This window comes from Nyctibius grandis, chromosome 21 (genome assembly GCF_013368605.1).
Source record: "Nyctibius grandis isolate bNycGra1 chromosome 21, bNycGra1.pri, whole genome shotgun sequence".
NCBI classification, from domain to species: Eukaryota; Metazoa; Chordata; class Aves; order Nyctibiiformes; family Nyctibiidae; genus Nyctibius; species Nyctibius grandis.
Genome location: NC_090678.1, coordinates 6,597,587 through 6,738,604, shown reverse-complemented (window position 1 = coordinate 6,738,604; position 141,018 = coordinate 6,597,587). Strand labels below are relative to the sequence as shown.

The 141,018-nt window shown below is 49.0% G+C and overlaps 6 protein-coding genes across 6 annotated transcripts; 3 read left to right on the top strand and 3 right to left on the bottom strand.

Annotated features, from left to right (window-relative positions):
* Positions 1-45,027: 45,027 nt before the first annotated feature.
* On the bottom strand, positions 45,028-60,828 carry NUF2 (NUF2 component of NDC80 kinetochore complex). The gene is made up of 13 exons (XM_068417008.1): positions 60,706-60,828; positions 59,035-59,109; positions 57,507-57,583; positions 56,766-56,827; positions 55,738-55,835; positions 55,072-55,145; positions 53,128-53,224; positions 51,627-51,689; positions 50,714-50,851; positions 49,616-49,756; positions 48,637-48,812; positions 46,658-46,793; positions 45,028-45,177 (listed from the first exon to the last, which is right to left on the bottom strand). Exons 1-13 carry the CDS (start codon positions 60,826-60,828, stop codon positions 45,028-45,030), a joined length of 1,410 nt encoding a protein of 469 aa, XP_068273109.1.
* A 1,042-nt stretch (positions 60,829-61,870) lies between these two features.
* On the top strand, positions 61,871-66,087 carry LRRC52 (leucine rich repeat containing 52). Its single transcript, XM_068417083.1, has 2 exons — positions 61,871-62,495; positions 65,819-66,087. The coding sequence occupies exons 1-2, from the start codon at positions 61,871-61,873 to the stop codon at positions 66,085-66,087; spliced, it is 894 nt and encodes a 297-aa protein (XP_068273184.1).
* Positions 66,088-67,256: 1,169 nt separating this feature from the next.
* MGST3 (microsomal glutathione S-transferase 3) lies at positions 67,257-73,938 on the top strand. Its single transcript, XM_068416994.1, has 6 exons — positions 67,257-67,473; positions 69,991-70,114; positions 71,309-71,382; positions 72,056-72,113; positions 73,271-73,343; positions 73,699-73,938. The coding sequence occupies exons 2-6, from the start codon at positions 69,998-70,000 to the stop codon at positions 73,806-73,808; spliced, it is 432 nt and encodes a 143-aa protein (XP_068273095.1). The 5' UTR covers positions 67,257-67,473; positions 69,991-69,997; the 3' UTR covers positions 73,809-73,938.
* Positions 73,939-74,144: 206 nt separating this feature from the next.
* On the bottom strand, positions 74,145-82,862 carry ALDH9A1 (aldehyde dehydrogenase 9 family member A1). The gene is made up of 11 exons (XM_068416881.1): positions 82,557-82,862; positions 81,669-81,814; positions 80,431-80,560; positions 79,971-80,105; positions 79,285-79,481; positions 78,312-78,452; positions 77,381-77,569; positions 76,357-76,444; positions 75,838-75,979; positions 75,174-75,286; positions 74,145-75,063 (listed from the first exon to the last, which is right to left on the bottom strand). The coding sequence occupies exons 1-11, from the start codon at positions 82,735-82,737 to the stop codon at positions 74,969-74,971; spliced, it is 1,557 nt and encodes a 518-aa protein (XP_068272982.1). The 5' UTR covers positions 82,738-82,862; the 3' UTR covers positions 74,145-74,968.
* Positions 82,863-84,203: 1,341 nt separating this feature from the next.
* On the bottom strand, positions 84,204-105,144 carry TMCO1 (transmembrane and coiled-coil domains 1). The gene is made up of 7 exons (XM_068416969.1): positions 105,058-105,144; positions 103,693-103,770; positions 100,157-100,216; positions 96,526-96,572; positions 95,859-95,926; positions 92,104-92,248; positions 84,204-84,557 (listed from the first exon to the last, which is right to left on the bottom strand). Exons 1-7 carry the CDS (start codon positions 105,125-105,127, stop codon positions 84,459-84,461), a joined length of 567 nt encoding a protein of 188 aa, XP_068273070.1. The 5' UTR covers positions 105,128-105,144; the 3' UTR covers positions 84,204-84,458.
* A 5,410-nt stretch (positions 105,145-110,554) lies between these two features.
* UCK2 (uridine-cytidine kinase 2) lies at positions 110,555-130,174 on the top strand. The gene is made up of 7 exons (XM_068416971.1): positions 110,555-110,653; positions 120,952-121,111; positions 122,051-122,147; positions 122,974-123,116; positions 127,044-127,141; positions 129,179-129,227; positions 129,790-130,174. Exons 1-7 carry the CDS (start codon positions 110,555-110,557, stop codon positions 129,927-129,929), a joined length of 786 nt encoding a protein of 261 aa, XP_068273072.1. The 3' UTR covers positions 129,930-130,174.
* The last annotated feature ends 10,844 nt before the right edge of the window (positions 130,175-141,018 follow it).

Below are 141,018 nucleotides of genomic sequence, written 5' to 3'. Positions count from 1 at the left end.
GTGGCTGTTGCCCTAAGGACAGATGCTGGATCATCTCGCACTACCAAGCCCTGCGGCGCTGGCCTCAGCATCCAGCCAGCCCTCCGGTTTGTGTCCTGTGCACAGTACACATCAAAAAAAGCCTATTGCACCTCTTTCCTTCCCACCACCATGCCCACAGCCCAGCCTTGCTCTTTCCTGGTTTTGCACTGAGTGCCTTCAACACGTTTCCAGTGATGATCCTTAGCACCTCGGGCCTCCAGTTTTAGCACGGGGAGCACAAGCGCACAGCAGCACCCTGTGTGCCTGCAGCCAAAGCACTTGCAGCATCAGTGATTTTGCTCTGTCTCTATCCACCCATCAGCCGCGGCTGGGGTCTCCTCCACATGCTTCTCTAACAGCCTCTCCTGGCAGCGACCTTTGCTGACCTGACGATCCCAGGGGACAGGAAGGTAATTCCAGCTCCACTCTCCCACGCTGCTGCTGCCCATCTCCCCGGCCGTTCCCACACAGGGAGGCTGTGAAACCCCCGTGACGGATGGCTGTCCAAGGGGGGCTGAGCCCCTGAGCCTGTCTGACAGAGATCTTGCCAGCTGGACATGAACTACAGACCCAGAGAGCAAGAGGTGATCTGTTCCAGCCACCTCAGCCCCTTCCCAGCAAGGGCCTGGCCCAGGGAAATAAACATCCTGAATAGCAAAGGAGCAGGGAGAGACACACAAACAGCCAAGTCCTGCACGGGTGTCAGGAAAGCCCTGCGCCCATTTACTCCATGGGAAGAGACATGAAGCACGTGAAGCCACCTGAATACCAAAACAGAGGTGAAACGGTGATGGAGAACTTTCAATACACCATTTCCCTCAGTGCTACCTGCCTTCTGGCTGGTGGCCCAGGCTGAGCCACAGCGGAGTGACCAGCCAGGGGACGCAGCACACCTCTCTCTGTGACATGATGCTGCAGGGCTGCAGCAAGTCTAGCTGCGCCCACAAAGCCAGGAATGAGTGTCTTTGGTCCAAAAGGTCCACTGTTAACTAGCAGCTTCCTTTGGGAAATTACAGACCTCATAAAAACAAAGCCTGTGGCATCGGTTGTTGCCTCCCTAGCACAGCCAGCAAACCTTGGCTCGCAGCGCTGGCACTGCCTGCCCTCGGACCCAGGGAGCACAGGGGAAAGGCTGTTCAGCTCCCCGCTCCCCAGGAAGAGGACAGGAGGGGAACATGTACACACTAAAAGGGTAATGTTGGCCTATTATAGGCAAGTTCAATGACACCTAATCATAATGCTACAGAATTTTGGAAGAGACAAACCCTTGGGTTTCAAATGACCTTTGAAGAAGAATGGGAATAAGTCACACCCGCAGACACCTGCTCTACAATTTCCTCCATCTTCCACTAAAACACCCAGTGCTGGAGACATCATGAACACCACACTGAGTCAAATGGATCTTGGTGCGACTCCTGCCATCCCTTCATGCCTAAATAATTAACATGGCAAATCATTGGCAAATCATTTCCTTTCCAACAGGCCTTTTTTCAGTTGAGAGCCATCTCCTGCCTCCTCCTCTCCTCTTCCCAATTCTTTATCTCAGCCATTTTTTTCAATACAAGCCAAAGTACTCTGGCAGTTTGGGGTCCAAGCACCAAGACCCAGGTACATGCGCCAAGCCGCACAGTCCTCCCTGCACCCTCCAGCTCCCATCACACTCAAGCCCATGCTATGCACACTAACAGATTTCCCACCGAGCTCAAGGGAGCGAGATCAGACTTCAAATGCCTCCAAGAAAGCCTCCTGTTTCTCTCCACTGCATGTCCCACGAGGATCTGTTAACACAGGCAGCTTCTGCTGCCATCCTGGTCGGGGCTGTGCTTAAGGAGTCTTAAAATGGAGCATAAACTCCTGCCTCCTCCTCTGGAAGTACACGTCCTCCGAGAGGGGTCGGTGGGAAATTTCACACAGGGTTAGTTTTAATGCTTTGAATATTCTGTGAGGTTTGTGTTCAATTTCTCATCATAAAGTTTTAATGGTAACTCTTTGAAATTGCCAGCTTTTCTGATACACCTTCAGAGAGAAACTGTCTGTCTGTGCAAAGCGTGGTGAGGTGCATCCTGATTCTATCTGGGGCACTGTCTACAGTTTTTAGTTTAAAAAAAGAAAGCACATCAGATATGCAAGTTTTAGCAACATTTTTAACCACGATGTGTCAACATTTGTCCCACACTTGCAAACCTGATAGCCTAAATCCTTGGTTATGGGATTATACGTATGCGATAGAGGTGATTTTATAGCTGTCTCCTGCAATGGGAGGCAGGGAGCTGAGGACAGAGGGCTCAGCTCAGAGCTGTCACAGGCTAAAGCCCACTTCCCCACTGATCACTCGGCCCCCTCCCTCTGCCATAAACATCACTGCAAAACTCTTGGTAACACCAAGGAATAAAAATAGTTGTTGAATAAGCTCACTGCTGTGCTACCTAACAAGCTCCCAAAAGTAAATCCGTGTCCTCTCCCTAGAGACCTACGCATTGCCAGCACGAGCAGAGCCGCGGACGGAGGATTACAAAGAGGCAGTGGGTGGCTTTTCTTAACATATCATTACTTTTCAGGACTGGATCTGCACACAAAATCTAGTCCTAAACAGTCAGGGTCTTTAGATAAAAGTGGAGGTGAGGAAGGGAATTTTAAAAAGACAAAAAAAAAGAAGGAAGTGGAAAACAGAGAAAGGGGGGAAAAAGAACAAGAAACTTAATTTGGTGAGGGAGGAAAAAGTAACCTTGGTTTTCCAATGCACCAGCTCACCACAAACACCAAATGTGGTGAACATAAGTTATAAGACAGGAGGAATTTTGTAAAATAGAAACAAAAGTGATGATTCCTGCTCTGAGATGGGGTTTCTCACCCTTTGCACCGTCCTTCCTGGATTTGACCTTCCTCTTGCATACTAAAGGACAGCACATCTGCTCTGCCCATTTGCCCTGCCCAGGACACCCTTTCCACCAGCCCGTGCCCACAGGTAACAGCCGTGACACTCAGCAGATTGACCTGCAGAGATGTGCCACAACAGGTCTGCACTGCCCATCCTTGGGCAGCAGTGACACAAGGGCACAGCTGGACCACAGCCTGGTTCCTACACCTCACCCCCTCTGGTACAGCACCACCCTAAGCTAGGGAGGGGGATTTTCTAGTCTCTACCTATCCACTGACCCTGCTCAGCACTGATCCCCCCAGAATTAACCAGCCATCAGCTGCCTGGGCAGCAGATCAGGGTGCATTTCACTGCGCATCCCTGGACCACCCCCGATGCAGGCAGGGGGGGATGCCTGCCCAGAGCAGCGCTGCATCCCAAGAGAAGCTGGGTTTCTCTCCGCTTCTTACCTCTCTTTACCAGACACACTTTATGCAAATCAAATCTCTCTTTCACTGGCTCCTGCTGTGCTGCAGAGGCTTGGTGGAGGGGAGGAGAGGGGAAGGGGTGGGAAGGAGCGGGGGAAGAGGATGGAGCCTTGTTCGCTATCAGCTGCTCAGAAGAGCAGAGCAGAGACAAGATTGATGATGCTCTCTGGATATAAGATCTCCTCCTTGTGAAAGGCTGCTTATGAGGCCTGATAGACTTGTCATCTCTTAATAAACATCGCTGATATGTCGGTGAGGAGAAAGCGGGAGCGAGGGGAGGACACACAGAAAGGCGGCTGACAATTTACTTGGAATGACGCTCTTCTCTTGCCTTGGCCCTCACATACAATTCAGGTGGCCTCTTCCCAGGGAGGAACATCCCCAGCCTAGCCTCACCAGTACATCCCATCTCAGCAGAGCCCAGCGGCAGGCTGAACCCAGCATCTGGGCATTTCCAGTGAAACAACCCCTTCTCCTATGGGCCTGGGGCCACCAGCCCTTTGCATATACCCAGTCCTGAGACTCGACAATGCCCGTAGGGTTTTCAAACAACTTACACAGTAGCTATGGGAGCACATTCCAGCAGGAACAGAGTGCAAGAGAAGCATTTCATCAGCACCTTGCAGAGTCCAAAGCTGTTTCACTGCCATTGTGCTCCTTCTATAAATTGCTCTCCTAATGTAAGTGGCTCTGCTCTTGCCCACATGGCTGTAAATCAGAGGGACTGGCCTGTGATGAGGAAACGCATCCCTTGCTTTTGTTTAATCTCTGTAGAGCAGCAAGGAAATTTTTAATGCCTGGAGGGAGCATTTGCCCTACCCAGTTTCAACAATGACAATCCCAGGTAGCAAATGTGACGTTTATCACCAGGAGCTTGCTTGGATACAAAACACCCACTTATAGTCACCCACATGTAGCTACATGCATGCAGATTTGCTGTGACCACAGCCACGTTTTCCTTGCATATCTGGCTCAGTTTGTATTTAATCAAGCTACACATGGTTAAAAATCCTCCAGAGCATTAGCAGGTGCTTAGCGGTGCTGTGTAAGTGCAGAGCTAAGGAATAACGTGCTGTAAGCACAGCTAACGTAAGTGTTCATAGCTCCCCAAGGGGCTAAGAATGACTGCAAACCAGCTTCTCCACCCCAGGCTTACATATGCAAAGAGAAGTTTGAGGCTGCAGAGACCACATAGGAAGCTATGTGGTCTGCTATGACATGCAGGTCCTCTGCATGTCATAGCTGCTCCCTTGTGAGGCTCAGACACGGCTATGGGGACACTTCCCCAGCAGTGCAGGAGGACATCAGGCTCCCCTGCACATTAGAACCAGCCCAGCGCACAAGGACGATCAGGCAGCTCCACTCCTGCGGGCAACACAGCCGGGCAGGCTCCTTCTGCTCACGCTTTTGGCACCCTCCAAGGTTTCTTCCCCCGCCTACTCCCCTCACTCACTGTATTCCTCAAAACCTGCCCCAGGACACCAATGCTTTACTATACACTTCATCCTAAACTGTTATCTGTAAAATAACACCATGCAGTGATCTTCCCTGTCTTACACCAATTCCATCGACACTTTATTCTAATACAGCTATCAATAAGTCCTAAGACAAACTCAATGAGTTACGAGGACTCGTTACATCCCCAGCACCAATACTTAGACCCTTAGCAAATTAAGTCCTTTCAGGGCTTGGAGTAATATTTTTGAGGACTCACCATATTTTCACCACGGCTTCTATGTTTGCAGGAACGCAAAGCCATACACAACACTTTCCAAAAAGTTAATACAGAAACAGACTTCCAAGGGTTAGATTAACTGTCAATAAACACCCGTGCCAAATGAGACCAGTAGTGCTTACATCCCAGATGACCACCTGGCAGAAGAAACAAATACATTTCTGTTTTATGCGTGATCTTTCCACCATATCTCCCAGGAGAGAGATGTTAGGCCTCCTTCCTCCCCATAATTAGGTGACCCACAAGGAATAAGTATCTCAAGGCTGGAGCCCACAGGTCGGAGCAGACCTGGATGGCCTCAATTTGATCAGAAAGGAAAACCACCTCTGCTCAACTCCAAAAGGTGGAAGCGCAGCCCCAGCATTTCCCACCCTCAGCAGTCTATAACGAACCAGAGTCCCCAGCGTCACCTTCTCAATCAAACAGGCACTTCAACACTTGAAACTCTCTTCCTGTGCCCAGAGGAAATCAGAGGGATTTTTGGCAACCTCCAGTCACAAGGTTGGCGTTCAGGCATTAAACTGGGATTGTGCTCACTAACTGGCATGTCCGTGCCTGCCTTCAGTTCCCCTTCTCTGTAGGAACATCAGATCATGTTCAGCTCATCTGACTGCAGGTTCCACTGCTTACAAGATCTTTCTTAGACAACCAACACACCATATCCCCCATCTAAGTATACAGTGTGACTCTGTAGTTCATATTTTAGCATGAAACAGCTTGCTTTGCAGTTACTCCATTTATACAAACATCTTGGCCTTCATACCCACCTGGCACCCCAGGACAAATCCACAAAACAGCAGTTCCCCAGCACTTCCAAAGAGATAAAAGTTCAGCTGTCTAACACAATATTCCCAAATCCTCACGATTTCCCTGTCTTAGAATATTTTAGGAGCTTCATCCAAGTTTCAGCTGCTGGTGGCAAGTGATCACATGAGAATCATAATAATTGTGCTAAAGGATAATTATAAGTTTAACCTCTGTGGCTGTGAAGTCCTTGAAACCAGCAGGCAAACAAATGGGAAGTCTCAAATGGATTTTTCCTTAAATTTCCCTCCACCACATAACCCCCAATGGCCCCTGCCCTCACCTTAGGACTTAGAGTCATGACTCAGAGCTCAGCTAGAGTTCCAGATTCATTTACACATGCTTGCTTCGGTGGGATTTTTCATTGCCCTGGAAAAATGATTTTTACACCAAAATCCACGCAAAGAAAGTCATGCATTTTGTAGACTTTTTTTGCATTTTCTCTACAAAAAAAGATAACATCAAAAGTAGAGGATAAGAGGTTTTCAAAAACTAAAAAAAGCACTTTGCTGAAGCTATAGACAATAAAGAAACAATTAACTACCTCATCCAAGAAACTGAATTGCTTGTAATTAAAAAAAAAAAAAAGAAGATAGTACTGGATCTAAACTCTGCCATTGTGATCGGAAACTTAAGGTACAGTATATACATTTTGCTCTCAGCACTTAACCTAACAGTTATAATGAGGATTTCTAAGTGGCTGAGGACATTATTTGGTCAGAGGGTCACCAGGGCGAAAGACGTATAGCATAACTAGAAACTACGAGGGTGTTTTCACATCACATTTTACAAGTTGTCTTCCAATACAAATAGAGGCACATAAGAAAGAAAAGACCTTGCTACACCACTTACAAATTCTTCACGTTAATAGAAATTAAAATAGACAACAGAAACACAAGGAGAAAAAGAAAGAGGATTCATGAATGATGAAGAGATCAAGTGGGAATATAAAACCCAGTATTTTGGGAGTTGGCTTTTTTTTATTAAGTAATCTGAATGTAATCAAGCTAGAAAAAGAAACCACAAAGGGGAGGAGGAACTATTCACACTCAGGAACTGTTTGCAATCTTCCACTGCTTAATGCCCTTCCAGTGCCATCCCATCTATGTGTCCCCACAGTTTTGTGTATGGAGCAACCGCAGACATTTCCTTCCAGGAGCACTACTGCGGTTTCCAGCAGGCTGTTTTGGGGAAAGAGTACAACTGGAGGATCACGGGGCATGAGAGAGAGAAAGAAGAAAAAAAAAGAATATTTGAAGAGAGAGAGAGACATAGAGGCCTAGGGACAGCTGGGGGGTGTATTTCTGCAGCACAACCCTACATGAACAGCAAAACTCTCATCAGAAATACAGGATCAGAGCCCTTTGAAAACTCTGCCTACAGCATGCAGCAAAGATTAAAACCCCAACAGCTCCCATCTATAACTCACCCCCGTTTGGCAGGGAGCATCACACACCGAAAACGTAGAGACAAACGGAAGGTGTCAAGTTAGTAATTTCCCAGCTCTACAGCGAGCAGCGTGGAAAATACGTGAACCTGTATTTCATCCTCCAAATCATATTAATACTCAGATCTCAAGCAAGTGATAATACAAGGGTAACTAAAGCTGTCTTAGCCAATATTTTGAAACACAGGGATAGAAATATAATGCAAGTAGTGGTTTAGAATATATATTAAAATACCAAGTGGAAGGTGGAACAAAGCTAATGAACTTAAAAGATGACACTGAACAAGTAGTCCATTACTCAGATTTCAGCATCCTCAAAAATCGTATATCATTTGCTTTTACATAAGTGTCCATTATCTGCTGGATTTTTTTTTTTTGTGTAGCAAGATATTATCCCTCCTAAGATCCCCTGACAAAGATTTAATGCTGCCATTTTGTATCCACATCTCCTTCATCTTCTTACCAAAAATCTCTCCCCCCTCCCCTGCTGACACAGTGTAATTCTCCAAATTGGCAGTTTTAACAGAAAGCGAATCTGATTTTGACTCAGACTCCAGATGGGCATAGCTGTAAAGATATTGTCATGTGAAAGATTAGGCGCTAACTTAGACAAAGAACTGTTATCTGCAAGCTTAATAGCCTCCGAAACAGCAACTGCCACGAAAGAGTTACCAGGTACCGATATTGCTATCCATAATAACAACGGTATTGCAACAGGAGATGGAAGTGCTGGAAGCTCCCAGTGGTATTCAATGCTCTGCACAAAGAGCTGGTAACCCCTGCATGCAGCTCAGGACTCTTGCAGGTTGTCCTTGTCCACACATAGTCGTGACAGTCAGTGTGGAGTTTCCCATGGGGTGTTGGGGGGTGAGATGTGGTGGTGGAATCATATATGGAGGTGATCTGCCAGCCCTTCAGGGCTGGGGAACCTGTTGCACAATTACCTGCCGTGCTTTCACCTGGCAAACACAATGCACAGAAGCCACAGGAGTAGGGTTAATCCCACCTGTCAACCCACTGACCACTCACAACTCACTCAGTGCTCTCCTCACAACTCTCTCACCCTTGCACAAGGCTTGGCACCTAGAGTCTGTATAGCCCAAGCAAAATTAGGTGGTATAAATGAAGGAGAGATGGGAAAATCAGCAGTTACAGCACCAGGCTTGGAATTAAATTGCCACCTCCTGCCCCAGATATCCCAGAACAGGTCCCTGCTTAGGGTCTGGGAAGAAACACATCCCATCCTAGATCCACTGCTATGTGCACACTGAATTGACCTCTTGGCCTCTGCAGCTCTGAGTAATCACACAGGACATTCTTCCATGTACCACTCCACCTCCTCAGACGTTACCTCACCACCCAAGTTAGTGAAGGCCAGTTACATCCAAGCCCACTGCCCTGAGAACCTAACTCCGCATCCACGTCAGCCAGCGGGAGTTTCATCATCATCTTCAATAAAAGCAGAGATTACTGTCACTCTGAGAAGACTCGGCGTCAGTGCCACGCAGTACAGACCTAGGCCAACATGGCAGACCATGCTATCAACACAAACACAATTGGGATCTACTTACTTCCATCTGAGGTTCTCCATACTCAGATGCTGCTGCTCCTTAGATGAAGTCGTAGCCTCCAAGAGGCAGCAGGAAAGTGTCTCAACAGGGCATATGGATAGACTTGCAGACCAGCCAACTGTGCCATGCCCTGCAGCACACAGCAGATCAGCAGCAGGCACAAGCTATTTCCAACTGTGGGAAGGGAACAGAACAAGACAGCTTTGTTAGGTGGTGCAATAAAGAAGCCACAATGCCCATCTGCCCTGGACAGAACGACCACAGGCACACAGATAAGTAGCCACCAGACCAGACACTGGAAACATAAGAGCATCATGCTAACGATATGAAGTCTGAAAGCGAGTCCTTCCTTCCACCTAGTAGAGACACAAACCTAAATCCTTGAAAGCAACGGTGGATTGACTCAGTAGGTGCACCTGAACAGATTCTGCTGGAGAAGAGAAGAGAAATACCAGGGAAAGTCAAAATGCTGCCCTGATCACCCCCAAAAAGCTGGAGCCCATCAGTGCAGCTGCATATCTGCATGGCAGGAAGGCAGCTGGCTCTCCTGTGCAGAGCTTGCTGGCTATCCCTGCTGCTGCCACCCAGGCAGACACTGTCACTAGATGGCTTGGGACCTCTAAATCATCTTGGACTACATTTGTGGAAAATAACAACCCATGGGGCTCTATATGCCAAAGGATATATGCTGGAATGGATAAGCAGAAGTAGCCAGAATGCTGCACGAGGCATGAGGTTTGTCAGATAGGTGCCAGAAGTGCCTAACGAAGCTTGTCAGGGCCGTCCTGTATCCATAAACTCAGCAGTCTAGGCACAAAGGCATGCCAAGCCCCACCTTCAGAAATCCCAACCTCTCACCCTCACACTAATAATTCTGTGCTAAAAAAAATGCCTCCTGTTGAAGAGATAATGCAAAGGGAGAAACTCTGCTCTTTGCCATGGCTCCTCCAAGGAGGACATGCATCCTCAGAGATGAAATATGGCCTTTGCATGACAAGCAAAACACAGCAAAACTATGTTCATCTGCAAGACATAAGGAAGCTGCTGTAACCACCTCGCACAGGTAAGCTGTGCCTACAGATGGAACGAGGTCAAACTGGGAGATGCCTTAATATCCCCTTCCACTCGGCGTAGAAAATCCTGTTGTCTGGTGCTCCTCCTGCTTCCCTTGCTCAAACAAGGCCACACTGGGAGCTAAGAGATAGGTTTTCAGGGCACACGAGGCATGACATCCGTCACTAGAAAAACACATTCCTTAGGTTCACAGTAGAGACAAAGATGTGACCCGTGATCCCCACGTCCCTATACTTCACCCAGCCTTAACAACATCCCCTTACCCGGCGTGCTGCCCCCTTTGTTTCACATGAAGTGTCACTGCCCTGCCCCACAGAACACAGATGTTTAGAGGGAGTGGGACATTATGGAACCTCCTGTCTTCATCTCAGCTTAATGAATCCATTCTGCTTGTTCTGACGAAGGAGCTGCTTTGCTGAGCTGTGAAGAGCAAGTCATACCCTGCACATGGCATGCTGGAGTTCAGCTATATCCCCTGGCACAGTCATGCCCTAGGTAAGGCTGGAGACCCACTAAATTAACACCAGCAACCATTTGCACTATGCAAACACTGTGACCCTGGGAAACAGGACAGCAACGTTTTTAGGAAATGCTAGAGTAGGGCCAAAACATGCAGAGCTGGCATCAGTCTTGCAACAAAGACCATTTTCCCTGTTATCCATCTTACCTTGTGTCCAAGAACACAGAAAGGATCAGGCAAGATGTACACTTCTTTTTTCTGATGGATCATGCAAATAGAGCATTACTATTGACTTAAACAACGCCAACACGTACACAAGTGGAGCTGAGTGATTTTTTTTTATCTAGACACCAGGAGGAAAGTTTAGCTTCCCTAAGTTAACTCTAGGAAACCAGACCATAGATCTGATTTGTGTGCGCCAGGCTCCTACCTGATGAAATGCAGGATAAACTTTGTGCGATGAGGAAGAGTTATAATAGATGATGAATAGATAATGGGGTGTAAGGGCTCTGAAGAGGTCACCTGCACCGCCTCCTTGCCCTAAAACAGGAGCCATAAACCATCTCCACGCTTCCCCATGCGTACACTTTTATATTGGTAGAGCACTGAGCACAAAGAGCCCCGTGCTGAGGGACACTTCGATGATTTAAGTGTTAAATAACAGATAGGTGCTATTTATGTGGAAATTATTCCTGTTGGGACAGAGACACAAAAGCAACACTTTCGGCTGTGCCTCTGCCTGCCTCACCTGCACTCTCGCTGCTCATCCATCTCCCGGGATTGCCTGGCACATAGCACATGTAGGAGCATTTTCAAACAGCTCACATTTTCTTTAAAAAGTCAACCTGTTCAGTAATGGCTCATCCTGCTCCTCCCACCCCCTGCTTCGTGCTCCCTTGGGGCCGAGAGGGGAGAAGATTCAGCCTGCACTGGAAAACAGCTTTATGTACATTAAAATATCATCACTTGTGAGTCTGATGCCATTGCAAGCCAGAAATAGCAGCTTTGTCCCAGTGGAATAGAAAAGGACAAATTTCCAACCTCCCAGAAGGGCTCAAGGTATGCAGGTGCACTTAGTCCTGCAGTAACAGAATCTGTAACAGCAAAAATATTGCAGGGAGGATGGAACAACACTGTTCCAGGTCATTATATTTTATTTAATGTCCTTGTACACCTGTACAATGAACCTCCAGCTCAAAGATTAAAATAAAAGCATTTTACAGAGAGGAAAGTAATAATCCTACATCTATCATTTTCCAAAACACCAAAACAACTTTATGAAGCTTTTGGTGATTTCAAGGACCTCTACAGTGTACACAGGTAGGAAACAAAGGAATACTTCACTGCAACCAGCCATCACATCAAAATGACAAACACATACTCAAAAATTTTTCTTTATACATAATCTTCTTTCCCACGTTAAGCAAAATAAATATTTCCATTTTCAAACAAAAACATTCTTCTATCCATCAAGCTGCAGGATTCCTGGCTCTGCCACAGCCATCCCCTGCAACTCAGCCAGACTGTTCCAGCCCAGATGTGCAGAGGCTTAGACATTTCCAAAGGTAGGCAAAGAACAGGGGGAACCAGGCAATTACATGTCTTTAAAAACACTTTGGTGCCTTGTAGCATTAGAAGACAACGAAGACAGGAGTGCAAGCCATCCCTCCCGCAGCTGTGGTTAGAGAGGACAGCGAGTTACCACAGAGAGCAGACTATCCATAGGGCTGTTGGCAGTGGGAACAGGGACAAGAAATACAAGGACAAGGCTTGCACCAACCTTTCCTCCCCTCACCAAAGGTATTGTGTGCCAATAGAGGCTACGTACGGTGCTGGGTGTAGAGTCCTCCTGCATTTACAGGATCCCAGCCCAAAAAGCTGGCGTGCAGGAAAGGGAGGGAGCAGAGCTACGTAAGGCAGCAAGGTGAGCCACAGCATCCCAGACACAAGCAGCAGGTCACACTCTTCCCTCAGGGGCCATGATGGGGTAAAAGCCCGCAAAATTATTGCCTGTTCCCAATGAGGAGGGATGCTTCAGAAGGTCACTGGTCATCTCCAGCAGCCCTGAGACACAAATGTTTTGGAGGGTAAATCAAAGCAAGTCCTCAGTTTACCTCCTTCACTGATGCTTTTCAGTCTATAGGGTCCCCCATGAAAGCACTTGCAGACCAGCAGCTGTCTCCAGCCCTGTGACAGGAGACAGGTCAGGACTGTCAAGGACTGTCACCCATCACAGTTCTTCACACACCAAGCTTTTGAGATTTTTGAGACCTACACGGCTGTAGGAGCACCAGCCAGCCCCACAGAGGGATGTGTCGTGTTGTGACTGTATCACCTTGTAGGAAGCCTTTACTGTAATTTGTCCCAGGAAACCTGTAGGGAACAGGGCTCCTTCAACACCACAGCAACCGAGTTAAAGCAAAGAGCCAGATTTTAGGCAGAAAGGAGCCAAAAGAGCCCCAAGGATTTAAAACCAAGAGTCACTAACTCCAATCTGCCTCTTGGTGCCATTACAGCATCAAATGATTTTGCATTTTGCTGGCAAGATGAGAGCCTCAGAGAAGCCAAGCAGCAAGAAAAGTATTTCACCAAGTAGAAACCACTCTTGGATGGCTTTCAGTGACCTTCCCAGCCCTCCCAGAGACACACAGGTGTGTACACACAGATGCACACAGCATCACACCGCCACAGCTGGGGCTGCTCTTTTGGCAGCCCCTGCATTCGAGCTGATCGAAATGGCACTGGATGCAAGGAGACCGTGCACAGTGGCACTCCTGCAAAACACGAGCTCAGTGCAGCGGCGGCGGCAGCAAGAGCCGAATTCCCATTTAAATAAAATGCCAAAAGGCAGTCAGCGAAAGTGACATTTATGGTGTTACTACAAATGCATTCAGTGGGAAGCTGAGTAGCAGAAGCAGGTTGGGGGGAAAAAAAACAAGCTGTAGTGAAAACTGCCATCTGTATATTGTGCCCCATTTTTAATATTCTGTATTCTCATAAAAAGTGTTGTTTCTGTCACTATTCAATCTCCCAAACTCACATGGAACACTGTTAAAAGTCAGCAGTGTGTGAAATGGTATTTTAAAATAAATGAAACCCGCTCGCAAAGCTGCGGAGGAATATTGCAATGCCAGGGTGCTGACAGACAGGCATTGAAAAGTAACAACCGTTATCATCTTAAAGCAAAGCGGATTAAATAAAAACCCACAGCTAGTGGTGCATTACCAAGTCTGATATTGACACAGCTGCCGTGGTGGTTATTTTTCATTGTCTCATCAAGACAAAGCATCATGGGATATCAATCTTCCCTCTGTCAGGCCATGCCTGGTGTAAAGTTTTTCGTTTACATTTTCATTATATCCCTTTTATCTCAGCTGCCAGCAAAAATATATATATGTGTATTTTATATATACACACACACATATATACATTTGTATATGTATATCTATAGGTATGCACACATGTATACTCTTATGGGAATGCTCAGACTGGTTGACCTTCGGTGCATTGCCAAGCCACAGCCTCTGGCCACGAGGATCCCCGTTCTCCCAGGACAAAGCCAACCCCTACTTGCCCACATTAGAAACGGCAGGTCGGTGGGCTGCCAGGACTGGTTTAGGTCCCCTCCAACTGGAGATGGACTTAGTGGTGAGCTAGGAAGGTATGATTTCCCCCCCACCCCCAACCCCGAGAGCTTTATAGCCCAGAAATCCAATGAACTCAGCTGCCGATGGTTTCTAAACAGGCCCCTTCCTTCACCAGATTTCACTGGACAGACCAGCCAAGTCTGTTCTGCTCTCTAGCTCGGTTTGGTGCCCAGAGAGGAAGAAAACAAAGCAGAAATCACAATTCTCCAAGGAGGGCACTGGCTGTCTCATCAATACTGGTAGCTGTTACATTTCTTCCTTCGTAGCCCTGCAGATTGATCTCTGCAGTTGATCATTCTGCACATTTCTGTTCTTGATACGCCTTTAACTTTTCCAGCCTTGCAGTATGAGCAAAGCACTGCTCCTGTTTTTAAGGGGCTCACAGGCAAGTATTGCTAGGGCAGAAACCTCTTCCCAAGTATGCCAAGAGCCTCGCAGCGCTCACTTACAAACACAGCCCCAGTAACTCAGTCTGTGCTTCCACTCCCCTTAACAACTCTTCTGTTTCAAGGCATGAGGCAGAACCAGCTGTTTGCAGCTGGCTGCAGCATCCCCCAAAGCAACAAGGACTACAGCAGAAAGGGTTCCTCCCTTTAGTCCTAAGAGCCTCATCTTCCAAACCTGCTGCAAATGTCTGCTCTTCTGTGCTTATTATTGAATTAAGTGCAGCCTCACTGCCAGCATTTCTTGTTATGTCTCAGAGGCAGCTCAGCACTGCCTGTGACAGTGCCTCAGTCCTTTAAGAGTAGGAACTCTGGGAAACGTAGTTCCCAGTGGAGAAGCAGAGCTAAAGCAGCCACAGAGGGCGGGTGGTGCTCTGAGAGAGCTGCAAAAGGGGCAGTAAATATAGTAAAGCGAGACCCCTTGGGAAGGGGCCACAAAGGAGCAAGTATCTAAGCAATCAGACACCAAAATTCACTGCCAGCAGCCCCTCTGATGAGCTGTCTGTAGGGTGACAGTGCAAAATCAGTACCTCCCCTCCTTTCCTCAACTCCCAAGCCAGGTAATTGCCCACATCCTGTGCAACAGTGGACACAGCTTTACACCAGTCCATGTATGCTCTGTTTATAGCCCAGTCCATGCTGGGTAGCAGGATTAAAACATTGATTACACCTTTCCTAAGCCAGGGAAGGGCTCTCTGCAATGCCCCAGAGTGTTTTCCCCGTCCAAGTGGATATTATCTCCAGGATGCCCATCAGCTTTGCTGGCACTTACCTTGAGGTCAAGCCTTTGCTGCTGCTCTGCTGCCCAGCTGCCCCAGGAGCAGGGCTGACAGGTTCCACACACAGCATTTCAGATTCTCCATCATCTCCCTGTGCTCCACTCAGACCCTGGGGATCTTCACATAGATGGGAGGGCAAACGTTCCCTATGGCAGAGCAGGTGCCCCCTAAACACAAGAAATCTCTGCATGAAAAACACAACACAATATAAAGCAACTCATCCTCCCACCTGCTCTTCCCTGCCTCAGTTTCACCAGCACTGGAGGCAGTGTCCTTGGGCACTCCACAGTCCCTCTCCTGCTGCATCTCCCAGGCTGTCTACACCATTCTCCCCATTCCTCCCCTGTAAATCATAATCCCCCTGCCAGAAACATCCATCCCACTGAGGGATCTCTACAACCCTGGGATGCGTGTCCTTTATCCTGCTGCTAGGGACATTCCCTCACCAGCCCCCAAAGTGCTCCCTTCCTCCAAACAACAGCCCATCTTCCCAAGTGTCTCCATTTAAAGAGAGGATCGTTAGCCCCTGCAAAAGGCCAACTTCTGGGAAGCCGTGGCAGTTCAGTGAGGCTCCAGCCCTCACTCCATTCCTCCAGGGTCAGCGATGCTCACGCTCGCTGAATTTGACCTGTAGGTCCTGCCCTACCAGTCTGCAGCCCTGAGCAACAGCAGTTACACCTTCTCCGCAGCGCTCGGCATAGCAAAGGGTTACAGGAGCTCTTCCAGCAGCCTTCCCTCTCTCTCTGCAAGCAGCAGCAATTGCCATTCTGCATCCTTAATAGCAGCGTAATCAAAAGTTATGATGCATTTTTCAGTAATCACAAGAAATGATCCCCACTTAGCATTAAGTAAAGCAAATTTGCCACTGGAAGGATAAAAAAAAAAAAAGAGGAAAAAGAAGAAGTCAAAAGCATTTCAATTTTCATTTGAAACGAATGAGTCAGAGTCAATTTGGTAAAGCAGTTAACAGCAGCTGTGCTCCCCTTCCCAGCCCCTTAACAGGTACAATTTGCTTTTAACAAACAACCTCACAGAGGTCTCTGGCACTGTGTTAACATAGTGGCATTCAACCCCTCTTGCTATTGTGTATTTAAATTGGGTAATAGAGTCAGGCTGAGGAGATCCACCATGAATCTTAAGAAGTGCAATTTGACAGCATCTTTAAAAAAAAAAAGGGGGGGCAGCCTTTATAAAAATAATAAATGAGTTTGAGAGCAGGTTTTGTTGGGTTATTTCAAAGCAGCATATTAAAAACAACAAAAGTCCTAGAAAGCCCCAGCATGGTGGCAAGACCCCAGCAAGCTTGGAGCCATGAGCAAGCAGGGCCCTGCGCAAAGAGCTCTGCAAAACAAGCCAAGACATTTGACAGCCAAAGCACCCTCAGCCTGAGCACACTCTGCCCCACACCAAGAGTGATAGTGGAAGGCTGTATGTCAGGGTGTGTGGGGGGGGAAATCAAACCAAAAAAAAACCCAACAGCCCTGCACACTCACACTACGGTTGCCCCAACCCCTGAGGGCATCCCACACTATCCCATAGTCTCAGCAGTTGCTTAGAGAAAGGGCTAATCCTGGGCTGGGATGAGAAGCCAAGATGTGTGATGAGCCTCCAGCCACCCCTTCTTACCCCCTCCTGACCCCAGAGCATCTCTGTCCTTCCCTAACCCCAAAGACAGGCCCTTGATGATGCCCTCATCTCACCAGGCTTTGGGTTGAGGCAGTCATCTTTTCTCATTCATTTGTTCTTTGAAGAAATCTCATTTTATTACCTTCCAGGCTCCTCAGCTTTGTGGGGAATTACAGGAGGTCAATGAAAAATTCATGTTCTCAGTCAGTAATTGGCATTTTTGTTTCTTTTTTTTTTTTGAGGAAGGAAAGCAAAGAAAAGGATGTGAACGGGGCAGACAGCAGGGTGAGTGGGTATCTTCTGCCGGTCATTAAGATAAAGTCTCTCGTATTGCTCCTATACAGTGTACTCTGGTGCCTGCCCCAAGCAAGCCCTGTAATCCTGCGTATTGAAATCTGAAAGCATTCCTGGTACTTTCATTAAAGGGACAAGTAATGAAAGCAGACTGGACATACGCAATTATTACAGCGTAATCCGCTGGAAATGAAGTCAATCCAATCACCCGGCCTTCTGCTTTCTTCTCATTTTTTAGACTTCAAGTAAGTGCTTCCCAAATTCCAGCTGAAGTTCCTGTTACAATCAATAGCACAAGGGCTCTCAGCATAAGACTCAATTAATATGATGTTAGCAAGTGCTCCCCTATTGATCTCAGGCTAGTCTGGAACACCAGAGCACCAACTACGAGCAACAGCAAAGAAGACAAATGCAAAATAAGGGGCTGCCAGCAAGCTAAAAAGGAGAAGCAGATCTCATTTTCAAGGATACCCAAGAAAAACAGAAACCCCTGTCCTAAAAGCATGGGAAGTTCTCCAAAAAAAAAAAAATCAGTCTGCCTGGCCATGATCTGCTCCTGTCAGCAGATTTGCCATCAAAGAGCTTGAGACCAGGATTTCACCTGCCCAACAAGTGAAAAGAAACTCGGTTCAGCCACCTCCAAGGTCCTGCCCCGCGGAGCTGCGGACGGGCGATGTTTCTTCCCCCGTCTCTCCCTCCTGCTAGCAGTGAGCACGCTGTCAGCAAGGAAACAGATTGCTACACCCAGCGCGACCAAGGCTTGCGATGATTAGATCTATTAATACAGTGCATCTGATTCACCTCCAAGGCCCCGACGCTCAGTGACAAATAGGGACGGGCTTCCCCGCTTTGCTGAGCGGGGCCCGGCGATAACGACCTCCTTGCCAGTGGCTGCTTGGAGCCTGGACAGGCAGGACCAGCAGAGACCAGTGAGACCAGCATCTCCTATGTGCTGGTGGGTGCCCTGGGAAGAGCCCCAGCAAGGACAGAAGATTGACCGTGCAGGGAGCTGTCAATCACAGGTGGTGGTCCCAGAGCTCATGTCCTAGTAGGTCCTTCTCACTTTGAGGATGCAAAGGGGTCCTCATTTCCTGCCCTTCCTACATTCTCCTTAAGCCAGGGCTGGTCCCAGACCCACTGGAGACATCGCTCTGGTGGCCCAGTCCCTGCTGCTTGATGCCATGAAAGGCCGGTGGGGGTCCATGCATCCCCATCAACTGCCACTTAGGACCTGGTTTCCCCTGAAGTTAGAGGGCCTGTTCCTCTGGACTTGTCACCTCCTCCATGGTCGCTTCTCCCCACCCCTATCCCCCAGCAACAACAGCCACCCACTGAGACACAGCAAGGGAGGTGGGATGGGCAGTTTCCCATGACACAGACTCTTCCCTTGAGCTTCTCTGACCCTACACAGGCCCAGGCCCTCCTGGTACCACAGCATGCCCCACAGCTCTCTTCTTGGAGTGGGGGAGCATCACCCTATGCTTCTCTACTCAACATCTTGTACTTCCTAAGCATCCCCCTCTAGTTGTCCTTTGTCACGCACCTAAAACAAAACTGGAAGATCACAATTTTAGTGCCTCGCCAAAGATACGAAGTTTCTTGAGACAGGGTGAAATCCTACTTATTCCCTATCACAACCTGCCACATAGAAACCAGATGGCCCCGCTGCCTGGAGGGCTGATTTACACAGGATGAGGCTTCCGTGCCCTAACCTGCTTCCCCCACCCCACACCTTGCCCTCCTCTCACTCTGCAGAGCCTGTGCCCTCCCCTGCCATGCCCGTGGCCAGGAGAGAAAAGCCAGACAGCTATCGCTCCACCCAGCCTGACGTCTGCTCATCAGGCAGGGTGATGTCTCCTCGTCAGCAGCTGCAGCCCAGGGTCTGCCTCTGCGGGGAGGCACGCAAGCAAGTTAAAGGTGGGCACTTAGTGCATTTATTACCTGCTTATTAGATACCAGGCTCCCATCATGATGAATTGGCTGGGTGATGGCTCCCACCAGCTCCCAATGTTCAGCAAGGCTTTCTAATTCCCTTTTGCAAAGGCTGGGCCAAGGCAAAATCATTTCTGCAAGGAAGGAAGGAGCAGTTGTTTCTCCTCTGCCTCCAAAAGAATCCGACCCTTTGCCGAGTCTCAGCAGGACCTTCCCTCAATGCGCTCTGCCTTTCCTCCTGAGCGTGGGAACACAGAGGATAGCCAGGAACCAGCAGCTCCAGTGGCTCCAGTCTTCCGTGGCTGCACAGGGTGGGCATCTCTGGTGCTCCCACAAAGGCCCTGCGGAGGGAAGCACTGCATTAGAGGACCAAACCACTTGTTACACTCCCTGCACACACCATCATTACTGTACCACCACGGTGACAGGGCTCCTTGCCAGCCCTCGCTCAGCACCAAGAGCAAACAGCCACTTGATCTCCAGACAGAGAACACCCCAGCATAGGACAGGTTTTGAGGCAAAACTGTGCCATCTCCTGAAGGTTTCACAGAGCCCACACAGCAGCTTTCCCCTGTACAAAAGGACTCGTGCCAACCTCTGCAGTACACCACCATATCCACGAGCCTCCCAGCAGAAAAACAGCAGATGGAGACAGGTATCATGAGGTTAAAGAGTCAGTAGATGGTGCAAAGACTTTTCTAGGAATGAAAACAGGCTTGAAGGACATTTCAGAAAACTGGAACCCACAAAGGAGATGTTTTTGCAAGGCGAAATGAACAGGAGGTAAGGAAATTCAGCATTGCTTCACACAATCACTGCTCAGTGCTTCTGAAGGCAGGACAGAAAACCACAGCCAAGACACCGATGGCTTTGGGTGCCTTTCCCAAAGGCATGAAGCGCTGTTATTCTTTTTGTGATGGTTTCTTCCCTATTCCTCAGTTCTGTAGAAACCTGTTCTGTTATCCTTTATCCCTCCCACAGGCCAGATTCAAAACTGCACGAAGGGGCAGAGTTCAAAGGATGGTGAAGATGCATTCTCACCGAGTCACTCCCAGAGTTCGGTGATTTTCACATTCTTGGGCTTTTTTTTTTTTTTGCACTCAGTGAAAGCAACCCTTGGAGCCTGAGCCCAGGAGAAATGACCATGCTTTGCTAACTAGAGGTGCTTCATCATCCATTCACCTCTGCTGAAAGGAAAGGCATTCCCATGCTGTCTTTTCACAAGCAGCACCAGCTAAGGGCAGGCAGCAATGCTACACTGCAATTGCTCTGAACAATACAGAGCAACTCCTTGGTTGAGAGAGACAGGTTGTGAAGGTAGTTGGGGGGCCTTTGAGGTGGGCAAGTGTCAGTTCTTGGTGGCCAAGCTGTCTGCAAACCAAGCACTCAGCTCCTCAGTAGAGAGAGATGAATGGTCCTGCAATGCCAGAGAGAACAGCTCATGGGCTTTCATCTCCCTCCATGTTTACCTGCCAAGGTCCTGCTGACTCCTTTCTGTCTGCTCCCCACCGCAACCTCGTAAAGGAATAGCCACCCATAGAGACAGATGGGATGAGGAACCTCATCCACACAGAGCTGAGCAGCAGAGGGGCTTGCTAAGGAGTTAGCTCACTCTGGATGCTGATTTCTCAGCCTGGCAGGAGGTGAACACCTGCCCCCCTTAGGGATGGTCTCAGTGCTCAAAGTTTCCCTCCTCTTCCATTGCTGGAGGGCCCTCGGCCCCAGCCTGGGGGAGGGCTGCACGTTAGACATATCCCCGCTGAATTCTTACACGTTTCTGCTGTGTTCCTTAGACAGAGGACTTTGCTACCAGTGAGCAGGAGAGAAACTGCCATCTGGGACCGCATGTGCTTTCCAGACAGATGGCTGACTATTCTAGTCGTGTTTTATTTCTAGCAATGGTTCATACAGCAACAGCGCTAGTGTGAAAATGGGATGTGACAAGATGTGTATTGCTTACACCTTCTGTAAAGTTCAGATAAAACCAAGATGTACAGAATGTAAAAATCAATATAATTAGGTAATTAAGAGAAGTGAAAATCCCTGATTTAATGCTGCATTGTGTTCATGTATATTACAGATTGTGTATATATATGTGATATGGAGTATACATATGTATGTTTCCACATTTATGCATGTACACAATGCAAAACAAATGAAAAATAATGAATGTACATATTTATGCATTAAAATAAACAGAGTTACCTGTTCCATTATGTGCTTCAGACAGAATTTCTGACAACCACCCACTGTTTCACCCTTCAGACCAAAGCTCTGCAGGGCAGGAAATTCCCTCTGTTGTGCTCAAGCGGGACATAGCGCCAGGTCCTGGTTCTGCCCACATTCCTTGGGCATTATATCCTGCATTCTGTAATGCTGAACAACTACACCTAGAAAGGGTAGTGGTAAGAGCAGCAGCATATCACACACACAGGCTCTTACTTTATAAGCACTGGTTAAGTTAGGATCATTACACTGCTCTCTGCTTAGCCAAGAGTTCAGCCCTGTTGCTCTGAGCAGCATAGGGAAGGACATCGACAGAGAGCTTGACACATGCCAGTGCAGATACAAGTGGTGAAATATGGCTATAAAACCCATTTACAAGTTCTTCTGCAGTTCAGGTTGGAATGAAGGCCTGAACTGAAGGTGTTTCAGGCCACTGGTCACACATTCGGAGCTGGCTAGAAGCAGGCTTCCCTTGCAAATGGAAGCACTCTGCAGCTCAGCTCAAGAACTTGCCATCTCCCACACACATTTCTTCATACAGACTCAAAAAGAAGGAAAAAGATTGCAAGAAAAGTATTCAAGACAAAAGTACCTGTCCTCTTGCTGCCCAAAGAGACCGTGCAGATGTAACAAGCTTCTAGAAGAGGCTGCTGCTGGACTCAGGCATGTCTGAGGCTGCTCCTTCCATCGTGTCCTGCTTCTTCAGTCTAAAGAGCAGCAAGGGTCCATCTCATTTTGCACCATGGGAGACAACATGGGACTAGAGGAGCAAATGGAAGAAAGGCATTACTTGATCCACGCACCTCAGCACACAGATCCCACCCAAAGTCCTGTGCTCATGGGCTCACAACCCATCTCCTAAGGGGCTCAAGATAAGCAGAGATGTCTTCTGAAATAGCAATGAGGATTTTGTACCCTGATAACCCCAGCGTGCTACACTGCATTTGGGTCTCTTACCACTACTGCCCTGCACTAGCCTGTTATGACAAACGTTTGATTATAGGAACCAGATCTCATCAGGCAGGTAGAGACAAAACATGCAACTGTCCTAACGTTAAACGGCAGCACCCTGGCTCAGGAAGCGTGGGGTGGCAGCTAACACAGGACACTCGGGCACACAAGGCCCAGGATCCTATGCAGGGACAAAAAACCATACTTGTAGATAAGATTGGGGGTGCAGAATAGGGAAAATTCATCCAAAACAAGAGACAAGCCCTGTGGTCAAACCATTGGCTTCAGGCAGGGATCCAAGCCTGCTCAGACAGACAGGTGAGAAACTGCCACCTCTAGACTCCCGGTGACTCTGACTCAGCAAATGATTTTTTGCACTTTCAGGCCCCAAAGTAGAGCGCAAAGGATGTGACACAGAAACCAGAGCACATTTGGGGAGCTTTGGTGATGGCTAACTCTGTCATTTTGTCACTTTGCAGCTCCCCATGTGTCACTCAAACTGGAAATCTTCCATCCAGTTCCCATTAGGTGTAGATGTGTTTTCACACTTCTGCCTAGCCAGGTACTTTCTGTACTGCTGACAGTTAATTACTTGACAATGAATCACACTGCTCAGGAGGGAGGTGGGGCAAACAGCGGTATCTGAGCAAGTCATGGGGTAGGGTGGCAGGGAAGAAAACACCTCTGCATCGGGCGGGTGGGCACACACATATAGGATTTGCGAGGAATAAATTCAGAGAGGAATATCAATAAATCTCCCAGCCTGGCCACTGGAGTGGGAGTTGCTTTTCCCCCTCCCTGCAACAGGGAAATTCTGCTCTTTCCATGGGGGGTGGGAAGTGGCGCAGGGCTGCATTGAAATGTAAATTCACTCAAATTATTAAGCACAAGAGAGCAGCTCCTGCCAGCCCTTTGTTCCGCAGTCAGAATGTGTAATCTAGAAGAATAAATATAGTCAGATATCAGCTAAACAAAGAGACCCGGGGCCATGCATATTCAGCGACCCTCTCCCCCAGGACGTCCCTGCCCCTTTTATCAGGGAGGCTCTTTCTGCAGTCAACAATTGTAGATCAAAATGCCCCCATTAACCAGGGCTGAGATGAAAACCTCTCCCTGTTTCATACTGAGGGTGGGGTCCTGTATTTCTCTCCAGCAGCAGGGACCTCCCTACACCCCGGTTTTCTCCTCTGCCCCTTTTCCAGCCTGGGAAGCCAGGGCAGGGCTGCCTCTGAAGCCCACCGGTGCTACACTCCCATCAGACAAGTGGGGTAGCTACAGGACAAAGTCCCAGGGTCTGACAACTAGTGTGGCTCCAGGAACTGCCCTACACTTTGCTGTCATGTCCACCTCTGTTCTAGCAAGGGGAATGGCCCCAGGAGAGGGCAGGCAGACTGCAGGTCTAGGTAAGCTGCCCTAAAGAGGGCAGAAGCCACCAAATACAACTGCCTGGACTGAGCCTGACAATCAGTGGAAACTCCCAGACATGCTTAGATGAAAAGACCACCCAGAGCAACCGTTTCATATGTTTCCTCCCACAAGCTACACGTCTCCCACAGCAAGGGGAGCTGAGGCCACTCTAGGGGCTCCTGGTCCAGCAGCCTTTGCAGAGCTGCAAGTTCACGCCCCATGCTGCGATGGCTGAGGAGGTCTGCTACCTCCAGTCCCCAGTCACACAAGAGCAGGGGATCACACTGACATGAAGCCATGCTGGTAACTGGATGGAAAAGTCAGGTGCAGTTTCTCAAAGCCATTCCAGCAGCAGTGGAGACCAGAATATCAAGCAGGCAGACAAGGATTGCATCTGCCCCAAGCCACAAGGCGAGGTGGTTGGAGGTGAAGCGAGCATCAGGCAAGGAGGAGAGGGTGCTCTTCCCACCCACGGTTGGGGTCATTACCTAAACACAGTTTCTCCATCTCCAGTGCCATCAGTCTCACACCTGTCACTACCACTGAACCCGCTGCAAGATTTAAAGATGAGTTGGAGAAGGAGGGAAGGAAAAAAAAAAATCAATTTGGCTGGTTTTGAGTTATATGAATATAATAAACCCTGAGTGTCCTGCTTTTGGATGCAGTTTGCGCTTCCAATAACTCAGCAACATATTCATTAAACAAAGAGAGGTAAAAGCAGCAAGCCATTAAAAATAAAGCACCGGGAGAGGGAAGGCCATGCAGGCTGTAAATATCTTTGACTCTTTTTCAACCTCCATTTTCTTATCCCTGCTCATTCACTAATTGACCTCTGGATCCTGCTTCTCAGAACAGTTTCCATCACTGCACTTTGTCCTTCAACCACAGCTTGTAACAAAGGATCTCAGGCACTCTCTAATGTAGAATAAACTCATATTGTAGACCTCCCAAAGCAGGAGAAAGTGTCCATCTCACCATTACCCTAGTGCTGTGATGCAATACCCCCTGCACGGGGCTACAAAAACCACAGGATCAAAGATCAGGTGTTCCAGGTGAAAAAAAAAAAAAATACTTCCTGTTTTAATCTGTTCATGCATTGTGCACAGACCTTCTACGCAGATGTAAGAAATGCCCACCTTCTGGTATTTCAGCTTCATTGCATGAAGCCTACCCATAGCTACAGAGACAGACTCTTCTTTCTCACCCAGATGGAGGCATTCTGGCCCCAGGGCATTGCTCCCTATCCTGACCCAGCCAGGACTTATCTCCAGGTGGCAGGCACCAGAGCCTCAGAGCTGATCCAGACTGAGGACCAGCACACCTTAGCACTGAGTCATCTGGAAAGGAGGGTGCCCTGCTCCACAACAGCCCATGGATTTCAGCACTACTCTACAAATCCTGAAAAGGTTGAGCCTATCACCTGCAGACCAGGCCTAACTTCAGGATCACCAGCTTCCCAGTGTGGCTGCCAGGAGGTTGTATCTGACCCTGAATCTGAAATCTGTCTTACCTTGTACAGTCTGAAGGGCCATCCCTAGTACCAGGTGTTTTGACACCCAAATTAAATGTTACCTCCCATCACATGCGACAACAGAGATCCAGAAGACAGCACCTGGCTGGCTCAGCACCCTGCAAAAGTCTCCCTAAGAGCTGGGATAGATCTCATGCTGATATGGAGGGAAGTGTTTATTCAGCAGGAGGCTCAACTCCATCTCTGCAGCATCTGGTTCTACTTTGGAGTTCATCATCCTCTGCGTAGTCTCGTTTCTTCACAAGTTTTAGAAGCATCTCGGAGCATCACCCAATATGACAACAAAACAGCAAGTGAGACTTGCCTCACATTTCCTCTGATTAGGAAAAATGCTTGCTGAAGGAGGCAGCCTTAAGTTTGGTAAGGGCATAAGTTTTTTTCCTGTCCCAAAACAGAATTGATGAGATTCCTCTATTCCTTGCCTGCAGGCACTCGAAATGCCACGTTTCCTCCTTTCCATGGGATTTAAAAGAGCAGCCTTCTCATGTTCTTAATCCTTCCCAAAGCTCACAGCATATGGCAGTTTTGAAGGAAATTGGGTTAAGACCATAAAGGCTATTAGAGGAGTTTTGCTAAGTACTGGCTCTGCAAGAGAGAAGCTACAGGAAAGGGACAGCCTAGGGATGTTACAGACCTTACTGGGCCTTGGAGAGCAGAAAGCAGGGCCAGGAGCTCCATGTCATATGCCCCTTTGACAAGTCATCTCCCCCCAGTCCCTGCTAATGCTGAGCAGCAGAATAGACGTCAGACAAGCTCATGTCCCTGTTTTCTCTGAGAAAGAGACATGTTCGGGCGAGGAGGGAGGAAGGATAGTACATCCCTGAAGGTCCTCATCTCCACATGGCCCAGGGTTGATGGGGAACTGTTCATGCAACCTCTTGCCTCAGGCACAGGACATTAGTCAGTTCAGCTCAGCCCAGCCTGAGGAAGGAGAAAAACCTTAAAGGCAGAGATGTCCAAAGCCATTCTTGCAGGTGTCAAGGAACTGCTCTCAGCCAGCCAACACCCATCCGTGTAGGCAGGTGATTGACACTACAGTTCTTTGGGTTAAACACAGGGTTTAAGCAGCCACTTCTGTCTACCCATATGCAAGACAGAAGTCCTCTCCATACAGCCTTCTGCTGCAGGGAGGGCACTTGCCACAGCCAGCACCTTTCACTCAGCAAGCCTGTTTTTAACTACAAATCAGTTAAAGAAAACTGCCCCTCCTTCCCCTAATAACCACTGTTTTTCTCACTGTGATTTACAATGGTACAGCTCAACTGGTTATAAATCAGAAAAGGAGAGCAGAATCTGGCCTCAGCCACTTACATTTTCCCCCCTAAACAAAGCCACATTTGATCAGGAATCTCCTTTTCCTTCTACTCATTCACTGGTACCAGAGATATTTTTAGAACAGCACAGTACTTAGGCAGTTTCACACAAGATTTCTTGCATTGGATTTTCCAGGATAGCCCAAAGGTTAATCAAATGTCACTTATCCCCTGATACCTCTGATCCATACACAGGTATATGAACTCGCCCACAGATTTGACACAAAACCATTAGAGAAAAAAAAAAAAAAAAAATCAAGGCCTCTCAGTTTGGCTCATCAGTGAATATTAATTGTCCTGCAGTTGACTTGTAAATCAACTGGATCATTAACTCAGACCTTTTGTGCAGTAACATTACAGGATATTGCGAGTTTAGACACCGCAGTGTTTCCTACACTCCCACTGCTTTGAATGCAAGGGAAGAGGGGCACAACTCGAGTCCACCCAAACACAGGTAATGCTCAGTGTGACAGCTGTGCTGCCGTGACCGGAGTGGCTAGCTGCATGGCATTTGCCAAAATAACCACACCGTGCTAATTTTTCTAGCCAAATAGTGCCTTCTGCTACATAGCTTATTCCCCACATGTACTGGAAGAGCAGGACTAATGTGAGACCTGATTCTTCCAAGATAAAGGTACCCACAATAAGTTTACAGGTCTAGGCAAGAGACTGAAGTTTTAACTAAGGATTTGTGGCTCTGTCGAGACTAGACTGCAGCTTTGGGGAGTGAGCAGATCTGTATTGATTTACAACATCAAAAGGCTCAGATCTTGTCTGTTTCATATCTATTAATAATAAGTATTGACTATAATAAACCAATTGAGAACATACCGCTGAATCTCAGTCTGCTGTGAATACCGAATTAGTGGAGTGATGTGAAGCACAGTTTGGTCGCTTCCCAGGCTGTTGCTGCCATGGATGTCCCATCTTGTCAAGCCCAGGTACTCCTGACCATTCTCCTGAAGAAAGGCACAAGCATTCATCGTCTCTGCTGGAAGCTCTCATTCAATTTTTCTCTAGAGAGACGCAATGAAATTAAAAGCCGAGGTGTTTTCAAGCTGCAAGGAATGCTGACTTAAGATGCTAATTCACCTGTGCAACTTGCAGCAAATTGTGACTTATGGGATTTTATGGCAATTCATAAAAGGAGCTGAGCATTTTCAGCCAGCTCTCCTTGCCTGGGAGCAGACCTGGTGCAGACATGCTCACAGTCAGGTCAGGATCAGCTGGGCTCAGTGGTTCAGCCTTGGTGCTGCAGTGGTGCAGCTCTATGCCTCCTGCCAGGGGCCTGCCCAGGAGAGGATGGCACCCCTCTGCAGGAGGACACTTGTGTGTAGCAGCAGTAGTTTAACCTACAGTACAGCCAAAAGGGGCTCAGTGAGCTTCAAAATGGGTTTCCTTGCATCGCTGCTACTCAGACCAAGTTTTAACCAGGACTCACACAACTGCTGCTTGTCCACATAACAAGGCATGCCCGACACAGCCGCTCCAGCAGAGCGTGACCGAGATGGACTCACCTGCAGAGCCCACATGCAAGGAGCTTTGAGCCGCACCAAGTCTCGTGCTCACAATCAGTTCAGTTGAACTGTGTGATGACATGCCATGGCATACAGCCTCCCATGCCCCACCGTTAGAAAATACTGTACAGTCCACCTAAACATGAACATCGAGCATTGCTCCTATATGTGCTCCCTTCCTACAGCATCTCACTTTCAGGATGGCCACGTTACCCAAAGGCATGTCTGGTTCTGCCCCATCTCATTCCTCCAGACTTGCAGGCAGAAGGGAGATCCCATCACCTACAGGTCCATGCCCCTCTCAGCCTTACACCATCACTATCACGCTGCCCTGGCTGCTACTCTACTGCTCAACAGTATGTACGTTTCTCCTTTCATAGGCAGCCCCCAGGGCTAAAAGAAGAGATGTCTGGGGACAAGGAATAAATGAATTGGAGGAGCTGCAGATTAAGACTGAGGGGTATTTGCAAGACATGTTGGTAGGTGCACAGGGCAAGAGTTAACTGCAGGGAAACAGAGCTCAACCACACTGTCCTGCATTCTCCTCTTACTGCATCATTCAGTGCCTCCTTTGCAGAGCCCCAGTGTTGTGCTTTTGGGAGAACAGTCTTTTTGTAAGGGAAAAGCAGCCCGAGGTATTGCAGAGCAGGTTAAGAGCTGGACACAACAGGGCGAAGGTGGCTCCAGAGAAGCAAGGGGGTCTCCATTCCCGGTTCAAAAGCGACCTCTCGTCTCAGCAGCCTGAAACGCACACGTCTGTTCCCATCAGCTCAGTGTAGGGACACCTTCAGATACATCATTCTGGTCTGTTTTATCTATGGGGAATAAGGAGACATCTTTCACACGTGGGCAACCACCGTGACCTTCAAATCCCATCAGACTGGGCCGAGGGCTTCACAGCCCCAGCAGTTGTTAAAGCATCCTAGGATTTACTTTCTCCTACTTGGCTGATATTTAACCAGATGCCAAGAGACACAAGGACACCTGGTTTCTAAATGGATTGTTTTCAGCATACCCCAAGAGGGAATATAGATATATGTGCACTCTCACACACGAGACTTGCATGGAAAACTCTTAAACAGAGCTATATAACTAAGACAAACAAAAAGCAGGGTGCAGCTATCAAACACACCAACTGGCCCCCAAAGACTGGGGGAATTAGCAAGCACAGGAGGAGAGCTGCAACACTGTGATCCAGCACTCAGATACCACACCCAGCAGGTCAGGCTGAACTGTCCAGCCTGCAGAACCATTCCCACGATACCAAGGCCAAAAGATCCATCTCAGCTCCTCAATACGGTACATCATTGGTCCTCTCTGCACCGCTGGTCTCAACTCACATTTTCACAAGTTATGGGGTGTCTAAGACTCTTCTGATAACCCACAAAACATGAGGCCAGACCACAACTCTCAGCTATTAGAGTTCCCCACTCTCACAGCAGCTAAGAGGGGAGAATCCCATAGGAAATCTCACCTGCGCCATGCCAGGGGTCCAGCACCAAGGTGCCCCCTTGGGCTGCAGAAACTAGTGACATAGTTCTCTCTAGCAACTCACTTAAAGACACGTGGTCCTTAGGAACCTGGCATGCTGTGTGTCCTGCATGGGAATGATCCACAGGAAACTCTGATTCAGGCATAGTGGGGTTTCTTGCCTCAGCCATGAGGATCAGCAGGCTAAGGGGTTTTCCCTTGCTGGGAACTGAGGGATGTGCCCATAGTAGCATTTCCCTGGTGCCAGCTGTGCCTCTCTACCCCAGCACACCATGCACTCCCACAGCAGTAAATCCACTCCAGCCACTCCTACCACTGAAACACTACAGTGCCCATGAGGAAAAAGGACTGCTTCAAAAAGCCCCAAGCATTTGAAGATCTGTTTTGGGTTAAACTGAGACAGCAAAGTGAGAAGCTCACACCTCGCAAGCTCCAGAGATGTTTTAAAGCTCCCCAAAATATTAATAATAAGCTAAATATCCTAACACTATTAGACCAAAAGGCTTTTAGAACTGCACGTGACCTCTGCATGGGAAGGCACCACTCTGCTCCTTTCTCCATGGACACTCACACAAGCTGTACTGTTAAGTCATTGTCACAATTCTTAGAAAAAGCAGCAAGGAAATGAAAGTCAGTTTAAAAATACCCTTCTCAAGTATAGATAAAAATCAAGTCAAAATTAACCATTTTGAGTAAGACAGAAGATCTATTAAGCAACTTTAAAATTGCCACAGCCAAGAGTGTCCGAAGCTCAGACAGAAGTTGGCAGAAAACAGAGACCAGGTCTCTGCAGCTCCTGAGGATTGTGTGTGCTCTCCCCAAGTGTAATTCAAAAAAAAAAGGGAATTGACAAACATTGCCTTGCCTACACAAAACACAAGGTTATACAGTGTTTCTTGGAAGTACTCATATCAACTTTAACAACTACATTCAGGAAAGTTTGTCTCATACTTTTGCAACTTCCTATGGCTTAATTACTGCTCTGTTTATATTCACAATATTATTTCAGCTGTGTTCACAGGACTAGACCTGAACCAACATTCAGAGCTCCAGACAAACACACGGTCCAGAGACCAAACAAGGGCACAGCTCTGCAACAGATGAAGTTGCAGTTCAGCCAAAAATATTGATGCACAGACTTCCACAAGCATTTATATATGTTACTATCTCAAGATCTTACATAAACCAAGTCCTTACAGGTGGATACATCAGTAAAAATGAGGATATTAACCCTTCTTTCCTGGTTTGTCCAAGAGATGGCTTATCAGGTTTGCCACTGTATTCCTAGATAAAACATTCCCAACAGCAGACTGCACAAACAACATGCAGCATCGCCAAGTACCTCCGTGCTCTGCAAAAACATCTCAACTGTAGTCTCTGCAACTGCTTCTTGGGTAAAACCTGTGCATCATCATCCCATCATTCCTTCTGCTTGCCTCTGTCCCCAAACACCGGTGACGTGACCCTGTTGGGTACCTGCCCTCTAAGGCGATGGACAGCTTCCAGGAGGTAACAGCCCAGACTCCAGCCAAGGGCTGGAAGCAAAAGGCTCCACATCCCTTTAGTCTCTCAGAGCTCCACAGCCAAGGCCACGTGTTCTGCTCCACTAAAACCAAGAGCTTCCTGCTGTAGTTGTGCCCTTGTCTCAACAGCCCTCACAATCTCTAATGGGAACAAGTTTAGGTGCATTAGCATCCATTCAATTTTCAGCACTTAGACTTCATAACTCTTTCCATTTTATCACTCTTAATATTTATAAGACATCTAGCAAATGATTGATTTTCCTTCGGACCCCTCGTCATTCACATTTGCTTATCTCCTGCATGTAGGGGGCAATCAACAGATTTATAGCAGCCCATAAAAGTTGGTACCAAAAGTACAGTTTCTTTTTGTGTGTGATAATTTCTAATAACTCTTATGCATGATAGCAATTACTGACAAAAGTCAGCCTCTGTTAATAGAGTTTATCTCAGTTCATCATATATCCTTTGTCAGTGGAAGCATTTTGACAAGCCTGGGGTTAATTAAAACCAAGAAGACAATAAAATACACCTAATCAAACATTACAGGTACAGAAATCAATTAGCAGATTTATGGCACTTTGGAGCCCTCTATAACATGCAAAATTCAAAGAAACTGTCAGTTCCATCCCCCCAAGACAGTGTAATTGAATTTCTAATTGAAACTATTTTTCAATAGGTAACAATCCACTAAGTTTGATTTGCATTAAAGTGGCATCTGCACAGGACAGAGAAATCTAAAAAAAATAATAAAGAAATCCCTTGCTGCTCCCATTATTACCATCAATAATTATTTGCATATTTAAAATTTTTGCAAAAGCCCTTTAGAATCAATGAAGTGGCCAATTCTTTGCCAAGACAGCTCTAGACACTAAGATTCCTGTAGAAAGAGTTCATTTGGATCAAAAAGGTGAAAAAAAAAAAACACAAGAAGAAAATTCATAGTGGGCAGAAATAAGGTGGGCAGAAAACTGGCTGGGCCTGGAATTCAGCAGAACAAAGTCCAACTGATGGTCCATTGCTGGTGGCATCCCTAAGGGATGGATGCTGGGACCAATACTGGTGGCATCCCTAAGGGATGGATGCTGGGACCAATACTGTTTAACGGCCTTATTAACAACCCGTATGATGGGACAGAGCAGTCTCAGCAGGCAGGCAGACAACACCAAAACAGCGGGGGCAAGTCCGTATGCTGGAGGACAGGGTTGCTTTTCAGGGAGAGTCCAGCTGGGTGAGAGGAACCTCACAACATTCAGAGGGAAAATACCTTCACTGAGCTGTTTTGGGTTTGTCCTTCAGCACAAAGCTTCAGACAAGCCACGCAGCTATTGCCAGTTTGGACACAACAGCCATACAGATCTTCATAGCAGCACAGAGTAGTTCAGGTTGGAGGGGACCTTAAGGAGACCACCCAGCTCCAAACTAGGTCTTGTTTCAAGAAGAGCAAAATAGATTTTAAAAGGCCACAGTATAACCTGAGCCTGTTGTTGCACAGTGTTTATATCTGAAATGCAATGAGACAGAGCACATACACACACAAATATAGTCTAATTACGTACAGTACTGTTCAATATATATTACCTATATTTTACGTTGCTTCATTTCTTCTGCTGCCTATAAGATACAGCTAGGAGCTATCTCTCAGTAATTTACTGGGAGATGGGAAAAGACTAGGAATGAAAAGTCAGAAGAAATGAAGATACAAAGCCAACAAAGGTTTCCAGTACTTGCATCTCTTTCTGTGCAGTGAGTCAGATTATTTTAACTTCCAACTTTATCAGATTCTAGATATCTGAGTGCTATAAACAAAAGTATCTTTGTTACTTAAAATGAAATATTCACTATTAATTTAATATTTAGTAAAATAATCATTAAAATTTTAATGTTATACAATGAAACAAAAAAAAAAAAGAAAATTATTCAAATACCACTCCGATGCTAGCAAGTCCAAACTCCATCCATCGGGGTCCTGCTTCACAAGAACCAGGAAGAGAACCTGAGCAGAAATAAAAGTAGAAGATACTAGACTTTTGAAAAAATTCTAGGCAAAATATAACAGCAAAGAGTAAAGAATGAAGCAAGAGCAAAATAGGGCTTTCCAGTGATTTTCCTCCCGTTTTAATGAAACTGTGGACAAATGGACAAGGTCCTCAAATTCCACCCAGTTTTCCAGAGAGGACATAGTCCTGACTGCACACCTCCCTGGTCCATGCACCTTTCTTACATCAGGTTAATCCCTTGTTTGTTTTATTATCTCAGCAGCATCACATCTGGAAGAAAAGTACATGCAGAGAGCACATCTACAGTAGCTTCACAAAGCACTAAACCTTATCCACGAGAGAGGAAAGGCATTCCCAGGCAGCCGTCTCTGTAAGATCAATCAACAAGTGAGGCACAAGGGCAGGGATCTGCTCACAGGGAGAACAGCCACCTGTAACAGAGATCTTCTTTACAGGAGAAATTCCCTGTATTGCCCAAGACAGCTTTTCATCTGGATGCCACTCGGTGTGAAATTAAATCCTGGCGCATTTGGGAAGTGGTCCATGGAGAGGTGATTAATTCTGTTAGAGAATCTGGAGGGAACTCACTCTTATTTCCTGTGTTAAGGAACAGCAGAGGAGTCCAGAATTCAGATTGTTGCAGAGTTTCTTCTGGAGCTGATCCTTGAAACTGTCACTTTCATTGACACCGTTACTATTACATGGCTGTGTGTGTAAGGACTGGGCTTTAAACTCTGCATTTCCCAACATTTTGGAAGTTTGAGGGCTTTGCTCTGGCTCTCCCTCCCCTCCCATCATGGCTCCATGGAGATGGACCTGCGACTGGACATTTCCCAGTACCACAGCATTCACCTGCCTTGTTTTAATAGGATAAAACAAAGGACTGTCCCGTTTTTGCACCTTACGCTGCCCCCTCATTAAAAACTTTCTAGTGGTCCCAGTATGCCCTTCATAGCCAGTGAAGCATCACCTTGCCATCCACTGTAGGAGAGGAGCTGATTTCTGTTTTGGTTGGGTTTTTTTGTTTGTGGTTGTTTGCTTTGTTTTTGGTTTGGTGGTTTGTTTTTTTTTTTTTTTCCATTTCCCTTCCACTATAGCATAGACTATTTCAGTTGGAAGGGACCTATAATGATCATTTAGTCCAACTGCCTGACCAATTGAGGGCTGACCAAAAGTTAAAGCATATTAAGGGCACTGTCCAAATGCCTCTCAAACGCTGACAGGCTTGGGGCATCGACCACCTCTCTAGGAAGCCTGTTCCAGTGTTTGACCACCCTCTCAGTAAAGAAGTGCTTCCTAATGTGCAGTCTAAACTTCCCCTGGCACAGCTTTGAACCATTCCCACAAGTCCTACCACTATGAGCACATCTTTTTGCTTACTCTGTTCCTTGCATGTTTACACGCACTGCTTGTTCCAGAAAGAATGGAGGATTTCTGGCACTGAGAAGTGAAATCTTTCCCTCAGCCATCACTAGAAGCAGCTTTCAGCACCAGCCCCCAATGGAATTTGCTGGCAAAGTAGAATGAAACAGGTAGCAGGGAACAGGAGCTAAGTGAAGAAGAGGTATGGAACCATCTACCCACACAGGCTGTAGGAACACAGGGTAGGAGAAAGCTCAGTTTTGCTGAGTCAAGAATAGAAGCAGGTGGAGCTGGGGGACCAAAGGACACATCCAGTGGGTCCAAGGTTTTCTTCTGGCAGGCTGATACATGAGCGTTGAGCATTGTAGCTTACGGTTAAGGTTTTCCTGGTATCAGCTTAATTCTCCCTTGCTGTTAATGAAGTTTGTTCTTCTCCCTCTGCAAGACCTGTCACTACTTACCCCACAGGTCATGATTTCCAAGTTCTTTCCCATTTTTGGCTTTTGAAATGCAGCATGGAAAGCTGGATACATTCTGCCAGCCTAGACTTCACCAAGTGACACAGTAGTCGTGTCTCCCTGACCCCACACCTTGCACATGACACTCCTATTAATACTTCCAGGAACAAAATTTCTTTTTAAAGGAGCACCACTCTGACTCATTTATCTGTGATTCACTATGAACCCAAATCCTTTCCCACAGTACTGCTTGCTTAGGCAGTTGTTCATTTTTTTAATCAGATGTTTCCTCCCTAAAGGTAATGTTTGTCATGAATTTCATCTTACCGATTTCTAACCATTCCTTCAATTTGTCTAGATAATTTTGAACTCAAAGTCCACTCTATAGACTGCTTGTAAACTCACCCCAAATGGCATCCTCAGGCATTGTAAGATATCCTTTCCTGTACCAGCCAAGTTATGCATGGAGAGCTGTACCAGCCAGCGCAGAGAGCCTGCAGGACTAGACAAAACAAAACAAAAAAAAGGACAAAAGAAAAACCACCCTTTGACAGCAAGCCAAGGGCAACTGTTCTTTGAGAAAGCTTCTTCCAGTCAGTGTGATCTAAGCAAATTCAGTCTGTGCTGCTTTTACAGTGGTGTCCTTAAGGATAACACCAACAACTGCAGTCAACAGGCATTGCTCCAACCACCCCATCACTCACCCACCCAGCTGCTATCCAGCCAGGAAGGAAGATTCCCCTTGGATGACCCACACTCAAAGGAAACAGGCTCAGAGTGCTTTCTTGTCCCATCCAAATCACCATAGCTTGATCCTTCCTATCCGGCCGTTCTAAAGCCTTCAGAAGCCACTCTGAATCCCCATGGCACAGACCTTTCCACACCCAAAGCACCGCATACCAACCCAGACCAAACTCTTGTTTGTTTTTTTTTTTTTTAATTTCAAAACCATCTGATAGCAGCACGAGAGTGCCAACACAGCAAATGCTGACCAGCTGACACATCTCTGCTGATACAGGCCAGGACAGCTCAGACAGAGCTAACACGTGCGCTGCAATATGTTCACTGCTGTTTTAAAACAGGAGATTACACCAATGCCCCATTCAGAGGATGTCAGACTGTGTTGGCACATGGTCACAATGTGTTGTTACATGGTAATTTCCCCCTCAGCCCAAATATCACTCGCTAACATTCTGGCCAGCCACTGCAAGGTAATCCCAGGCAGAAAGAAAATCCCAAATTCTTTCTCCATTAAGTCTGTGTACAACATAAGACAGATATTTCTTTTTCCCTTGCATTTCAGCTTTTTGCCTGGCTGCAAGGAGACAGGGGTTTAAGAGGCATACATTGAAAATGGTTTCTTTACACTAGCTGCAAATTCACTTGTCTCCTCAATGCTGATACATTTTCCTTCAAAAGTTTGCTTCCTTTGACATCTTTGCAGTCCCTCCATGTTCCTGCTGCTGTTTCTCAGGAATAGATAAGAAAACTTCAAAACCTTGCTCTGCACTGGCAATAATGAGATTCAAAAGAAAAGATTTCTTTTCCAATCTTTCTACATAAAAAGCCTGAATCAGAGCCCAGCAGTGCACAAATATTACTCATGTCATTGACACTAAGAAAAGGGGAGCTGTGAATAAAAAATGTTAAAATGAACACAAGGAGCATTGTTTGCATATCAGAAAAATTAATCTACATAGAGAAGTGTAAGAGCCTGCAATTCAGAAAGCAAAGAATTAGGACAGCCCAGCTGAGAATAATTTTCTAGCCAGTTAATTTAATTGCATAAATCATTCCTTTGTTAGCAATAAAGAGATATAATTAAAATGAGATTGCTTCTCATTTCTATTCTCTGGAAACTAAAGGAATTGATTTTGGGGAAAGCATTCTTCCAAATACCAGATCGGCAAATTACATTTACCTTTTTAGAAAGGCTAAATTATTTTGCACTAATATCATGGAGGGTTTAATTAATTATAGATCTGCCATATGATCTTAAAGAAATAATTTACTTAATGCCCACAGAAGTTTGTAAGTGCACGTATCCCTCTGATAGATGGTGTGCAGATTTTTACAAACAGGTCAGAAGCTGAACAGGTGGCTGTCAGGAGAAATATGAGGAAGCATAATAAATGTTTAAAGATTGGGGAGGGTTTGTTAAGGGATATTAAAGTATTGCTTCGTATTTATTGACACATACCCAGATTACTGTTCTTTGAACCCCTCTGAACTGGTTTTCCTCTAATATTGTAATGATGGTTGTTTGCAATCCATGAATCTTCAGGACTCAATAAGCATTAAAAGGTTAATAACATAACAGTCAGAGAAAAAAAAAAACATTAAATCCCACCTATTAAAACAGAGTATGGCTTTTGCTGAATATTGCAGGGCTTGGCCACAGTCAGGCCCTTAACAAGGCTGTAACACAACACATCTAAATACAGACGGCCTATGTCGTACTGTACATCATACTCTGTAGGCTCTGCTCTCCTCTCAAACCAAAGAATCAAACCAGGGAGATCACGCAGGCTATTGAACTCCCTCTGCTGCACTTCTGGCCATAGCCTATGCTACACGCATCCCACACGCCACAGCACTTCACCTGGAGTCCTAAGTCTTAAGACCTGCAGTAAAAACAAAGGCCGCAACACATGGCAAAGCATCACCAGCACTCCAGCTTTCACCAGCAGAAACACAGAAGAGAGAAGTGGTCCTACAAATAGGTAAAAGCCTCCCCAAAGCTTCATGTGCCCTCAGCTTGTACACCATGCTAGAAAGGGGTAAAACAGCAGCTTGCAAGCTAGTTTCCAAATTTCACTCCTTTGAAGAGTAAGAGCTCTTCCACCCCAAATGCAGTTATAAAGGTGTATATATAATATACACAGCATCACTTGGGAGACCTGCCTTCTCTTACCATCCTCTCCTTGTAACTAGTCACCACGCAGGAGGCCTCAGATACAATGGTGTGACAGTGGGAAGGGAAAATAAGGGTTTTTTTCATCTTCCACAACCACCACCACCCTGTCTCCCGCTGCAGGCAGCTCCCCCTCCAACAGCAGCCTCTGTTGCAAAGCCTGCGCTGCCCTGCCTGCCAGGGGCTACAGCAGAGGTGAGAAGGGGGATGGAGCAAAGGTTATTGCTGCTACGGGCAGAAGGCAGGGCACAGAATCTTTGTCCCCTGTTGTACAAGGATGGGGCCTTTCACATCCACTCAGGGCTCCTCTCCACAAGAGAGGAGGAACAGAGACCCCTTTCACATTTCTGAAACCTCTAGTAATTTCACCGACTTTTATCATGCTGCCCACTCTCTCAGTTGTCCTTTTTATCAGGTAAAACCTGACATCCTTTCACCTCCCTCCACAAGAAACTTCCCCTGCCATCAAGGATTCCCAAATCTGAGGCTCTTCAGACAAAGGACAGGCTGCTGGGTACAAAATTTAAGTCAGGCTGCTCTGATGAACTCTCCAAACATCCACAGAAAGTTTTCCACAGATCTCGGGCACTAAGCCGTGTCATTTCCAAGGAGGTCACATCCTGATGCACTAAATTCTGCAGGCTATGGAACATCTCAGCAGCGTGCCTGCCTGGCAGCTCTGCTCTCAGTACCAGCTTAGCCCATCCTCTCTGGGACCTGCAGGAAACAGAAGCTTCTCAAGGTCAGCGCAGCCAATAAGTCTCTCCTACACACAGCCCCTCGCACACACGCTGCCTCTGCTCCATTAGCTTTTCCTTTTCTCTGTGCTTTGGAAAAGGGGGAACAGAACAGGAACAGCCTCGTCCCAGGAATATCACTCTCCATGCAGACCACCGTTGTGTACTGACAGTTCACCCCTCACCAGAGAGGATGCTGTGAAGGATGGTGGGTAAGCTGAGAAAGGAGAGGGCTTTGCATGCAAGAGTTAAATAGCAGATAGATTAGATCTCATCATTTGAGACTTCCAGGAAAACTATTGTGTTGCTATGGAAACCTCAACAGAACCCGGGTTTTCCCTCCTTTGTTTGTTCATTTTCTATGAACGCTGGCCTCTCCCAGTCCGCTCCGGTGGGGCTTGCAGCTCACAAAAACAATCCTTTTTCTAACGTCCACTTCTCTTTGCGAGTATATTTTTCAGTCCACAGCCTTCCACAACATCACTGCCACCGCCTCCAAACTCTTCTTTGGCAATAAGTACTGTATAATTTGCTGCCCATTAGGAAACTCAGCTCCTAGGCAAGCTGCTCTCTTTCTGCTTGGGGAAAAAGGGAGAAAAGCCTTGTGGTAATAAAACTGAGCCTTCTTGGGCTTCATTCAGGGAGAAACTACATCTACAATCTCCCTGCTCCCAGAGTCAGCAACATGCACCTCTAGTGATTGTGTTTTAGTACTTGTAAGGATCTGTCTGACTCCTGCCATTGCAGGTGTTTACTCCCAAATCGCAATAGCTCTGCCCATGAGCTTTCCACATAGGAAGTGAGACCAAACCCAAAAAGCAACATAAAACCTCCAGAAATGGACTTTGTATTTGCAGTAGGGTCAGCCAGCCACATCAAAGCAAGGAACGTAGTGAGGAACAAAGCCAGGTCCTGTGGATCCTTCTGCGTTAGATAGCCCAGGCCTCAGCAGTAACTAATGTACAATTTGAGGATGCCAGAATGAGAAACTAGCAGTGCTACTACAGCCTGGCAAAGAATCATGGGCAGAGGGTGGCAGTGGTGACACTGTGAAAGGGTCACTTCAATTTACCTGTCACACTGTCTTTTAGATTGTCAGCACTGTAGGGCGAAGACCATCAGGGACAGTTACATAACAGAGAGCACAGCAAGAGCCAAACCTGATTCTGGCCTGTTAGCACTACAGAAACAGAAATGACACAAGGTGATACAGAATGAGAGGAACAAACCCAATCCAATCCCCATCAAATCATGCATGCACACAAAATAAAAGCTTGGTCTCCACCTTGGAATACACCAGTGCAATTTTTAGGAACTGTTACTGGGTTCTGCCACTCTGGGTCACCCTGCTGTTATGCAGTAGTGTACTGCAGAACAGCAGGAGAGCACCCAAACCTTTTTGGGTTAAAGAAACAGAAGTGTATTGCAGCAGCGCTGATATCTACCTACCATTTATTTTCTTGCATCCACTGGCATAAAGAAAATCCAGCATGATCAATATTCTGCAATCATTTTCATAGAAACATTAGCACTAAAAATTCTACAAATTAATAGGGTCCCTTGAATGCCACAGAAGAGAGGTCAACTAAGTGTAAAATGCTTCATCATGTCACATATAGTTGTCCCCATTTAGAAGGTCTCAAGAAACACAGTATTCCCTTTTTAGCTTTGGAAAACAGGGCATTTTCCAGGCAAAGACAATTTGGATATTCAGCTCAAAGTTTTCCCTGGTTTTATTCCCAGATATCTCTAGACATTTATTTTACTCTATTATAATAAGTCTGATGGAAACATCAGGAGAATCTTTCCAAAAGGAAAATGTCCCTCCAGGTACAAGACTTCAGTGCACAGGCACAGCAACATTTATCTGCCAGATGCCATTTGTTTGTTCTCCACCTCACCACCTCATAATTTACACACACACACTTCACCTCAACATCAAAACACAAATCCATGTATATGAGCCTTTCACACTTACTCCTAATCACTGCACAAGCTACAGGGAAGCTACTACCAAGTGCAAGCTCTGGAGACAGCACCAGCTAAAGGTGGCTTCAGTGCCTGGGCAAACTTTACTGAAGGTAAAAGGGCACTTCAAAACTGAGTCCCACTACTGTATAACACATGATTTCACAGGTACTGGCAACCTCAAAACACTCTTCATATCCTCCAGTCAGCAGACACGACAAAGTACACAGTGGCTTTTTGCAGTTGTTTGGATGGTCTTCACACAAAGCTGACCATCCGTTGGCCAAAATCTTTATATACAAAAAGCTTTAACTTTTAGTTTACCTGTTCCTGGCTAGTCCTAAAATATATGAATGTCAAGCTGCAAAGCTGTTATTCTGGGGCTGACGATTGAGCAAGTTTCCTTTGGCTTCTTCAGCAAAGCTGTGGCAGAAACAAAATGTGAATTCAGCAGCACTCTCTGTGCCCACAGCCCCACCACGTGGGCAAGCACACCTACAGCTCCTCTTCCAGCCCACCCTCCAAAGCAGAACACTCACAAAGCACTGCTGAAAAATACCAAGCTTGCTCACCCAACCTAGCCCATTTTGCCAAAACAGAGAAAGGGCTTCTGAGACAAAGTTCTTAAGATCTTCCCAGCAAGACTTTTGAGTAAAGGCAAAACAGGGGAGTGAAAAAAAGAGGCTTCCTTCCTTCACAAGGAAAGCAGCAGCAAGACATACAAGCAGAAGAGGCATCACACAGCCTCTTAAAGTTTTGTTCATGTTCAGACTGTGCCAAGCCATAATCCAAGTTGCCCACCCACTTCTCATCTTACCCATTAGTAGTTTTTCTACTTGCAAAGATACCAAAGTTGGTTGAAATTCTTAAAAAAAATATGGAACAAAGCCCTGTTCTCCCTCTGATACAACATATCCTTGTGGGCAGGAGACACTTACCTTTCTTTTTAATAGTTTATGGCATGGAGTCTGTGCAAAGGAAGGATACTCACAAATAACAGGCAGTGCAAGCTGTGCTGTCCATACATATGTTCTGGATGTTCGCATGTCTGAGCTTGTAAGAGGAGGTATTTTCATCGTGGTATTCATGTACAGCACTCTCCCAGCTGCATACAACTCTGCTGATAAGCTCCATGCCTTCTCCTCTACTCCACCCATTTCCCCCCATACACACTTTTGTTTTAAAAATTCTAAGCTAAAACTGTTCAGTTCTAAGGAAGGAGGTTTGAGGACAGGCTATGGACAAGCTGACAGACAATCCATCTTAAACTTCCTGCTCCTGGAAAGTGACCTTCTGAGTGGTAATGTATATTCGCATGGACCTTCTGTGTGACCTAACCTCCTGCCTGATCTATGCAGGCTCACTAAAGAAAAGCTCCAGTAAGACCCAGACCATGCTAAATCAGAGCACAAAGCAAGTGCCTGGACTCTGCTCTATATTAATCCGAATTGGCAAAGTTACCTGGTTACTCAAGCATATAAGCAGAGGTGTAGAGTCAAGTTTGCAGTATATTTATAAAAAAATGGAGCAGATGTTAAATCTCCCACATAGGTTAGCATGCTCAGATCAGGGCTACATCCTGCCCTGGTTTCCCAAAGATCACCAAACTTAACTGCAGCCCAAGCAGTACAATGCAAATTTGCTAAAAATAAAAATCAAACACATTTAAACAGTGTTATGCCAAGCTGTATAGCAGCTACCGACATTCAATTACTCTCACAGGTAGACCACAGGGAAGGTTGTGAAGGTCTTGTTCCACTAAGCCTAGTCTGGCTATTCTCTTCTATCAGCTTCATGATAGATGTCTATCTATAATTCACTTATTTCACACCAGTGTCTCAAAATAGAGGAGCTCTGCAGTTTTCTTTGATTTAGGCCTTAGCAGAGGGCTCTAGGCATTTAGACTGATGTACTAAAAAAAAACTAAACAAGAAAGTTTTGAATAACACTGCCCTCTTGAGGGAAATTGAGCTGTATCACCTTAGCAAAGCCATCCTGCCTTCACTGCTGTTCAGGTCACACTAAAACTCCCCCCACTGCCTTGCCATATGGTTCAAGATCAGCAGAAGTTCTTTAAAAGCAGCAGTAGAATCACACCTAGGAATCAATTATCTCTAGATAAAATATAGTTGTGGTTACGTTTTATTTATAGGTATTTTAGGTATGAACAAATAGGCCACTCTGAAGGCACAAGAGCCTACTGGAAATACAGAAGCCTGTCCCTGGAAATGAGAAGTGTTGTTTCTCCATGAATTGTGGCCTTTTATTTTACCCAACAGCTGGTGTTGCAAATCCCAAGAGCAGAAACCAGAATCTAGCATTTTCTTTGTCCTGTAAAATCCTAATCACTGGACCATACAAGCATGATTTCTCTAGCCTAAGAATCTTGATCTTTATACTCATTTTCCTGAAGGACAGTAAACTTACCCCATCAAAATCATCTGCTGGCTGGAGTAATCCCTTGCAGTATCTATTTGAAGCTTTCAGGAATCTCTTTCCCAAGAGCTGCTGTAACATCCAGGCTGTGAAGCACAACCCTCCAACCAGTCTTTATGAGACAATAGATACTACTGTTATATTTATAGAATAACAAGTCACGTAAGTTTACTTTTAATATCTAGAGCATCACCAAAAAAAAAGATAAGCCACACCCTAAAATTCTCAAGAGGTTAAAAGAAGGAACACTTGGCTTCCCATATCTCGACAAGATGGGATACAGGCTAGACTGACACAAGAAGCAGGGATAGCAGAAATAACAGAAAGCTCAGGGAAAACTCTACACAAGCCTTGACATCTCTGTTCAAGAATTTCATAGTATTCTAAGTATGGAAAGACCTAAAACTTATCACACAGTTTTGTACAGGCATCAAGTTCATTAGCAAGTACTGCCAATGAGAAGCAACATCTTCCCATAGATAGTATCTGTGTCACACTAGAATCCATGCTACAGTAAAGGGAGAGGAGCCCACCTGCATGTGAAGAACACAATGCTTTAACACACAGCACAAAAGGAGAGATTCATTTAAAAACTCACTTCCAAAGCACAATATCCAAAACATCACTAATTATTCCATGTGTGGCCTGGTGTACAAAATCCATAAAGAATTTTTCTGTGCCTTGCACATCCTTAACATCTTTAGCTCTTATAAAAAAAATCAGCTGCCTTAACAGTTAGACCTTCACCAGTCTCTAGACCTGATGCTGCTGCACAATGTTGCAGGACTGTCGGTATGAAGAGTACGCTCACTTAAAAACACCAAGTCGTGTTACACACACACACACACCCCCCCCCCCATATCACACAGACTATATTTGGTGGAAATGGTAAAACTGTATGAGAAGCTTTGCCCTAGGTTAAGATTCGCAGATTAACACAGAATTTCACTGAAATGTCTCACACGCTACAATGTAAAAAAACCATCAAAGCAAAACATCAGAAGGGTCTGATGCCTCAGTGAGAGCTTTAGAAGCAGTGATCACCTGCTGTTCCTGACTTGCTAGCACCTCTAGCTAATAAGAGAAGTTTGAAGAATTAAACAAAACCAGAAATATATTATCTATACAGGCTTGAATCCGCCTCCCTTCATTATATATAAAAAAAAATTAGTAGTACAAATTCCTACAAGTGTACAAACCAAAATTTTTAAATTGGGATGTTAAGCCAAGGCAGTTGGGAGAGTGGGGAGGGAAAAGACATAAGAGAAATAGGGTTAAATATTCTTATATCAACTACCTTAAAAATTAACATTTTATTTCTGGAAATAATTAAAAACACTGCAGCAAACTGAGTGCCATCACAAGCTCAGATACAAAATACTCCTCTCTGCAATTTTTTTGTAGGTCTAAGCACCCAAACACAGACTAATAAACACAGATGAGGGTTCAATACCCCACAGAGCAGAAACAATGAAATCAAGCATCTAGAGGTACTGTACCTGGTAACTAAAATGATACTCTTGAGTGTTTACAGTCACCAGTATTCGTGATGAGAGTAAGTTGGCATTGACATGGATGCTACAGCTCCATCAGGATTTAATCTTAATTGAACAATGGTCGTGGAACATCAACTATTACTGACTTATCTTGAACAGTGTGTCCATTCAGGCCAGACCAAAGTGCCAGGTCTTCCCAGATCAAAGTCTGCAGAACAGTTCTACAAAAAGCAGAATTCTGTCTAAATGTCAAGCAATTTGGTGTTAGCAGGACTTGCATTATTACCACTAAAATCAGACACTGACTGAAACAATACAAACAGGCTAAACAGAGGGTTTTCTTATCCACATTAGCAAGCTTATGACATTGGGATCTGTCTAGAAAGCTAAACGTGTTCTGACACGGTTTTTGAGAAAGCTGACTTTTGCCTGGAATAATTATCCATCCCATACAAAGCACAAGCTCTTAAGTTGAGCTATGAGGATAAGCATAATGAAAGCAGAATACAAGTGAAGACAGGTCTAAGAACTACTTCCAGGAGTCTGAACTCTAAGCAGTCCCTTCTTCAGTTCAGCAATTTTATCTTCTCTTGAGGCTGCATAACTCTTTGCTGTCTTAATGAGAGAGTCATGACGCTTCTCCAACCCAGCCTTCAGACTTAGGTATATTTCCTAGAAAGAGATAAAAGGGAAAAAAGAAAAATCCATCAGCAAAGTTAACATGCTGTGTAAGGATTTCAGTGAGAGTGGTCTGGTGGTCTCAAGTGTTTTCAAAGGTACCTTGTCCCAGGCTTAAGCAGCAGCATTCACAGAACACAGGAAAGTTACAAAACCTCAGAAGAGCAGCCACAAGCAAAATCCCAATATTATAATTCGGTTGTAACTCTAGTGGTCACAATACTGAGATGGTCAAACACCAGCACTAGCCCAGTATTCACACTATTACTGTCCCATTCTGTGTTAACCTGTATCACCAAGGTCCCTGCCACTGTGACTATTACCACTGTCCTCCCAGCATGGACAGTACTTCAGTGATGAACAGACAGAATGAGATGCTACAGGCAGACGGGGATCCCCTACTCCCAGCCCATCAGGATTTCTGCCTCTTTCCAAAGCAGAGTGTCTCCATTTGGCCCGCACCCAGGGCTAAACAATAAGCAGTTGTTCTATCACCCAGCATCCCTTCCCTGACCAAGAAAGGGAATTAGGAAAAGGAGGGAGGCACGTGGGTTAAAGTTTAAACAGATTCAATAAAATAAGAAAACGAATATTAATGCTAATACAAAGCACACAAAATTATACTTAGCCCACAGAGTGGTGGCAAGTCGCTCCAGGGATAGCAATCATTAAGAGGAGAAGAAGAAAGAGGGAGGGAAGAGGAGAGCAGAGCAAAGAGCTCCACCCAATCCCTCCCCACCCAGCTTTCCCATTTATAGTGACCCTGACATTAATGTTACAGAATACACCTGTGGGCCAGCTGCCCTGGCTTTCACTGCTGATGGCCTTGATCACCATCCCACAGCCGGCCACAAACAAACAAAACGCAACAGAAAATTGATTCTATAAATTTTATCCCTGCTACACCAGGACACTGCACTGGACAGTCATCTTCTTGAAACCCTAAGAAGAAAGGGTTTGTGACATGGCTGGAGTTCCTGTATTTGAGGGAGATTGTTGAGAGATTACAGTGCTGCCCACCACTACAACACAAATGTAGCCTCACACAGGTCAGGTCCCAGGGGCCAAACAAAAAATGAAAAAAAAAAAATTGACTGCTTAGAGCTGGAAGTACCATGATACAAAAATGGACATCATGGAACTAGCATAGTATCTGCTACAGACACAGGTGTGAAGACAAGTTTTTCACCTCTCAAAATACTGGGCAATCACACCATTCCAGAGTCTTTTCTCTCAGGTCTGTAAAGCCCACTTCTCCAGTGGGCCATCTACAGCCTGCAGGGATGAGGACAAACCCTAGCAACCCAGAGGAACCACAAGTAGGAAGTGCTCTCCCTCCCACTATCCACCCAGACCACCATCTGCACAGCCTTCTCATTTTTACGGCCACTAAGTGTTCCTTTATCGACACAGTCCAAGTTAAAAATCAGCTTTCAGAATACCAAACAGGATTCCTTTAGGAAAAAAACCTCACCTTGGCTTTCATTTCTTCTTTTTCAGCATTCTCATTCAGCTGCTGAATTTTGAACCTTGTCTGTTGGATTTCCTTGTGAATGGCCGTCACTTTATCATACACAGCACCCCTCTTCTCCTGAACTCTGTTACAATATCTAAAGGTGGGAGAAAAAAGAAAATTAGTACTAAGCCATTTGACTAATTCCAGCTTAAACTTAACGCCACCCCAAACAAAGCTTGCATTTCATAAGCAAGAAGCTAACAGCTTCTAGAAGCAACAGTGTATAGAATTTACTTACTTGGAAATTTGTACAACTCAAACTAGAACAACTTAGGTACAAGAAGTGAAATTCAAAGTGGAGTTTAGAGGAATACACTGAAGATCCTCAGTTGCTGCCAATTAAGGCAACTCAAGTGACTCCAGTGGAAACAACCCAACAGACAGCTGGGCACTGCATCTTCCTGCCTTTCAGTAATACAATACAGGTGTCAGTGGAGAGCCCTGCCTAAAGGTCAGCCACTGGACCAGATTAAAAGCAATATAGTTCCACCTGATGTTTCATCATAACTGAAAGTCACACATTTTCCTTAGCCTCAGATCCCCTCCCACCAAGCTAGAGCTCTAATACCATACATCTACATATGTTATCTGCAACTTCCATGTCATAATTTCACTGCATCCCAAACAAAGACCAAATAGTATTTCCCCAGCTTGCAGGTAAATTCAGATAGCTCCAGCAGTGAGCTGCCATGTAATCAGCAAAGAGTTAGCAAGGGAACAGGAGATCTACTCTGACTTCAAGTGCAAAAAACACCTACCAGTTTATACTAAGCATTTGTACAATAATTACAGTTGGAACTGTAGCAGCTGCTTTCTCTAAGGCATGGCTGAAATCACTCATACTTAGCAAGAGCCTGCTTACACCTTCCTACCTCAAGGGAACAGTCAGGATACATTCTCATTCATCAGCAAAAACTTGTTTTCAAACCAAGGTTACCTCCTTTCCCCTCTTGCTTATCAAAGCATCTAATCTTATCACTCAAGGGAAATACCTAACACATTAAAACCAGAAAAATCGGCAGGCGCAACTTTTAACATAAAGGAGCATTAGATTATATAATTTTCATTCCTTACTTGGAAGGAAAAGCAGCTTTTAATCTCCTTTAGCTGGTACAATACACTAAATGAGGAGCAAAGGAAGCCTGGGAACCTTGCTGCCATCCTACACACCACACAAGCCTTATCAGTGTGACTAAATCTTAGGTGACTCTCTCAGCTATGAGGAAAAAGCTCTCTTCAATCATAGTTAATCTACCCAGCCAAATTTACATATTCCCTTTCCTATCCACGTACAAAAAAGTGTTATGTAACAAGCTTTCTCTATAAGAGTTCAGCACTTCTAATCTCACAGTGAAGCCATGACCTTACAACGCTGCAGTTTGCTGCTGCAGAAGTGACTGCTGTGCTGAAAACACTGCCTTGCAACTTGCCTTTAGCATGTGGCAGGAAGGAAGATGGGCTAAGAGGCTTTGATCAAATGACACTTTTCCTTTTGTTTTAGAAGCATCATGTCAGGATAATACTCCTCTGAGATACGAGCCCCATTTCCCCATGGGTCTTGAACATCTTTGATAATGAGCAAAAGTGGCAAGGGAAATTATGAAAAATTCATGAAAGGCAAATGGGGCTTTGTTGAAGTCTGATAAGTTGGAAAATTATCCCAATGTGACATTCTCTTTAAGAAGATAAAAGAATCAAGAATAAGCATTATAAATTAAATTAGTGCTCCAATAAAAGAATTGCTGTCAAGTCACATTGCAATTATTGATTTGAGACCCCAAGTCCCTGCCTGCAGCATTACCAGTCTTCATACAAAGCTATCCCACATCACTCGTTTTCTTCTTACTGCTAAGCTACATGTTTGTACCAGACAGACTTTGGTAGCACATAACAAAGACATAAAGTAGCATCAGGCAGAAATGTCAACTCATCCATACTCAAATACAGTGTGCTTATATTGCTCAACATCTTCACGCTTCTTTTTTATCCTTATTTCAGCTGTAGACAGCTTCTCATGTTTTGCAGTGACCAGTCTCTTTAAGGACATTTCATCTGTCTTCCCCTTTTTCAGCTCTATCTGAGCACTCTCGAGTTGGTCTTCCAGATTTCTGACCTAGAGCACGTAAGAAGTATTGAAATAAGTTAAATTTGGGGAAAAATAATTGAAACAACATACTCTGTCAGTTTATTATTAGAATTAGCTTCCCGCTTTTTGAAGATCTGATTGCTAACTAATTCTCCCAGTTAAATCCCAGCTTCCTAGTCTTTATCTGATTTTAAATAGATGCAAATGGGACAAGATCCCATCACTTCCCGAAAAATCATTCTATGACTTCTGCTATAGCTCTTAGGCAAGGGTAATCTGAACATACGCTATACAAATACCCCAAAAGACTGCACAGCATTTTTCAAGCACTCCTAACAATTGCATTCTCCCAAAACTGAGTAGCAAATAGCAAGGTACTGTATTGTGACAAACATTTAATCAGGGAAAGGTTGGCTGAGTAATATTAATAGAGTTAAAGGCACTGAAGACATGACTCTTCTTGAAGTAGTAATTTTTTTCTCTTAGTTTCTGCTCTCTAGGCAGAGGAAACTGGATCTCACTTTTCTTCTTCCATTGTTTCCTACCAACAACCCCAAGACAGTTCAAACTATTTTAGGTCAGGTTTCTATGGGAACAAAGGCTTTGGCTATTAAACGTGGTCAATAGTACATTAGCTAGTGGCACACAGCAAAGCAGCAGCTGTATTTTACATATGTTTTTAAGAATGAGATTTTAAAGTTATCCAAATTCTTCCTTTTTGGGACAGAGGAGAGGCGGGAACTTTCAAAACACAGACATTTACTGACGACCACCTATCTTGCTTAGACATTACGTCCTCCCTAACCAGATATAATTTGGATTATACAAACCTCTGATAATGCACTGGCCAGTCTCTCCACATTTGCTCCCTGTCTTTCCATCTTCTTTTGATACAACTGCACCTCCAGTTGGCACGATGGCAGAACCTCAACTAGGTCTCTGTAAGCTTCATATTTCTCAACAATTTCTTGCTTTAAAAAGAAAAGACTATTAATAAAACAGCTTTTGAGTTCAGCAGTTTTGTGTAGTATTAGTGCACATTGACTTTTGTACCCATTCCTTGTTTAACATACACTGGAATTAATATTTAGTAGTTACTGAAATGATATCTTCAGTTTGTAAAGAATAAGGCATTTCTTTGGGAAGCATGGGAAAAGTGACAGGCAAGTGTTTTACACTGAACTAACTAGCTCATTAAAAGAGCTTTCAGGACAGTAAAAAAGCTGTACAGTGAAGAAATTCTATACTGGTAAAATGGAAGTTACATAAAGCATCATAAAACCAGATGTCTGGAATTACAGCAATAAAATTTTCACCTTTGGAACAAAAATACCTAAGGAGACAAAGTTACACAGGCTTCTCTGATATATGAGCAATCATGAACTACAAACATTTAAAGACTGGACATTAAAAAAAGAAAAGCTAGGAAGGGTTCAGCATACCAGTGCAGACAGCCATCAATTCCAGAAACAGTGAATGTTAATACAGACACTATGAAGCATGTGTTCTAAATCCAAGGACATTTGTGAGCTGCCAAAATATTGTTATATCTTGAGAGCAAACAGCCAGACAGGTATAGTATAGATTCAAGAGTTCTACACCCAGTTTCACAAATAAACAGTTACTCATCAAGGACAAAGCAGCAGTGACTGCAATCCTGCTTTTCAAAAAGACACAAGCAAAAAGCAAAAACAAACAAATGAAACTCACACCACAAAAAAAGCCACCAACACAAAATTAAATAACCACCCCAACAACCACCTTCAGTTTTCTCTGAAGTTATGATTTCATTTCAGACTAACTACTGTTCTGTTGATTTTTGACTAGAAGGGTAAGTCGTTCAAGCAGCAGTTCTAGATGATGATAGTTCAGTAAAACGTGCTTTTTCTAGTGCAATACCTCCTTGTGTGGACAGAGGAAAACCTCACCTTGGATTTCTTAAGTTTCTTAACAGTCTCTTTCATCAGTTCTTTGTAATTTTTCAGTTCCTCTGGACTCTCCACAATTTTTGATTTCAGCTGTTCTTGTTCTTCTTTCAAAGTAGCCATTGTGACTTTAAGCTCGTTCTAGTTAACAAGACAAACACACTTTCAATAATAGCAATTAGGTGAACAAAGAAGAATTGTGAGGCATGGTTTGCCAGGATCTTATGACTAGACAAGTTCTTTTCTCTGTTGTAAGTCATTCCTCATTAAGAAGTTTGTTTTAAAAATAAATTCCTCTGAACAGCATTAACATTCCTCATCAAAGCAGTTAACCATCCATTTTGCTCCCTGAACATGCATACCAGGGTGCAATATTAAGTCACAAAAACAGCATTTAACTAGAACTCCACAAAAAGCCTGCCAGCTAATACATATTACTAGCAGCTCTCACCTTCAGAACCCCTCACCTGGGGCAGCCTAGGCAGTCACTGCAGGGTTTCAGAGCCAGCTGTATCAGCCTGATAGAAGAGCAACAAGTTCCCTGTGCAACCTCCCAAAAACCTCCTGTTTTGTCCCCACCAGGTCAGTGGCTGCCTCATTAACCGTTCTACACACCTAAAGCAAGTCCAGAGCTTCTCAGAAGTACAGACATCTTGCCCTTTAACAGGTCAGCTTCCTGAACACAGCCAGAGCTTTACATTGCAGAGATATGTATCTAAAGTTAACAACAAAACAAGCTACTGCAGTAAAACTTCCATGGGGGAGAAAAATGAAGCCAAATCAGTTTTTTTAAAAAATATTCACCACCTGAATATTATCTAGCTCCAAGAATAATTTGATCCTAGAGAGAGATGATCTATTAGCTGATTGGAGATGCAAGCTAAGCCTACACCTACCTACACAGAGGTGAACTTACCAGTTTGCGGGTACTTTCTGCAATATCTGACTTCTTCTGTGAAATCACTTCTTGAAAAGCTGTCTAAAAAAAAAGTAAAAAACTTTAAATAAGCACCTCTACAACCACTGCCTCCTTTACACTTCTATCATAGATCTGTCTACAACGGAAGCCCCATTTATGGTTTCTTTGAAGGGCCATAACTAGCAGACAAAATTGCAGTCTGTAAGATTTAAAAGACAGGGAAGGAGCACACTGTCACAAAAGCCAGTGGGAGCACTAGGGAGCGCCAGCCAGCAATAGGCAACTAGGAACAGGGATAAGAGACTGTCTTCGTTTAGCCCACACCCAGGGCTAAACAATAAGCAGTTGTTCTATTACCCAGTGTCCCTTCCCTGACCAAGAAAGGGAATTAGGAAAAGGAGGGAGGTGCGTGGGTTAAAATTTAAACAGATTTAATAAAATAAGGAAACCAATATCAATGCTAATACAAAACACACAAAATTATACTTGGCCCACAGAGTGGTGGCAAGTCACTCCAGGGGTAGCAATCGTTGAGAGAAGGAGAAAGAGGGAGGGGAGGGAAGAGGAGAGCAGAGCAAAGAGCCCCACCCCATCCAGCTTTCCCATTTATAGTGAACCTGCCATTAATGTTATAGAATACAGCTGTGGGCCAGCCTGGGGCAGCTGCCCTGGATTTAACTGCTAATGGCCCTGATCACCATCCCACAGCTGGCCACAAACCGAAACAAAATGTAACAGAAAAGTGATTCTATAAATTTTATCCCCACAAAACCAGGCGATGGCCCTGGCAGCATTATACACATAACTACCTTCTTTGCCAGAGGCACTGCTCTTGAGAAAAAACTAAGTTAATACAAGGTCCCAAATAATATAGAAGTCATGCACATGCTTAATAATATTAATGGTAGAGACATGACTTAAATTCTGCAGGGTTTTTGTTTTTTGGGTTTTTGGGGGGTTTTTTTGGGTTTTTTTTTCAAAATAGCTGAAACAGTTACCCATGAGACCTTAGAGGCAATCTGCCATCACTGGAAAGTTACCCCTGCAATCAGCCCTACTCTTTTTGCCAGGCATTCCCTTGGGTGACCCTTCTTAGGCTTCATTTCCTGCCACAGCTCACCTCCAGTTCCAGTTCTTTAAATTCAGGTGGAAAAAAAAAGCAAAAAATTCAACAGGGAAACATACACATCACACTTCTGTAGGGTAACACAGGTGTCTCCTAAGTCATTGCAGTAATGCATTTCAAAAAGAGCCAAATACTCTTTTGTATTCCCTAAGTTTGATTTCAAGTATGTTTCACATTCCTTACATTGAAATGGAGAGTTGATGCTAGGGGTTAGACAAGACATTGTGTTGCAATGACCTTCGTTTTAAATCAGAAAAGCCTCCTTTATCCATTGCAGAAGTATGGGGAGGGGAACAAAATTAACAGAAATAAGGAACACCCCCTATCAGAAGCCATAGCAGCATTTCAGAGAAATATATAACAAGATCATACTTGTTTTCGACGATAGTCTTGCCTTAGTAGTTGCTCCAGTTCTCGAATGTTATCTGTCAGTTGCTTGACCTCTGCTTGATGTTCAACTGGAACGGTGCTAAGCAAAAAATAAAGATATTGAACAGTTTCAGCACCATTACAGTCAGGTCAGAGTACAATAGATAAAACAATCACTCTCTCCAAAGAGTTTACAACCAGTGACTTTAGTAATCAGGGCAAGACAGTCTAAAATTAATGTATCTTATTTTCCTTTGCTTTTAAGATTTTGTAGTTGAATCATAATCTAAAGAGCTATTTTGGCAAGAAGTGGTACAAGCATAACAGAGGACTAAGTTTAAAGATCATGTTAAACAAAGCGCAAAACAACAACACTTCTACCAATTTTTGTGGTAATTTTCATTTATGAAATTTGCACAATATTACCTTCCATTGAAACAGCTTGTATTAGGGTAGACCTATAGCTAGCCAGAGAACCTACTCTCCAGCACATACTAAGAGCAGCTATCAGAGAAAAAACTCTTTGTTTTGAAAGCTGTCTTGGAAACCAGCCATCTCTTCATCCTATCATCCACAAGCAAAAACAAAACTTAATGGTGCAAAGACACAGGCAGTAGAACTAAGTGGCCTGAAACAGAAAACAGGGCAAACATGTCAAATAACTAAGGAAGACAAATTTACCCATTTATTAAGTTAAAGATGGGCTTCCTACAGCTATTGAAGCGATAAAGACATATCACTAAAAACTAACTGTAACAGCAAACAGTTTCATCACAGACCCCAACACACAAAATACAGTATCTTCTCAAAGCAGAAGTCACATCTTTTTTTCTGCCAGCAACTCTTCTAGCCTAACGCCAGTAAAGCTACTTCTCTAACTCTGAGCACAACCCAACAGCAACATCACTATATTTTCTGGCGTATTTCCCAGGGAGGCTAACAAACAAAGTCAGACAAGGGCCAAAGGAGAAGTCAAGTCAGCTCAAATGAAAAGTTCCTACAGTAGTTATCAAACAATTCTGTCCAATCACACAGCTCAACTACTCAGTTCCTGTTTAAGCACCCCATACAGAACTATAGAATGATTTAGGTTGCAAAAGACTCTTAAGATCAAGTTCAATCATTAACCTAAAACTGCCAAGTCCACCACTAAACCATGTCCCTCAGCACCACTTCTACACCTCTTTTAAATCCCTCCAGGGATGGTGACTCCACCACTTCCCTGGACAGCCTGTTCCAACGCTTGACAACCCTTTCAGTGAAGAAATTTTTCCTGATATCCAATCTAAACCTCCCCTGGTGCAACTTGAGGCAGTTTTCCTCTCATCCTATCACTTGTGACATGGGAGAAGAAACTAACACCCACCCCGCTACACCCTCCTCTCAGGTAGTTGTAGAGAGCAATAAGGTCTCTCCTCAGCCTCCTTTTCTCCAGGCTAAACATCCCCAGTTCCCTCAGCCACTCTTCATCACACTTGTGCTCTAGACCCTTCACCAGCTTTGTTGCCCTTCCTTGGACTCGCTCCAGCACCTCAGTGTCTTTCTTGTAGTGAGGGGCCCAAAACCAAACACAGTATTCAAGGTGCAGCCTCACCAGTGCCAAGTACAGGGGGACCATCACTGCCCTAGTCCTGCTGGCCACACTAGTGCTGATACAAGCCAGGATGATGGTGGCCTTCTTGGCCACCTGGGCACACTGCTTGCTCATATTAATCGGCCATCGATCAACACCCCCAGGTCCTTTTCCGCCAAGCAGCTTTCCAGCCACTCTTCCCCAAGCCTGTAGCATTGCATGGGGTTGTTGTGACCCAAGTGCAGGACCCGGCATTGAGCCTTGTTGAACCTCATGCAGTTGGCCTCGGCCCATCGATCCAGCCTGTCCAGATCATGTGCACTAAACAGAAGAGTCAAGTAGTGCATCTCACAGTGCTTACTCCTCATACTCACTTCAGTTTCTCCAGCTTCAGTGCTGCCTCCTGATTTGCTGTCTCCAGTTGTTGGTGTTTCTCCATAGCTGATTTCTGCAAATTAAATATTCAAAGATATTTTTTATTTTAGAGGAATACGGTTTCTCTCTGGGCTTCTATTAGAGCCCTGCTCATTATTATTCCACATGAAATGCACCATCTCTGAACTACTGAGATATCCAGAAGGAAAGCCACCTGCAATTCTAGCTTCAGCCCACTGACTGTTACATCCATCTTTTCTCAAAACAATGTGAGGTGTCAAACCTTTGCTTACCAGGCTAAACTATCAAATAGGTTACTGGAAAAAAACCCTTATATAATAGCCTAAGTAATAACTTGGTCATGGTTATACAGAAACCTTTACGATATTGACAAGCTCATCCACTCTTCTAAATTGTGATGTTTCCTTAAGGGCTTTGCAAAGGTTTTTCTTAAACCATTTATAGTAGCTGTGTGTGCTTATAACATGTAACATAGTTGTACAAGTTTTACATAATATTAACTTGTACCTTCCTGTATTACTTGGCTACATTTAAGATTCCACTGTGTTGTTTAAACATGCAGTTAAAACCCCACAACCTTTATGCTCCCAGTTCTAGGTTAACATGAATTATACTTAAGTAGGTAACATGGCACCCAATCTTACGTAGTTCAGCTGTAACTCCAAGTAGACTTCCCGTCGGAGTTCTCTGAAGTTTACAAAGTTGAGAATGCCACTCAAGAAGCGAGCTGTCCTCTTTGTCTCTGAAATAGGAATTGCAAGCCATCACTATTCTGGTTTCCACATGCATTGCCATTGCTTAGAGAAAGGTGGGCAAACCATAATTCAGAGAAGAGACAGAAATTACAAAACAACAGCATCTAAATTTGTTCTTCCCCTGCTCCCCTTGCAAAGATTTCACAGACTACACAAAAACTAGCACCAAGCTATGAATTTACAATGTCTTAGCACTTCTATGCAATTTAACAAATGAAAACAGCACCTAGGAGAAAGACAATTAACGTACAGCCTCCCAATAAAACAGAAGTCAGGGAGAAAGAGCGTCAATCTTCAACTACAACTCTGAAGACGGAACCTCACAGTATCTGTTAGGCTAACTGAATACAGCAGTTTGAACTGCAGGGACTATTTGGCTCTATTCCAAGCAAACTTTGTGAAAGATGTTTACAAAGGCCTATGTCTTAGACAAGACAGAGCCAGAAGTGAAGGAGCTCTTCAGAACAGCCTTTTCTCAGTTATTTGCGTGGTACCAGAATCACCACAGCTGGGTATTGAAAAGTGTGAGGCAAAAATTTAATTGCTTCCTCCATAGGTATCAGCATAAGAAATCCTATAGCATTGCAGAGTGGCCAGGATAATTTTCATTACCATCTTTCCTCACACTATCTCAAGTATGTCACAGTCCACCCTCCAGACCAGCAGTTCAAGACTTGTAGCATTCAAAACTCTCCTCAGTTATTTAACTGGATTAGCCTACATGAGGAATAAAGAGAACTGCTCATTAGAACCAGCTTGTCTAAGGGCCACAGCAAGGGTCAGAGGCGTAGCTGGAAGTCAGGGACAGTTCTCCGTACTAGATGCCCTTCTGGCTATGCCAAATGAGAAAAAGCACCTGGATATCAAGCGACACCCACCACCCCAGGAAACACAAGGATTACAATGCACTTGCTTACTTGGGTTTAAAACATCAGCAATTTGAAAATCATTAACCCGGCACACTGGAAGTAAGCGCTCCCTGCAAGGAAAGCAAAATACAACGTTATCTGCAGTGACCATTACTCAGTTTTTATGTTATATCCATTGACTACAAAACAGATCTTGTCCTCTCATCCCAGAGCATGTGTACAGCAAGCACATAACAGTAAGTCTCAGGAGAATAGCACAGTAGGACTCCACACACAGATCAGCATTAAAAATTTGTATTCTTGCAGCATCTCAAAGATTTCTATAGACAAAATACTTGCCTGAAAAACAACTTTTCAGCTTAATTAGGGAACTCCTACACTTAACTGTTAGTCCATTCTCCCCTTCAACTGAAAGGAAGCTTAAAGTTTAACACTCACCTCATTCCAACAAAGATACCTACACAGAATTCAGACAGCAAATTTACACAACAGGTACTTAAGATCCCACTTCTAGGTGTAGTGATGACCCTCTAGCCCTTCAAAGATCTGTGCTCCCTCTTGGTGAGGCTGGATTATTTAGTTCACACATTCATTTTGACAAGATAGCTGCCTGCTGAGAATTTTACTCTCAAACATTGCTGTCCCCTGTTCACCTGCAAATTTCATTTTGCTCAGAGGCAACAAGCAGTGGAACCATCATCAGCAAACAGGCATAAAGCCCCACTACTTCTAGTAAATCGGACCTTTACAAGGAATAGCAACTGAACAGATGCAGCCTCTTCTACTTACATGTGAATATACAAATTACAAACGGGTAGAAAGCCTTCAAAGATCTGTGGATACATTATGTCAACGTTGACTGGCATCTAAAGAGTAAAGAGAGTCAATGCATAAGTAGAGAATACTTAAAAAACACACAGGTTTGTTTCCACAAATAATAATTCAAGTAGATTAAACACACTGAGGATGGTCCCCCCATCCACAGGGAACATGTTAGAGGCTGAAGAATGGCATCAAGTTAATCAGCAGATCACGATTACAGATACTTGATATTTTAAGTATAAATTTTGGCTGGTCAAAATATAAAAAGACAATAATAAGTAAAGCAGCAACATTACAAACTCTGGAATTCCATCTCAACCCTCTGCTTCAATTTGTTCAAAATTGGCACAGAAGGACAGTTTCTGCATTACACACCCAACAACAAGAAGCTCTTTCTTTAAACACCCTGAAATTCACACACTCAACTGTTTTATGAAGAAATCAGAAGGCGGCAGTGGTACACTGTTCACCTTTTCTGGTATTTTAACCCTCATAATACAGTATCCCATCTAATGTCGTTGCCTGTGAAGAACTGTATTATCTTGTGCACATATGATCTCCCCTTTCAGTTTATCCAAAAATGGCACGAGACAATATTATTTATTCTCACTTTCAGGAATGAGTTCTTGCCTAACAGAGACAGAAGATAAATTAAGTGTTAATCAACAAGGTATCAGTTAACCTCCAGCTGCACTTCTCCTTACTTTCCTCAGTTAATGGAGATGAGCAAACATTAAAGCAACACTTACCTTCCTTCTAGACTAGTCTAACATCTAAGCAGAGACCCTTCTCCAGCCACGGCCAAAGCCAGATGCCCAAGAAGACAGTATGTATTTTGAAGGCCAGAGATGGTGTCCCTTCATAAGCTTGTCCAGTCCCTCCTGGACCTTACAGACATTTCCAGCAATTGCAGCACCTCAAAGAATTCACTGCAGAAGGAGAGGGCTCTTCACAGAGCCATTCCGTACAGCCTGCAGTGGTAAGTGAGCTCCTCTTTGTGCCCACTAGTTTCTGCAGTGGGGAAGGGAGTCTCCTCTCCATGAAAACAAAAACAAACCCAGAGGCAGCGCACCCACAAAACCATTATTTCTACAAGTATCTTGAGGTGAAGCCAACTTCCAGACTAGGAGCAATGATCAAAGCAACTTCTCAGACTTAATCAGCAAGGCCTCAGCAACAGCCCACAGGTGATGCTCCCAGGTTCATTTACCTCTAGTAAACGACCCATGCTGATGGCTGCACTCTCACTCCTGCCTAAGTGAACAGAGCAGTTGCTGCCCTGAACACAAATGCAAATGCCCATGGTATACAGCATTTCACACACAAGTTTTCTGCAACAGTGGCAGAATTTCTAAGCTCCCATTCATGGAATTACAACATACAAAACAGTAAGTTCCTTGCCTTTTTTTAGTGAGAAGATAAGAGAGAGATACTTCAACATTTAATGTGTTAAGCACGATTTTTTTTTTCCTTTCACCTGCCACTACAGACATACCATGTAGAAATGCTCCAGGCGGATTCCATATACCTTCTGCAGGATTCTCATGTAAATTATGTGTAAAACTTCAAGCTGCAAGAAGAAAGGACATGAATCAGTATTCCATATCACTGATTATTCAGGGCTCCGAGACTAAAAGTAGTTCTGGCTTTAACACATGAAGACCAATTTCACTGAGCCACCAAGACTAACAAGTTTTACTTTCCAATAGTTTGCAGTTCAAGCGTTACTATTGCATAACACAATTATAAGAGACAGCAATCAGCTCAGACAACTACAGCCCTAACTGCCACAGCTACACATTGTTTTTCATTACATTGGTTCTCACTGAGCAGTTTTCAAATCAAGTGACAAAAAAAAAAAATCTCAAAAAGGTCACAGAAACTATAATGCCATAGTAAAGATTGCCCTTCATGATGTTATTACAATAGAGGAGAAAAAAAAACACCTACAAGCCAAACAGTTATTCACTTACAACACTAATCCACGATCAATTGAAACGAAATCTCCCTTCTTAAAAACGATCATGCCACCATTCCCTGTACAAGCAGCGCCAGCCTTCTCCTTCAGAAGGCACGAGCACTGACACAGCAGCACAAGGAACCACACTGAGGCATCAATCTAATTTTAAAGCCACTTCTTTTTTGTTGAGGTCACTGCAAGTCTGCACTAACATTAATGGTCAGACCGACACAAGAAAAAAGTGGGTGGAGCAGGGAGGGGGCTGCTTTTTATAGGATTGGTTTGAAAGCATCAGTTGATCATAAGAAGGACATGGAGCTGTTGGAGCGAGTCCAGAGGAGGCCACAAAGATGATCAAAGGGCTGGAGCACCTCTGCTATGGAGACAGGCTGAGAGAGTTGGGGCTGTTCAGCCTGGAGAAGAGAAGGCTCTGGGGAGACCTTCTAGCAGCCTTCCAGTACCTGAAGGGGCTCCAGAAAAGCTGGAGAGGTCTTTTTACAAGAGCATGGAGTGGCAGGACAAGGGGGAATGGTTTTAAGCTGAAAGAGGGGAGATTTCGGTTAGATATTAGGAAGAAATTCTTTGCTGTGAGGGTGGTGAGACACTGGCCCAGGTTGCCCAGAGAAGCTGTGGCTGCCCCCTCCCTGGCAGTGTTCAAGGCCAGGTTGGATGGGGCTTGGAGCAACCTGGTCTAGTGGAAGGTGTCCCTGCCCGTGGCAGGGGGATTGGAACTAGATGGTCTTTAAGGTCCCTTCCAACCCAAACCATTCTGTGATCAACCAAGTTGTTGAAACTTCAGCTGTTGACACAATGCCAAGCACAGTGGCTATTTTAACCTAGTTCCCACAGAACTGAGAAAGACAGACAGTGTAATTTCATGTTTGCCTGTTTATGAACCCACCCCATTCCCGGTGAGGCTTGAACAAGGTCCTCTCAAGCTGAGGAGAGAAGCTCTGCGTTTAGCCCTGTAACTCCTACGAGACTGATCTGCCACATCGGAAAAAACAACCCCTGAGAAGGCGCTGCTGTGTGCCAAAGGCCGTGCAAACCGAGGGAGCGATACAACCCACGCGCAAGCAACCCGCCCGCGCTGTGGCACGCAAAGGCCCTCAGCCCCGACCAGCGGAAAGCGCCTGAGGGCGGCGCGGCCCCCGGCACGGCTCCGCCCGAGCAGGCCGCGGCCTACCCCCGAACCCCCTCACGCACCTTGGGGTTACCGAACACGTCGCCCTTGACCAGGTTCCGAGCCTCGGCGCCCGTCAGGACGTGGCTGCGGAGGTGGCTGATGATGTCGTCGGGGCTGTAGCGGGGGAAGGTCATCGCCTCCATGACGGCGGCCGGCGACGGGCGCGCGCCAAACACCGCCCGCCGCTTGAATCTGGCGGGCACCGCCCCGCGCCGCGCGCGAGCCCGCCGACAGCCTATCCGCGAGCGCGCCGGCGGGAGGGGGGCGGGGCTTGCGGAGGCGAGGCTCCGCCCCCGCGCGCGGCGGCCGGTGGCCGTTAGGGGCGGGGCCGCCTCGGGCGCTGAGGGGAGGGTGCGGGCGGCGGGAGCGGGGCGGGGGGTCGCTGGGATCCCCCTCGCCGCCCTCAGCGCCGGCCGCTGTCAGGGCAGGCCCCGGGCCGTGCCGAGCCGTGCCGCGCCGCCCCGGGGCTTTGTCGTGCCAAGCGTTGCACGGGCACCTACAGCCAGCGGCCCTCTGGCAGGGCAGGGCTGGGCAGGTCCCTCCTGCAGAGGGGTGGGCAGGCGGGGGAGCACCGTGGCAAGTCAGCAGAGGGAGCTGAGGCGGCTTTGGAAAGCCTGTCCCGGGTTAAAATGCCAAAAATGCCTCTGGAAGAACCTCCTTAGCTGCTCTCCTACCTCCTGAAAGGAGACGCAGCCAATCCAGCGCAGCACTGCACTGAGCTCTCTGGCTCCATCAGTACAAGTGACCACGTCTTGCATTTTGACACCATTTGTGACAAAAATTGCACTGTTCGCACTTGCCCTGCACACTTTTGATGCTCTCACCTGATGCACGCCTCCCTGCACCTCCACTCAGCCAAAAGCAGCACCCGTTCGGACAGCGAGGTCATGGCACTGTCCCCGAAGCCGAGCAGCTTTTGTAAGCTGTTGACATCACACGGGTGTCATCTGGCAGCGAGTGTGACATGGAGACGCTTCAGCCACCTTTCTGCACTTGCCAATGTAGAAACCAGGCTCGGTTTCCAACCAGGCACTCTGCCAAGGAGTCAGGTGAGCCACGGACACAAAGTGCTTCCCCACAGCCTTGCAGCCGGACACCTCCTCGGCATGGCTGTGACGGTAACGCAGCTTGCATAGGGCTGCTCGCAGTCCCCAAAGGGCTGAGTGGCCTGAAAGGTGTTAGACCATGTCTCCTTCAGGTAGACCGCAGCCCCTGAGCCTCGTGTTTCTTTTGGGGATGGGGATGGCATCAGAAAGGATCAACTGCCCAAGCAGGTGTAGCTGTCGGTACCTGGAAGTGAACTGCACAGGGCAGCAGTTGCAGGAGTTCCCTGCGGCCATCCCGCTGGACACCAGGCAGCTGATTCTGGCAGCAAACAACATCTCGTACCTGCCGGCAGTGGAATTGAGCTTCTTGGCTGATTTGGTCTATCTGGACTGCAGGAAGAACCTCTTGGGAGATGACCTGGATTTCACTTTCATTGGTGTGGCCAAGCTTGTCTATCTGGACCTCAGCTTCAACAACCTCACACAGGTCACCTTCAGCACCTTCTCACACCTCCTCAGCCTAGTGGTGCTGAAGATCTCAGACAATCCCAACCTTGTGGCCATCGAGAAGGATGCTTTCACCAACAACACCTGGCTGAGGCACCTGGATGTGAGCCGGACGGGCTTAACATTCCTGGACACTAGCACTGTCCAGGACCTGCCCAACCTGAGGTTTCTGGGGCTCAGTGACAACCTGTGGCACTGCAACTGTTCCTTGTTGGACTTCATCACCTGGATGACAGAGAGCAACATTCACTTTCCAGGTGAGGGCTGTGTGAGCAGGACCTCTCTCCTCTCTACTCCTGCAGATCTGTGTGGAACGGAGAGGGTTGTCTTTCTCAAACTCCAGCTCATGGGGCTGTCCACTGCATGTCAACTGTGGGTCCCATCTTCTCATGTTGCACAAAACACGGATCAGAGCAGCTGGGTTACAGGAGCTTCACCCACAGTCACTTGCTCACATCCTCAGGACAGTCAGGGAAGCGTAGTCTGTAGCTAGGACGTTGCTGCTGCTCTAAAACACCTGGCTCCAGCCTTGGGAGGTGTCCCTGTGCCCACAAATCACAGCACCCCATGGCTGCTGTGCCAAGAACGGGGAGCCCAGCATGGCCCCAGGGAGATCCACACCGGGAAAGCTGCTGCTCTGCATTTCCTGCCTTGTCTCCATCTGCTCTGACCATTGATGCTGCTGCAGTACCAGTGTGTCCGTAACGATCAGTTAACCCCCTTGTCTCTGTGGAAATGCTCTTCTGCCTCTGTTCTGACCTGCTCAGGGCAGCCTCTCCAGCCCTGAGCTTCTCTACCGTTCAGCCAATGTCCCCCTCACCTCGAAAACCTCCCACTAGCCTCTTCCTGCACAACGTGCCTGGCAGGCAGACCTCATTCGTGCAACCTCTACAGCAATTCTGCTCAATGCTGAAAACAAAGCCAGGCTGAAAGCCAGCCAGCTCCTCTTCTGCTCTCGTCTCTCACTGACGGGGTCTCCGGGAAAAGTTCAGGTAGTGTGGAAGCCAGTGAGAGTTTAGCTGCTGACTTCTGTGGGGCTGTGATGACACCCTGCTCCCCACCGACGCGTTTCTGTACATGAAAAGTGTACACACGCCTTAAGAGCATGTTGCCTTAAGAGCACAGCAGCTGTTGGGCTAGGACAGATCAAAATTACAAATCCTGCACCTTCCAGCTGTCATGGTGCTCCTCAGCCCTCACAGCAGGTACATTTGACTAATCCTCTGTATCAGAGTGTGACCCAATGCTCAGAAGTCAGTGAAAGACCTTTTGCTGTTCCCATGGGAGCTCTGGTTTGGGTCCCGGCTGACATTTGACGGCCAGAGTGAACCAGAACACAAGTTGTGCTCAGAAAAGCATCTGTATCCTTATGGCTGGGAGGCTCCATATGTTCCCACTCTTCCTCCAGTACCCCAGAGCAAGCTGGCTCTCTATTATTTTAAATTTTCCAATAAAAGAAATGTATATGCAATGCAGGTGAGCGCTGAGTCCCACAGGCTGCAGCAGTGCAACGCAGCTTGCTTCTGAATAAAAGCTATTTCTTGAAAACAGGGTCTCCAAGACTTTCCTTACATCATCTGAGATGCCAAAATCAGCTGTTTCCCATCACATTGAGAGATTTTACAACTGGGCAGTGGACACCGAGTGTCCATGAGGCAGGATAATCACTGGTTCCCTTTCCCAGAAAAACACTGGTCCCATGGGCAAAGCTTTGTTCTGCAGCTGCAGCACATGAACTCGATTTTCCACACTGAAAAGGAACGCAGCGCAGCACATACCAGGGAAGAATTCTTGGTCTTCCTTAATGCACGACACAATGGCGAGAGCGAGCTGCAGAAGAGGAATTGTTTGAGAAAGTCTGTCCATTGAATAAGAAAGGGGCACAAAGGAGCCCAAGGGGAGAAAAGGGAAGAGACAATGGAAGCTGGTGTTAGGACAGAACTGAATTAAGGACATCTCTGTGTCTTATTAGATGTACTAAGCTCCCTAGAGACAGTAAAGTTTTTTATTTTCCTCATGCATTTTACAGGCAGTTACAGAACAGTAAAAAAGTGCTTTTCTTAGCAGTAAGACTGGAGATAACACTCTGAACCCTGGAAGAGGAAAATAAAGCTCACTGCAGGCAATTTGAGAGGGTGGGAGCGGGAAAGGAAGGGGCAGCAAAGACTAGGGTATGAGTATGGATCCCTGCGCCATGCTCTGGAAAATGGGAAAGCCAAAGAAACCAGGGAGCCCGCAGAGTCTGCTCCACTTCCCTGCTGTGCTGGACTTCGCTGTGTCCTGGAGAGGTGCTGTGGGCAAGTCCAGAGGAGGCTGTGTGCCTCTGGGGGCTGGTGTGAGGGCTGCACAAAGCCTTCACGCTGCCGGGACACCCTGTATCACAAATACCTGCCTGCCTTTAGACAGGAGAGGCAGCTCCCTCTTCATCAGGACTAGGCAGCCCTAAACTGACAGGTTTTGACAGGAGCTAACAAAGCCAGTGTAAAGGGATGTTGGGACAGAGCCCTGAAATCTGCTGCAAGCAGGTCCCCATCCTGGCCTTTAAAAAGCTACTGCTGCTTCCCAGAACACCTCTGCACCAGCGTTTTGTGCTCAGCTGGGTCTGTGCAGTCTAGGTGCTGACATGAAGTTGCCCAGTTCTAGACGGATTTGGGTAAGAGAAAGATTAAAGCTCTCCAGTCCTACTCAGGACAACGAGAGAGATCAGCATTAACAACCACCGCAGTTATATCACTCAGTAATATACGATATAATGCAATATAATACAAATACCCTGTAGTTTGTTCCCCTCCAGTGCTCCCTTTCCCTCAGGCCCATCCCTCCAGTGCAGCCAGCAGTGACCAGCCTGGCTCTGGCACACTGTGTCTGGGCCGGGGAGTTCAAAACCTGCACGGGAAGGAGAGAGCTGTGGCTGAGAGCACACTGTGCTGCTACAGACACCAAAAGGGGACGGTGCTTTTACCACGCTCAGCCTTCGCTAACTGCAGAGGGAAAAGCCAGTGTCTGTTCTATCACCGCGTGTATTACAGCACGACAGGGCACAGTCGTTACTTCAGTGGAACTGAATCATTGATGAGTTCCTCTTCTGCTCTCACAGAGCAGGTAAGGCTGTGCCTAACTGCAAACCACCCTAGTTTTTCAAATGCGCACAAGCCTCATGATTCCAGCATAATTTAGGCTATGTCACTTCAGAAGGTGTTTGAGATTAAAAAAAAAACAAACACAAGTGCTCTTATATTAAAATAGAAGTGCTCAAGCAGCAGAGACGAACAATGCGGGGACAGCAGTTTGCCACAGAGGCATAATCTGACGGGCAATATTTTCCTACAGAGGCAACACCACAGAAATCATTCTGGCAACCTGGCAATTGTGGCTTGGCAAGGGTTTGGCAAGGTTTTTTGAACCTAGAGCTTCTCCTCCCTTCTGATTTTACCTAAGCCACAGAGGGAGAGGGGTGTGAAGTGTGTAGACATTTTTCAGGCATTTAGCAAACTCCTGCATCATTTTCCTAGCAGGTCTCCCGTTCGTTAATGCTTAAGACACAGGCAAGAGAGTCTTGCTTCTGCTTTCCCCTCTGCAGATGCTGACAACATCACCTGCTACACGCCAGAAGGCCTGCGTGCCCTGAAAATGCCTGCAGTGGAAGCACAGCTCCACTTTAACTGCCTGACCCAGCTGTACAAGCAAGACTACATCTTTCTGTGTCTCATTGGCTTCTGCATATTCTTTGCCGGCACCATGGCCGCCTGGCTGGCTGGCATCTGTGCTGTCATCTACAAAGCCCACTCTTCAAAGGGAGGGGAGGAGAAGGAGGAGGAGGAGGAGGAGGAAGAAGACACCGTCACTTAGGATTGGCCCTACAAATCCTTCTGAACACCCCTTGTGGGAACTGAAGGCACGCCCTTCCTGCCCCATTTCCCACATTATGTCCCATTCTAGATGCTATTTTTTGAAGTGAAATAAAACTGCAAGAGAAGCGAAGTCTCCGTGCTCCACTTTCACTCACTGTGCTACCTCCACATTTCTTCTTCCACTGGGACTCAGGACATTGGCAAAATATTCATTTTGGGGAGGGGGCATGAGAGGGGTGCACAGTGCCAGACATTTACACTCCCGCTTTACCATGAGACCACAGAAAAGCAGGGTCAGTGTGGGGCCTGTCTTGTCACAGGGACCGGCTTGAAGAGGTACGACACAGGATGCAGGAGAGGCCCCAGCACTCTCTGCTGCAGCCAGGGAGTTCACCCAGCCCTTTCTGGCCAGAAAGCTCAGCAGAGCTTATCGGGACCAGCCCAGATAGCTCACTGGAGCCCCACGGAATCGGAGAATTTTCTGCTGCGGAAAGGCAGGTACATGAGCAAAGAGATTAAAACCAGCACTTTTAGGGGCCCGGTATCCCACTGGGTCCTGCTTTCTTCCCCACTACACTGGCGACAGCAAAAGCCACCATCTGTCCCCCTGCGGCCAGACCCCCTGTACCTCCACCGGTTTATGAACGTTTACAGAACCGGAAAGTCCAGCTCCAGTTTTGTATCACATGTCCCTAAAACTGGATTTTTTTTTTAAATCTAAAAAATATTGCTTACGCACACTCCAAGTATTCTTGGAAATAGTTTGTGTTTCGATGCCAAAGTTGTAGGGTTGCGTAGACAGACCAGAATAAAGGGAGATGTAAATAAGATCCTTCCTACCACTGATGCTGGTAATTGCCAAGGGAAGTATCTGCTTACGTGACCGGGTACAGCAACCGCACGTGTGAAACACTGGCTTCTTCATCCGATACTCGCAGGATCTGGTGAAATAAAAGGGAAAACCAGGTGAAGACTTCAGCATGGTATAAATAACTGTGCTGTCTTAGGGCCATTAAACTGTAGGCTGTGGATCAAAGCTGAAACCTTTGTCTTAGGTATAATCAGCATGACAAAAATAGCTACGAGTGGGCACGGCAGCGCGGTCTGCTGAGGACACGGGTGTGCTGGGGACACACGCACAGAGCCAGGGGACAGGGCAGACGCCCCCGCAGCGACCGCCGGGGCTCGCTGGCAAAGCCCTCCGCAGGGCCACGCCGACACCGCGCCGGTTCGCCTCAACACACGGCCCCTTCCCCACGGGGCTGATCACGACGGCGGGGGCGGCCGCGGCCGGGCCCCGCCTGCGGGCGGTGCTGCGGGCAGACCCGGCCCCGTCCCGGCGCCGTGCCGCAGCGTGCTGGGCCGCTCCGCGCCGCGCCTGAGGGTGAGTGCGGGCCGGGGACCCCCGGCGGGGCCCTGCCGGGGCGATGGGGGGGGGGCACGGGCGGAGCGAGCGCTCCCGATGCGTGTGCTGGTTACCGGGTAGGCGGTACGGAAACCCTGCGCCCTGGCTCCCCTCGGCCCCCGCCCAGGCCGGGCTGCGGGATGTCGGGTCACCCCGCGGGAGGGGCAGAGCGCGGCCGGGCCCTGCCCGCACCCCGGCACGCTCGGCTTGCTCGGGCAGGGTCTGACCCCGCAGGGCTCGCGGGGGGCTCCGCCGCCGGAGCGGGGCCTGCGCGCTCGCCTGCCAGCGGAGCGGACAAAAGGCTCTCCTGGCCTCAGAGACAGCCTGGGCTCGGACCTGGTAGCCCAGGCAGGATCCAAGCATGGGTCTGCACGGGGAGACTTAACCAGCTTTGCTGACTCATAATCACTGCAGTGTTATGGCAAACTTGGTAAGAATCCTTATTCTGGAGTAAAAGCACCCCCGAGGGGCTCTGCTACAGCTCCCAGCTGTGCTGTGTCATGCTCCAGAATCTCTTGGTGGTGTGGCTCCAGCCTGAAGCGTTGCTGCACAGAAGATAGATACCAATTTCTTGTGCGCCGTGCGGGCGCTGGTCAGCAAAGCCCTTGCAGCGGCGGACAAAGGTTGCTGGAACGCACAAGGCACCGGATCTGGAAACGGCCGCAGGGCGTGCGATCGGAGAGAGGCTGCAAGGCCCGTGGACTTTGAAGTGCTTTATCTGCCTCCAGATTACTAGAGCAAAGGCTCGCAGCAGAGTTTAATAGCAGTAGCGTAAGAGTAGCAGCTTTATAATGCACCCGGCTTTATGCTTCGCTATGGCTGAATTGTGCTCTTTGCTGCTAAAATAAATCCCCGGATTATAATTTAACCGCTGCAAAGATAAAATGCCTGGTCCTTGCTGGCAGGTGGGGTTCTCCACCAACCTTGTAATTTGAAGGGGGAAATGTGACCATCGACCTGCTCTGCCGGGTGGGAATGTGTTGTATTTTCAGTGTCTCACCTGTCAGGCGCTAACCTCTATGACACGTGGGTGCAGCTGACGTTTCTTAGTTACAGGTTTTTAATGTTCTTACTGGTAATTGTTTACCAAACTTCATGTGGACAAAGCAAGCTCTTGTCTTCACCTTGCTCCCTCAATAATAATCCCTTTGCAAATGAGAAATAAAAGCCTCTGGTCCCTGAAGATCCCTCGTGAGGGGTGCTGGCGCTTTTGCAATAGGAAGGCTGTTCGCACCGGTTCTGTAACGTGGCCTGTTTTCCTCCGCACTGCAGATTGTGTTGGTGGGGACAGTGCAGGAGACACCAAAACCTTGTCACGTTGTGGAGGCACCAGATGGAGATAGGCATCAGCTGGGGTTTGGTTTGGAGAGGGAACCGGCTCGGTGCTGGAGAGAGGTCTCTGCTGTCTCCTGCTGCGCTGCATCGTGCAGCACCGTCTTGGGTCAGGCTGACAGAAACATCTGAGGTTTGGGATTGTGCAAGAGAACCAGTGCCAGGTGATGGTGGGGAAGGGCCCGTGTGTTCACTTGCAGCCAACGAGGGCACTGGAGCCCTTGGGGTCGAGCACCTTGCAGCAGTGCAGGCTGACAGCAGGTCCCGCAGCTGGGGAGCAGGAAAGAGGGAGAAGCATGCAACGGGGCAGCATGGCGGAGCTGCTGGATGCACCTTCTGCTCCGTGCTTCCGTCTCAGGCCTGCGCGAGGAAGCGCAGAACTGTTAAATGCAAACCATGCAGGCCCTGGTGCCTCCTGGCCGGCAGACCTGCTTGTGCAGGTGTTGCTAAATGCCAGCAGCTGCGTGTTGCTGGGGGCTGTTCACTGACTTGTGATTCTGGGAGGGTTCCTCGAAGCTGCGGTGTTGAGCATCATTCATCTGGCTGGTGCCTCTTTACCGAAAAGGTTAGGTTATTATTGCTGTTGTGGTGGGGTTTATTATTATTTTATGTAAGGATGACCTTAGCAGTTCAAACTAACTGTTCATGTGGCCCAGCTCCTTTCAGCTCCGGGGATTTCTGAGCCAGTTCAAGTTTGTCTGTATTATAATTCCCAGTTTACCTCTCATTCCCAGAGCTTGCCCAGTTTCCCCTTGAGTTTATGAAAACTGCTTGCACTCACAGCATTCCTGGGCAGGGAGTTCCACAGGTCTGTCTCCCACTGCATGAAAAAACACCTCGTTTGGTTTGTTTTGAATCTGTTTCCTGACTTCATTTGGTGGCCCCTAGTTCTGGTGTTGGAAGTGGCCGTGAACAATCAGTTTCCATCCACCTCTCCAGAGCATCCCTGTAGGCACAGCACTGTCAGTGAGGTGGTGGGACTTAGCCAGCCAAGAGGTGAAAACGCCCCATCTCACTATTTCTCCCTTCCTTCAGCCAGTCCCTGTGCTGGGAGGTGTTGGGATGACGCTCAGCAGCTCTTCCACACACACATCTCTGCATGTAGTGAGCTGTCACTTCTCCAGTCACACCCCAAAATAGTAACGGCCTCTCTTTTTCTGACAGCACCAAGATGGCTGTTCTCTCAAAGGAGTATGGCTATGTCATCCTGACAGGGGCTGCCAGCTTCGTGTTGGTCACACACCTCGCGGTGAAAGTGGCCAAGGCCCGCAAGAAGTACAACGTGGAGGTGAGTCAGGACGAGGGAACGGGAAGGTCGGAGCTGGTCTGCAGGGGATGTTGCAGATGACCTAGGTGACACCTTGCTTAGTTTTGGGTGACCCGCTGACAATTCCTGCCCTGCTACACAGATGCAGAAGGGATGGAGCTGCTATTCTGGCTCTCCAGACTGGAGCAGATGGCACGACAGAGCTTGGGGTTTGGCAGATCAGGCACTTGGCAGCAAGCCGAGACGGCTGAAATCACAAGGCTTTGAGCTTGGAAACACTGATGAGCAAGAAACCACACAGCCCTTTTTCCTGCAAAGGCCAATGCAGTGCTGGGGGCAAAGGGATTGCTGGGGAACAAAAGTGACAGGAGGGTTTCTCAAGCTCAGAGGGAGCACGTGAGCCCTACCACAAGAAGTCGTTCAAAGTGACCTTCCCTCAGCATCCACTGAGGAGGCCGCAAGCCGGGCAGGGCTGTGAGCTGGGCAAGGGCGGCAGGTCCTGTCCGTGAGTCAGGGCGATGGCATGCAGAGGCTGCTGTGCCTCCTGGCTCCGAGCACAAACGCTCCTTCATTCTTTCCACAGGTCACTCGGGGAAGTGGCAAGAAGGGGTGGGTGCAAGGACTGCCCCGAGTGTGTGCTGCAGGCCCTGGGTGCCTGTTGGGGTGACCCCACTCCTACTGCACGAAGTCAGGACTATAGCAAACGTAGCCAGTGCGTCTGGTGCACAGAGCTGGAGTCCAGGCTCGGGGAAGCCTCTGCAGCCAAGCGGCAGCTCCGGCTGGCTGCTCAGCTCTGCAGCCGTGGGGAAGGCAGCGTCCTCCCAGCCTGATGGGCTGCTGCCAGCTCCCCAGAGGAGACACGGGGGCATGTCCTCAGTACGCTGCTTTGCTCTGCCCTCCAGAGAGGTGGGATTTAAACAGGGAGGTCACCCAGGGCCTGGCTGTCTTCCGTGCAAAGCAGGGCCGACTCCAGGGGACAGTCAGGTTGCTCAGGGAGTTCAGGAGGTGGCCTGGGGCAAGCAGCAATTTCAACAAAGCATTTGTGGGCCACGGGGCGGGGCAGGAGACAGACTCCAACTTGCCAATGCAAGTGTGCCCTGGGCTCCCTGGGGAGAGGTGCTGCAGGGCACGCTCCTCACTGCTGGAGAAGGCCAGGCTCCCCAGCTCAGACTGCGCTTGCTCGTGTCTTGCTGAGGGTTTTATTTTTTTTGGCAGTATCCAGCCATGTACAGCGCAGACCCTCAACACGGACATATATTCAACTGCATCCAGCGTGCACACCAGAACACGTGAGTACCACATATGACTGCAGACCTTGAAAACACACAGGGCTGTGGGGCAGGGCCTACAGCTAGAGCCTCACTGCTGCCAAGCGCTTAGGATCAGGCTCAATGCTGGAGGAAAGCACACGGCCACGTAATGCTTAGCAGTAAGGCTGTGCTGCCTCCTTACCATGCCTTAAACCATGAGACAGGGCTGTGAAGCAGCCTCCTCTTCCCCAGTGCCTCGCTCTTTGCCTCCATGGGTGGATCTCAAGACACTAGAAATCTTGTTTCCAGAAGAGCCTGGCTGTTGTGCTGCCCAGGTCTCCGTGGGGAGAGGCCCAAGGCCCACACAGCTACTGTGAACCAGGCTGCAACAGCACATCAGAGGGGTGCTGGGAGGAACAACTCCTCCTGGGTTAGCTGGTGGCAAGTAGTATTTAGCAGTGGCTTAGGGCACAGACAGAAAGAGTGAGTGGCCTTGGAGAGAGGCACAGACAGGGGGGAAGTCCCCGAAGTCTGTGCATGCTCAGATTCCCTCTTTGCTCCATTTGCGGCCACAGCATCAAGCATGGAGACTCATAACAGTCAGGCCCAACAGAGACCAATGGCAAGGGATGCTCACAGCTTGTGTAGTTCTGGAGTTAACTCTTTGTGAGCAATTTGAGCACAAACTCAACCTCCTCACTTTTATTTTCAGATTGGAAGTCTACCCCGCCTTCCTGTTCTTCTTAGCCACCGGCGGAATCTACCACCCCGTAAGTGATGCTACAGTGCAGGTCTGCATGACTGAACCCTGCTCTTGCTCCCCGACTTGGGGAGGTTCAGGGGCAGTAAGGCAAGCTAGCCCCTCTGGAGGCTACACTAGCCCCTCTGGAGAGAGCAGGCTGCCTCAGTAGCCACATCACAGCTGTTCCCCTTCTGAAACCATAGCAGTAGCAGGTCTTGTGCAGGGGAATCACAAATATTTAATAAACTCATTACTGCTGCTTCAGCCTTTCCTTCCCCTAAGGGTGCCTTAGATAAACCAAAGCATTCACAGCCTCCAGTCCATGAGCGGGAAGGGTCCCTCCAACCCTGCCTGGTTCCTCCAAGCCCTGCAGGGTTTACAGTAGTGCTACTGAACAGCTGGTTGTGTGGAGGACAGGAACCCTTTCCCCCCACATCTAAACACACTTCCATGAGGAGCTTATCTGATAAGAATAGATGGGGAACATGGTGATCTTCCCACTCACGTCTACCACCAAAGCAGGTGCACGAAGGATCAAAAAACGCCTGGATTATTTTTATCTGAAAGATGTGGACAACTCATGAGGAGGCAGGCATGTGGGAGAGGCCAAAAACAGCAGCTTGCTTTGCCACCAATAGACAAATCAGGTCCTTCTTTAACATTCCTTTTCAGAGAGGGAAGGAAGCAGCACAGGCAAATCTGGCACACTGGAGCCACCTTGCAGCAAGCTCTAAATTGAGAGGCAAGGCGGAAGTCTAACACCTGCAACAGGAAACCCTGTGCTGGAGGCAGTGGAGTGGGGCTCCATGCAACGGCTGCCTCTGAGATCCTGGCACATGGTCTAGATCACTAATTGGACAGTGGTGAAATGAGACTCAGCACCAGCTGCCTGCATGACTTAACCATTTCTTGCTTGGGAAGAGTGCTGCAAAAGAGCAAGGCTCTGCAGCACATCACATGCTCCCTCCCCACAGGCATCATCAAAGTGACTCCTCCTATGCAAAGCTCACCCTAGCATGCTGCATCAGTCACCCGCCTTCCCCAGGCTGACTCCCAGTTGTCCTAGCAAGGTCAGGACTCACGCTGTAGTTGGTGGTTGCTTCTTTGAAGCAGAGCTGCTCTAACAGCTAAGCACATGCAAGCAGCAAGTCTCCAAAACCTTTAATGCTTCTCCTTTCTCTCTAGCGGATGGCCACAGGGCTTGGCATCACCTGGATCCTCGGGAGAATCCTTTATGCTTATGGCTACTACACAGGAGGTAGGTCTTTACCCTGCGGCACACAGCAGGTGCTTAGAAACTCAAGTCTCCTACAGTGGCCCCCAGGCTCTTTTCCTCCCGTTCACATCAAGGAGGCAGCATAAAGCTTCCAGACAGGGTGCAGAGAAAAGGGTGCAGGTCCACAGGCTGCTAACTCTGCAGTATGCTTTTCCTATAGCTAGGAAGAGCTCACATCTAGTAATAGCACAGGCTGAGGGTAGGTACAGAGCCCGAGCTGGTGCCTGCTGTTTTGCCTTGAGATTTATCTCTAGTTCCTGCTCCCTCTTTCATTTTCAGGATGGGCTCATCTTTCAGTGATGGGCTGCCGAGCTGACAAAACGTGTTTTTTTTCCAGATCCAAAAAAACGAAGTAGAGGGGCCATTGGTTCAGTGGCGCTCATCGGGCTCGTGGGCACAGGCGTGTGTTCAGCTTGCCAACACCTCGGCTGGACCTGCCAGAACTGACTGACCATCATGATGGCTGACTGGACAAATAAAGGGATTTTTTTTTTATTTTCTTTTAGAACATTTAATCTCCTGGATTTTTTCTTTTCTCCTCATTCAATAAAATGAAGTTGTCAATTCTGTATTTTCATTCTGAACTTATTGAGGGTTTTCTTAATATGTTTTGCAGAATGCTAGAACGACTCTGGTCTTGTAGGACTACAGAAATCTGCCCATCAGGCAGATGTCCTGCCTTTTATGATTTTAGTGACCAAAAAGCCATCTTGCACCCTGTTTCACCCATACAGCAGCAGCCCCGTTTCTGGACCCCACAATTCATGTCACTCTGCAATAAGATCTTTCAGAGTTAGTATTTATTTGATTGTTACAAAAAGATGTAGACAAACATATGAAGTTGTTGCTTCATCATGTTTATAAAGAATAGTAGGCCTACAGAAAGGAAGTCAAATAGCTTTCGCTGAAGAGCAGCAGCACTCTATCCTATGCTGGAGCTTGCTACCACTCTGGTTGTGCTCCATACTCTGTGTGTGGAGATGATTCTCAGGGCTATGCCTGTCCCAGGCACCATCAGCTCACCAGCCCCACAATATCCTATCCCACCTTGGAAGTGAGGTACAGACAGAAAAAACAGAACTTGTGTTTACAAAGGGGCTACAGGGAATAAACAATCCTACCCTTAAGGCTTTTATGTAGTCAGAGAACAGACAGAGCCTATAGCTACAGGGTATCAATGTGTCCAAGAGCTTATATGTGCATTGAGTAGGGACGTACCTGTTAAGAAGCCAAAACCGAAGGTGACCGAGGGTGGAAGGTAATGGGGTTCAAGGCACACAGCAGGGGAAGCAGCCAGGGCTGGGCCTCTGCCACTGACAAGCCTCTGGTAACACCTACGTAGCTGCATGTGCTGCTGCTGCAAGCCATATTGCTACCTCCTACTCTGAGGTTCCCATCTTCCACCAGATAGGACAGAGCAGGCCCACAGGCTGAGCCCTGTGTGTACATTCCCCTTTGCAGGAGCAGGGTGGCTAAATGCTGCTTCAGCTACGCTTCCCCACCCAGGCACTTACATTTTAGAGCACTTTATTGCTGTGTAAATGATCCTCATCTCTGGCTGACAGGCAAGAACTGGCTGATGCTGCCTTGAGCAGGCCCCAGAGCCACTAAAACACAGATTCCACATCACCCATCTCCACGCACACAGTCTTCAGCTGCGAGTAGTACTCGATGGCTGCCCGCCCATTCTCTCTGCCAAATCCTGCAGGGACAAGTCAGAAGTGAGAACACAGCTCCAGTCAGTGCCACATACCACTCATACCCCCTGTAACTGGCACGTAGTCATAACAGAGAAGGTCAAACTGAGCTCACCTGATGCCTTGTATCCTCCAAAAGGCAGCTCCACAGGGCTGACGTTGTAGTTGTTAATGAAGCACATCCCAGCCTTGAGAGCAGCCACTACCCTGTGAGCCTTCTGGATATCCCTGAAGGAAAAGGGCAATTCAGCTGGATCCCTTCCCATTCATCCCTTCCTCCCCTGCCCCCGATATTCCACTAGAGAAAGGCCAGCAGGTGGTTTTTGGAGCCCAACCTGCCCTACTCTGTCTTTGCCTGCTCAAAGGATGCAGCATCTATTCCCAAGGACACTCAAAACTGCATTTGATTTGAGAGGGCAGGACAAGGACACCAGGAAAGCAGACTACAGCAAGTGGCCAAGAGCTGCCTTTGCATGCTTTCAGCAGCATGGCAGGCTCCTGGTGCACATCTGGAGATGCAGGAAGGCACACGGCAGGCCAAGTGCAGGCTGGAAGGAGTGTGAAGGACAGCTGGGCCCGCCTGATCCTTCAGGAAAAACTGGGAGGAGATGCGCAGTCATTTACAAAATTCCCTTTTGGCAATCCCTTGCTCCAGCTTTTCTGGAAGGGGATACCTGTGCCCATGCCAGGCACCGCAAGAGAAGTAGCACTGCTGCAGTATTTCCCTTTTCCTCCTCTCCCTAGACTGCTTCCACACCAGCCATGCTACCCAGTCATACCTGGTGAAGACACCACCCGCCAGGCCAAATTTGGTGTTGTTGGCTCTCTCCAAAACCTCTTCCTCAGTGTCAAATGGCAGAATGGACATGACAGGCCCAAAGATCTCTTCCTTCACACAGGTCATGTTATCCGTGCAGTTCCCTGGAAGCATGGCAGAGCACATGTGCTTCAGGAGGAAGAGTCAGCAGCACAGTCTGTGCACTCAGCAACACACACAGCCCTCGAGACAGCACTCAGCACTGCACAGCCCCCTGGCATAGCTAGCAGAGGAGCAAGTCCCACCCTGCATCTCAAGGCAGCAAAGGCACTAACTGCACATGCCCTGTCAGACCTCCCAACAGCAGAGATTTCTCTGGACGCAGTTCTTGGGTGCCTCAGCTCTCTAGGACACCATAAGAGTACCTGTCCACACTGTGGACATACACAGAGACAGGTTACGTTGAACATAGCTTTCTCTAGAAGAAACTCAGCAGCATCCACATAGAAGACAGCAGTACCATAAATAGGGAAGCTCATACCTAACACACAGGGTCGCATGTAGTAGCCATTCTTCAGCTTCGGGTCATCTGGCACGTACAGGTCCCCGCCACACAGCACCTCTGCCCCCTGAAAAAGAACCAAGCAGAAGGTAGGCAGGCACGTCCAGGAGCTCTCACTGATAGATCAGAGTCGGGGCTGAGACCCATCCTGAAAGTCCAGCCAATGCTGGTTTGGCATGCAAGTGCCACAGGAGCCAGTGCGGGTTGGATGCAAGCAGCTACAACTAGGAGCAGATCCTCAACTGGCATCACATTAACTTCCACATCTTCAGTGTGAATTCCCTCATCAGCAAGTCGATCAGTCCCTTAGCACACCACCTGGCAAGAAACACCTCCATCAAATGCCCTGCTTTAGAGATGGGAATTTCTCCTCTCCCTCCCCACATGTCCTTCCACATCCCTCTTCCTGTTTCCAAATCCTTGTCTAGCCCTCCTGGCTTTCACTCACAGTTCCCCTTCTCCAGCCCATCCCCAAATTGGCTACACCTAGTCATACACCTAGTGCTGACATTCAAAACATCTTTACACTTTACAATAAAACCTAGGGAAAAAACAAAAAAAGCCCAGGTAGATTTCATTGCTCTTACAGAGACTGTTTCCAGCAGACTAAATTTGGTGTTTGATCCTCAGTAAGCTCTTTCTGCAACCAGCAAAACTGGAACCCAAATGAGATACCAGCCAAGTGTGCAAGGTGACACCATAACCTAGAAACAGCCCAAACGTTACAGTCTCCCATTTTACACACTCCATGCTGGGTATCTCAACCTCTACAACTTGGCAACATCAGGACATGAAAAGCCATGTCACCTTCAATGCTGATTCAGAGACATGCACTGGGTCACTTTTAATCTAGTGGCCCAAGACATCTATCGAGTAATTCAACCACAAAAAAAAAGACAACACCGCAGCTTAACAGGGAAAGCATGAGGCAGGAAAGCAGCTGCCAGTCTGTCTAACAAGAGACACGTTTCAGGGCAGTCACAAGGCAGCATCACAATCTCACCTGCTCCTTTGCCTGCTTGATAAAGCCCTGGACACGATCCAGATGGGGCTGGTTGATGAGGGCTCCCATCCGTGTGTCTTCCAGAAGCGGGTCTCCAATTTTGATTTTCTGTGTGCGTTTCACCACCTCCTTTGTAAAGACATCCAGTATCTTCCTCTCCACAAACACCCGTGTGCCGTTGCAGCATACCTGGGATACAGGACAGGCTGCTCAGAATCAGACGCACAGCACTCCACAGCCCTTCCCTGCTTGGGTCTTGCTAAGAGGCCCTCAGAAAAGCCCTTTCACAGCTGCTGAAACAGCTAACTTGTCCCTGGGGACACAGAGGACTCGATTATCCTGCTGCTCATGATTGCACTGAACAGTCCATGCTGGACATGGTGGTACTGATGCCACCAGGTGGCAAAAACGCATCAAGTCACCAGCAGGAGAGAACTTCAGCAGCCTCTTCAGTTCCCTGACATGACCCCGGTAATGCAATTTGCCAGCAGGATTACGCAAGACCTGCAGCATGGGCGGAGATCCCACATTTGGGACGGACAGAGCCCCACAGGGCTGTGTCTCAGCACACCAGCCTGGAACCTGCTGTCCTTCCAGAGGAAACCAGTATGGCTTCTTCTGACCTCTGTGCGCCAGACTGGAGCCCAGGGCACAGGAGCAGCTGCTCTGAGCTGGGTACCAGGTGCTAAAGAGGGTCCACTTCTGGGAAGGACAGGGCATCATCTAAGGCATGCTCTGCTGGGACACCCTGCACTGGCTTCTGCAAGGGCATCCCTTCTGATCCCTTGTGGCACTGCATAGGGAAAATGGTGACAAGATGGGAGCTTCAGAGCATCCCTCACTAACCAAGGTCACAGGCTGGCTCTGCCACCCGATTCTCAGACCACCCTGCCACAGCGAGGAGGAAGGCTCCCGCCCCACAGACACACACCTCGCCCTGCGTAAGGAAGTTGGCCATGAGGGCTCCATTCACGGCATTCTCCAGGGCACAGTCCGAGAAGATGATAAGGGGGGATTTGCCCCCCATCTCCAGGGTGACTGGTTTGACCCCTTTAGCTGCCATCTCCATGACCTGAGGGAAACAAGGACAGAAGAGACAAGTGACCCACTGGTAAATAGGAGGCTGGTGGAGGGAGGTAAGAGACACCCAAGGGGAGAGTACCCTCAGGGCCCTTCAACAACAGAAACAGCATAAAGGACAAGCTGGGTTTCCTAGATGTGTTTAGTTCAGACTGGGGACAGTCTCAGAGGGTTTGTGGTTTGTTTTTTTTAAAGACAAAAGCAACAAAACCTGAAGTAATTTGCAGGAAGTCTCGTGCTCAGCATAAGCCCAGAGGACAGCTGTAACTGCATCTGTGTCACTGCACCTCACAGGTACACACATGTACGGAGAGTTCAAGGGGCAACATTTCCCCTCCTTCAAATCAGAATTTATTTTAAAGAGCCTTTTTAGGAACGTCTGATTTTTTGAAGAATAAATTGAGGGTGAGAAATTCACAGAAACTAACCTCCTGCTTAAAAACAGTAGGTCATAGGCAGCTAAACTGAACTACGACTGCCAGAAACACTTATTTTCCCAGTCCTGCTCTGTTTTACAGCCCCTCCTCCTCACACAAATCCACTTTAGCAGTTCAGAGGCTTCACTGCAACTAGTGGCTAAACAAGTTGAGACCAAGGGGGTCCTCTGAAAGGACCAAGTGCCCAAGCCCATGCCCAGCAGGCTAACTGAAGCCCCAGTGTAACCCTGTACGTGCAAGCTCCTTGCTCAGACCCAGAAATGCGACTCGCACCCCATCTTTACAAGCCTCATGAACAAAAGCTCAAGGAGGTATCGAGGTCTGCAGCACACCAGGAAGGCTGACACTACAGACCCCTTGTGTCCCTGAGTGAGAAGGTGCCTTTACCTTGATGCCAGTTGGCACACTGCCAGTGAAAGAGATTTTGGCCACATCTGGGTGATGACAGAGGAACTGGCCTGTGGCCGCTCCACCCTGTACCACGTTGAAGAGCCCCTTGGGCACACCGGCCTCTGTGAAGATCTCTGCCAACCTCACCACCGAAATGGGAGTGAAGGGAGAGGGCTTGAAGACCATGGCATTGCCTAGGGGAACCCAGACAGAGGCAAGGTGGGGTTAACAGCCAAACTGCTCGAGGGAAAAGAACAAACAAACAATCCACCCCACACAGTGAGTTTCTCTCAACAGATCCCAGCAGATCCTCCCAAAAGGAGAGGAAACAGTTTCAGCTGAACGCTGCAACCAGGGAAAGAGAGGAACTGCACCTTCCTGCTGGGAAGGGCTGGGGGAGATGGGGCTGCTGGTCCTGTACTGCAGACGTTTCCAGAGACCTTCCTCGTCTGGTACAAAGCCAAACAATAAGCCTCTTTCCTGATGCACTCCCATCCTCTTAGCATCTGCCATGTTCCCACTTCTATTTCCTTCCCCTTCCTGCCAGAGTAGCAACCTGAAGGTTCTGCTAATCCTTCAACACCTCCTCCAAGGTAATCCTAGACTTTATCCCCCAAAATCACTCTCCCCCACAGGACCACTTGGCTTCAAAGAGAAGCTTGCATGGGCAGAGTTTCCATTACCACATGCCAAGGCTGGGGCAGACTTCCAGCAGGCAATCTGGAAGGGGTAATTCCAGGCTCCAATCCCAACACACACCCCGAGGGGCTCTCTCCGAGTGTACCCAAAGGATCCCCCAGGAAGTTGGATGTGTTCACCTGCAAAGAAGAAACACAGACAGAAGGTAGAGAAGAGCGAAGCCCCTTCCTGTCTTATCAGAGCCTCAGTGGCCAGATCTCACTTTGGTTGGGAACAGAGACACACGGCTTTTACTCCAGCAAGCTCACAGAAGGTGCATAGGTGCCCACAGAGCACAGCAGCATTAGGTAGAGACCTCTGAAAATCCTTCCAAGATCCTCAGAAAAAGGAGTAGTCCATCTCTTAGAGAAATCAGCAGCAAAGATGGTCTTGTGCCATGGAAATTACCAGGGAACACAAGTGGCAGGACAGAGAGTAAAGAGCAAACTCCAGTAACATTCTCACCAGCTAGAGATCCTGCCAGTCCTGCGTAATACTCCAGGCACTGCCAGGATATGTCAATGTCCACTCTGGCCTCAAAGATGGATTTCCCATTGTTGATGGTTTCCAGGGTGGCAATTTCTTCTCTCTGCTCCTGTGAGAGGCACAGGACAGTGACAACACATTAGAGAAGCCTGCAGTAGAACTCCACAAGGAGATTGCTGCTTCTCAAGCATGCAAGTCCCAAACAAGGCTCTGCCATCAGTAAGCCAAGTCCTGCTGTTAGAAACTAATCTCTAAAAGGTACAGTCCCAATTGCTATTTATCAATCTCCCAGTGGAGAGCGATCACAGGGGAATGTCAGACAGCCACTGGGCTTCACGGCTAGTGCAGTCTTGCTTAACATCCCTGCTTATCTAACAGATGAGCAAACCTGAACAGGAGCCGTCTGGCAAACAATGATTAGAATCCACAGAACTAAACTGGGAAGAAGAGCAAACAGCAAGTTCAAAATGGATCCAGAGGACTTACTGAAGGACAAACAAAGCAACACAGCTGGGAAGCGTCCCTTCACAGACCATCTCCCAGGCAGAAATATTACCCTGCTGCGAAAGTCTGCCAAAAGCAGAAGTTTGGCAGAAAGAAAACAGCTTTCTCATTGAATATACACACTGGGGAAAGCAGCTCTGGTTTCTTACAGATCTGTGCCTCCATAGGGAGTAACTTTGATGCCCAAGAACACCTTATCTCACAAGCAGTGTCTGATAAAGCTAGCTTATTTGTATCCTCTCACTCCTGTATTATCTGGTGTCTAAGATAAAAACCAGTATTCCCACATTTTTTCACTGCTGAAACAAGACACACTCCAGTCACGTGACAACAGTGCTCAACAAGCTGAAAGTTCAACAATGTGAGAGTTATGCAATTTCAGCTTTGAAATGATGTGCAGTGAAGCTTAATCTTTGGAGCTGTGAAAAGAAGTACGAGCCCTGCAAGATCTTGACTAGATACCTTCAGTTTTATGTCTTCTATCAGAATTAATCAGAGAAGGTACACACTGACCTTGAATACAGTGATAAGATCAAAGTCCTGCCCAAGGCAGCCTACTGTCTCTTCTGGTCAAAGGTGGGTTTTAACTCCTGCATTTCTCCTGGAGCTCTGGAAGTCCTTCTGGAAGCCCTCAACAGCCACATTAGCCCACTAGAAAGCTCAGAGACAGAACCACCCCTCTCCTAAAGAAGAGGTGAGCTCCCACAACATACCCGAATAATTCTGGCAGCCTCCAGCATCACCCTGCTCCTCTCCATGCCAGACATCTGACTCCATATTTTAAAGGCAGCCTTTGCGCTCTGCACAGCCAGATCGACCTCCTTCTCCCCAGAGCAGAGCAGCTTGCTTATCACACGACCTGGGCACATTTTAAACAGGAAATAAATAAGATGGAAATCTCAGAAAAGGGGCACAAAAGAATATGGTTTATCTTGCATCAAACCCCAAAGACTTCAGTCCAGCCACCTACACCAGGCTACAGAACTTCATGCTATTGTTCCCACTGGTTTGCAACTGAGAATATGGAAGAGGTGCTGCAATTCAGGTGGTCTGAATTAAAAGATATGCCATGTGTTCTAGTGTTCTAGTTACTGATTAGCTCCAACAGTTACAAAATTCATCCATTTGCCACAGGAGTTTGTTATACTTTTACCACCAGCTTCGGGCCTCTGTTACACATTTCTCAGTATAGTTAAACACACTCTTTCTTGAAGTGGTTCTGCTGAAACCTAGGCACCTCCAATTGAAGAAAAATAATTTTAGAAATGTTTAAACCGTGTCCTTTGCCAAGATCAGGCACCACTCGATTTTTTGTTTGACTGAGAGTCAGAGCTGATTTCTGCTAAAGTCTGATGACAGACCTGCACTGCAAGAGGCAAAACGCAGCCACCAAACCACCACGGCGTTCAGGATGCCTGCACAGGCGGCATCAAACGCCATCTGCTCGGCCACCAGCGCGAAGCCGACGCGGGCAGCTGGGAGAAGCCGAAGACAACCGGCCCTTGCAGGCAAATAACGAGGATGCAGCTCCCGGGCACCGGCCCCGCGCCTCGGCGCACGTTTAAACCCCCGGCAACCCCCCGCGGTCAGGGGGGCAGTACCTGTGGCCGGCTCATACACCTCCTCGGCCTGGCCGCCGTCGACGGGCTGAACGCGGGCGCCCGCCCGGTAGTTGAGGGGCTGGTTGACGGTGACGGTCCCGGTAACGCTGCTCATGGCGAAGCTGGGATGGAGAGCGCAGAGTCGGGGCAGGAGATTCGGCAACCGGGACAGCGCCAGCATCGGCTGGGCCGTCGGGGAGAGAAGCGGTGGGCTGGGGACACCCCACGGGAGGAGCCCGTACACCCGGCACAGCCGCAAGAGACGCCGCTGCCGCCACCGGGGCCTTTTACCTCAGGGCCGCGGGCTCCGCCCCGCCCCGGCGGGCCTGCGCTCTGGCGCCCCCTGGCGGCTCGGAGGTCTCGAGTTTTAAGAGTTTTACCAAACTAAAAATTCGCGAAAAAGGAGTCGATAGGTTGGATCTGACAACCCTCTGCTGCAGAATAAACTCCTTCAACAAAGCTGTCCCATGCAAGTTAACAGGCCAGGGTGTTTCTGTTCGCTGTGGAAGTTTGTAGCTACACCAGACACAGCGGTAAGTCAAAAACACAGCCTGAGAGCCAGGCAGCACCAGTATACACTAGCTGCTTTCCTTCACCTGCCAAATACTTGGTTTTGAGAGGCTGAGCGTTGAATAGAGGTTCCACACTCATGATTTATCTTTAATTAATCCTATTAAAGTGTCCCACACTTATTAGTGAGAATTAATCCAATATTTAGTATTTAATATGGTATCACACATGCTCCACAGTGCCATAAGGTGTTTCAGATTTATCCCCTTGCCATACAACCAGCCAAAAGCTCCCAGGAAGAGGTACTGCATAATAAACCTCTGCTCACAGAAGCAAGGAATCAATAGCTCCCAGGGGTATTGCCTGCTTCAGGAAAACTGCCAGCCTAACTTGAGAGAGGCAGCAGGATTTATTCACCCCTTTTAAACAAGGTGAGCAGGCTCCAGCCAGCAAGACTGAAACGGAGAATTATTTGGCAAAGCAGAAGACAGCATAGGGAGCTTCCTGGCCTGAGAAGGAAGCCTTTTAAGATGCATATTGATCATCAGGCTGTTCAGCAGCAAACCAAGGAGCATGAACAAAAAAACCACTGCTGTCATAAGCACTCAGGCAATACAGGGTTCAATAGCAGGGGATGGCACTGGCATAATTTAACTGTTTACTCAGGTGCGAAGGCCAGGTTTGTTTCTGTAATTGAGCAGATTCTGCCTAAGCAAGCAACTTTTACAGAAGCTGTGTAATGCCACAGAAGTCTCTGTGGGGCTGTACTCTTCCAGGAGGAGAGGCTGACAGTACACCCAGAAACACTTGCAGCCTCCAAGGGCAGCCTGGCACAGGGGCATGTTGCAGTGCCTCCAGTCACCTGAGACAATGAAAAACCTCACCTCCATGCTGGAACTTTTGCAAAAGGACAATACGCACAGCTACTTGCCCAGCTCCTTGCTACACAAGACTATAGCCAGTATGTCTAAGACAAGAGAGTCACTTCACAGCATGATTGTTCTGAATTTTCCAAGTTATCTACTTGGCAGATCTTACTGTCACTACCTGAGTTGATTTCCATGCCATAGACTAAATCAACTGCACTACATCAAGGTATTTCTACTTGTCCTACAGCACAATTAAGAGACATCTAGATCAACATGCCCATGCCATTTATTTCTCAGAAACACCAGAAACAAAAGGTCAAGTTATCTTCTGAGAACTTTCTTGGTTTGATGAGCAAACAACCGCTGGTAGAATACTCCATATGGAAGATGTTTCCAAGACTGTGGCCAATACTGCATAGGTTGGTTTTGGACATGTGAAGCCTGGTGCAGAATCCCATCTTGTTACCTCCCAAAGGCAGTCTTGTGCACTGGTCAGACCTTCAGTGAAGGCTGCAACTGTGCTCTAGGAGAACTTCCCTGCCTGAGGTGGCGGGCCAAGGAAGCCTCCTGCTTGCTTGGTGGCAGCCCGGGAAGGAGCAAGGCCGAGCATCTTCTGGATGTTCTGCAAAAACAAGAACAGAAGAGCAGGATAGTATCAGACCATGACAAGGGAGACACCAAAAGAGGAAGAAATCCCAACACTGCTTACAAGTACAACCTTCCCACTAGTTTCAACAGATTCAGGTTCTCACCCACATAGCCTTACCAGTCTGGCTACTATATATTGGACCTCTATCCCTATGCATTCAAAAAAGCTTAGCACAGAGCCAGACAACCATCCCCAATGGCTACAACTAGAACTGGGCCACTCTCCCCCACCTCAACAAAAGCCTTCTGATCATTAAATCCACATTTTGGCTGAGGGTTCTTTTCCACCTCCAGCTACACACCACACAGTTAGCTGGCAGGTACCTCGTTAATGTCTTCACACACAGGTTGGTTTAAAAATCAACCTACAACAGCTATCTTTGCAAATTAACCGCAGTGCACACCCAGGAGCACGTTCCTAACATCTGCTCGCAGGCAGAACCAAGGCAGCCCTCAGTTTTCACAAGTTCCAGGAATCCCTGTTGACAGCAGCCATCAGAGCCTGAGGGTCTGCAAGCTGGCGAGGAAGGCTCCCTCCTAATGCAGACGGAATTTGGGTCAGCAACATGGCAACCAGAGCGTGTGCCAAGTTCAAGTCAGGAGCTTAGGCACAGAATTAACATGAATGCTAGGGATGCAGACAGAACAATGGTTTGGTGGAGATATGCAGTGTAACAGGACATATGTAGCAAAACCCCAAAACTGACTATTGAGATGACCTCATCCGCATCTGAGTGGGGTGTTTCAGTGAAAAACAACAGACAAGGAAAGAATTAAGTAGCAGAGCCAGGCATTAGCTAAAAACTCATAGCAGAACTTTTAAAAGTTTGATGTTTTTCTTGATTTTTGTGAAATTCATTTTAAATTTTGCAACAGTGCAACTACAAAGAGCTACCAGTTCTTTCTGTTTCATCCTTCACTGTAAATAACTACAGCTCAAGATGCTGCTCATGCAGTGCTGGCAAAACAGGAGACATCTGATGGGAAGGAAAGAAGAAAACAACTGTGTCCCCCTCACATCACCAGCTGAGTCCTGGCTATCGGACAACAAAAGGAAGATTCTCTTCAAACCTGAGTGTCCTCTCCAAAATAACTGTCAGGATAGGTCAGATGTTCAAGAACTCTATGGTCTTGCTTTTTTGATCATGGAACGAGAACAAATTAAAAAAGGCAGACAGAGCTTCATAATTCCAGAGTAGGTAAGTTAAAAAAAAAATTGGAAATCATTCCAAGTGGAGAGTATGGAAAGCAAGGTTTCAGCCCACACACAAGGATGAAAGTAAAGGAGGAGAACACTTGAAAAGGAATTACATCAGGTTTAGTCTGTGGCCTACATAAATCAGCCACCGGTTGATATTCAGCAGCCGGCTAAATATGAGAGCATTTCACTGTGGGAGACTCCTTCGTGTGGTTCCTTTTCTCAGAGCGTCCTTAGTCGAGAGGACAGAAAGGAGAAAACAAAAGCAGCTAAGGGACAGATTCAGCAACGGCAGAGGGTGCTGCAGAGTCAGCAGCAGGCAGGACCGCGATCCTACCAGCTTTGCACTGGCTCACTCGTGGAGCCGAGTAGAGGTCCTAGCAGAGCATCCGTGGAAGCAAAGAAGTGTGCACTGCCTCCTCCCTGTTCCTTTAAGTATCAAGAGAGAGAGGAGAACTATGGTGCTAAAGTTTACTCCATCTGGTTGAACAGTTCCAAGAGGAAGAGAGATGACAGCTTGTCTGTATGTGGATTCAAGACCACAGTCACTCTCCAGCATTACCCTGCCGTAGGAGTCCCCTCCTTGCTGTGGAAGGCAGCTAGCCTCCTGCACCAGCTGCAAAGCAAGCTTTGCTGGACAGCAGTTTTGAAATCTACACAGCTAGAAACACCAGGGCTGGGAGAAGGCCAGCAGAAACCTGTCCTGTCTGCTGTGCACCACATTGCACAAGGAAGCCTGCAGAGTCTACTCCCAACACAAACAAGACCATCACCTTCAGGAGCAGGGAGTGAAGACTGAGACTTAAGGATCCAAATTCCTCATCTGAGCTCTTCTGAACTCTCCTCAAATAACTCCAGAAAGGACAGAAGCTGCTTCTGCTTTCATCTTCAAACCCAGAAGTGGCCTCAAAGACAAGGCAGCAAGTGGTTCCTGCCCCAAGGTCAGGCTGTGTGGGAAAGCGCACTCCTGCACAGGGATAATTGCTGGCTCCCTATCCCACTGGGAACACACTTCAGACAGAAGCAGCCTAATCTACAGTTCAGGCATGTGTGAAAAGGAAATGAAGACCAGCAAACGCCTGAGGAACAGCAGCATATTCCTCTTCACAAACAGCACAGGTGAAGGCTGGGAGCTCAGAAACAGGAGCAGGGACAGAGGATGTAACCCTGACATTATGCCTCCCGCCCAGCCCAGCAGCAGACTTTCCCAGATGAAACCCAACAGCTCAAGGACCCTTGGAAGGCCTCTCCCAGCAACCCTCCTCTCTCCAAACAGGAAGGCAGGAGGAACTAGGGGACAGGATTTACGTGCCAGGGAGAGCTGGGAACAGCGCAAAGGAAGTTACTCACTGCGAGTTGACTATTTCGGGAGATGCTGGCCAGGTCACAGGCAGCAAGCTTCCCAGACCACGTTTGAAGAGTTTATCACCCTCACATGCCTGAGGACCACATGAAGAGACTGCCTGATGCTGCTACTGCCCATCCCACTAATGTCAGTTCAATCACCGTCCAGTTAGTCTCCCCACCCTCACGTACTCCCCTGCATTTCCCTTCAGGTCACAGTTTTTTCACACACACAAGTTCCTCTACTTCTGAGCTCCACAGGGACATCTCTTCCCTGCCTTTGATCCCTTCACAGGCAGCATGAGGATTTAAGGGAAGGCAGAGGGATGTATGGTCATCTTAGTTTGTTCGCAACCTGTTCCCTAACTTTCCGTACACCTCCACACCTCCTGTGTCAGTGGCATCAAGCCAGACACTAACTCCCCCATCAGTTCTCCTCCCTTGGGCTAACAGCTGTTTTGAAGCCGACCTGGTGAGATTTCCCCTTTTGCACACAGTGAAACACAAAGGGCCACGAAACTTTCACCTCCAAGGTCATCGAAAGTAAGACTTTGGCACCATTTTAAGCCCTTAATTGTTTTCTTCCCCTCTCCCCTGGCCTCTCACAGCCCTTCACAGACCTCTTCCCAATGCTGTTACCAGTTCTTTCAAATAGCAATACAGCCAAGAGCAGGATGCCAGCGATCACAGCTTCAGTTCCTAGCTTGTGCACAAACTAATGTGGCTGGTCTCTGCCCTTGCCTCCACGTAGCCAGGAGGAAGAAACTGAGCTGCCTCACAGCTGGAGAACTGCAGGTATGGTTAACCACAGTCACATAGATAAGGCAGCAATGAAGACTGCAGTCTATCACCAGAGCAAAACCACCCTTCTCCAAAGCAGTAAAGTAACTTCTGTCCTCCACATGGCCATCAGCATGAACTCTCAAGCACAAGGGCAATTTTTTTCCAGAATTTCTCTTGAAAGCCCAACCCACTGCAAACAGCTCAGCATTTCTGCTCAGAACCAGACCAGACCACCACTCAGTTCATGCCAGCTACTGATTTCACAATAGGAAAGGTCAGGAAATGCCCAGGACTAGAACTAACCACAGGAATTATATTTTTGGACCAAAAAAAAATCCATGGGGGATTTTTCAGCAAGGGAGTTCCCCGATCAACCCAATGGGTGCAGAAAGATCTTGCTGATGGTGCTAGCTTCATGTAATAATCCACAACATTTGAAAGAAGGGACTTTCCATGTAACAGGTGAGTAACATGGAGCAGCACCAGGTAAGATTGCCTGAAGGAACAGCATTAGACCACAGCATCCCAGGAATGCAGGAAGATGATCCTAAGAGCTAAAAAGCTCTTTTCTTTCAAAGCAGCAAACACTGCTCCAGTTACTGGGAAGTGAAACAACATTTAGTCTCGCAGCTAACAGAATGAGGAAGCCCCTGGCCTTTGGTATTCTGAAGCTGGCCCTGCTTGGAGTGAGGGCTGGGCCAGATGACTTCTAGGTAACGCTTTCAACATAAATTATTCTACAATTCATTATCTGCTTTCGCATAGGACCAGCCACAGATCCATTTCAACACAAGCACCCAATATGGAGGGTTATGGAGAATTTGATTCACTAGTTTGCACTTTGTGACTAAAGGAACTCTCTATTATTAAGCTGCTCCATCAAGCTCATCCAAACTTCTGACAGCAGCTGGTATAACACTCCACTTCCCTTTGCTGATCTGCTTTAAGTCTTTCTAAGTCCCTTGGCACCCCCTGAGGAAAAGCAACAAGTCGGTCAAGGAGAAAAGTAGCAAGAATTCAGGAAGTGAACCAAAGAAAAAAGGAAATATAAACACAGAAGAGCAGATAATTTGCAGCTAGTTGCACCAGCATTCACCCAGCCCCCAGAGTCTATTAACTTATTCCCAGCACCCCCTGGGGAAATTTGGCAAAGTAGACTTCTGGTTGCACTGAGAAGGCCCATTTGTCCTTACCAGCCATTCTGCCACTTAAGCTGCTAGTGAACCTTCCTGAACAGGCACTTCCCTTATCCTCACTGATGCTTCTCCTTCCAAAAGATGGGACTAACCAGCTTTGCTGGAGAGCTACATGTAGCCTGCTCTTGGCTTACCATACCAGACTCCCTTTCTCTGTCACGTCCCTAACACTGGCAGAGGCTTGACACCAAAGGTAAAGTTCTTAAGACACTGAAAAAAATCAGGCAGTCGGCAAAAACAGGAAGGACAAACCCAAAAGAACAGATTTAACTCTTTCCTCACTTTTCTAGCAAATTTCATAGAATAGCTAGGGTTGGAAGGGACCTTTAAAGATCATCTAGTCCAACCCCCCTGCTGGGAGCAGGGACATCTTTTTACTGTATCAGGTTGCTCAGAGCCCCATCCAACCTGACCTTGAATGCTTCCAGGGGTGAGGCATCTCTGGGCAACCTGTTCCCATGTTTCACCACCCCACTGTAAAAAATTTCTTCCCTATATCTAGTCTAAATGTCCCCTCTTTTGGTTTAAAACAATTAGCCCTCGTCCTATTGTAACAGTGGCTGCTAAAAAGTTTGTCCCAATCTTTCTTATAAGCCCCCTTCAGCTACTGGAAGGCTGCTAGAAGGTCTCCCCGGAGCCTTCTCTTCTCCAGGCTGAACAGCCCCAACTCTCTCAGCCTGTCTCCATAGCAGAGGTGCTCCAGCCCTCTGATCATCTTTGTGGCCCTCCTCTGGATCTGCTCCAACAGGTCCATGTCTTTTCTGAACTGGGGACCCCAGAGCTGGACACAGTACTCCAAGTGGGGTCTCATGAGAGTGGAGTAGAGGGAGAGAATCCCCTCCCTCGACCTGCTGGCCACACTTCTTTTGATGCAGCCCAGGATACAGTTGGCTTTCTGGGCTGCGAGTGCACGTTGCTGGCTCATGTTCAGCTTTTCATCCACCAGCACCCCCAAGTCCATCTCTGCAGGGCTGCTCTCAATCCTCCCAGCCTGTACTGATACCAGGGATTGCCCTGGCCCAGACCTTGCACTTAGCCTTGTCAAACCTCATGAGGTTCACAGGGACCCACTTCTCAAGCTTGTCCAGGTCCCTCTGGATGGCATCCCATCCCTCAGGTGTGTCGATCACACCGCACAGCTTGGTGTCATCCACAAACTTGCTGAGGGTGCACTCGATCCCACAGTCTATGTCATTGATGAAGATATTATACAGTACTGGTCCCAATACGGACCCCTGAGGGACACCACTTGTCACCAATCTCCATCTGGACATTGAGCCGTTGACCACTACCCTCTGTATGTGACCATCCAATCAATTCCTCATTCACCAAACAGTCTACCCATCAAATCCCCCTCTCTCCAACTTAGAGAGAAGGATGTTGTGGGGGATCATGTTAAAGGCCTTACAGAAGTCCAGACAGATAGCAACTGTAGCTCTTCCGTTGTCCACTGAAGTAGTCACTCCATCACAGAAAGCCACTAGGTTGGTCAGGCAGGGCTTGCCCTTGGTGAAGCCATGCTGTCTGTCTCAAATCACCTCCCTGTCCTCCATGTGCCTTAGCATAGCTTCTAGGAGGATCTGTTCCATGACCTTCCCATGCACAGAGGTGAGGCTCCCAGGTCAGTAGTTCCCAGGGTCCTCCTTTCTACGCTTTTTAAAAATTGGTGCAACGTTTCCCTTTTTCCAGTCACCAGGGTCTTCATCTGACTGCCATGACTTTTCAGATATCACTGAGAGTGGCTGGGCAACTTCATCAGCCAGTTCCCTCAGGACTTTGAGATGCATCTGATCAGCTCCCACAGACTTACATATACTCAGGTTCCTCAGGTGGTCACAAATCTGATCTTCTCTTACAGAGGGAGAGACTTTGCTCCCCTAGTCCCTGCCTCGCAGTCCATCAACCCGAGAGGTGTGGGAAGAGAGGTTGCCAGTGAAGACTGAAGCAAAAAAGTTGTTGAGTACCTCAGCCTTCCCCTCATCTGTTGTTACCAGTTTGCCAGGCTTGCTCATCAGGAGGGGTACACTTTCTTTGACCTGCCTTTTCTGGCTGACATACTTGTAGAAGCCCTTCTTACTATTCTTTGCATCCCTTGCAAAGTTCAGCTCCAGCTGTGCCTTGGCCTTCCCGACCCCATCCGTACACAACCAGGCAGCATCCCTATATTCTTCCCAGGATACCTATCCCACCCTCAACTGCCTGTGCATTTCCTTCTTGCCCTTCAGTTTGACCAGCAGGTCTCGACTCAGCCATGCCCGTCTCTTGTCTTCCTTGCCTGATTTCTTACACTTGGGGATCAAGAGCTCTTGCACTCTATGGAGAGCATCCTTAAAAGATCTGCCAGCTCTGTTCTGCTCCCTTGTCCCCGAGGGCATTTTCCCAGGAGGTCCTATTGACTAACTCCTTGAACAGTTGAAATTTCACTTTCCTAGAATTCAGGGTCCTACCCTTACTCTTTGCCTGACCCATATCCCTCGGGACTGTGAACTCCATCAGTGCGCGATCACTGCAGCCCAGGCTGCCTCCAATCTTGACATCAAATTTATGGACTGATTGAACCTTTATAGAACCTCAAGCCACCAAGAAAATTTCCCCTGAAGATGCTACACTTCTCTTTTCTCACATTACTGTAAAAGTCACAATTACTAAGAAGCCGTACTTAGATTGGCTTCTGATGGAGACAATCTCTTGGTATGACAATCCACGAAGTTACCAGACACGCACACACAAGGAAGGGATCCAGTTCTGCCAACTCTGTCCTAGCACCCCAGTGCAAGTCTCCAGTCAAGTCTTCCACACCAGTCTAGGATAGTGGTTGTTTTTATGAACCCAATGTAGAATTGCTTTGGATATGAAGCACAGGAACAAAGGCAAACACAAACCACAAACAGATCACAGATTATACGAGCAAAACTGGACAGCAGTGATAGACTCCTCTTTATGGATGAAGACGTGCTTTCCCTGCTCCAGGCATGCAAGAGGCACAGCAGTGTACTCACCTGTCTGATAGACATCGTGCAGAGAATGTACAGGAAGATGAAGGAGCAGTCGGTGTAATCCTCACCCAGAAGGTTGCGGTGGGAGAGACCCTGGATGTACGAGAGGGGGATAAACGGAAGCTTTGCCACCACTCGGCCATCGAATCTGGAAAAGAGAGCACAGGATCACAACTGGGGACATTAAAAGAGTCTTTGGCTATAGAAAGAACAAGTGAGCATCTTCAACAGGCCACCAGAGTAGATAAGACCACATGGAAGGCTAAAAAGCCATGCTGCCTTCTCCAGCCCACCTCTATATACACTACACCAAGGGGGCTAAATACACCTCTCTCACAAAGCCCTCCACACCCAGCCATCCACAGGGTAAGCAGGCTTCCCTCAATAACAGTTTTGCCATAGTCAGAGCCAAAGTATTTCGTAGTGATTTAGGTGATCAGCTGGACAAGCTGTTGGTTCATAAAAATCTTGGTTGGTGTTTTGCAGTTTACTGGTGCATTTTATTTAAAAGTCAAATTTATCAGATAACTTCCCAGAACACAGTCAGCACAAATAAAAGATGAATGACTATCACCCTGCTGTGCTGTAGTTAATGCAAGAAGATGGACTCTTTGCTTTAAGCAAAAGAGCATTTTTTAAGCAGAGCATAAACCAAGGACACCTTTTCCTTCCCTAGAGCAGCTATACTTCTCAGCACAAGAAGGATGCATAAGAGAGCCATCAACAGAATGCTTTTTAATACCAACAGTCTTCTCTGCATTAGGTCTGAAGACAAAGGCAGTGCAGAGGCAGGATGATACCGTATATTCCAAGCAGCCTGCCCTGCTCCTGGAACTCCTCCAGGTCCACATTCCAGGGCATCAGGCAGAGTGTGAATTCTGGCAAGCTCGCAAAGACTTCTCCCAACCCAGACAGTCGAACCAATCTTTTGAAGTAAGTGTGTATGATGCCACATCAGCATGTGCATATTTGGATGTTATTTTCTCTGCATGTGCTGATTTTCTAACAGGTGTTTCTTGTTTCAAGAGATCCTAAATGAGCGTTCTTTCCTGTGGAGATGCATTCACACAGCTACAGCTCAAGCACACGCCAACTTTGTTTACATCTCACAGGCAGTTTGGCAAAAGAGCTAGGAACGGATGTTTATCTCCCTCTAACATCCCCAGTGGCTTAAAATTCTGCGTTATTCCTGCTGTGAGAGTGACAAGTATTTCAGCAGTAGCACCCCGAGGTACCTGCTTTTAATTCCAGCAGGTTTTCACAGTTATCATGAAGGGGTACTGAAATGCACAACTCCTAGAGTAAGACAGAGAATTGATGGCATTAAAAAGTTTCTGACAAGAGAAAATTGAGACACACAGAAGCTAATTCCTCTCCCAGGAGAAAGCCCATCTGCTTGGAGGCCACCTCCGCTACAGATCTTGCTGCTCTAGCATACCTTTTCAGCCATAACAGTCATTCAGCTGCTCATCTTCAGCACAGCATTCTGCTCTTTGGGTTTAAACAAGCCTTCTTGACATGTATCCCTCCAGCATGGTCCACCCTGCTGCCCCATTACTACTGACACTCTAAAGAAGCGAGCCAGTCATCACAGTCATTTCCATTTTGACTAAGCTGGCACTTGGCAAAGGTGAGGTGCCCAGCCACAGAATAGCAGCGTCTGCATAGTACTTGTCCAAAGGGCAGCACATCATGCTACTTCCATGCAATTCCTGCTCCTGTTGTCCCCCAGAGCAATGAACTCATTCAAGAACAGCAAAGGCAAGCAACTGAGGCTACAGTCATTGCAGGTGTCATCCACTCTTTTCCTCCTTTTCACACCACACCCCCAGCGTCTCCATGGATGACCTGGCAGTAGCAGCTTCCCAGAGGGAGCCTAAGAGCCTCCTGAATTCATAACTGAAGTACTCTCCTCCCGAGACAAGCAGCTGCTCTTTATGCTATGTCAAGAGAGCGACCGTGTGTAAGTAAGAACCAGCTCCATCAAACCATTCTATCAGCTTCAAACAGTGTAGGTACAACTCAACAAAGCTGCCATCCACATACAAATGCACTAGCTACCTTGTACTGAGACCAGGAACAAAAATTTAACTATCTAGCCCCAAAGGCAAGACAGCCAAATCTTTGGATTTTAATTCAGTAGCCTCAGCTATTGACAAGAAAGCTATTTCAATTAGAAAAATCAGTGAGGTCTCTGGATACTCCTGCTGGTCATGTTCAGGTTCCCTTCAAAGAAAGCGACAAAGGAAAGATATGCTCAAAAGCTTCTCAACTCTGTGGCTAGTAGCATGGTCTCTGTGAGCAGGAATCCTCAAAAGAGGAACAAGACAAGTAAACTTGGTGGTCTTAAAGGAGAAGAAACCAATACACTTTTTTATGTTAATATCTATGCAACAAGGAGCCACACCACATTTAACCAAAATTTAACCAAGCCACAACTTAACTAAATTCCTAAAGCTCTTAATGAACTTAGAGTCCTGTAACACTTATCAGTCATAGCATACTCTGAACTGCCTCTTTGCACTCTAGGAAAGTGGACAGAGCAGGGTGGGGTTTTTTACTTTGTTTTTCAGTTCGTTTCAGGGGCAGCGGTGGTGGTGTTTGTATTGCACCCAAGTAGCTAGGCAAGCACTTGAATACCTCAGGTGCAGCACTATAAATCCCCCACAGACACTATGTTGCTGGGCACACGACTCATGACGCACCTCCATCCCCACTCAGGGCTGCAGTGAAATGAGACATCAATGACTCAAGACTGTACCCAAATTTTAAAGTCCTTTAGTGCTGTGTTCCTCTGCTCATTTTCATAGCATTCGGGAGAACACTAGATGCTGAAGTCTGACTAAGCTGAATAAATAGAGTCCACACAATGGCACTTCTGTTATTATGTTACCCCCCATTTGCAATTTATCCACCCACAGATCTGCAGTAAAATAACAATTGACTGTATCCTGGGGACTGCCAGCACAGAGGCCAGAGGTTTTGGTGCCCAAGAACATAAATTCCTGTTTGTAGGACAAATATATTGCCCAGATATTAAGCAGCCTCCCAAGGGTTATACTAACCATATTCATGTTATCTTCAGCTTTAACAGCCAATGGGAAGTTCACATTTCAAGACCAAATCAAGTTTTGAAAGCCAAGCACAGTCTTTCAGTTTTGCATGACTGAAACAAAGCTGTTTATAACCATGAAAACCAGCTTGGGATTTTTTTGTCTTTGTTTTTTTAAAACTAGACCTATCACAGGTGATTTTTAAAGCAAAGGAAGACTAGAGCCCATGCCTGGACCTGCTAGTATCTTGACTCTGATCACCTTAAGTAGGGCAACAATGAACTCTGCAATTACAGCTCATTTTGAAGGGCAAGGGAGCTGACCCAGTTTTGCTTGCAAGAGCATTCTTTGGTCATACTATTATAGCAAAGCCAAAGAAGCTGAAGATTGCAGCTGCTTGCATTACATCTACCAAACTTGCCCTAATCAAGATGTTCCCAAGCAGACAGCATGTTAGAGTTGTGTCTAGATTAAATGCAATTTGTTCAATTTGATTTCATTCAGCATGCAGCGTTCCCTCTTGAGCAGAACATGAGTGTGGTGACCAAACAACTGCATCTTCATATGAAATATTGATCCATTTTACACAGATTAGTTATGGTTCTTGGATGCACTCTGTCACTGTAACACTTCATGTGATAGAGGAAAGGTGGAGAATATATTCACTATGAAAATTTAAGAAAAATCTAGAAAGTTGATACTTACATGGAGTTAAACATTCCCATCAAGGCAGTGAAGCAGAAGCCAATGGCAAACATGGATTTCATCCGAACCTGCAAGCAGAAAGGTCAGAGATAATCAAAACAACAGGCCTACACTGAGAGATTATGGACTCACACCATTAAGAACAGGCTTTGTCGAGCATCACTGGAATCTAGAAGAAAAAAAGATGACCCAGAAGGCCAGAGGGATGGTAAAAGTGACTGGAGAACTCCCAAAGAGAAGTTTGGTCAACAGCTGGGTACAAACACAGCCACAGAGTGGGCCACTGATGTGAAGAGCTGCTTCAGGGGAGAAAAAAAAAGTGCTCAAGAATTGTCCTGTTACCTTCCACAGATTGTTTTTTTTTTTCCTTAAGCCTATAAAACCAATCAGCAGGGGATCATTATGAAGACAGAACTTAGAAGAGGAAGTCAGACAAATTAATTCTACTTAGAAAATATCATGGAGACTTATAAAGACAAAAATAGCTAAGGCTGGGCATGACATGAGGCAGTAACTGCTGGAGAACTCTGTGGCTCATACTAAAATCTGTAGCCATTAGAGATAATCGAGAAGGAAAAGCTGCTATGTCTGCCAATTGAGCAAAGTCTTTCTGTTGGAAAGCTGACTGAAATCTTCAGCAGTCAGGAACTGGCTTTAGTTTTCTTACCATTGACAAGTCTCTGTTGTTATTCTTCAGTTTCTCTTCTTGTCTCTCTGGAAAGACAGAAACAACAACAGTTATAATCAGTTATACCAACCTAGAAACCAGAGTGTTTTCATTTCCAGGAAGACTTAACCTTCTTGGCTCTCTAAACAAATAACACTCCCAAAACCAACTCCAGCTCTCTATGCCAGACAGTATAAAGCGAAAAAACACACATAGTCAACTGCTTCTCCATCACAGGAACATGCAGCAAAGCAGACACAAAAGAGGAGGAGGCCAGAATCACACATTCAGCACTTTCAAAAGAAATGCATAGAATGTCAAATTTGCTAACTCAACCAACACAGTTGCATGAGCAATGTTGCCAGAAAACAAAGACAGTGCCTCTATATCACACTTCCAAAAGAGAGCAGTCTCCATTTGCTGCACACCAGGCTCACCATTATAAATACACTGTATAAGGATTTCCTTTTGGAGGTGTCAGAAGGCACTCTGAAACCACACACAGAGCTGGGAGCTACACCTCAGCAAGGCTAACATATTGCTGGTCTTAGTAATGAATTTTGGACCCTTGTCAGACTCAAAAGATTCTTGAAAGAGAAAAGATGTTTTCTACATTAATTTCAGTAATGTGTGCATTACTATGCTTTGCAGAGAATACTTTAAAATACTGCTTTGGAGATTTAGTTTGTCCTTAAATCATCACAAACTTCAAAGATGCCCAGTCTTCTGGAAGGGCATTTTCCACGCCCCTCATTCAAGGACTGCTCTGGCCTCAGGCATTGTCCACCACCTGTCACCTTTCTTATCTCATGTCCCCATCGTCCCTTGTCCACTGCACTCCTCTCAGAGTGAGGATCCAGAGGGGCAGCCTAGCTGAAGTAAGGATGTGGATGATGAAGAACCGTGTGAGTGAAGAGAGGGGGGATGCAGAAGGACTGTCAAGGGCTACCCAGCATGCAAGTTGTCCAGTGGATCCCAGCTGAAGCTTCAGTGCAAGAGGCCCATGGCACAGAAGTTCAACAGTTATCTTTCAAGCCCCTGCTAAATACAGGGACTCACAGTAAGTGTTATGAAAAGCAATAGCAACACCTCTATCCAATTTCTTAGAATCCTCATTGCTCTTTTCAATTGCTCCTAACTACAAACCTTCCCCTCTGGCAGGAACTTTCCAGACACCTGCTTCCTGACCCAGGTGGAGAGATCTGTTCTGGGACATTTCAGCAACCACAGGCCAGCTCTTTAGGAATCACATTTGGCACAAATACTTGTTTTTTCCCCTCTGCTACACAACTAACCATGTATTTAGATGGGCTAAAGGTTACATAGGGATAAAGAATGCAGCCCTGATCCCCCAATATACCTGACCAGTTTCTCACCTATTTCTACAAATTCAAACCAAACAGGCTCTGGGTGTCCTACCACCTTACATAAAGGGTCTGTTCCTGCCCAAGTCATACATAAGCAGCATTTAAGTACTTTGCTATACGGCTGGGTAGAGGCACAGAGAAAGAGGACTGGGTCAACAGGCAGCACCCTGGAGTCCAAAATCATCTTCTTCTGCTCATTGGAACACAAACCACAAGGATACAGGGATACAGCAATAATCTTATTTGCCAGCATTGGGGGTTTTTGTTTGTTTGGGGTTTTTTTGTTTGGTTTTGTATTGTCTTGCTGTCTACCCAGCACTCATGTTGACTCCTGGGAACATCCCTGTCTTTTCTTCTAGGGGCACACGGACGCAGAAAGCAGTAGCAAAGTTTAAGCTAACAAACACACCCTTTAAGCTGAAATGACGGAAGGCTGCACCATGATGTTAAAGGTGTGCTGTTCCAGTAGTGTGAAAGGTGGTTTAGACACAATGTGACTGAAGTTGGTTCACTTTACACTTAAAAAATAAAAAGTCTGATAAGTAGGAAACACCAAATTAAGCCTTCTCGTGCAACTTGCACCCTACCTCCTGTGCATATGCATGATTCATCCCTTACATAACCAAGTAGTATCGTATGCACACCTCCTGCCTTATTCTGCACACAAGACAGATGGCAACTGAGGCAGGTCTCTACCACAGCTGTGACTTATCTGTAAAGCTTCAGCTCATTATTTTATTTTTTTTTTTCAACTAGAATGGTAGGAACTCCAGCACAAGTAAATTTGCTCTTACAACAATGCTACATCTTGCAGAATGATTTGACATCCAGTAAGTTACTGGGATCAGAGATTTCAAAAGCAGTTAACAGCTGCGAGTCATTTTCTGGATGTCCAGCCTGACATTTAGGGCCTGATTTTTCAGAAACACTAAGAATTCACCTTCGCCTGAAAACAAACAAGACACTGAAGTTATGGAGCACTTGCAAAAAAAAAAAAAAACCCAACCAAAAAACAACCACCTCAGTCTCAGTATCTTAGGCTTGGCCAGCAAGCATCACAGCAAACAAATCAGTGGTCATTTCCGAAGTTCTGTTCTTAGATCCTTTGTGGTTTGTTTTTCATTTGCAAAACAAGATTATTTCAGTGTATAAAAAAAAAATCAGTGGAGCATCTGAATTCCTCAGATTCTACTGTTTATTAGTTTAGTTCAAGCACAAGTAAAATATTTTCTGCTAGGAACATAGCTTGGATGGTGCCCTGCAAAAAAGTCATTGCCACACATTCAAAAGTGACCATAGGTCACTGCACGTAACATTAAAAAGTTGCCTTATCCACCAAGAAGTATTCATCCCACACAGGGATTATTCATGACTAAGAACTGATAATGCACAAGAGGAAGAATTTTGGCTCCTGTCCCTTCAGGAGTCTAATGATAACAGGTTTTATACCTAGGAAGAACTGTTTGAAGATATGTTTATAATTATTCCCAAGCTTTGTACGGATCAAATGACTAATCCAGCTACCTGGTGTTACAGAGGAATGAGGAAACCAACTCCCAGGAGCTCAGAAGTGTTCCTGCCACAATTTCTGTAATAATTTAACTGAGCTTTGCTGCACGTTTTACTTTGGAGTCCTGCAGATACAGAACTCTCTAAAGCTCGTGTCCATTAAACATCTATCACGTTGTTCTTGCATAGTTCAGTACTTAGAGTTACCTCTACCTAGAATGACTTAAGCTTACTGAGAATGAAAAATGGAAAAATAAAACACTACTTAGAAATTGAGCAAAACTAATTTATCAAACTTGAAATAAATCTAAGTGCAGTTACAGTTAACATGCAAACACCTTCCGCTCTGAAGTGTTCAAATGAGAAAAAACGTGAAAGATCCAAAAATCACAACCATACAGTCACACAGGTACTGCAAGCTGACAGTGCACTGCAGCAGAGAGCTTTGACAACAGAAGTTAATAACAGTCATGGATATCAATGCCCAAATCAGAGAAAGGCAACCAGTTCAACAAGAAGTGCTGCTCTTACTGAAGCTGCCCTTCTCTGCATTTGAATAAAACCATCAGGAGGTTAGATGCCTCCTGCCTTGGGAAAGTAAGGCAGAAGTGTTCCTATTCCAGTCACCAGGCCAAGAATCAGCTCTAGTACCACTTTAAATAAATAGTTTTGAAAGGAAGGAAAGGATAATCACTTCTGTAAGTTTCTCAGCTTCCCCCCATTCTTGGGGCACCGCACTCTCCTCCCAGTCTTACCTATTTTCTTTTTCTGCTGTCGGCCTGCTGATTCAGTTATTGTTTCCTTCTTCTTTTCCACTGCCAAGTGCAAAGAAAGATATTCCAATTATTTCTGCATTGGGATACCACCCCCCCCTTCTCCACATACCAAACAAAGCATTTTATTCCTTTAGGGAACAGAGGCACAAAAGGAAGCTAGGTATAACTAAGAACATATTCAGAATCAACAAGTTATAAACCACAAAGGCTGGCCCCACCACTTAAAAATAAAATCAAAACCCTGGGTGAGATATAGGAATACCTAAAGGGTTAATTTTAAACTCTGTCAAGAGCCCATTACATTGTTAACTGAGCAGTCTGGGACAATTTTGGCTCCAATGACCCTTGCTGATTTGTCATTAGTACTAGACAGTACTTTTGATTCAGCAAGTGTAATGAAAAGAGCTTTGTGGCAAACTCTGCTCCCGATTATCTGCAGTGGGAAGCAGAATACAGGAAAGCCTGTGTTCCCGTACATCCCTTCTTCACAGGCAGGCATTCTCAGGGGAAATGCTGTCCAAGCAGTCGGCCACAGCCTCTCCATTCTTCAATTAATTAGTACTGAAGCATTTCCAATATTTTGAAGTAGGAGCCTAAGCTCAACATTACTAAAACCCCAAATCAGACACCCCCCAAGCATCTGCAACCAGCTATCACTGCAGCAGAAAAGGCTAACATAAAGCCAGGATAGTGAACTTATAACACAGTAAACAGGCTGCTCATCTGTAAATGCTCTTCTGCTGACAGCAAGAAGAGCTTTTCCAGAAAAGTAGGAGATATTTAATTTAAGACCTATAACAAGAGTACTACAAGACATGAGGATGATAAAGCATGGCTATGGTCTAACAACAGACAGCAGCCCTTTTTTATTCCAAACTCTATGTATCTGAACCATATCTACTACCAATGAATAGACTTGGCTCCTTGTTAGCTCACAGAACTGGCTTAGAGACCCGAGCATTAGCACTCTTCTCCCACACGTGAAGTACTAGCTGAGCACAGATCTAGCCTTGGTTTCAAAACACAGGTGAAAAAGAGAGCCGGCCTTTAAAGTCACACAAGGATTTATAGTGCTGGCTTCAGAAATGCCTGTGATATGCGAGTCAGTCACAACTGCTAAGAAAAGCACACTAGCCCAGACAAGATACCTAAGCATCATCTCTTCCACAGTAATGTAGTAAGACACAATGTTTTTCCAAACAACCACCCTACCTCCGATGGGCAGGCTAGCACAAGTGGAAAAAACAGGGAAGTCTGCTCAGAGGGAATGCTGGAGAGAGCTGCCAGATGACACAACACACCCAGTACTCACAGAGTGTTCTCTCTATAAGCTTCCTTATGCCAAATCCAGCTGGGGGATTCTGATCAGTCCATCCCAACCCTGGTCCACATAACCCCATGGCCTCCAACTCTAAATCCAACTGGAGAACACTTTGACTCTTTTCAGGCCTATGTATTGCTCCCAGCCCTAACAAGAGGGCTCCTCCAGACCCCAGCTTTACTCTAGACAGAGCTATTAAGCCTTATGCCAACCCCGAAGAACTCTACAGCCCTACTTCCCTTATGGTTTAAGCAGAACAACCAACCAACGTGCAGACTTGCAAGCCTGTCTGTGCCAACATACGTGACACCACACTACAGCAATTCTAGAGACAGCCTTCAGCCTTGCAAATTTACCATGACATTTACCTCAGAACACTGACCATAATCTCTGCAGCAGCCTCAGACAATGCTGTGCCTCTCAATAGAAACAAGAGGACAGGAAGAGATGAAACTAAGGACTGCGAGTAACAACGTCTGCTCAAGCACACTAGTTGGCCCATTTGTTTTGGCAAATCCTAAGGATTGCTAGGACTCTCATGGGAGAGCTTAAAGATCTCAAATGTGTTTTTTCCTGTTTCAGATGTGTTAGATAACAGTTGAAAGGTGTGGCTCAAGTGGTCTACTTTGCAAATTGTCTGTAAGCCATCAGGTCAGCCAGCTGTCCTTACAGGATGGAAAAAGAAAACAAAGCAAAGCTGAATTTTTAGTGACTCCTCATTTGGTTTTACTTTTTTTTTTTTTTTTGTTAGGGGTGTGGAAATCAAACAAGGAGGTTAGAAACTAATTGAGATGCATGAACCTCACAGCTTTCCCTTCACAGATTATAGCCTGGTATCCAGGAGAGCTATAAAAACAAACAGCATTAAACTCTTACAGCAATCATTAAGCCCCAGGGATTTAGGCCCTGCTAACTGCTTTCCGAGTTCCACAGCACAAACACACGAGGACATTAAGTTTTTAGCTGGATTTCAACTACTTCTCTAACTTGCTCTTCTGAGGCTAATTCCACCCTACACATTTTTATCAGCCAAATGGGATCTAAGTGAGGCAGGCAGAGATGCAATCCCCATCTGTTACTGCTGTGATGACAAAAGCCCCTAATTTAGGAGCTGTAACACAAGGATGACTATACTTCAAGGATGACTATACTTCAACTCTTCATTTTATTTTGCCCAGGGGAAGGCCGGAATAAGCTAGACTGGAAGAAGCACGCTTTGATAATATTGTTCTCTCACGCACTAATAGCGCTGACATCATTGTAAAATATTTTTAAGGTAAAACCAGCTCAGCTTTGGCTCCAGTTGTTGCGTGCTGTCTCTTACTGCTGCAACTTGTGTAGGGTGCATAGAGTTGAGTTTGAAAGGTCAGCTGAATTTCTCCTCTGCTCTTTGGCTTCTGATTCAGACAGGTCCATTGAACACTCCATGCTCAGACGCTCCTGTTTACCATTCCTTGTAACATCAGATGCATATCTTCTGACTGCTCACCCTCAGCTCCCTTTTCCCTTCCTCCCTCATCCTTTGTTCAATCCCTCCCAGGCCTCTCCTCTCTATGGAAGTAACCCAGGACTTTTTTCCTAATCAATTCTATTTGTTTCCAGTTTACACTAGTATAATTTATTTTTGTGTCAGCTCAGACCTTTCTACCATGGCTTTGTCTTTACTCACCCCCCACAATTAATCATCACTTTTACTCTTTATGTGTAATGCTTTCCTCTCATGTTATTCATTATTCAATCCTAGCTCTTTCTTACTACAGATCTCATTCTCCACTGTCCTTGAAAAGCGGAAACTCCATCTTTGAACTTATTTCAGGCATTTAAAAGAATCTACATATACAGACACTGGCTACTTACATTCAGAAAAAAAAAAAGATGCCAGTACTGATCTCTTACTCCTTCCTGTCTTCCATTAAGAGAAGGGGCAATTCAGACAACGCAACAGGTCGTTGTACTAACCTTCCCTCAAGCAAAAGACAAGAATTAAGGACAGAGATTAAGTCCTCTCAGTACAGATTTGTGTAACTTGTAAAATTAGGCTCCTATGAAATCCAAGCTGAAGAAAGTTCTCTCCCTTAGCAGTAGGGGCAGCAGGAATTTCTCACAGTGCAGGCTCTATTCAACGTGACATCTGCTAAAGCAGGATGTAACAGGAGCAGCAAGACATGTTCTCCAGTGTCTGAAAAGTACTTACATTTCTTGCTCTGTTTTTCCACTTCAGCCTTTAATCTCTTGTATTTGTCTGTTCGGTATACCAGCACCCAAGTTATACCTGAAACAAATACCCAGCAAGTAACTAGATAAATAAAGACCTCTTGCAATAATAGGGATACAAGTTAGCAAGCACATATGCAAAAAATACACATCATGTCTACAAAACCACATTATAATATTGCAAATGTGCCACAAATCAACGGAAAGCTATATCATCACTTTTCTTCAAATCCCCTTCTCAAGTTCCATGTAGCAACAGTGCTTATAAAACAAATGTCTTTAGAAGTCACTAGCTATCTTACTGAGCACTGCTATTTTGTGGGACTCATTCAGTTCCTTCACGGTCATATTTACCAGCTGTTGCTCACCTTAAAACCAGGAGTTGATTAAGGCAAACATCTTTGTGTTCTGCATTTTTATAGCACCTAATTAAGGCCCAAGGAATAATTCCCTCTCCTACCAGGACCTGCCTGTTATCAGTAGCCCATTTTGAGAAGGCAAATAGAGATATTATGCTAGAAGAGACCTCAAGAGATTCTCCAGTCTTAAGTCCTTGCACTCAAACATGATCAAAACGAGCTATGCCAGTGGTTTGTGAACAATTTAATCTGAGCTCCTACACAATCCTTTTGGCCCTTTTTTGGCCCTGGTTTGACAACAGGACTGTGCTACTGAGACCAGAGATCACCAGCTGCAGAGAATGGAACCCTGCAGATGCTTCTGAGGTCAACACAGCTTTGTGCTGTGAAAGGCAACAGGTGTGTACACCACCCAACCCCAAATGCAGTGCAGTAGGGATCCTGGAAAGCAAGTATCATATTCCAGCTGGGACTCTCCCTGCCCTTGAATGCCCAAAGACAGTATCTTACAGCTCTGGTACAAATGAGAGTTCAGGATATAGCTCAGTGCCAGGACGAGGGAGCAGCCTCTAACTTTGACTACCTCAAAAGGTATCTATCCAACCTGTCTTTAAAAAGCTGCACATATTTCAACATCCTACCATTTAAAAAGCCTTTTCAAGCAACCAGCCTATGTTACCATCATTGCAAGTTCAGGCGATTTCTTCACATCCTTCCCACGAGAGCTACAGAAACCCACCAGTGTCCTCTTCCAGGCACACTAAAACCTGTGACCCTTCCTGCTCCTGGACCAGACAAGCCCAATTCCCACCACTTCACATTAGAAGTCAGTTTTGTTCAACAGTTCCTCACTGCTGTTCTCCTAGATGCCTGTACCGACCTCCAAGCGCCAGGCCTCAGCAGGCCCTGAGGAACCGGACCTCTTTCGCACCCCCCTGCCCCACTTTTCCCCCGCCACCCGCCCCCCCTTCCGGCCCGGCGCTCACCCTCGGCCAGCAGCGCCGTGCACACAGAGATGAAGACGATGAGGAGGGTGTCGGCGAACATTGTGCTCATGGTGCCCCCGCCGCCCCCCCCCTGCCCCGGTAAAGCCGCCGCGCTCCCGGAAATAGACCCCGCCACCCGGAAGCTACCGGGGGCACGTCGCCTAGCAACGGCCGGAAGCCAGAGCCCGCGCTTCCGGGAGACGGCGCCGGCCAATCGACGCGGCGCTGGGAGAGAAACCGCGGGAAGAGCGAGGGGCGGGGAAAGCGCGAGCAGGCGCTGCTCTGATTGGGCGAGGCGGCTGTCAATGCTGGCGGCGGGGCCCCGCCTCTCCCGCCGGACTCGGGGAGCGCAGCCCGGCGCCCCCGCGCAGCCTGTGGTGACGGCGGGGGGGGGGGGGCCCGGGCACAGCGCTCTGTGGGGAGAGGGGCCGGGACCGGGCGCCTTCCCTGCGGCTGGGGTGGGGGGCCGTCCTCCTGCCTCAGCACCCCCGAGCCCCCCACACCTGGGCCTGGTGGCGCCCAGGCCCTGCGCAGGGCCCGCGGTGGGGTCCCTGCTGCCAGCACCGCCCTCCCCGCGTCCTGCCGGGCCGTGGTGCCCCACACGGGCCCCTCCGAGCCGCTCCGAGGCCTTTGCCAGGGCAAGACGCACAAGGAGTTTGCTTTTGTTGAACGTACCCTCACAATCATGAAGGGGTTGGCTTGGAGCAGCCTTCCTGGTTTCTAAAACTCTGCCCTGGGTTAATTTGCCAATGGCACGAATATCCTGCTAGCGCAGAGCAGCTGGAGGTGTTTTCTGGGATCAAATATTTACAAATATTGTTGCCTGCCCGTCACCAGGATTCGTTGCTGGCTTGTGCGCTCATTGTACAGCCAGCAGCGGAGTCTGTGTTCAGCGATTCAAAGGGCTGGAAGCAGGGAAGTAAATCTTACATTGCTCTGTGTGTGTAAAATACTCACGGATGGGATGAGACTAAGCAGAACACTAACGAGGACAGTGAAATAATGGCGAGGGTTGAGCAGAGAGACTAATTGACTTTCAATGAGGCTCCAGCAGTTACACCTGGAGCACCAGAACTAGACCAAATCCACAAGCTGCAATGGGGTAAGGAGACCTAGAAAGCAGAAATACAGAAAAGGAAACAGGGCAGGCAGGGAAGGGCAGGTTTGTGACCGTCCTTGTGTAACGGAGGAGTTTGCCATCAGTGAAGAGGAATGCTCTGTAGGATTACACGTGCAGAGCTGAGTAAAAATAAGGAAGGTAAAAACCCCTGCTATCGCCCTTAAATTAAACACTCCATTCAGAAAGAGGGTGACAAAACCGTGGTTCAGAGAAGGCAGCGCAAGTAACAAGTGAGGGCGTGAGATTAGACAGCAAACAAATCCTCCGGAGCCTGGTGACATTTGCATACAAGGAAACACGAAAGCCACATGTGTGCAGGTGGCTACGCAGTGAGTCAGGCGTCGCTGAAAGTTGCAGCTAAGCACCCTCTGTGCCCCGAGGAAAGTCTCCAGGCAGGAGGAGCTTTCTGCAAGATCCGAGGAGAACCAAGAGCAACGTTCTGGCCGTGAGGAACGGGTGTCCAGTGGGAGTGAGAGTCATCAGGGAGATGGGGATGAAATTAAGGGTAGATATTTCAGTTTAGGGTGAGCAGCAGGAAGATACTAACAGCTGATGATGTGGCAACAGCCATGATAATATTTTGTCCCCTGCTGTGTGCCACCTTATGCACTTGGCTCTGCTGTGTGCTGTCCTCCGCCCTCTCTCCCTCTCTTTAGAGCTTCCTGGCTCTCCTAGCTGTGAGATGTATTAGTATCAATCAAGGCAATATTTGGAAATAGTTTCTCTTATACCTCTATGGGAAATGATTCACTCAATACCAGTTACCAATACTGAACATGGTCTTTCACAGAGCACTTGTGCAGCAGAAGCCAGGCCAGGAGGAGACGGTCAATGACATGAACGTCTTTCCTCTCTAGTGTCCGTGCTTTGAACTGGAGCTAGAGGTGACACGGGCTCTTTGTAATTTCATCCTGTCATTTTGAATCGCACCAGGATCCTTATCAGCAGGTTTTTGTTCAGACAACAGAAGGCATATTACTCTCAATGGCATTTCCTTTTTAAAACAGCATTCTGTGCTTTGATCAATGTGTAAAAGACAGATGAAGAGTTGGGTGCAGTTTGATTCGATCTAACAAGGCTGGGATATGCGAAAAAGGAAAGCATTTGCATAACGCATAGCTCTGGATGCGTCAGTTAGGGGCGAGTGCAATCTACAAACATGCTCGATACAGCAGTGGTAGTATTTGAGGAGGTGTTAGCGACCGGCAGCTAGGAAGAAGAGTGTGTAAAATTCTCAATAAGTTTTGAGGAAAGATGCTGTATAAAACTAACCGGGACTTGGATTTGATTCACTTAACAGTTTACAGCCCTGTCTTGGTTTTGAAAGAGCTGTTCATCTGATCTTTGCAAGTTCTCCTTGCGTTCTGTATAAATAAGCTGTGAATATCCTTAGCTCGTACCCCTTGAGGGCCCATCGAGAGGCATTTACTTATCCTTCCCTCTACAAGTATGTCTGCCTCTGCCACGTGTCAAGCATCTGGTTTAGAAGGGGAACTGGAGCTGAAATGCCCCGATGGGCATCCTGCAGAGACGCTCAGCTCTGAGGTGGATGGACAGCACAGTCTGAAACAGCTTCAGCACAGCAGAGGTTCTGATCTGTCCCCAAGCAGGGCAGCAGAGAGGCTGGCAGCAGTCAGCGTTGGCACGAGGAGAACCGAATAACCCGGAGGTCACGACGTGCTGAGAGGGCTTTGCCATTCGGATATGGACGTGTTGGTGTGGGGGGTAAGAAGAGCTGTGAATAACTCCTGGGGCCCGGTGGTGTGCACGGGAGCCGTGCCCACGGTCAGCACTTGGGAACTGGCACAGGGCCGTGGGAATCGCTGGAATTCGTCCCCGCAGGAAGTTCTCGTCCGCATACAGCACTTCCTCCCCTGGCACCCGTGCCATGCTCCCATGCCACAAGCCGCAGTCTGCGGAGGCATGGTTGGAAGGGAGTTGGGAGCAGTGGGAGAGAGGGGCCACACCTTCCCAGGAGATCCTCTCTCACATCCTGCGTGGTGAGGGCCGGGACATGGGACACCATCTGGCAAACGTTTCCACACCTGTTTTACTGTATTGAAGTGGGTAGTTAAAAACCTCGCTGAAACTTGTGGTCCTATAAACAGGGGCAGGAGGAGCCTTAGGGCATCGCTTAGGCCATGCCCTGCCCCAACACAGGATCAATTCTACTAAAAACTTTCTATACTGGAGCTTGTCTAGTGCATTTTTTTTAAATCCTCAGCGGTGGAGAGTCCTTACTCTCCCTAAACCACCTATTCCAGGACTTAACCATTCTCACACTTAAAAAACGTCGCCAAATATCGGTCCTGAATTGCCTGTGTTGCAATTTGAGCTGGCAACATTTTGTTGTATCCCTGTGGGCAGGAGAAATATATTCCCTTCCTGTTTGTGGCAGCCTTTTGTGTATTTGGAAATGGTTATCGTGTGTCCCTGCAGCCATCTCTTCCCCAGACTAAACAGGCAGGGTTCCTGTGGTCCTCCGCAAAGCCAGATCCCAGGCTGTTCCCGAGACCCCGCTGGAGTCTCTCCATCAGGCCTCACCTTGCTCGAAACACGGTACCCAGCAGAGTACCGTGCAGGTACCGTACCCAGCAGGTGTTGGTACCCAGCAGAGGCTTAGCTGCCGTGTCCTGCCTACGTTTATATGTCCCAGTGGGATGTTTGCCTTTCTCACAGCAGCATGGTGTTGACTCTTGATCCAGTGTACTCCTGGATCTTTCCCTGTAAAAGCACTGACTAGCCAGCAGGTTCCCATCTTGCATTTTCACAGACTATCACTCCTACCTAAGTACAGTACCTGGCACTTGCCCGCGTGGGCTCGCACCCTACATTTTGCCGAGCCTTTTTCCATTTTATCAAGAGCGTTTTGACTTTGAATCCTGGCCTCCAGAGCACTCATGGCTCCTCTCAGATGGGAGGATTTGGATGCTCTTGGAAATGCTACTGTAGGCTTCAGTGTGCCCTGCTGTCCTGGTTTCATGGGGATAAAATTTATAGAATTAATTTTCTGTTACATTTTATTTCAGTTTGTGGCCAGCTGTGGGATGATGATCAGGGCCATCAGCAGTGAAAGCCAGGGCAGCTGGCCCAGGCTGGCCCACAGGTGTGTTCTGTAACATTAACGTCAGGGTCACTATAAATGGGAAAGCTGGGGGGGGATGGGGGGCTTTTTGCTCTGCTCTCCTTTCTTCTTCTTAACGATTGCTCTCCTTGGAGTGACTTGCCACCACTCTGTGGGCTAAGTATAGTTTTGTGTGTTTTGTATTACCATTGATATTGGTTTCCTTATTTTATTGAATCTGTTTAAATTTAACCCCTGAGTCTCCCTCCTTTTCCTAATTCCCTTTCTTGGTTGGGGAAGGGACATTGGGTGATAGAACAACTGCTTATTGTTTAGCCCTGGGTGTGGGCTACATGGGGACACCTGCCCTTTCAAATGGATATCAAAGTGAGCTCACCAGCTTCTTGGTACTCCTCACTCTTCCAAAGTTCACCTTTTGCTCTTCACATCTAAAGGGCTTGTAAATGCAAAGTATTGCTGTTAATTTCCAAGGTCTGTCTCATGCACTAGTGTCTCCATGGGGCTATTTTTAAATGTCTGATTTGCTATGGGCTTTATCCTTGATGAGTAAAAATGTTGTGGGCATCTTTGAAAAGGAAAATTGGAGAGGAAAAGCAGTTAAAGCTGCATTTTATAAATGCAGACTGTGACTTTTCTATTAGGATTTCTGATGATGAAGGGAGACTGGGCTCCTGTAATGTGTATGGGAAACGGGGGTGCACATAAGCTTGCAAACTCTCCTGTTTTTATCTTAATGCAGGAGAATATCTTCTGTGATTACGTGTCATGAGCCCGTGTGGGCTCGCACCCTACATTTTGCTGAGTCTTTTTCCATTTTTATCAAGAGCGTTTTGACTTTGAATCGTGGCCTGCGGAGTGCTCATGGCTCCTCCCAGACGGGTCCCCTTTGCCAAAGTCATAAGCATGAGTTTTATTCCTGGTTTGGGTCGTTAATAAGCGGTGGGGGACATATAAGGGGGGGTCCTGCTGGGGACCCGACGCTGATGGCGAGTGGGCAGAGGGGCAAACCGAGCCGGCGGGGAGAGGGAGCGAGGGCCGGTGCATGGGGTGGCTGCATCGCCTTTGTCCCCGGGGAGCCGCGGGGCCATGTGGCTGCCGTGCCGAGCCGTGCCGCCCGCCGGCAGGCTGGGCCGGGCCGGAGCATGTGCAGCTGCGGCAGGCACCTGGCAGGGAGCCGCAGCGCCGGGGATGTGAAGCAGGCGGGGAGGAAGGCCCTTGACTCATCAGATAAATCCAGCCCCGCACGGCGAGCGAAGGCGGAGGAGGCGGAGGCGGCGGCGAGCGGGGGGAGGATGGCGGGGGACAGCGAGCAGCGGCTGGACGAGCACGGGCAGCCCAGCGGCGGCGAGCCCTTCCTCATCGGGGTCAGCGGCGGCACGGCCAGCGGCAAGGTGCGGGGTGTCGCGGCGGGGTCCGGGGGAGCCCCGGGGCTGGGTGGGGAGGGGGGGAACCCTCATCACACCCCCCCATCCCCACGCCGGGCGCGGCGGCCACATGGCAGCGCGGCGGGTCCGGGCGGCCGCCGCGCCACGTGCGCTGGGCCGGGGCCGGGCCGGGGGGGGCGGCGGCGGGGCCGGTGCTGGGGGTCTCGCTGCGGCCCGGGGAAGGACGAGCCGGCCGAGGGAGCGGGGCCGCCGAGGCCTCCGCGGCGGGGGGCGGCCGGGGACACGTGGAGGTGGGGGGTGTGGGGTGGGTGCAGGCGCTGCCCCCCCGGCCGGGACTCTGCTCCCTCCGCCTCGCCCTGGGGGGCTGCCGGAGGACAGCCGGTAGGGCTGGGGGCAGCGCGGGGCGGGGGTGGCCCCGGCCCGGCCGGGATGGAGGCGGCATCCCCCCTGCCAAATCCTCCCTGCCGTGGCTTCAGTGAGCGCGTCCCCTGCGCCAGCCTTTCACGTGCGGTGTCCCCAAGGGCTGCTCGCCCCGCAGGGTGCGTTGGGTCCGATGCCGTTATTTATTATTTATTTTAATTAATGGTATCTGTCGCGCATGGGGCTGCCGTTTTCTGGCCAACTTTGGGGGTAGCAGGAGTGGGAATTGTGCAGTAAATGCTGACTCACAGCGGCAGCGCGACCTCCGTGCAGCGCCCGGGAGGGCTGGCCCTTGGCAGGTAGCGGGGCGCAGGGCTGCGGGACCAGCCGCCCCGGGGCCAGCCCCGCCGGCCCGGCTCGATGCGGGGTTTCTCCGGAGGGCTGCTGCACCCGGACTGCAGCGCAGGGCAGCTCCGGCAGCGTTACGGCTTTTTGGTTTTAGTTATCTCATACCGCGGGTTTTTCTTTATTTGTTTAACCTGAGGCAGGGTGCTTTCTATCCTAATATGAAAAGAAAAATGCGCTTTTTTTTTTCTTAAGAGCAGTAAAGCTAGATCTAACCAGCCCTCCTATGCCGGGTAGCACAGATGTTCTACCTGCATTTTTTAAGAGGCATTTTAGAGAGCACGAATAGATTTGGAAGTAGCAATACCTTTGAAATAATTCTTGCTGAGGAAGCTGAATGTGGGCCGTCACAGGAGGAAGACAGAGCCTTGTATCTCTGGGTTGATTCCCGTTTGGAGGGGGGGCCCTTTCTCCCTTGAAGGATGGCATAACCCAACTGCTGTACCCCGGCCCATAATAACAGTGTTTTAAGAATGTGTCTCTTGGTAACCTATTGGTTCTTGGACTGCTGTTGCTACTGCAAGGGGGGAAAAAAATCCAGCTATAACAGGGGAGAGATGGTGAGAGAGGATGCAATCTCCTCCCCTGGGAACCAGAGCTGGATTGTTCCTGCAGTACAGCTCTGTGACTCAAACGTGCTGGGTTTGTCTGCTCTCTGATGCGTGGGTCTGCCTCTCTCTAGCTGTCCCAATAACATCGTGTCTGGCGCTGCTGAACTGTTATGTCTCTGAACACTGTGTCTCTGGCCCACAAGGTAAAAGCGGTGATTACAGAAGAATATGCCACAGTTGTTCTCAACTTCAAAGTGAAAATGCTTAGTAGCAGCAGGCTGCCTTAGGAAAAAAAAATAGGGAAATGGTTCTTTCTAGCAAGGGAGATGTACTAACTGGCTTTTCCTGTCTCTCAGCTTTGATTTCCCCCCCTCCAGTGATTGCTGGCTGCTAAAACCTCTGTGGAGTGGCTGCCTGCTGAAGGGAATCCAGCAGACCAGTTCAAAGTTTGTAGGAAAAGGCTGCAAGAAATACGCTGACAAAAAAAAACTCACTCAAGGAGAAGCTATAGGAAAAAAAAGAACCTGGGGCTTGTGTACGCAGACCCTCAAATTCTCATGCATTACTGGGATGCAGCTGCAAGGCAAGGGTGCAGTGGGGCTGTCCCCCATCTGGCTGGTGACAGTGCCCTGCGCCGGGCGATGCTGAGTGCCACAGCGCGCTCTGGGAAAGCAGCGATGGGGCTGGTGCGGTTTGCTCAGCTAAGGGCTTGCCTGCAGCTAAAATCCAGCCCAGGGACTGCGGTGCCGGTGTGCCGGCTCTGTGTGAAAACAAAACGCTCCTAGAGGGAAAGCGGAGCAGGCACCTTTCCCACCGGGAAAGCGGCATATCCATCCGACTCGCCCTCACACCAATTGAGGGTTGTTGTCATAACACACCCCTTTGGCAGCGCACCAGCCCGAAGATAACGGAGGGCATTTGCCTACCAAGGGCCCCCCCAGCTCCTCCCTCTGCTGCTTTTGTTGAGTCTAAGATGGGGGGGGAAAAAAGCTCTGCGGTCCCCCCCATCCCTCTCCATGTACCAGCGCAGTCAGGCTGTGGAAGGAGGGATCCTGTCTGTAGCTTGCCACAACTTGTAGTCACATGGTGCCCTGGGGAAGCTGGCATCCAAAGCGGCCAGCCTTCCCCGAAGAGCTGGGGGGGAGCGTTTGGCTGGTATTTCTTAAAGGCAAATTGGTGAGAACCCAGATTTGAAGGCTGATTGCCATTCCCTAGTGAGCAAAAGAGGCTTGTGCAACTTTGGGTACTCAAATAGGAGGCAGAAACCTGAGCGCTTTCCTATCTTTGGCTCTTAGAAGAAATCTGGACTGTGTTGGGAACAAAACTGGGGAGCTGCAGCGGTCCTGGGCAGGCTGTGATGCTGCAGCCTCTGAGGGCAGTGCTGGTTGTGTGGTGGCTGTTTTGTGTCGGCTCAGCTGGGACAGGGTCTTCACAAAAGCTTGCTGGGAGGCAGCATTTTTCCCACTGTCCCCAAAATCCAAGCAGTGTGCAGCCCAGGCAAAGCTTGCTGCCGTCTCCTGATGTGGAGGAGATGACATGGCATTAAGACCCCGTCCTGTGCCAAAGCCAGAGAGGACTGCAACCACCTCATTTCGTCAGAGGGATTCCCAAGACTGGTTGTAGCATTTTCTTTCATCCTATACGCTTTCAAGTGCTCTGCTAAAGCTCTTGTTTCCTTCTTACACCCATGGTCTTTGTGCTAAAAGCTTCTTTCCTCCTTCCTGCAAAAGATTCCTGACTACCAAGGAGTCCAGTATGCAAGGCAGGCAGCCAGGCTGCAGGCTGGAGGAAGGTTCAGCAGACTGACTACTGGGATGAGCTGGAAAGTGTTGGGGTACCTCCCTAAGCTCTTCACGTATCCACCTCAGCTTAGCTCCTGGAGCCCTGCAGCTCTGCCGGCAGTGCTGGAGTGGCTCCCTCCCAGCAGCAGTGGAAGCATCTGGTGCTGGGGTGGTTGCAGGGGTGGGGAGAGCTCTTCAAACTCAAGCTGGAGCATTAATTGCTTGTCCCCATGTGCTGCAAAGCGAGGTCCTGATTGCTACCTTCCCACAGGAGGTTATAAGAAAAGACAGATTTACAAAGAGCTGAACGCTTTTGTTGGATGCCTGGCTTTCAAACCAGTGAGGGCTGAATGTGGATGCTGCGGTGGCCTGGTGGCTGCACCGTTTGGACCTTGTGTTAGCACATAAAGCTGGAAATGTCTGTTTGAACACGTAGCGTGAGAATTTCCAGACTGCAGAGCACCAAGATTGCAGCGGGTGTTCAACCATGTGTATTCTTCACTGTTAATCCATTAGGCGCTTCTGCTTTAAACACCAAAAATGCTGTCTGAGGCTGAGCTGGCTGTCTAGAAGAGAGCTAGCCAGGAGGCTGAGGAAGGCTGGTGTCACCCAGGCAGGGTGGGACAGCCAGTGTGTTGGTCCCCAGGGAAGCGGTGGCCCCAGCTGCAGTGCATCTCTCCATGAGGCAGTTCCCTCTCCACATGGGGCTTCTTGCATGACAGACCTCAGGCCCCTACACTAGCAAGGGCTGAGGTCCCCCACAGCAGCCTGGGGGTCACTGCCGCCATGTCACCACCTGGATGTCAGGCAGAGAAGCCCAGGGGAGACCTGGCAGTGACCCGGGGGGTACCATGGGAGGGGGACTAGCAGGGATTGCAGCAATCCTGTGTTGGTTCAGCACCGTTTCCTGGTGACATTCGTTCTGTGGCTGGCAGGAGCCCTGAATCACAAGGTCTGACTTGTTAAACACTGGTGTCGGTGTGTGCTAGAGACTCGTCAAACTTTCTACTAGAATGTTATTCTGTGCCAGCCCCTGATCAGACTGATACACAGGACGTTTTGATGGGTCAGCCCTTTCCTGTTACAGATTGAATGTGTGCGAGTTCATTATGGAGCCTGCTTACTGTAGTCCTGTGGGCTCAGCCAGCTCCAGGCTGTGGAGTTTGCAGCAGGGGCTTGAGAAAAATAACCTGTGTCTAAAACCAGTGGATTGGGAGGGATTGTGTTAGGGGAGGTTGTTTTCCTTGCCACATATAATCTGTGTTTGTGTGTGCCTGTTTATGCTCCAGCCCAGGACTGCTGATCACGTGCGCAGCATCCCAGGGTGAGTGAATAGAAACCTGGCTATCCCAGTCCCGGACTGGTTTCACTGTGGCTTGCAAAGGGAAAGGCAGGAATGGGTGAACCTGCCTGGGAAAGCTCTGGGTGGAGGCTCGGGCTTTTGGTACGAGAATAGCAAGTTTCCAGTCCCAGTGCTGCCGTACGGATGTGCTCCATTAGGACTGGAAAGGATTGCGTGGGTCGTGACCTAGCTCTCTGCAGTCGCAGGCAGATATTTAATAGATGCTCTGGGACCCTTCCCAATTTGGTGTCTGTTCTGTGTGTCACCCCAGGCCACCAAGCACTTCTTAATACTCTGTAATTAACATCACCTTACAAGAAGAGACCAAAATCCCCAACTAGTGTGCTGCAGGAGATGAGCTGGAGAGAAGGACAGCGTTGCTATGGCTCCTGATTTCAAGGACCCCATTGAGAAAAGGTCCCCTGTGATGCCTGGAAAGGCAACCATGCTACAGGGGACATCAGAGAAATGCAGCAAGTAATCCCAGTGGTCCCTGATGTGATCTTCAGGAGAATTCTGCCAGATCCCCAAACTGGTGACTATTTTATCCACAAGCATGTGACGAGGACACCCCAGCCAGGCTCCTGCGGATGCAAAGCCATCAACAGCCCGTGCCAAGCCTGTTCACATCGAGGTCCTGCAGGAAGGGGGTCATGGCAGTGGTGTCCATAGAGATAACCTCTGGGCTTCCCTCTGTGGTGGGAGGTGGGATGTGACTGCTGCAGTCTGTCCTTGCTCCTGGCTGTTTGTTGTGGGCCGAGGGCATTGCTGTGCTGAGGAGGACTGTCCTTGTGGTGAGCAGCATCTTGGCTCAGGGTGAGCAGCCTGCAGTGGTGGCAGGAGTCTCTGCCTCTCTTCCTTCCATGCTGGAGCCCAGCATGTGCTTTTCCTGGTAGGTCTTGCTTCTGGCACAGCCCTTCTCCCTTTACCTGCTCCTGAGGGGACTGACAGCTTCAGTATTTCTTTAGGGCTGGAATCACTTTATCTGGCATAATCACTTGCTAAGTGTCTAGTCTAGAGTCCTTGGGAGGATGGGAGGTCCTCCCTGCTGCTGTAGTGGGAGCCTAGTGAGCAGCTCGGTGGAGACATCCCTCTGCAGTGCCAAGCTCCCTGGGGATGGATGGACTGCTCGAGCGAGTGGGTTTTGGCATGTTCACATGCACAAGGCTTATGGGTTCCTCCTAGCCCAGGACAGGCCTTACCAGGCGAGGCAGGACTACCTGTACTTCCCTGACAGCTGCAGCAAACCTGGGGCTGAAGGTATCAGCTGTGTCCTGCCTGGTACCTTCACGTGGTGGTTAACTGTAGCACTGTCCATCAGCTCGTTCTCTAATACCCATCTGAAGCTGTAATTCACTGGCTGATTAGAGCTACCCAAGAGGGATTGTGGGATAATCTGCATAATAATATTGGGGAATTAGTCAACTCCTGAAGAAAATCTGAGCAGCTGGCTATAGGCCATGAGTGAATATGAGTTAAATATCTAATGTAATTAATACCTTTCAAATAAATGTCAGGGGTAGGACTCCCAACACCCATCTGTTGAGTTTTTTTCCCCTGTGCACCACCTCTCTCCTTTTGGGAAAATATGCTGGAGTTCTTCCCCAGGTGCCTTCTGTGTCTTGCCCTCCCAGCAGAATAAAGCTGTACTTCTTCCTTAAACAGTGGTTACTTGTGTGCTTGGTTCAGAGGAGGAATCCTGCAAGCGGAGCTGCAGCCGCTTCTGTGCGGGAATCGCATCTCTCTGAGCTTCCTTCTTGCGCTGTGCTGTGCCAATACCTCTCTCTCAACGGTCTCGGTGTGGTGTGGGTTGGTTTGCACAGCTTTCCCAGGCAGCAGCTCAGGCACAAAGCCTGGGGGAGTGCAGCTCAGTGAGTCGCAGCCTGTTTGCTCGAGCCTGGAGCCGAGTTCCCCTCACTGCAGCGTGTGGAAAGTCATGAACGATGGCAGAGAGGCCGGGGCTCCCTCCCTCCCTGCCTGCATGCTTGGAAAGCCCTGCATTGGTTTCATGTGGCTAACATGGGAAAGGTCTGCTTGGCAACCATGGAGGCTAGGAGGCTTCTGTGTTCTGTCTATATTTAGTTTTAAACAAGTTCTGGAGGAGGGGAGGGCTGAGCTTTTGCTTGAGAAAGCATCCTGTTGCCGGGAGTGCGCTGCGGCTGAATCACCATCAGCAGTTGCTTTGGGTTGTGGTGAGGTCTGGGGAAGGGGCTGAGCGGAGGCAAGGAGCCCTGTCATGCCTCTTATCTTTCTGCAGATGAGATGTGTCACACAGGGCAGAGCTGGGGATGGGGCTCAAATCCCAGAGTTTCTGTATTGGGATTCATTTATGGCACCATGTCATCTTCATTGCGTCATTCTCCATTTACCTCTGCAGTCCTGGGCTTTTCAGAGAAGAAACAATGGTCATCTTCTCCCCTGGGAGAAGCAGTTAGGAATTGGCGAAGGAAGGAATCTGAGCCCAGGCTGTCCTTTCAAGTGGGTGCTGAGTGCGTGCATCAGCACCATGTGTCCCCTGGGTTACTGTGCATCCAGGCTGGTAGCAGCCTGGCGCGGTACTTCACAGTCATGCTTTGGTCTTGGTCGTTCTGGGCACCTGCAGGCCTCCCCAGAGCCTAACAGCTATTGTTTCCAGTTATTAGTGGATTTTTCACACTTCTGATTAACATCAGTCACACATACGTATGCAGTGCTGGTTTGGGAGAAGGGAGTTTAAGCAGGGGACGTGCGTCAGTTGTTTGGAGGGACACTTCTTGAGGCTGGGAGTTTCTGTTCCCACTGCACAGGGGAATTTGTAACCTCTGTGTTTCTGCTTTTTCTTCCTCCTTAACATAGGGTGTTTATCGACCAAGGGGGGAAAACTGCCTGACTAGCTATAGGAGGTATTCAGAGTGGCATCAGGGAACACCCCTCATGAACCATTCTTGTTTCCATCACAAATGATCGTGAGGAAAGGAAAAAGCTTCTTCACTTAGACCTCGATGAGGTTTGCTGCTACACTAAGGCAAGTTGAATGAAGCCCTCGGGTTAGAGGAACATGCCGTGTCCCCCGCTGTCCCTATGTCCCACTGCACTTATGCACTTATGCCCTGGCCTGCACCTTCTGTGGGACCAAGGTGACATGTGTGCCTCTTCCCAGAGCCCAGAGATGACATCCCAGCCCACCCGAGCAATACAGTATGCTGAACCTGAGCTCGGTCCTGAGAGCGGGATGTCCTGGTGATCATCCTTCTCCACCACTTCTGATAGCTCTCCAGAGCCCACCGGAGAAAAGGGAAGGGTCTGTAGCATCTGCCTGGATGCTTTTGCAAGAGGCTTTTGCCACCCCAGAGCATTGGATGGTAAATGCAGCCAGGGTATGCTCTGATCCTTGTCCTGGGCCCTCGTGGGAGGACGTGTTCTTGTCTCCAGCTGCTGAGGGCTACTTTCTCCTTGGGTTTTTCTCACTGTTGAGTGTCTTGATTTGTGGGGTATGGAATGGGAGGGTGATTTTCAGCGCTGATGGAAAGTCTTTTCTCCACTTTCCAGGATCAGTAGACCAGAGGTTAGCGTGCATAAGGCAGAAGAAAGTCTGGAAGGAACTGTCTGATGCCCTCCAATGATTTTATTGTCCATCCATGTGCTGAGGTCCAAGGGGAGAATGTGAGTGCAACTGGTGTGTTGCTTTCACTGACCCAAAGTCAAGGAGCCCTGCTCCTTCCCCTGGGCTGGGGAAAGCAGTTTCTGGTGCAGATCCATATGGAACCTGCTGATCTACAGGCTGGGGATCTGTCTGGGTGGCTGTGGTGGAAGGTGGTTTATTCCTAATTGCAAAGGGTCTGGGAAGTTTGGTGTCCTTGCCAGCTGTGGCCAAGGCTGAACCCTGCTGTGCTGCATCTCCTTGCTGCATGGGAAGGCAGTAGCGTCCGGGGGAGAGAGCAGGGAGGAAAAGCGGAGGAGAGACACTGTGTACGCCCTGTTTTTGCGAAACCTAAGGGATACAGCTGGGTAAGCAACAGGGCTGACGCAGGCTGGAGAAGGATGTGGGGAGTGGGAAAACAGAGGGAACAGAGAATGGTCTCCGGCTTTGTCTGCGCATGCCGCAGGGCGAGTGACTGGCACTGACTCGCAGTGCTTTGTTCTGGGTGGTGGCAGCTTGCTGCAGGGCAGGGCTGCCAACGTGGCTCGGCACAACTTGCCAGCCATGAGAGGCAGGAGAGGAAGGTGGGATGCTCATGGAGAACCCATCCCTGCCCCAGACCCCAGCCTTGTGCCCAGGGCCGCAGGGCCTGCGGTGGGGCAGCCTGGGCCGGTTCGCTCCGCAGCAGCGCTGTGTGCGGAGGCTCTCCAGCTGCACCAGGGCTGACTCAGTGCAGCGGTCACAGCCAAGTCAGGTCAGCCTGGCCTGGAGGGGAAGAGACGGTCTCTGGGGACCGGAATGCCGTCAAATCTTCCAGCTTCTCAGGCAAACAGCCGTGCCCTCTGCCAGGCGTGCCGTCCCCTCCCTGTTCCCTCTCACCACCACTGTCTTCAGCTCTGCATCTGGAAGTCGCCAGCCAGGTATGGAGCAGATGGTTGAGCCCCAGTGGGGAGGTGGGAGCATGGGAAGAGCCACGGGCAGGCTGGGACAAGCAAACCTCTCTTTGCAAAGCAGAGCACTCAGCGGAGAGTATTTGTGGTAACCGAGGCCGGGAGCGGCTCAGCTGGGCGTCTGCAGCGAGTGTGGTTTGCAGGAGGTGAAGGGCTCAGTCTGGCACCCGAAGCACCCCCTTTTCCTTAAACAGGGGGTGCCGCAGGGCAGGAGGGGGGCTGACACGCAGGGCTCCCGCAGGCAGCAGAGCACTCCCCCGCCAGCCTGACCTTGGCTCTCGCTGGCCGGGGCAGCGTGCCGGCTGCCGGGTAGTGATGCAGTTAACACCGCCGTGTTGCGCAGCGGCCAAGGACTCGTATGACTAAGGAGAAGGGACTGAAGCAGGCTTTGCCATTTGTTCCCCAAGCTGTGCTCTGATTCGTGTTGTGATGGCGGGGCCCGGCGTGACCCTCGGCCACGCAGCCGGTGCCCGCTGCAGTGTCAGCAGAGAGTCGATGCCAGGCACCCAGCCCGCTCCGCACGGTGTGCGAGGTGCCGGTTCTCGTGCCAGCAGTGCTCGTGGGGATCTTGCACTGGCAGCCAGAGCCACGTGGTTCTTCAGCCGCTGGCTCCGCAGTGCCCTTAGCTTTGCTGTGCCAGGAGGCACCAGGATATGCTCACGGCTGCTCCTCCCAGCCCTGGCAGCTGTGGCAGAGGTCCCTGATAAAGTCCCAGAGCTCTCCTCCTGGTGTCTTTTCATACTGGGCTTTGTTTAGGGTATGAAAACAACCTAGTTCTCACTCTCTGAGGACTCTCTCCCTCCCTGCTTGTGCAGTGGTAGAGTTTCTGGGCTGGACCAGGGCTGGGGGAACCAAGGCACTGAGGCTGCCTCCCAGGGAGGAGGCTCAGCCCTGGTGTCACACACAGCTCTGCTCCCTGGGGAGCTGCAGGGCAGGCTGGAGCTGGCCATGGGGGCCCTGGGGCTGTGGCTGAACCCAGGCAGCAGCCAACTGTTTTGCTGCTGCAGTTTGTGCCCAGAATAGGAGCTGTGGGCAGGCCATAGGGATGGAGGAGGGGGAGGCAGGGAGCAAGCTTAGTGCTGCTTTTACACTGAAGGGCCCCACGCTGATGCCCCTGGAGCACTTTTCCCTCAGTGGCTTTGGGCTGTGCCTTTGAAGGGACCACGAACTCTCAGCTGGAGGTCCAGCAAGCAGTGCCTCATGCATGCAAGAATGGCTGTTACCTGGGGACATCCTCCTTGCGTGGCTCAGACACCACTTGTCGCTTACTTGTCTCCTTTGCTGTTCCTTTCCCAGTCCTCAGTATGCTCGAAGATCGTCCAGCTGCTGGGCCAGAACGAGGTGGACTACCGCCAGAAGCAGGTGGTGATTGTGAGCCAAGACAGCTTCTACCGGGTCCTCACCTCAGAGCAGAAATCCAAAGCGCTGAAAGGCCAGTTCAATTTTGACCACCCAGGTGAATGGAGAACAACACCAGGGCACTGCTGTGCGGTGGGGGGCAAGGACTGGAGTGGGACCCCCTGTTCCACCAGCAGAGAGCCTTGCATGGACACTGGGTCTCTGTCTCTGCACGGTGCAGGGGTGGGTGGCTCAGTTAAGCTCTTCTGGAGCCGGGTGCATCCCTGGCAGGGTGGTTGGGGACCATCTGTGTCCCCTGCAGAACAACCTCTGTCTCTCTTGGGAAAGAAACTGCCTCTGGAGTGGAGTGTTTGGGATGAGAAAGTGCAGGTTGTGAACCCTCAAACTCCTTAAGACGCTCCTCTTCTCCCTGCAAAAACATTCCCCAGTTTGAAAACCTTTATGGTGCAGCTTGGTTGGGACCAGGGAGATCTGGCCTGGCACAGCCCCCTGGAGCCAGCAGCTCCGTGTCCCTCCTTCAAGGAGGGAACCGTCTTGTGCAGCTGCTCTGCAGACCCCTCCACCGAGGCGGCTGTGCCCTGTTGCTACAACAGGGGCTCTTTGAACCATCTCTGGGCTTGGTGGGGAAATTTCAGAGCTGCTGTCCCCTCGTCCCCACGAGGACAATGGCCAGAGGCAGCGAGCACCGAGCAAACAGAGCCCTGTCTGTCTGGCAGCTCAAGGCTGAAACACTGCTTGAGTCTGTCTGAGGGCTGGAGCCTGGGAGGAGATGCCTTCCTGAGCCTGGGCTGGCAGCGCTGCCATACAAGGATGGTATTGATCTCTGCAGGCCAGATCCCAGGCTGGAGCAGAGCAATGAAGCCCCAGGGGCTCTGGGAGAGCTGGGCCTTGCTACGCACATGGGGACGTGCAGGGCTTTCCTCCCAAGCCTGTGCATCTGTGCGGGGTGCCAGTGGCTCTGGCTAGGCTAAGCTCAGCGTCTGGTGGGTGGGAGAGGTTGCAAAGCTGCCTCAGGTAATGTTTTCTCTCTCCTCAGATGCCTTTGACAACGAGCTGATCGTGAAAACGCTCAAAGAGATCACGGAAGGGAAGACGGTCCAGATTCCCGTCTATGACTTTGTCTCCCACTCCAGGTCTAACAGCTGCCCCTGCCTTGCTGTGCCTCTGCTAATGCCCTGCGGCCGTGCCAGCCCGAACCCCCTGCCCCTCCGCTTGCGCCTGCTCGTAGGCACCTAACCTGCCAACCGAAAGCTTCCGTGCTAACTACTCCAAACCCCTTGGTTAGAGGATCCAGGGTCTGGAAAGCTGTGCAGCCATGCGGTTGCATCCAGCAACAGGCAGGCGTCAGTGGAGGGGTTTGTGGCCCCCCTTTTCTTCCCCCATCCACACTTCTTCTCCCCATAAACTCTCTATTTGCAGCTTTAACAAGTATTCCAGGCTCAAACAGTACAGCACTGCCATGAAAGGAGGAGGACGGTTCTTGCTCCCGTAGCTCTTCCCGTGCATGTGCTCAGCTTGTTTTTGCACGCCTGTGTTGGTCGTGGACGGTGTGACCCTGCTCCATTTCCCGCAAGAGCGCTGCGCTGTCAGGAGAGTGCTGCCCCGTTCCCAGGGGAGCAGAGCTGGCCCTTGCAGGTTCCCGTGGGTCAGGCCCCGTGCACAGGCTTTCTGGGCTTTACGGCTTGGCACATAATGCTTGCAAGCAGCAGCTGGCCGAGGTGGGGGGGAGAAGGGCTAGTCTGCTTCCTGCTCTGCCATTTGTCCTTCTAGGAAGCGTACGTATGCCTTGGATTCCCTTCACCACGGTGGGGTAGGTCTGCCCTCTCCTCGGTCGCCCCCCTGGTGCAGCAGTGATGTCCCAGGGTTGGAGCAGTGCCTAGGAGCACTGCTGTTTCCCCTCACCTCTCTTGGCTTGTTTCGCCCCCACCAGCATATTTTGACTCTCCTTCCCTCTACTAGGAAAGAGGAGACAGTGACAGTCTACCCTGCCGACGTGGTGCTCTTCGAAGGCATCCTGGCCTTCTACAGCCAGGAGGTGCGGGATCTCTTCCGCATGAAGCTCTTTGTGGACACGGACGCAGACACCCGGCTGTCCCGCAGAGGTGAGGCCCAAATATGCCTTGTGCAGCAGGGACAGAAGTGTCACTTAACTGATGTGGGTGGCTGATGGCAGAGGCAGGTGACAGTGACCAGAGCAGAACTGGAACTGGCACAAAGCTCTGCTGCTGCTAGCAAAGAGCCAGGGAGCTTTTCCTCCCCAGTGCAGAATGTCACACGGGGCAGCTTATGGCAGTGGGGAGCACCTTGCTCCATGTCTCTTAGGATTCAGTGGGTTTTTTGCTGCCTTGTCTGGAATTCCTCCTTTGATGCATGCAGCAATGTGACCATTGAGCGTGCTGTGTCCTCACATGGCCCTGTGGCACCAGCCCTGTGCCATCAGCTGAACGGCAGCTACTGCCAGTCAGCAGGTACCAGCAGGGAAGGGTGCAATGGGCATGGCAAAGTGGCTCTACAGCTCAGTCAGAAGGCAGTGCCTGATGGATCTGCTCAGGACCTGGGGGAATGGGTGTGCTCCGAGGATGGCATTTGGGTGTGAGGATGTCCATCGTGCATGATGCAGATAGGGAGTTTGGTTTTACATGTTGGTTTGTGCGAGCACAGCCAGCTCAGCATGGAGCCTCTTTGTGGTGCTTGGCACTGGGGTGATGGCTTTGGGGGCAAGGAGCCCTAGAAACGAAGATCATAGAATCACAGAATGGTTTGGATTGGAAGGGACCTTAAAGATCATCTAGTTCCAGCCCCCCTGCCACAGGCAGGGACACCTTCCACTAGACCAGGTTGCTCAAAGCCTCATCCAATCTGTCCTTAAACAGTGCCAGGGAGGGGGCAGATCACTCTCTAGGACTCCCTCTGTCCAGCTGACTTGGCTGTGAGTTGCCAGCTGACATAGGAGGGACTCCAGCTCTGCAGGGTCTTATGGCTTGAGATGCCATTCATTCCAAAGCAGCCTTTAGGAGTGGGGTCACTGATATAGCACCTGAGGCTCCTGGATGATTAAGAAAGCATTTGGGGACTCTTGGGGCAGAATTCAGTTCTGTCTGAACTGTCCCTACCCCTGCCTGACTCTGACAGCCTTCACAGGGTGTCTGGGGATGCAGAAGATGACTTAGAGGCGAGGTCCTGTCCAGACCTCTGTGCTGTGACGAGAGGAGCATGTCTCAGTGCGTCAGCCTGGGACTGTTCCACTCTGCGCAGAACTGGTCTTGCCTGCCCTCCTGCTGTCAGACAGATGCACGGCTCCTCCGCTGTTGGGATGTCATCAGCGCTGATTAAAAGCTCCTTTCTACGCATCCTTCTTGACCCTGCCCGCTGTTCTTGCATGACTCACCCAGGGAGGTGACAGCACAGTCATTGCAGGGAGGTGTATTAGCAGGTCACAGATACGCATTCGCAAGATCCCGCAACATGAGCCTTATCCCTTAAGCAGGCTGTGCTGTGCAGGAACTGGGGTTTGCACCCAGCCATGGGGTAGCACACGTTTTTGGCAGTGCCCCGTATCAGCTGTCTGAAGGCAAGGCATTGCCCTGTGCATTTGCAGTGCCGCATGACCGTGTGCGCATCCCAATGGTACTCTGGCGTGTGCGGTTCAGGCGCTTCAGACTTGGTATAAAACTCTGAGCTCAGGGCTTGAGAACTGGTTGAGATCCCATTGACTAAGAACCGAGACCATCCGGCTGCCGACCACAATACAGAGCTAAACGCTGTTGTGCTGCAGCTGTTGGACGGGGTCTTGGGGTATTTCCCCCACGCACCATCAATCACTAAAGCCTTGCAAAGGGGCAGCTAGGCTGGTTGAGGTCTGGTGTCTCTTAGTTAGGGCAACTCGTCAGCCTCCTGGTAGGGAGCAGACCATTTGGCAGTCTCCTGACCTGCTGTTAGCAGTTGGTAGGACCACTGCAGCAGCAAATGTGTTTACTGTATGTCTCCCCGGCTTTTCTGGGAAAGGAGAGCCTGGGTGTGAGGTGCTGAAGATATAATCATGTCCCTGAAACGTAGCCGGAGGCAGCTTGTAGGAAAAGTCGGGATCTTGCCTTGCGACATGTCTGAGTCATCTCGCTCTCCCAGACATCCTGAGGAGTTGCAGCAATGGCCTGTTCAGCTGGGCAGCAGCGGGAGGTGAGGTTCCTGGAAATGTGGTTGACAGCTCAGTTAATCAGTAGCGCTGGGATTCAGTCCATGCAACTCACACTGCCCTCATCTCAGCACTTCTCCCAAGAAAAATGCTGCTACCAGGGCGCAAGGGGCAAGGTCTGTCAGGTGCCTCAAACAGCCCGTTCCGTGCGAAGCTGATTCTGGCTGAGGTCCCTCGCTGGGCCGCCCTCGGCTGGCTTCCGTAAAACAAAGACCAAGTCAGACATCGCGTGCATGTTTTGGGCCTGGTTCGAGCGATGTGTGCCTGCTGGCTCTGGGTGGGTGCTGATCTGTCCTTGTGACAAGGTGGGTGCAAGCAGAGGGTGATACCTCCAGATGCGGGGTGTGGTCTTAGCCTGGATTGCTGGAACCCATTACTTTGGGGCCAAGTACAAGACAGTGGGTGCTTGACTCGTGTTAACGTGTGGGGTGATTGCCCTGCTGTGGTTTGCCCTGAGAGCAGGCGGGAGAGTTTTGCCGTGTCAGGACCAGCCCCTGCAGCCTGGGCAGCTCGCAGGCCTCCCCCACGCCATCCCAGGGCGAGTGTGCTGCAAAGACACCCTCACTGTGCTCCTTCCCCACCTCAGAGCAGCCAACAAACAGGGTGTGGGACCTGGGAAACAAAAGTTTGTCTCTTGCCTTTTTTTTTTTTTTAATTTTCCTTGCCTGTTTTTCTGTATTGTTTGAGCGGGGGTTTGCTCCTGCTCTCTGGAGAAGGCAAGGAGCTGGCTAGTGCAGCCTGGGCTGGGCTGAGCCGTTCCTGGAGCAGGCAGGGAGCTGGCACACATCCTGCTGCCAGCCCTTTCTTCCCCCCATCACCTCCCCTGCGCGGGGCTGTGAAAAGGCATGCTGTGAAGCTGCTGGCTAGGGGCAAACAGAGCCGCGGGGACGGTGCCAGACCAGCGCTGGGAGAACAGCACTGCCCTGGCCCCGCAAGCACATGGGCAGCGGCTGCCCAACAGATTGCCCAGGCTGGCAGTGCTGTGGCTTGGCTCTGCTTGGCACATGGAGAAGGCTCACTCTGAACCCGGTGCCAGGCGCTAGCGTGCTGGGGGAGAGCCAAGAGCTGGCTGCTCAGCCACAGGGCTGTTCTGGCTCTTACCCGGGGGTTGCATTCCTGCTGAACTGGGGCACTTGTCCACGCTGAAGTGGCTTCAGATCGGAGATGGCAATGGCCCAAATACCTCGTGCAAACAGGGTGTAAGGCCCGAACGGCAGAACAAGCAGGAGGCCAGCTTGCTCTCCTGGCTTCCTCTTGAGCTGCTCTCCTCCGAGCACCCCCTCAGCCTCTGATTGTGGGAGCCTGCTTCGCCCTTCCCATCCCACTCAGCTGGGGACAGCACAAGGAGCTTGCCAGAGCTGGGTAGGTGGGTGAGTTTTACTCTCCTCACCTCTGCAGAGTTAACCCTGAGTTAAACTACACCTTAATGTGCGTACGGATGAACTCTACTGCTTTTCTGTCCTATGGGGATGACTGGGAGAATGCCCCATCCTTAGGCCAAGGGCAGGGCAGAGTGACAGGAGCGATGTAAGGGCTGAGGCTGGGAGCAGTCAGGACTGGGGTGGCACTGGTTACAGCTGGAATGTGCTTGCAGAGCTGGGAAGGGAGGGAGGCCAAGAAAAGCCCTTGGTCAGGTCAGCCAGCCCTTGGCTCCTGGGCAGGGTTGGAAGCAGGTTAAAAGCATGTAGCTGGGCTGGGGTGTGCTCAGACATGTGGGCAGCAGCGTCCAGGAACAGAGACCTCAGGCAAAATAACCTGGTGGCCAGAGGCTGTTCTGAAGGGAAGGGGGATGGAGCGATTCATGTCTCAGCTCCTGTGCCTTACATCTTCCCCACAGTGCTACGAGACATCAGTGAGCGAGGCAGGGACCTCGAGCAGATCTTATCTCAGTACATCACCTTCGTCAAGCCTGCCTTCGAGGAGTTCTGTTTGCCAGTAAGTAAGGGGAGTGACACCCATGGGAGTCTGCCAAAAATGCCTCATACCCTGCCCAGCTCCTCAGACAGGAGCATTTTGCGCCCCAGAGCTCAGGTTAGCCTGCCTCGCCTTGCACCTTCCCTGCAGGTGCTGACAAAAATGGGGATGCCGGTGCAGGGCGAGATGGGGACTGTTTATACAGCCACTGCCTTCCTCGTGAGATCACCCTCCCCTGTGGAAAGGCCGACACGGCAAGAGAAACCCCTCCCTGCACAGGGTCTGACAAACCAACACCAGGCAGCTCAGCAGATGCCAGCCCTGGAGGGAAGATCCTTGGCTTCACTCCCTGTCCCCAGGCGGTGTCTGCTGTGTCTGCCTCCTGTTTTGGGCTGTCCCGCCTGCCCTTTTCACCCTGCAGTGCTGCTGGCTTCTTGCTGGCTGGGTGCTTGGGGGAGAGCAGGGGAGCTCCTTCCTTCACTCTGTGCTGCGGGATGTGGTCTTGTGTTTCCTGGCTGGTGAGAGGCCAAGGTGTAGAGCAGACAGACCTTGCTCAGGGCCAGAGTTTCAAGGGCTGCCTGGGGAAAGGAAGAGACTTTGGGAGCTGATAGCTGAGGCAAGGCTCGCTAGCAGACAGGGACTTTGCATGTGGGAGACCACTGCAGTCCCGCAGAACTTGCAGGTGAAATAGCGTGTTTGCAGGACTAGCCTACCTCTCCTGGCCACTGCTCTCGTGGAGAGAAGCCTACACCTTGGTTCTCAAGGCTTTCCAGCAGATGTGGTAGTTACATGAGGAATTGTTCTTATTCTGGAGGAACTGAGCCACAAGAGTCCTGCAGCCTGAGAACTGCTGGCCAGCAGGACAGGCAGGAATTGAACCTGTGTCTTCAGCCTCAGGCCTTGGCAACAGAAACATCTCTGTGCCTGTCTGTGACCAGCTCTGCCCCTTCCCATAAGAGGGGTTGATTCTTTCTGTGCTACATGATCTCCTGGCTCCTGGGCAGCACCCTTGTCCCTGTCTCACTCAGATGTGGCTCTGGGAACCACAGTCCAATTCCAGTGTAATCCCAGAAAGGCTTTTCCTGAGAGACAGGTCCAGCTTGGTGCCTCCCCTCTTCCTAAGTCCCCAGCAAGGTAAATCCACAGCTTTAATACAGTGTCAGCTGCTTTGCAGTCTCTTCTGTTGAAGAGTCTGTAGGAGGATGAAATGTGAAACAAGGAGGGTAGAAAACAACTATTTTGTCCCTATGTACCAGCTTTGCAGTGGTCTGCTCCCACTTCCAACCTGGTGGTGGGCTCAGCTGCAGAGCAATTGTGTGTGGATGCCAAGCAGGCTGAGCACCCACTGTTGCTGTTACTTGACTCCTAAATCAGCTCTGGACCAGATGGTCCAGCACTGAAATGGTCCAGCATGTCCTGGTGCTTTTTGATATGGCTGGAAGCACCTGGAGGTGTCAGATGATGCCCTTTGCTCAGCCAGCTGGCTTGTTTACTGGTGGTAGAGCTTGGCTGTCAGGAAGCTGATCAGCTGTAAAAGCTGACACAAATAGGGGAGGAAACTGAGACTGGCACCTGCAGGTGAAAGTAGGTCAGGACTCGTGTCCTGAACCAGACCTTTTCTGCAAGCAATGCTGGTAGAAAATTCTCCCCATGTCCCACGCAGATCATAGGCCTGTGCCCTGCATGTCCTCACAGCCCAGGCATGCCAACTCTTGCTCTTCTACGAAGTCTAGCTGGATTCAGGAGGGGACGTTATTCCCAAAAGCATCAGCTGCTGGCATCTTGCAATGGTGAGGCTTTTTAATTTCAGGTTTTGTTAGGGTGCCTCTTACTGGAATCTGTATGAGGTCATGAGAATGTAGTTAAGGCACAAAGCACAGCCATTGAAACACAGAGCAGAAGACAAATAAGAGCATCCGAAATGCATTATCAGCAATGACATATCCCTCAGCGGGTTTGGGTTTGGCAAGGGGAGAGGAAGGACCTGCCCCAGGAATTAGGGACAATGCCCCAGCCTGGTGGCTCTCCACTTAATAACACAGTGCTCTCTCCTCCCAGACTAAGAAGTATGCTGATGTGATCATTCCCAGAGGAGCAGACAATGAAGGTGAGTGGACCCAGACCCTTGTTACCTCCTGGCAGACAGCTTTGGGCTGTTGCTCTTGCAGCAGAGTTAGGTAGGAGGTAGCAGGACCTGCCATGGAGGACTTGGTCCACTGCCACCTGAGCGAATGCTCTTATCACACATATGCTGTGATGAGCCTCTCCCCTTTGCTCCTGCCTGGAGCATTAGTGACTGGGAGTTTGTGCTCCTCTGATCACGCCTGGGAGCCCATCTACATGCAGTGCCTCCAGGCAAACTCCTGGTTCATCCCACACAAAGGGAAATGTGCTTCTCCAAGGCCAGATGTGCATCTGGGACAGCGGGGTCTCCACCTGGCTGGAATCAGTCTGACTATACTGGCTGGAGTGCTGGGCTCAGCCCAGGCAGAGGGATGAAGTGCCAGGAGGCAGCTCCTCCCTGCAGGGCTGCAGCTCCCCACCATGAGATAGGAGGGGATGGGAGCGGGGGAGGCAGCTGGGTCATGGTCTCTGGCTTGGCTCTAGTTTTTTTGCAGCCATCCTAATGCAATCTCTCCCTTGTGTCTTTCCATTCCTTTTGCTCACAGTGGCCATAAACCTGATAGTGCAGCACATCCAGGACATTCTTAACGGAGGACTCAGCAAACGCCAGAGCAACGGCTACCTGAATGGCTACACTCCTCCCCGCCAGCGGCAGCCTTCAGAGTCCAGCAGCCGGCCTCACTGACCCTGGGCGGCAGGCGTGAGGCTGGGGGCGGAGGGCGCTTGGGCCCTGCCACTGCCCCTCTGTACATACTGTCTGTTCATTCCCCTCCTTATCTATTTAAGAAACCAGACGGAGACGAATGCCTTTAATTTTGTATGGTGGAAATGCTGAACGAGAAGCTTGGGAGCCTGGACCGCCCACAGCTCCTGGCCTTGCTCAATAACTCCTCCAGCACGGAACCGGCTATAAATCTCTATAAATATAGAATTGCTCTATTTTTGTGTAAATGCAGAATAACGTAAAATTACTTGCCATAAGGTATTTGCCAGGCTCAGTGTTGCTGGGAGGGGGCTGGGAAGAGGGTCCTGGGAGATGGTGGTGTCAGGATCTTCACATCGAAGGCGGTAAGGAAGGAAGAACATTTGACAACTGCTTTGGTGTTGTAGTGGTCTCCATCCCAGGGAAGTGGTGGGCTGTGGTGGAGGTGGCACTTTGTGTGGGGCACGGATTTTTGCAACTGGGCTGGGGTTGGCTCTTCCTGCTGTTGCTGTTCAGGTCCGAGCAGCCTGGTTTTGGCTGGCAGACACTGCACAATGCCACTGGGAGTTGGGAGAATGATGTGTGATACCTCCCCTGACTCTCTGCACCTCCAGGTCTCAGTCCCTCAACAGCATCCCTGTCTGTGTCTGACACCCCTTCCCACCCCAGGTGTGGGTCTGCTGTCACACCCTCCCAGCAAGGTCCTGGGAGGTGATGCTGGGTGTGTGATCATATGAACACGGTAGCTTGCGTCTTTAGCAGTCTCACTTTCTGGCTTGGGTGGGGACGGTGTGTGGGTACCTTCAGCCCCTCTGGAGTGCGGTGGTCATGTGTGTGGTGGGACTTCTAGCCGAGCCCTGGGCTCAACCCCTAGCCTGGAGGTTGGCTTGCAGAAGGTCAGAGGTCTGTCTGTCATTCCTTACTTGGAATGGTTTTGCTCTTGGATGGGGGATTTTGGATCTGTAAGATATGGTTAAGGGAGAATCAGCCTCTTCTGAAAGAAATGGGCAATGGATGATGAAAGGCAGCTGCTGAGCAGGCTGTGAGGGGGGGCAGCAGTGTGTAGCATCCCCCTATGGGACTTCCACAGGTCCCAGCTGGGTAGCATGAAACAGGATGCCCAGGAGTCCTCTGCTCCCCTTTCTCAGAGCATGCTCTTGCCTGTCCTGTCTCCCTCTCATTCTGTCCCAGTGGGGGACACTGTCCCTGCAGTATGTCATCCCCAGGGAGTGCCTTCCCTTGCCTGGGGTGAGAATTAGTCTCCCCTAACCCGATAGTTCTGCAACAGCTATGTCCCAGGAGAGCCTGGTGGGGGGGGACTTGGTGGGAGCCAGAGCAGGGAATGTTGTGGGATGGTAGCCAGGAAAGATCCTTTGGCCCATGCTGCTGGGACTGACTTGCCCCACTGAAAACAAACTTCCATAGGCATCCTGTGAAGCCTGGAGCAGGGGCCCTTAGCCTTGCTCCCTCTGATGATTTTCAGTCTTTCCAGAGCATTGGTTTTGCTCTGCATGGTTAAAAGCTTAAAATGTTGGACATTCAATGCTCCACTGCTCTCCAGCCCCATGTGAGCTGAGGCAAGCTTTGATTTTTAACAAAGAGAACAAGAAAGGAAATACCTCCTGCAGTGACCGCTGCTGGGGCAAACTCATTCCCTCTTGATCTGTGATGGAGGCACATGGCAGCCCTTTATCCCCATCCCTGTCTGCAGACACTCCCCGAGGCATGACAGCTTTGCCATAATCAAGGGCTGGCACTCACTAATTCTACATACAGCCATAGGTAAGAGGGACCAAAGCCCTGCAGAACTGGTGAGGTTTCTCAGGGCTTAAGCAGCCAAGACAGCTCTCAAGATGAAATACTGGTCTCCCCTGTAAATAAAGACAGAACAAATGGATGCTGGCGTTTCTTGTCTCCTGTTTGGTGCTGCATGTTGCTGGCTGCAGTCCCAGTGTGGAAGCAGACTTGGCCGCCATTGTCTTAGTTCTGCAAGTCAGAGCCAGACCTGGAGCAAAGCTCCTGGCACAGACTGGTTTGATGAAGAAGGAGGTGCTGAAGGCAGTGGCTCTGGCTGGCCAGCCAGCTCTCAGCAAGTCCTTGTGCACACATGGCTTGGGGTGCTTTTGTGAAACCCCTCTGTGCTCTCAGGACAGCAGGGAGATGGACAAGTTCAGCTCTTCCCAGTAAGTCTCTTGAACAGATGACAGTCAAGTGAACTGCATCAAAAGACCTTACAGGCAGGGTGGCATTAGCACTAGGAGGGTATCAGGCAAGGGTAAGTCTGCTTGTGGCAAAGGGGTAAATCACTTTGTAGCATATCACTGTCAGCATGGATTCATGAAGGGGAAGTCGTGCTTAAACAATCTGATAGCTCCCTGTGATGAAATGATTGGCTTAGTAGATGAGGGAAGAGCAATGTGTATTTTCTGCCTTGACTTCTGTCAGGCTTTTGATAGATGTATGGGCTGGATGAGCAGATAGTGAGATAGATTGAAAACTAGCTGTGCCCCAGAGTGGTGATGAGTGGTATGAAATCTGGTTGAAGACAAGTAACTAGTGGTGTAGCCTAGGGGTCAATACTAGGTCCAATCCTGTTCTTCATTAAAAATCTGGATGATGAGGCAGAGTGTACCCTCAGCAAGTCATCACAGAATGGTTTGGGTTGGAAGGGACATTAAAGACCATCTAGTTCCAACCCCCCTGCCATGGGCAGGGACACCTTTCCACTAGGCCAGGTTGCTCCAAGCCCCATCCAACCTGGCCTTGAACACTGCCAGGGAGGGGGCAGCCACAGCTGCTCTGGGCAACCTGGGCCAGTGTCTCACCACCCTTACAGGAAAGAATTTCCTCCTAATATCTCATCTAAATCTACCATCTTTCAGTTTAAAACTGCTGCCTGTCCCTGCCCCAGGAGAAGGGTCAAGGCACTTACCACAGCCTGAGGTCTGCACTGCGGCCTCTCCCTTCAGCAGCTCCATCTGGGTGGAGGCATTGGCCACTGCTGGGGTAGATGGTGCAGACCCCACAGCCAGAGCTGCAGCCCTTGCTCTCAGATGGGTGGGGTGAGCACCCTTGACCTGTGCAGATGGGCACAGATGGAGCCCGGTTGCTGGGTTCTGGGTACTCCAAGCCCCCGGGGTACTCCAAGCTGGTGCAGTGCCCCTCCTTTGAGGAGGCTTCTGGTGGCTCGAGCTCCCTGGGCCGTCGTTTGTAGGTGTGGGGGTGGCTGTGGTTGCTCTGGCAGCTCTCCCACAAGAGCTGCCAGCTCCTGGTGGGTCTCTCCCCTGCCCTGGCGTTTCCCTGCCTCAGGAAAAGCCCCTGTGTGCCAAGATCTGCCGCTCTGCTGCGGGCCAGGCCGGCTCCAGAGCAGCTCCCCTCTGTGACTGGCACAAGTCCGCTGAGGACACGCAACTGGGAGGAGGAGGTGGTGCACCAGAGGGTTGTGCTGCCACCCAGAGGGACCTTGACAGGGTGGAGAAAGGGGCTGACAGAAACCTTTTGACGTTCAAGGAAAGGAAGTGCAGAGTCCTGCACTTGGGGCAGAACAATCCCATGTGCCAGTATGTGCTGGGGGCCACCCATCTGGAGAGGAGCTTTGCAGGAAAGGCCTCGAGGGTCCTGGTTAACCATGAGCCCACAATGTGCCCTCGCAGCAAAGAGGGCTAATGGTATCCTGGGCTGCATTAGGGGAAGTGCTGCCAGCAGGGCCAGGGAGGTCATCCTTCCCCTCTGCTCAGGTGGGGCCACGCCTGAGTGCTGTGTCCAGTTCTGGGCTCCCCAGTACAAGATGTCACAGTTTAAGGCTGGGCTGGCTATTAAACTGGTGGCAGATGCTCTCTGTTAACACTCTTTCCCCCCGCCCTAGAAGGGGAAGGGAAAAGGAAAAAGAAGACAGACTTATGGGTTGGAAAGTTAAAACAGTTTTGATAAACTATAATAGTGAAAAAGAGTATAATAATAATAACAATGGAAATAATTGAATATATACAAATATATACAAAACCAAGATCGAGCTCCCCCGATGTCAGCCATGTCCCCACCGGCACTGCAGGGCAGGCTCTGGGAAGGCCCAGGCTGGGCCCAGCGACAGTCGAGAGCTGGATTCAGGGATGCACAGATCAGGATCGGGGGCAGCAGGAAAACGGACAGAGTCCTCTTCAGACGCTGGCCATTAGCAGAAGGGGGCAAGACCCTCGTGATCCCCCCGCTTTATATGGAGAATGACGTGTATGGGATGGAATACCTTCGTTGGTCAATTTTGGGTCACCTGCCCTGTCCACTCCTCCTTGCAGGTGTGACCCCCCTTCGGCTCTTCACTCGTAATCAGTGAGGAATTTAGCAGTGACCTTGGTTTCTCTGAGAATAAGCACAGCAAGAGCCTTTCTGCATGACATCCCTACCGGTGCCTCAGCAATAACTACAAACTTCGAGCATTATCAGTCCTAGAAGCAGACACTGTCTGCAAAACATGCAGTGAGTTTCAGAAAGTGCAGTTACTTAGAAGAGACTTAGCTGAAAGTAAAAATCACTGAAAGGAAAATTGGCCTGGTTTAGGCCAAACCAGGACAAAGACATGAAGATACTGGTGAGAGTCCAGCGAAGGGTCATGAAGATGATGAAGGGACTGGAGCCATCTCTCCTGTGAGGAAAGGCTGAGAGAGCTGGAACTGTTCAGATTGGAGAAGGCTGAGAGAGAATCTTATTAATGTATTAAATACCAGAAGGGAGGGTGAAAAGAGGATAGAGCCAGTAACAGGACAAGAGGCAACAGGCACAAACTGAAACACAGGAGATGCCCTCTGAACATCAGGAAACACTTTTTTGCCGTGAGGGTAACTGAGCACTGGCACAGGTTGCCCAGAGATGTTGTGGAGTCTCCATCCTTGGAGATACTCAAAAGCCATCTGGACAAAGTCCTGGGCAAGTGGCTCTAGGCAGCCCTGCCTGAGCAGGGGGGTAGGACAAAATGATCTCCAGAGGCACCTTCTTCAGCCATTCTGTGAATTTTAAAGTATTTTCAGCATTAAGAAATGGAAAGGTTTTCCTGCTGTTCGCCTCCTTAATCACAAGCATGACCCTTCTGTGCCCACATTGGGTTCCCGGATGCACTGGTGGGCCACTGTGTTCCAGGTTCAGCTGGGATATGAGTTGGTGCCAGCTTTATCCCTTCTCCTGTGTTCCTGAGCTTGACTATGAGATGTGTCCCTGTTCCTCCTCATGGGGAATTCCTGCACAGCTGACCATGAAGTTTCACCTTATGAGAGGTTTCAACTTTTTAACATGTCAGTACAAGAGCATCGAGCATGAAGGTGGGAGGAGAGGGCGATGCTGAGTGGGTGTGTTACGGGTCCTATGTCTGGGAAGCTTTTGCAGCATTATAGACCGCAGCAGTCAGGCATGCTTTGGAGACTACCACGGCCCTCCCTCAAGCTAACCAGAGTAATGGCTGCCCCCGGCTGAGTGCAGTTTCTTTCCTCAAAATCCACATTTTCCTTCGTGAGTACAGAAGAGAGGTGTATCAGGCCTTGCTTGGTCTCTCCTCTCCTGGTTGTGCTGCTTCCAAGGCAGGGACAGGATTGCTCTGGTGAAGAACTTGCCTCTGGCTGTGACCATAGCTAGGTTCAGCCCCACCCTGCTCCCAAACCTTAATGTCTTGCTACATCCTTGTGACCTACTACTGCCTCTGTCTTAGAGAAATATATGGATGCTGTTGTACCTGGGACAGATATTATCTGTTGTTCGTCTTTGGAGGGGAATATTGAACTGCTACTCAGGTCTGTAGGGGATTAAAGCCGAGACAGGCATTCTCAGGGCTCCCGACGTTCCTTACAAGGCTGGCTTTCTCCCCTGGTCCCCCAGCTGCCGTCCAGCTGTCAGATCAGAGAGTCATGTACGTCTGCAGCCACAGTCACTTCTGCTCAAAAGAGAGAATTGCCAGGGCCAAAATGCGCATACTTTGCAACAAGGCATTTCATTATTTCTCTTTCATGATTGACCCAAATTACTTTTCACCGTGTAGAAGCCTGCTGTTTTTTACCTTGCAATACTGCTGGGTACTGAGACAGAAATGGTTGTGTGCCTCACCAGCCAGGAGTCTTAAAAGAAAGGCCAGCACCTTCCTTACCCAGAGATGGGCAGTATATGAGTCAACAGGAACATGTCTCACTTTTCATGTGACACATGCATGCGTTTTGTTGATCTGGAGTGTTCTAGAAAATGAAGATGGTAGGGTGTTCTTTGAAGGAGTTTTGCTGGGTTTCCCAGTGAGCACTGCTGTGTGCAGCTTCTCGTCGCAGTTGAGAATGAGGAGTAAGATTAGTCCAGAAATATTCCTGGTGGGACACAACCCACAGGGTCCTGGGCATGCAGCAGCCACTGCCACCTCAGTGGGACATGGGCACCCACCAGGCATCTCAGTGGACACGGGCACCCCCTGGGAACCTCACCGGGACATGGGCACATGCCGGGGTGCAGGGCCCTCCTCCTGGAACACGGGCAGCCGCGGGGCACCTCGCAGCCACGGGTGCCCGCTCTCTCCCACCCCAGCTCTCCCACTTCTCCCGGAGCGCACGCTCCGCCAGCCCGCGTACAGCAGCCTGCCTCGCACCGCTGCCTTTCACGGTCCCGCTTCCTTGCATCCCCTCGGTACCAAAATGACACGTCCTGCAGCAACAATGCACTTTACTGAACTGAACAGTGCTAGAAGATAAAGTCGGCTGCTCCCAGCAGGCGTTTTACTGAGTTTCCCAGACGTCTCTGCTGCACGGGCATGCTCTGTCTGTCCCCTTTGGGGAGATGCAGATGAGCCCTGGCCTTTGGGGTGCCAGTGGCCCTGGCAGCACATTTGGCAGGGTGGACAAGGGGACCCTCCCCAGAGGGCCTCACCAAAGAGTTGCCGGGTGGGCACGGGCAACCCAGCAGGATGCAGCCACCCCTTGGCCATGGCTACCCCGCAGGAACATGATGGTCAGGGCGATAAGGGCCTCCAGGCAGCAGAAGAGGTTGTAGTCAGTGGAGGTGCCCTCGCCCCAGGAGACTTCGGTGGGTTGAGGCGTGTTCTGACGTACCAGCCGGCTGTCACCCTGAAGAGAATTCACTGTCAGCTGGATGAAAATGCTGCAGCTGGAATTGTCACCCACCCGCTTCCTAACACCTGCCCCTCTTCCTGCTGTGATGCTTGCCCTCGCACCAGCCCTGGAGGTCCTAAGGCCTAAGGAACCCAGTGGGTCATGGGCAGGCGCTGGCCACTGCCACCTTACAGGGACATGGGGAGCAACCACCACACACCTCACCGGCACATGGGCACGTGCCAGGCACCTCAGTGGGACATGGGCACCCCCTGGGAACCTCACAAGGACAAGGGCACCCTGCTGGGATGTGGGCCAGTCCTCCAGGGACGGGGGCACCCATGGGGCGCCTCACGGCCATGGATGCCTGTTCTCTCCTGCCCCATGTCCCACCCGATATGGACGGCAGCACTCACTCGCACCGCTGCCTTTCACGTTGCCAGCCCGCCGGGCGCACGGTCTAGCTGCACTTGCACAGGGTGCTGGAGAAGACTCTTCTCTTCTTGCCTCTCTCTCTTGGAGCCACCTTCTTGGAGCGCTTGTGCCGGAGCTTTCTCAGGCAGAGGCGGTGGATGCGCCTCAGGCGCTTGATCATCAGGGCGATGGTGGCCTCCAGCTCGCACAGCATGTTGTAGTGGCTGCAGGTCCCCTCTTCCCAACAGTCCGTCCCCATGGCAGATGAGGCTGTCTGTCCCCTTCCCTAGAAATGAGAGGGCTGGGGGCACAATGAAGTGGGCGGGAGCTTGGGGGGCTGAGGTAGCTCCTGCTGGGCTTGGCTTTCTGTAGAACAGCCTCACAGGACTGCACTGGGCAGCACCATCTGCTGAGGAAACCTCAGGCCGGCCCCGTGTTGAGCTCGGGGCTGCCGGAGGGTTTCAGCCCTGCGGCTTGGCGTGTCCCTGGGGAGGAGGCAGAGGACCTCTCCGGGCCTGCTGAGGCTTTCTTGCCCACGCTGGGTTTTGTTTTTTCAGTGCTGGCCTTCTTGGCCAGGGCAGTTGTGGCTCCCTGCTCCCCACAACCCGGTCCCTTCCTGTGTGACTGATCTTGGTTGCTTACCTGTCCCTGGGGTCTCTTCACGTTTCTCCAGAGGTCAAGTGCAATCCAAGGCACGCAGAGCAGCCACACGGTTTGACAGGCCCTGCAAAACAGCCAGGTCTTGTCCACCTGGGCAAGGCAGTCCCAAAGCTGTCGCCAAGGGTAGGCCAGGTCACAGGCCATTCTCTCCGTGGCAATGAGCAGTGGCTTCTTCAGGCCCTCCATCCTGAGCCTAACCCAGCTACAGGGGCTGCAAAGGCCAATGCTGCTGCTCCATTTGGAGAACAGGCTCTCTGCGACAGGAGGCAGCTTCTTCAGGCCCTCAGGAACGTCATCCATCCTGACCCTGTCCTGTCTGTTGGGGCTGTGAAGGCCAATGCTGCTGCTCCATTCGGAGAACGGGCTCTCAGCGACAATGGGAAGCTGCTTCGGTTCTTCAGGAAGGCCTTCTATCAAGAGTTCGACCCAGTCGGGGTAGATGTGAAGGCCAAGGCCACCATGGAACAGAGAGACCATGCAGAGAGCCATGGTGAGGGAGAAAACCAAGCTGAGCTTCATCATGGTCTCTCCCAAAGAAAACAATCTCGATGCGCGAGCTGGCCTGTGCTGTCACCCTGAGCAGCATTCAGGCAGTGACCACCAGGACCCAGTGGCCACCCTGCGTGTGTGTGGTTGCCAGGGTTGCCAATGTGACAAGTCACGGGCTGATGTCACGCCAGGCTCTGTGATGTCACAAGGCCTCTCCCCACCCGCCCAGCCAGCAATGAAGGCTGAGGCGGAGCTGGCGAGGACCTGTGCAGGTGGAGTTTGAAGCCTGCTGCTCCCACTGCTGTGCCTGACCGCTATCAGGTTCCAAATTAAGCTCGTCAGGAGTTGCCTGGCCCGTGGGCCTTGTGTCCTGGTTTCATGGGGATTTTGTTTCAGTTTGTGGCCAGCCACGGTGATCAGGGCCATTAGCAGTTAAATGCAGGGCAGCTGACCCAGGCTGGCCCACAGGTGTATTCTGTAGCATTAACAATCAAGTTCACCATAAAAGGGAGGGCTTGGGGGACGGAGGAGAGGCTGTTTTGTTCTCCTCTCTTCTGGCTTCCCTTTTTCCTCATTGCTGACAGTTGCTATTCCTGGACAACCTGCTGCATCCTGTAGCTAAGTATTCTTTTGTGTGTTTTGTGTTAGCATTTATATTGGTTTCTTTATTTTATTAAATCGCTTTAATTTTAACCCACGAGCCTCCCTCTTTTTCCCAATTTCCTTCCTCGGTTGGGAAAGGGATATTGGGTGAGAGAAAAACTGTTATTGTTTAGCCCTGGGTACGGACTAAATGAAGAGACCTTCACACCAACCCCAAGTAAATTAAATGCAGTCAGTCCCACTTGGGACCCAACTTACAATCACACGGTACGCTTTACCTGCTGGCAGGTAAAGGACCCCTAAAATCCCGATCGAAAATAAAATAGATTCGTGATCCTTGAGTTCGGACAAATCGCAACCGAGGCACGGTAGCGATAGACTTAACCTTTGGCTCTATTGCCTCCAACAATAGGTCAATTTCTTAAGATACAGTGAACAAGCAAGGGGGAGAGAGAGATGTAAGTAAAAGGAAGAGAGGAAAAGAGATCAGTTAAGAGGGAAAGGATAGTCGCCACCCTGGCCCCCACGGCGTCCTGTTTTGGGACGGGGGTGGGCACGCATGGGGCAAAATGGCTTCTTTTACAGAGATTTTGCCCAGTCAGCAGGCGCGGAGCCGCCAGTCACAGTCCGCTCCGCACCCAGTGCCGAGGGCGGGACAGGTCCCGTTCCCGCGCTGTGGCGCTGCCCTATCAGCGGGCGGGGCCGGGTCTCTCGGGCCCTATCACCGGGCTGTTGCCAGGTTTCCCGGAGGGTCTCTCAGCAGGGGTGGAGGCTGCAGGGCGGAGATGTCACTGCACCCCCAGGCGGCAGCTAACGCCTCGCCTCAGAAAATGCCGTCATGGGCAGGGAGTCCTTTACCCCAGGAGATGGCGTCTGAGCACCTGGGATAGGGGGTTTCTGAGACAATGCCGAAAAAAAAAAAAAGGGGGCGGGGGGCAAGGCGCACCACGGACCGATCCCCACACCCACGGACACTGAGCCCAGCTCGAGCGGGACTGAGCCCCACGTGATGTGGGCCGTGCCCTGAACCCACTCTTAGCGTGACAAAAATCTTAAACTGCGGAGAGTGAGGAGAGGGATTAGTCTAGAATTATCCCTGTCGGGACAGGACCCGTGGTGTCCTGGGCATGCAGCAGCCACTGCCACCTCAGTGGGACATGGGCACCCACCAGGCATCTCAGTGGGCACGGGCACCCCCTGGGAACCTCACCGGGACATGGGCACATGCCGGGGTGCGGGGCCCTCCTCCTGGAACACGGGCACCCGTGGGGCACCTCGCAGCCACGGGTGCCCGCTCTCTCCCACCCCAGCTCTCCCACTTCTCCCGGAGCGCACGCTCCGCCAGCCCGCGTACAGCAGCCTGCCTCGCACCGCTGCCTTTCACGGTCCCGCTTCCCTGCATGCCCTCGGTACCAAAATGACACGTCCTACAGCAACAATGCACTTTACTGAACTGAACAGTGCTAGAAGATAAAGTTGGCTGCTCCCAGCAGGCGTTTTGCCGAGTTTCCCAGACGTCTCTGCTGCACGGGCATGCTCTGGCTGTCCCCTTTGGGGAGATGCAGATGAGCCCTGGCCTTTGGGGTGCCAGTGGCCCTGGCAGCACATTTGGCAGGGTGGACAAGGGGACCCTCCCCAGAGGGCCTCACCAAAGAGTTGTGGGTGGGCACGGGCAACCGACAGGACGTGGCCACCCCTTGGCCATGGCTACCCCGCAGGAACATGATGGTCAGGGCGATAAGGGCCTCCAGGCAGCAGAAGAGGTTGTAGTCAGTGGAGGTGCCCTCACCCCAGGAGCCTTCGGTGGGTTGAGGCGTGTTCTGACGTACCAGTCGGCT

Bases quoted from the DNA above. Each gene is read 5' to 3' on its own strand.
- NUF2 (XM_068417008.1), bottom strand. From the start codon at position 60,828: ATGGAGGCGATGACCTTCCCCCGCTACAGCCCCGACGACATCATCAGC. The intron at 57,584-59,034 runs GTATGTCTGTAG...TTTACTCTTTAG, and splicing joins GCCTGGAGCATTTCTACATG to ATGCCAGTCAACGTTGACAT. The intron at 56,828-57,506 runs GTAAGTAGAAGA...CTTTCCTTGCAG, and splicing joins TGTAATTTGTATATTCACAT to GGAGCGCTTACTTCCAGTGT.
- LRRC52 (XM_068417083.1), top strand. From the start codon at position 61,871: ATGTCTCCTTCAGGTAGACCGCAGCCCCTGAGCCTCGTGTTTCTTTTG. The intron at 62,496-65,818 runs GTGAGGGCTGTG...TCCCCTCTGCAG, and splicing joins GAGCAACATTCACTTTCCAG to ATGCTGACAACATCACCTGC.
- MGST3 (XM_068416994.1), top strand. From the start codon at position 69,998: ATGGCTGTTCTCTCAAAGGAGTATGGCTATGTCATCCTGACAGGGGCT. The intron at 71,383-72,055 runs GTGAGTACCACA...TTTTATTTTCAG, and splicing joins CAGCGTGCACACCAGAACAC to ATTGGAAGTCTACCCCGCCT. The intron at 73,344-73,698 runs GTAGGTCTTTAC...TTTTTTTTCCAG, and splicing joins TTATGGCTACTACACAGGAG to ATCCAAAAAAACGAAGTAGA.
- UCK2 (XM_068416971.1), top strand. From the start codon at position 110,555: ATGGCGGGGGACAGCGAGCAGCGGCTGGACGAGCACGGGCAGCCCAGC. The intron at 110,654-120,951 runs GTGCGGGGTGTC...TTCCTTTCCCAG, and splicing joins GCGGCACGGCCAGCGGCAAG to TCCTCAGTATGCTCGAAGAT. The intron at 127,142-129,178 runs GTAAGTAAGGGG...CTCTCCTCCCAG, and splicing joins TCGAGGAGTTCTGTTTGCCA to ACTAAGAAGTATGCTGATGT.
- ALDH9A1 (XM_068416881.1), bottom strand. From the start codon at position 82,737: ATGCTGGCGCTGTCCCGGTTGCCGAATCTCCTGCCCCGACTCTGCGCT. The intron at 80,561-81,668 runs GTATGTTGTGGG...TGCCTCTCACAG, and splicing joins AGGCTGCCAGAATTATTCGG to GAGCAGAGAGAAGAAATTGC. The intron at 80,106-80,430 runs GTGAGAATGTTA...TCTTCTTTGCAG, and splicing joins ACTGGCAGGATCTCTAGCTG to GTGAACACATCCAACTTCCT.
- TMCO1 (XM_068416969.1), bottom strand. From the start codon at position 105,127: ATGAGCACAATGTTCGCCGACACCCTCCTCATCGTCTTCATCTCTGTG. The intron at 103,771-105,057 runs GTGAGCGCCGGG...TATTTGTTTCAG, and splicing joins CACGGCGCTGCTGGCCGAGG to GTATAACTTGGGTGCTGGTA. The intron at 92,249-95,858 runs GTAAGTATCAAC...TCTCTTTTCCAG, and splicing joins ATGGGAATGTTTAACTCCAT to ATTCGATGGCCGAGTGGTGG.